Source organism: Cucumis melo, chromosome 4 (assembly GCF_025177605.1).
Source record: "Cucumis melo cultivar AY chromosome 4, USDA_Cmelo_AY_1.0, whole genome shotgun sequence".
Classification (NCBI taxonomy): Eukaryota; Viridiplantae; Streptophyta; class Magnoliopsida; order Cucurbitales; family Cucurbitaceae; genus Cucumis; species Cucumis melo.
Window position 1 is genome coordinate 1,103,287 of NC_066860.1, and position 142,283 is coordinate 1,245,569.

The 142,283-nt window shown below is 30.4% G+C and overlaps 18 protein-coding genes across 28 annotated transcripts in view; 9 read left to right on the plus strand and 9 right to left on the minus strand.

Annotated features, from left to right (window-relative positions):
* Window positions 1-2,768: 2,768 nt before the first annotated feature.
* Window positions 2,769-4,158, minus strand: LOC103503551 (protein TORNADO 2). Its single transcript, XM_008467761.3, has 2 exons — window positions 3,496-4,158; window positions 2,769-3,201 (listed from the first exon to the last, which is right to left on the minus strand). Exons 1-2 carry the CDS (start codon window positions 3,991-3,993, stop codon window positions 2,875-2,877), a joined length of 825 nt encoding a protein of 274 aa, XP_008465983.1. The 5' UTR covers window positions 3,994-4,158; the 3' UTR covers window positions 2,769-2,874.
* A 3,453-nt stretch (window positions 4,159-7,611) lies between these two features.
* LOC103503554 (E3 ubiquitin-protein ligase Os04g0590900-like) lies at window positions 7,612-9,780 on the plus strand. Its single transcript, XM_017047997.2, has one exon. It carries the CDS (start codon window positions 8,430-8,432, stop codon window positions 9,552-9,554), a length of 1,125 nt encoding a protein of 374 aa, XP_016903486.2. The 5' UTR covers window positions 7,612-8,429; the 3' UTR covers window positions 9,555-9,780.
* A 1,743-nt stretch (window positions 9,781-11,523) lies between these two features.
* LOC103503552 (transcription factor bHLH71) lies at window positions 11,524-14,577 on the minus strand. The gene is made up of 3 exons (XM_008467762.3): window positions 14,019-14,577; window positions 12,458-12,895; window positions 11,524-11,816 (listed from the first exon to the last, which is right to left on the minus strand). Exons 1-3 carry the CDS (start codon window positions 14,415-14,417, stop codon window positions 11,721-11,723), a joined length of 933 nt encoding a protein of 310 aa, XP_008465984.2. The 5' UTR covers window positions 14,418-14,577; the 3' UTR covers window positions 11,524-11,720.
* Window positions 14,578-19,517: 4,940 nt separating this feature from the next.
* On the minus strand, window positions 19,518-21,167 carry LOC103503555 (RING-H2 finger protein ATL29-like). The gene has a single exon (XM_008467764.3). The coding sequence runs from the start codon at window positions 20,876-20,878 to the stop codon at window positions 19,676-19,678; it is 1,203 nt and encodes a 400-aa protein (XP_008465986.2). The 5' UTR covers window positions 20,879-21,167; the 3' UTR covers window positions 19,518-19,675.
* A 1,378-nt stretch (window positions 21,168-22,545) lies between these two features.
* On the minus strand, window positions 22,546-25,811 carry LOC103503556 (zinc finger CCCH domain-containing protein 12). 4 transcript variants are annotated; one of them, XM_008467765.3, is made up of 3 exons: window positions 24,875-25,811; window positions 24,311-24,707; window positions 22,546-23,354 (listed from the first exon to the last, which is right to left on the minus strand). In XM_008467765.3, exons 1-3 carry the CDS (start codon window positions 25,244-25,246, stop codon window positions 23,077-23,079), a joined length of 1,047 nt encoding a protein of 348 aa, XP_008465987.2. In that variant the 5' UTR covers window positions 25,247-25,811; the 3' UTR covers window positions 22,546-23,076. The 4 variants fall into 4 exon arrangements, with proteins under 4 accessions (XP_008465987.2, XP_050939454.1, XP_008465989.2 ...); XM_051083497.1 differs by having other exon boundaries at window positions 22,546-23,318; window positions 24,311-24,704; window positions 24,875-25,776; XM_008467767.3 differs by having other exon boundaries at window positions 24,311-24,704; window positions 24,875-25,776.
* A 2,163-nt stretch (window positions 25,812-27,974) lies between these two features.
* Window positions 27,975-29,898, minus strand: LOC103503558 (dolichyl-diphosphooligosaccharide--protein glycosyltransferase subunit 4A). Its single transcript, XM_008467770.3, has 2 exons — window positions 29,729-29,898; window positions 27,975-28,289 (listed from the first exon to the last, which is right to left on the minus strand). The coding sequence occupies exon 2, from the start codon at window positions 28,287-28,289 to the stop codon at window positions 28,176-28,178; it is 114 nt and encodes a 37-aa protein (XP_008465992.1). The 5' UTR covers window positions 29,729-29,898; the 3' UTR covers window positions 27,975-28,175.
* Window positions 29,899-33,086: 3,188 nt separating this feature from the next.
* On the plus strand, window positions 33,087-34,437 carry LOC103503559 (uncharacterized). Its single transcript, XM_008467771.3, has 3 exons — window positions 33,087-33,630; window positions 33,752-33,924; window positions 34,057-34,437. The coding sequence occupies exons 1-3, from the start codon at window positions 33,160-33,162 to the stop codon at window positions 34,154-34,156; spliced, it is 744 nt and encodes a 247-aa protein (XP_008465993.1). The 5' UTR covers window positions 33,087-33,159; the 3' UTR covers window positions 34,157-34,437.
* A 1,213-nt stretch (window positions 34,438-35,650) lies between these two features.
* LOC103503560 (uncharacterized membrane protein At4g09580) lies at window positions 35,651-38,075 on the minus strand. Its single transcript, XM_008467772.3, has 4 exons — window positions 37,545-38,075; window positions 36,644-36,914; window positions 36,386-36,556; window positions 35,651-36,138 (listed from the first exon to the last, which is right to left on the minus strand). The coding sequence occupies exons 1-4, from the start codon at window positions 37,736-37,738 to the stop codon at window positions 36,013-36,015; spliced, it is 762 nt and encodes a 253-aa protein (XP_008465994.1). The 5' UTR covers window positions 37,739-38,075; the 3' UTR covers window positions 35,651-36,012.
* A 6,242-nt stretch (window positions 38,076-44,317) lies between these two features.
* On the plus strand, window positions 44,318-47,613 carry LOC103503561 (inositol-tetrakisphosphate 1-kinase 1-like). Of its 2 annotated transcripts, XM_008467773.3 has the most exons (3): window positions 44,332-45,523; window positions 46,822-47,000; window positions 47,121-47,613. In XM_008467773.3, the coding sequence occupies exons 1-2, from the start codon at window positions 44,517-44,519 to the stop codon at window positions 46,862-46,864; spliced, it is 1,050 nt and encodes a 349-aa protein (XP_008465995.1). In that variant the 5' UTR covers window positions 44,332-44,516; the 3' UTR covers window positions 46,865-47,000; window positions 47,121-47,613. The 2 variants fall into 2 exon arrangements, with proteins under 2 accessions (XP_050939455.1, XP_008465995.1); XM_051083498.1 differs by having other exon boundaries at window positions 44,318-47,000.
* Window positions 47,614-50,534: 2,921 nt separating this feature from the next.
* Window positions 50,535-52,717, minus strand: LOC103503563 (transcription factor MYB39). Its single transcript, XM_008467776.3, has 3 exons — window positions 52,294-52,717; window positions 51,353-52,009; window positions 50,535-50,904 (listed from the first exon to the last, which is right to left on the minus strand). The coding sequence occupies exons 1-3, from the start codon at window positions 52,554-52,556 to the stop codon at window positions 50,892-50,894; spliced, it is 933 nt and encodes a 310-aa protein (XP_008465998.2). The 5' UTR covers window positions 52,557-52,717; the 3' UTR covers window positions 50,535-50,891.
* Window positions 52,718-57,893: 5,176 nt separating this feature from the next.
* Window positions 57,894-65,745, minus strand: LOC103503564 (ABC transporter B family member 2-like). 2 transcript variants are annotated; one of them, XM_008467777.3, is made up of 12 exons: window positions 65,147-65,745; window positions 64,219-64,273; window positions 63,954-64,129; window positions 62,391-62,591; window positions 61,923-62,182; window positions 61,074-61,614; window positions 60,481-60,857; window positions 59,964-60,379; window positions 59,637-59,878; window positions 59,297-59,544; window positions 58,765-59,177; window positions 57,894-58,674 (listed from the first exon to the last, which is right to left on the minus strand). In XM_008467777.3, the coding sequence occupies exons 1-12, from the start codon at window positions 65,528-65,530 to the stop codon at window positions 58,127-58,129; spliced, it is 3,861 nt and encodes a 1,286-aa protein (XP_008465999.2). In that variant the 5' UTR covers window positions 65,531-65,745; the 3' UTR covers window positions 57,894-58,126. The 2 variants fall into 2 exon arrangements, with proteins under 2 accessions (XP_008465999.2, XP_050939456.1); XM_051083499.1 differs by lacking the exons at window positions 64,219-64,273; window positions 65,147-65,745 and adding an exon at window positions 63,309-63,362 and having other exon boundaries at window positions 63,954-64,103.
* A 4,307-nt stretch (window positions 65,746-70,052) lies between these two features.
* Window positions 70,053-74,274, plus strand: LOC103503565 (uncharacterized). Its single transcript, XM_008467778.3, has 7 exons — window positions 70,053-70,684; window positions 70,891-70,965; window positions 71,053-71,569; window positions 72,184-72,569; window positions 72,711-72,937; window positions 73,019-73,166; window positions 73,814-74,274. The coding sequence occupies exons 1-7, from the start codon at window positions 70,241-70,243 to the stop codon at window positions 73,940-73,942; spliced, it is 1,926 nt and encodes a 641-aa protein (XP_008466000.2). The 5' UTR covers window positions 70,053-70,240; the 3' UTR covers window positions 73,943-74,274.
* A 1,428-nt stretch (window positions 74,275-75,702) lies between these two features.
* Window positions 75,703-78,256, plus strand: LOC103503566 (protein SAMBA). 2 transcript variants are annotated; one of them, XM_008467781.3, is made up of 3 exons: window positions 75,703-75,957; window positions 77,080-77,190; window positions 77,753-78,256. In XM_008467781.3, exons 1-3 carry the CDS (start codon window positions 75,810-75,812, stop codon window positions 77,791-77,793), a joined length of 300 nt encoding a protein of 99 aa, XP_008466003.1. In that variant the 5' UTR covers window positions 75,703-75,809; the 3' UTR covers window positions 77,794-78,256. The 2 variants fall into 2 exon arrangements, with proteins under 2 accessions (XP_008466003.1, XP_008466002.1); XM_008467780.3 differs by having other exon boundaries at window positions 75,715-75,957; window positions 77,724-78,256.
* Window positions 78,257-81,938: 3,682 nt separating this feature from the next.
* On the minus strand, window positions 81,939-83,019 carry LOC103503567 (uncharacterized). 2 transcript variants are annotated; one of them, XM_008467783.2, is made up of 3 exons: window positions 82,592-83,019; window positions 82,459-82,503; window positions 81,939-82,363 (listed from the first exon to the last, which is right to left on the minus strand). In XM_008467783.2, the coding sequence occupies exons 1-3, from the start codon at window positions 82,881-82,883 to the stop codon at window positions 82,221-82,223; spliced, it is 480 nt and encodes a 159-aa protein (XP_008466005.1). In that variant the 5' UTR covers window positions 82,884-83,019; the 3' UTR covers window positions 81,939-82,220. The 2 variants fall into 2 exon arrangements, with proteins under 2 accessions (XP_008466005.1, XP_008466004.1); XM_008467782.2 differs by having other exon boundaries at window positions 81,939-82,366; window positions 82,592-82,980.
* A 3,632-nt stretch (window positions 83,020-86,651) lies between these two features.
* LOC103503568 (uncharacterized) lies at window positions 86,652-90,633 on the plus strand. The gene is made up of 2 exons (XM_008467784.3): window positions 86,652-86,869; window positions 89,986-90,633. Exons 1-2 carry the CDS (start codon window positions 86,739-86,741, stop codon window positions 90,446-90,448), a joined length of 594 nt encoding a protein of 197 aa, XP_008466006.1. The 5' UTR covers window positions 86,652-86,738; the 3' UTR covers window positions 90,449-90,633.
* A 7,921-nt stretch (window positions 90,634-98,554) lies between these two features.
* LOC103503569 (homeobox-leucine zipper protein HDG5) lies at window positions 98,555-105,481 on the plus strand. Of its 2 annotated transcripts, none has more exons than XM_008467785.3 (12): window positions 98,555-98,845; window positions 99,189-99,461; window positions 99,566-99,762; window positions 99,907-100,024; window positions 101,181-101,369; window positions 101,942-102,424; window positions 102,583-102,684; window positions 102,786-102,998; window positions 103,190-103,358; window positions 103,652-103,920; window positions 104,022-104,117; window positions 104,415-105,481. In XM_008467785.3, exons 2-12 carry the CDS (start codon window positions 99,324-99,326, stop codon window positions 104,880-104,882), a joined length of 2,442 nt encoding a protein of 813 aa, XP_008466007.2. In that variant the 5' UTR covers window positions 98,555-98,845; window positions 99,189-99,323; the 3' UTR covers window positions 104,883-105,481. The 2 variants fall into 2 exon arrangements, with proteins under 2 accessions (XP_008466007.2, XP_008466008.2); XM_008467786.3 differs by having other exon boundaries at window positions 98,556-98,845; window positions 99,310-99,461.
* Window positions 105,482-110,473: 4,992 nt separating this feature from the next.
* On the plus strand, window positions 110,474-119,646 carry LOC103503570 (lysine-specific demethylase JMJ13-like). 3 transcript variants are annotated; one of them, XM_017048002.2, is made up of 11 exons: window positions 110,475-110,884; window positions 111,687-112,070; window positions 114,403-114,559; window positions 114,636-114,855; window positions 115,158-115,211; window positions 115,300-115,379; window positions 115,485-115,762; window positions 115,995-116,390; window positions 116,888-117,261; window positions 117,419-117,571; window positions 118,834-119,646. In XM_017048002.2, the coding sequence occupies exons 3-11, from the start codon at window positions 114,405-114,407 to the stop codon at window positions 119,176-119,178; spliced, it is 2,055 nt and encodes a 684-aa protein (XP_016903491.2). In that variant the 5' UTR covers window positions 110,475-110,884; window positions 111,687-112,070; window positions 114,403-114,404; the 3' UTR covers window positions 119,179-119,646. The 3 variants fall into 3 exon arrangements, with proteins under 3 accessions (XP_050939457.1, XP_016903491.2, XP_050939458.1); XM_051083500.1 differs by lacking the exon at window positions 115,158-115,211 and having other exon boundaries at window positions 110,474-110,884; XM_051083501.1 differs by lacking the exons at window positions 110,475-110,884; window positions 111,687-112,070; window positions 114,403-114,559 and having other exon boundaries at window positions 114,712-114,838.
* A 19,074-nt stretch (window positions 119,647-138,720) lies between these two features.
* Window positions 138,721-142,283, plus strand: part of LOC103503571 (probable transcription factor KAN2) — a 4,702-nt gene continuing 1,139 nt past the window's right edge. The window contains exons 1-5 of the mRNA XM_017048008.2: window positions 138,721-139,718; window positions 139,836-139,912; window positions 141,081-141,126; window positions 141,253-141,430; window positions 142,196-142,256. Of these exons, the coding sequence (XP_016903497.2) occupies window positions 139,019-139,718; window positions 139,836-139,912; window positions 141,081-141,126; window positions 141,253-141,430; window positions 142,196-142,256 (1,062 nt within the window). The 5' untranslated portion in view covers window positions 138,721-139,018. The remainder of the gene's footprint in view (window positions 139,719-139,835; window positions 139,913-141,080; window positions 141,127-141,252; window positions 141,431-142,195; window positions 142,257-142,283) is intronic.

Genomic DNA, 142,283 nt, shown 5'->3' on the forward strand with positions numbered 1-142,283 from the left:
CAATGTTAGATAAAATGATTTTGACGTGATCATGTTTGTATTATTCTATAAAAATTGATCGTTATCTAAGAGGGCCCATTTAGAGAGTTAATCAAAGAAAGACAAGAAAGAAAGAAAGAAAGAAAGAAAGAAAGAAAGAAAGAAGAGAAGAGAAGAGATAAGATGGAAGAAGAGGATTGCATGAAAGTGAATTGTAAGTTTATATATTTATAAAAAAGGAGTTTGTTATTTATATTTATAATTGGGGGTGAGGTGTACATAAAACCTTTTCTTTAAGGTTCCAACAAAGTGTGGTCTCATTTTTAGAAGAAGATAACGTGGAAAGTGTCATTTATGGTTAACTCTAAATTCCATGCAACCACACACATAACCCCTTCCTTTCCTTTCCTTTCTCTTTTTCTTTTTGGATCAAATTCCTTCACTATTTTAATTTCATCTATTTAAACTTTAAACCTTACCAATTCTATCCATTCTTCTATGGTATGCTTTTAATTTACTTTCAACAAAAATTAATGATGGATAGAGCAATAATGCCCATGAACTCGTTGCGTTGACTTTCTCCACTATGTTGATGGTATTATAAAGAATGAAATCACTCCTCCAAAAATTCTGGTAAAGGAGTTAGATTGTAAAAATCGTTTGTCCAATATAGCGAATAGAGGACATCAGGCACGAAACCAACAAAGAACTAAAAAGGAAACAAATAACCAATATATGGTGATCAGTCTGAGAGTATAGAAAAATGGGTGCAAATAGTTTTTTTTTTTTTCCAGTAAAAATCAATGGATCAAATATATCAATAAGTGTATTTACTACTGTAAATTTACAGCAAAATTAGAATTAAGTAATGATATAAATAATTTAACTTATTATTCTTCCAATAAGAAAGTGCTCAAAGTGTCGAATGGGCTTAGGAGAAAGGACATCGTTGGGCTAAGGCTGACCACCCTACTTGATGGGAGCCCATAGTGAAGGAGTAGTGTGACTTCACCTCAACCCAAAGCCGAAGCTAAGTACACCAAGTAGCTAGTATGTTTCTCATGTGATCTAGGAAGAAAAATTAGAGATAAGAAGAGTTTGAGAGTTGCACGAAAATCCGAAGGAGATAGGGATATTAGGTCAACAAAACTAAATTTAACAATCTTTTTCTTTTTCTTTTTCTTTTTCTTTTTCTTTTTCTTTTTCTTTTACGATGATGAGATTGAAGGTGAATAAGTTAAATAAATTTTGTTATTGATTCAACCCATTAAAAAGGAATCAAAATATGGGAGGGGGGGAGATTAAGTGATGGAGTAAAGTAAAGATCAAAAGGACATTAATTTTTGGTTGGACAATAATTAAAAAGAAAAAGCCTAAGAAAGATATTTAGATGATACGAAATTGTGTGGACCAATCAAATTGTGGAAGTCTCAAAAAATGTCTGAATGGTCCACAACACGCCACGTGTACTTATTTATTATTCTCGAGCCCTCAATGTTTGTAACTAATTTAATTTGTATAGCAATTCTCATGAACAAGTAAGTGGATCATATCATAATGCCAAATCCTTTTTAAATTGACAAATTATGATATTATTGAGTCAAGTTTTTCCAAACTCGTTTACCCCAACCCAATGGGAATCGTTTTCTACATAAAAATTATTTTAGGATTGAATCATTTTCCTCTCATTTATTGCATTTTGTAGTACAGATTTTAATTTTGAAATGCATAACTAATGGGCCTTTTTCTTTTGGGTAATTAGAATGGATAGCAATTGTTAGAATAATTATTAACTATGTAGCAACATTTTAAAAAAATTGCAAATATAGCAAAATCTATCGGTGATAGACTTCTATCGTTGATAGACTCCTATGGTTTATCAGTGATAGACCAACATTTACTACATGGTCTATCGATAATAAACTCCTATCATTGATAGATTTTGACAAATTTTGCTATATTTGCAATTTTTTTAAAATGTTGCTATATACTTAATTATTTTGAATATAATTACTACATTTCCAACTATCCATTTTCTTTTCCCATCCTAAATCCATCTGAGAACATAAGAAATGGGCCGGAACTCAGCCCATTGGTTCCAATCTCCCTAGTTCGAGTTTTAACATTGGGTTTTTCTCTCGTCCTTTCTTTCGCGAATCATTTAATACGATCTTATCACAACATCGATTTAATCTTTCTAGTGATTCTTATTACACTTCAACCTCCTTAAAATATCCGAAGTATCTTATAAGTACGAACAAACATATTAACACACGACAAGTAATAATACAAATATTAACATCAACATATAACCTAACTAACATAACATTCCATTATATATGTTGGGCATAGATTATTGTTTACCATTAGAAAAATGAAAGAAAACTTGGAAAAATGAATTAATTAAAGTTAAATATGAATGTATAGTGAATTAGCAAATGAGACAAAAAGAATTACAAACCCCCAAAAAAAAAGGTGCATATTATCTTGGTCCAAAAAAGTCATCTTGTGGCCTATGGTTCCATAAGAATTATTATATTGTCACCATTTTTTCAAAAGCATTAATCACCTTTCGGTGCTCCCTCCCTCAAATCATGTCCTTTGTCTCAAATTTCAACCCCCAATCATTCAATTTACCATTCCCTCAATTCCTTTTCCCATTCATACCCATAATTTTACTTTCCTAGTAATGGACATAGTCGTTGAATTTTCAAATATCTCATGAACTAGAAATTTTCTTTGCAAAAAATGAAAAAACAAGAAACATAAACATTATCGAAGAAGAGGGCTTAAAATGAAGTAAATTACATTATAGAGACATCCCCATTAGTTGGTTGATAAATATTCAAACAAAAGGCCTAAAATTACACGAAGATCGATCATATAGGTTTGGGATTAAATATAGGGTTGGGGTGGTTGGCCTTGCTTGTATTTATCAAAGAGTTTCTGAGTTTTGGCGTTTCTAAAGACACAAGCAGCAATCAAATAAACAGAAACGAGAGCAATAAGAGACAAAAGGAGTATAATATCAGCTTTCCTCCATTGATTCTTCAAGCTCTCTAGCAAACCAGCCTTGCAAGAATCACAACCATAACAAAGCTGGGTTTGGTCATTGTTCCACTTCAAACAATCCATATCAGCAGCATTGTTTATAGGCATTATCCAATATGTTGGGTTCACAAATGTGTATCCACATAATGTTGGTGGCTTGCAGCATCCTGACTGTCTCAACAAAGAAAAAAAAAACCAATTCCATTTTCAACACAACGAAAAGACACACTTTTGCTTTCCAAAATTAGGGTTTGTTTGTTTAACTTTTACGAGTGGCATCAAAGGAAGATTTTTCAACTTTTGATCTTTAGGATGAATGTTATATGTTTTATCTGAAAGCTTTTATCCACTTGTAACAACTTAGTACATGAAGTATAATATTTTAATTCCTGTCAGTATGGAAAATCTCAATGAAAAAGGAAGAAGTATTTAATAAGAGAAGTGTGATACAATATATGTACATACCTGAAGAGGAGAAATGGGAGCAGTAAAGAAATCCTGAGCCAAACGAAAGCTTTGATTCAACTCAGCACACATAGAAGAAGAACTCAAACAACTTCTAATCAAATCCCATTTAAAAGAGCTTTGAACTCTATGCCTAAGAAACCCAGAAAAATCCTCAAGATGATACTCCAAATAACTTCTATTAGGCTCCAAATGCCCTGACCCTCTAATAGTAACCATATAAATAAAACCCACCAAGCAACCAAGTAGAACAATGAGAATGAGCATAGCCACAAGGTATGCAATGAGTAGCCAATTGATGCGTAAAAAGGCTCCGATAAACCCCGCAACCGCAACGAGAAGGACAACGACACCGAATATAATGAGTGGCCATTGCAGGATTTGAACACAGGCATTGTCTTGTTGCGTGGCGAGCCAGATTCCGGCGCCGATGATGGGGATTGATACAACCATGGCGATGAAGTTTATGGCTCCCATTACGGTCTTGTTCAGTGCCATTTTTTTTCCTTCTTTTGGGGGGTGAGGGATGAGAAATGAGAGTGTTGAGATAGTAAGAGAGTGTACAAATAACAATGAAAGTATTACCTTTTTTTTCTTCTTCTTTTCACTTTGTGTTCAAACTAGGATCGAGTCTTTTTTAGATGTGATGAGATACTGTGCGTTATAAGTGTATGCTAGCTAATCAAAAGTTAAGCAATCCAATTTAAACAGTTGGTTTGGGAGTACTTGCAGGTGTTGGACTTTTGGACCAAGAGCCCCTAGTTCTTTGGATAAATTCATTGGGCTGGCCATTACCTGCATGCCCAACCATGAATTTGAGTATATACTCATGGCCATTTTTCTTGGTCATTTTAATCTAACAATTGGAACTAAAACATTACATTTTTAATTTCATCAAACATAGCCATGCTGCCACACTTTGGTTTGTCTGTTTATAATTCTACTTAGTTTACATTCTCCTTAACTAATGAGTCTACATGGTTGGGCCTAAGATTTTTACTCATTCCATGTGGTATGAAGTTTTCTTTTATAAGGATCAAACATGAGTACTCTTCTCCTTGTAACATTTTTCTGCCTTCTTGTGTGTTGGGTTTTCTTTCTTTTTTTTTCTTTCTTCTTTGCTGGTTGTTAGATTTTGTTGTGTTTTGTTTGTCTTAAATCTCAAACCGTAAGTCTCTCTTTATTTTTGTCGTGTTTTCTTTTTTAAAAAAAGAAAATATGTGAAATGGATGACTAAGATCTCGTTTAGTAACCATTTCGTTTGTTGTTTTTGTAGTTTTTGAAAATTAAGTCTATTTATTTTCTATGTCTTATAATGATTTGCATATTTGTTACATTCAAAATGGTTGAATCTTAGCCAAATTCCACAAACAAAAACAAATTTTTGAAAGTTAAATACTTTTTTTTTTTAGTTTTAAAATATTTAGCTTGTTTCCTTAAACTATCGATAAAATATAGATAACAAAAAAATAAAGTAGAAAGTACAAGTAGTATTTCAAAATAGTTACGAAACGGGACATAAAGAAATAACAAAATAAGATTTTGAAGTTCGATAATGTAGGTTTTCTTAAGTTGAACTAACTCGACCTAATCAGTGAACAGTGAAAACTTAAAACATTATCTTTAGGCTGAAAAATCGACAATTTTGATCAAATGGTATTCCTTCATATGAGTATAATTATGAGTGAGGAAAAAAAGAAGAAAAGAAACTCAGAATGTCCATTTCCCTCCACTCATTGTGATATATATCAAAATCAAAATGTTCCTATGGTACATATTCATGTTGTTAATGGACACTCAAAAAATCAAACTAGAATCTCACTCTCTATAAAGTCAAAAGAAGGTATGTTTAATTTTTGAGATGTTGAAAATGGTCCAAGATTCATATAGTAGGTGATACACAAAGCACACTACACAAAAGAGAGGGAAAAAAAATGGAAGCTCTAATTAAAATCTTAACATATCTCCTTTTTTTGTGTCTATAGTCAAAAGTACTTTTTGACCCTCAACAATCTACGATCCTTCCTTTGCTTTCATGGTCACAAATCACTTTTCTTCTTTACACCCCACCAATATAATTAACCCTACAACTTACAATACTTAATCCATTCAAACCCCCTATAAAATTTCTTCCAATAGGTTTTAGTTAATTTCATTTTGATCATTTTCCAAATTCTAGTCGCTCCAACCTTTGACCGACTTTTCGATATATAGATGGTTGGAACAAGTACTCATTAAGCAAATGCATATAAGAGATCAAGACGAGTACTTTTTAAAAGCGAAAAAAATGGAAACAACTATTTTTTTTTTTTAAGTTTAAGGATATCAAAATGATCATATATTGAAAAAGCTTACGTTATACATTATATTAAATTAATTGTTTTCACTCATCAACTTAAGTTTTTGGATCAATCTATGATCTAAGATATCTAGAAAAGTTTCATGTTAAAAAATAAAAAAGAGAATAGTCGAGTTAAAATAGGATTAAAACAAAACATTATGTCAAATATTTAGATTCTTATGATTACACAAAAGATTAGGTGGATGATAATATATATATGTGAAAATATGACCCTATTTTGATAAAGATAAAGGTACATTATATCATCCATGTGGTATGGATGGGGAGGGGGGGAAAGGCTTTAAGCTAGTTTGGTCTATTGGGTGAATATATTCTATTCTCTAATGCTACACAAAAGGAAATTTTCTAAGGTCCACAAATGGCCTTTGAGATGCATTTGTGAAAATAGGAGAGAGGAGTTTTACATGAAATTCCTTTACTACTAAGTCATAAGGTTCTCTTTACATTATTGTTGTTGTTGTTTATATATATATATATATATATATATATATATTGAAAAAAATAGTTCCTTTCACAACTTTGAAATGCCACATTTAATTTACTCAAATATTATTGTTCCTTTTAAGATAAGATGAATGAAAGAACATAACATAGTGAGAATCTCCTATGACTATACTACTTTGTTGTTCTTTCATTATACTTTTCCTTTTCTTCCTTTTTTTTTTTTCTTTTATGGTATAGAATACAGTTAAATGTTATCACTACTTTCAACGTAGTTCAATGAATAAGACACTAATAATCATTTTCGAGATCGATAATCTAATCCCTAGGTTTAGTTGTTAGTTTTGGTTGAATTTTCGAATATTGTACATTGTTAAAAAAATTTATCTATCATTTTCTATTTTTGAAAAACCTCCTTTTTAAAAATTATATTTATTTTAGTTTTCCAAACATTTGTTTAGTTTTAAAAACACTCTTCAAAATAGATCGAAAAATTAGATATTTTCAAATATAGTAAAGAAATTAAAACTATTTACAAACTATAGCAAAACCATAAAATTTTCTATAGCTCATTTGAGTTCTTTTTTGTTATATTTTTTAAATAGTTTTAATTTTTTTTAACTATTTCTAACCCTTCATTTTTTTAAAAAAAAGCAATAACGACCGTACAAGAAAAAAATAGTACTAAAGGTTGAAATTATTTACAAAAATATTCTTTTAACCTTTGGAGAGTTTCGATATATTCTTTTAACATGTATAAAGAGGAAAAATCAAACCTTTTACGTTAGGGATAGTTGCAAATGTAGCAATTATATTCAAAATAATTAAGTATATAGCAATATTTAAAAAAAATTGCAAATATAGCAAAATCTGTCAAAATCTATCAATGATAGGAGTCTATCACTGATAGACTATATAGCAAATATTGGTCTATCACTGGTAAACCATAAGAGTCTATCAACGATAGAATTCTATCACTGATAGATTTTGCTATATTTGCAATTTTTTTAAAATATTGCTACATACTTAATAATTATTCTAGAAATTGCTACCTATTATAATTACCCTTTACGTTAAGGTTGTTAAAACAAATACTATGTTATGTTAATTGAGGTACGTTAATTTTGTTCATGGAACATGTTCATAAATTTTGCAATATATTTGAAGATGAAATAAATGTAAATCATAGTTTTTTATACATTATCATGTACCATATTATTTACGGTGTCAATTTTAAAGAAGAAATTCAAAGTTGGTAATCCAAACCAAACCCAAAAAAGAAAAAGTGGTTGTTAGTTGATTATTAAATAGAGATATAGTATGGGAAGAGAGTTGAATGATTTGGTGCTTTGCTTTTTGATACAAACACTGAAACCGCTTTACCAACTGTGACGGCCGGAATGACTGAGCGATAACCAATTTTTATGCTTCTTTTTTGGTCGCTATTTATGAATGAATCACAATCACTCTCTTCTTTGTAGAAAAGTTCAAACTTGGAACAACTCTCCCATGAAACTTATAACCTTCAACCATACCAAAAAGCATTCATTACTTTAATAAATTCCCCCACCAGCATCATCACCTCTTAGTCAACAAACTGTTTTTTTCCCAAAAGCAGAAAAAAAGAAAGAGATAAAATAAAGATAATCAAGAACAACATGTAAAAAAAATAAATAAAGAAAAAGATAGATACTGAAAAACATGACTAACCATTTTCATTTACATCATCATCCTCTGCTCTGCTTTTCCACTCCCTTCTAACCCATTTTTCCATTGCAGGATTTATTGGAATTGAGGAGTCCCACAATCTTTATGTTCTGTTCTGTTCTGTTTGTTTTTCCATCACTTTTTCAGGGCTGTTCAATTGGAGTTCTTCCATCTTCAGGTAATATTAATGTGTTTGTTTCTAAGATGATTCTTCTAGACACTTGTTTCTGTTGTCTCCATCCACCAACTGTTTGATGAAATGCCGCATTGAATAATTTTGTGGGTTCTGGGGAAGCTTGTGATCTATGTGTTGTGGAATTTGTATAATTAGTTAGACATTAACCCATTTCTCTGGAGTTCTCTCCTGTTGCATTGTTGGGTTGATTGTAATTTGTAATAGTGTCTGGATTCTCCCTAAATATTGATGGGTTCAGGGTCGTATGGCAACCCTAAAACTTGGATACCATATATGAGCAACAAAGATTGCTCTCAAGGTTTCTGCAGTGTATATTGTCCTCAATGGTGCTATATCATGTTTTCACCTCCACCACCCTTGGAGTTTCCAGATGATAATTCAGGCCCAAATTTTTCACCTCTTGTTATTGCAATTATTGGAATTCTGGCCAGTGCTCTCCTTCTTGTAACCTATTACACCATTATTTCAAAGTATTGTGGCAACACAAACCGTTTGTCTGGAACTGGAAACTATGACCCAAGTGAGGAATACGAAGATAATCACAACCCAACACTTCATGAGCCATGGCATGTTGCCACAACTGGCTTGGATGAAGCACTTATCAAGTCCATTACTGTTTGCAAGTACAAGAGAGGAGATGGGTTGGTTGAAGGCTCTGATTGCTCTGTTTGCCTTAGTGAGTTTCAAGAAGATGAAAGCCTTAGATTGTTGCCTAAATGCAGCCATGCTTTTCATCTTCAATGCATTGATACATGGCTCAAATCACACTCCAATTGTCCCTTATGTCGTGCTAATATCATCTCTATCAATGCTGGTTCTCCAGTTCAACTCCCTGCAAGCACTGCATATCCCATAACTAATGAGACCGTGCCAGAGTCTTCTCAGGATAATGACCACGAGGCTGTTTCACTAGACTCTGGACAAAGTTTTAGCAATGAGGATGCAAAGAACTCCGTTCGCGCTTTCAGCGACCTCGGAAATCTGGAGAAAAGAGATACTATCATTGAGCTTAGAGATGGAAGATTGCAGCAAATTAGAAGGTCAATTTCAATGGATCATTGCAGCCAAAACCGTCTTATTATTGCAGATGTTCTACGTCTAAATGAAGATGAATTTGGAGGTATTGATGAAGCAGGAAGTTCAGGTGATGTTGGATCATCAAAACATTCTGTAGGAGAAGACAGTAGGTCAAGTCATAGAAAAAGAATCTTGCATTGTGTGATGAGTCCTGTTTCAATGAAGAGATCATTTTCAAGTGGAAGACTTTCTCTCACCAAGCATGGGAGAGAACACAGGGGAATTGCTCCTGTCTCATATTTTACAACACAGAATCAGAATGATTTGCAGTTTTGATGAGAAAAAAAAACCACAACAGAGGATTTTACGAGATGAACATATACCATGTGAGTTCTTTAGCTGCTTTCAATGATTTCCCTTTATGGTTGGTTATTGGTTTTAGTGAAAGAAAAGATCACCCATGGCTTTTGCTTTATCATTCAACTGTCACAAATATGTCTGATGCATCAGTATGTTTCTTCTTCCATCAATTATTTGACTGCCTTTGCATTGCTTCTATGAAGATTATTACAAGATCTCTCTATTTCTCTCTCTAAACTTTCGAAGTAAATTACAACTGGCTTGAGGGATAATATTGGTAGAGAAGAAGACAGGAGAATTAATTAGAATACAGAATGATGTGTATAAAGAAACAAAAAATAAGAAAAGGATGATGATGAGAAGAAAGTAGCGATAATAAAACAAAATTGTGCATCGAATGGCACAATTTAAATAAACCCTTTTAGCTTCAGCTTTTTCTCTGTTCAATGCTAAAAAGTATATATGCATGTCATTTCTTTTTCCCAATAATTGTATCACACTGTGGCTCCATATGAGAGGGAAAGGGATTGCTCCTCTCATGATTCTCATCATCATATTCAAGATTTCTTTTAAAATGAATACACCTAGATTGTTCTCTATTTTTCTTATTACTGTGTAAGTAAGTTTTGGAAAAAGCTAAGTACTCGAATAGTTGGTGTCATGGTTGTGGTTTTCAAAATTATTATCAACTGGCGGTGATCACAAATTGATTGAAAACCGATCGGACCTACCAAAATCAGCAGAACTAACTTTGATCAGTCGGGGTTGGTTTTTAGTTGTAAAGAATAATCGGCCAGTCGGTTGGTTCACATTTTCTTTTACTAAAAACGGAGTGATACAGACCTATTGATGATAAATTAAGACAACAAAGTTATGATATGATCAATCAATCAAGGCACTTTTTTTTTTTTTTTTTTGCTAGTTCTTCCTTCCAACATAGTTCAACCAGGTAGCTATATAGCATCAATTAAAGCAGCAAAGTTATGATTATGAATGCTTTCTTTTGCTAGTAGTTTCTTGTTTTTTATTTTGATGAGCTCTCTCATCTAGCTTATTGCTTATTGTTGCACTAACGAACCCTTTGCTTTTGAATGAATTCTTTTTTGGGAGTACGAAGAGGGTATTAAAGCATGTATTAACCTAATTGAAATATTTTAGTGTACCTTTTGAACCCTATAATATTTCTTGTTTAAAAAAAGACAACAAAGTTGTGATATGATAATACTAGTACAAAACCAGCTGTGTACTACTAGAAGGTTTCTCAATTCAATAGCTTGATTAATCTCAAGTAAAAGTTATTTCTAAGTACTGGTCGTATTATTAGACATTAGAAGTGACCACTTTATAAAAAGTACATCTAGAATAGTATATGATGTACCCTAATGACTAGACGGCTTGAGTTACATTATAACCAATGTCGTGTCATTTCCAATTAAGAATAATGTCGTGCTGTTTCCAATTACAAATATTGAAATAGGAAGGACTATTTGTAGTGTTCATGTAAAACAAATGAAATAGTACATTGTTACAATTCATAGAACAATAGGGAGTGTGATTGCAAATGTTTTAAATTACCGTGTATTTTCATTTTACCAGTATTCACTTCATTGTTAAGTAAACAAATCCTTCCTTTTCAATTGCTTTATTTACTTTAGACATTGACTTTTTACCTTGAATTCCCAACAAGAAATCAACTCAATATTTGGGTTAGTGGGTCACCCAATGAAGAACATAAACAAAATTACCCAAAAAAAAAAGAAGAAGAAGAAAACCCTAAGTAAGTTGGGAGGTGAAAAGTTGTATGAAAAAGGAAGAGAGGGGAGAGGGAAATTTATGAATGCGTTGGAAGAAAGAGAGATGAAACCAAGGCCAATCCCTTTGACAACTTTATCTTATCATCTCTGTCCCTCTCTCCCTTTTCTGTGGTCTCAAGAAAAAAAGAAACTAAAGGCATACAAAGACAAAACCTTTGATAGCTACAAAACAATATCAACTTACATAAAAACACATTCATTTACAAATTGCATCAAACCAAGCCACATGCACACACTCAGAGAGAAGAGAACTTGGCATTTTAATGCTTGATTCCATATTTCAAACCTCTTAGCTTTTTTTCTTTTTCTTTCTTGAATTGCTTACATTTTAACATAAAACGGCTTCTTCCTCAATTATTCTTACCATATGATGTGCTGCTGCTGCTATGTCATCTACTGATCTAAGTTGGCATCCTTCTTCAACCTGCATATTATTATAAGTAGATTATGTAATTCCCCATTTCGTTCTAAAATGTCATAAACTCATATATATTATATATTCAAATTTCATTCTCGTCCCAAATTCCCATTTCAGGCTCCTCAATATTAAACTTTCAAACTTATTCTACTTTCTACTAACATGCCCAAAGGTACTAACCGGAACATTTTAAAAGTTGAGGGACCAAAAATTGCATGTTAAGTATGCAAGAACGTCTAAAGAGATGGATCAATATGTGCATGTACCGGGGTAGTATCTCAACTAGATTGATACACCCATAGTACATTCACGACGTCTGAGACCCACCCAAAGTTGACTTATTGCCAAGAAAAGATAAGCACATGAGATTTTGGAAAAGGTGCTAGGAGAAGAGTTAAGAAGGAAACTTGAAGGACTATAACTCTTTCTTTAGTTCCTGAACCATTAACACTGAACTTTCGATGCGTTTATTTTAAATAAATGTCGTGAGTATTTGCAAATACACTAACACATTTTGAAAAGTATCCGTTCAAATACAGAAGCGATTAAATAGATAGTATAGGTGACAAAATAATAAGCAACGGAAGTTCTATTGACATCTTAAAAGTGAACTAAGGACTATAAATTGATAATTAGAGAGGACATACCTTGAGGCTAATGGAGTAAAGAACCAATGGATGAAAATCAGTGAGATTTAGATGAAGAATAGTGAGACGAAGTGCTTGCAAACCAGCAATGAGCTTCAAGAGTTGTCTATGGCTTCTTGTTGAGAGGATTCTAAGATTTGCATGAGTTTCAATCAAAGTGACTTCAATATCAGCTGAAGAGGCTTTGGATTTTGATGTGTATTTTGTTGAATATTGGGATGAATAGTTATTTTGATCGGAATTATTCATCAATAAACTTGCAAATGAAAACAACTTATTGTTATTATCACTATTATTATCACTATTCATTTCTTGTTCTTGATGTTGATCTACTTCTTGTTGTAAGATTTGTAGCTTCTTGGCTTCTAAAGTTGACAGAAGATGCTCCAATTCCTTCACAAACTCAACGGCACCACCCACTATGGAGGCTTGGTCACCCTTCATATAATGTTAAACACACAAGACTATTATATTAAATAGTGAAATTAAAAAAAAAAACTAAAAACTCTCAATAAATCTCTTTTAAAATTAACATTTGTCGAATTTGGTTAAATATTAATCACAGCGAAGAAAGTACATTAGGTAAAAATGTAATAAAAAAAACTTATAAAAGTCAACAATGTATTAAACTAGGAAACATTAGATTTATGATTCATTAATAGGATTAGGACCAAGATGGTATTTTAAACTTTAGTTTTGGTTACTTAATTTAAGTTTAATTTTGTTTCTATCATCATTAGCTTCATATTCATATTGCATGCTATGAGGATATTATTTAAAAATGAAACCTTTTTTTAAGCCTAAAGATTAGACTGACACAATTTAAAAGAGTTTCAAAACCTATATTTTAATATTACTATTATTTAAATTTTTTTAATCCAAGAGGTTAAAATAATGATAATAAAATATAATAAGCTATGTGTAGAAAAAAAAATAGCATCTAGGCATTGGAAACTATCATGATTTTAGGACTTTTACAAACTCTGATTCCTATGGAATCTGTCAATTCCAAGCACCCTATTTTTCTTCTCTTAATATATCTTTTGGCCTTTTGTTTTTATATTAACCAAGATGATTATTGTTTAATTAAATGCTTTGCTATTAATTATATATATATATAGTACCCTTAATTAAGTTCTTTGTAAGGCCATGCAATAATGAATGGGGTTAGAAGGAGAGGTCAATTTTTTTTGCAATAATTAAGATTGTTTTTTGGTTTTATATTTGATAATAGTGATGGGTTCTAGGCTACTTTCAAAAGGGTATGAAAAAAATCAAACCTTTCACGAAAATGAATAATTCAACTTTAAAATAAATCACAATAATTGAATTCTATTTTTAGGATAAATAAATGGGGATTAATAACGAAAATATGAACAAAATAAGTAGTTTTGTTTTTCCCTCCCTCAAAATGTTAGAATGGTTATGAATTTAATGATAACATAATGATGAAATTTAATTCAAACCTCATGCATTAGTTAACAAAGAGTACACTTATATATTTAAAAATTAAATTAAAAAAAAAATTGAAAGAGACAAAAATGATAGAAAGAAAACAAACCCTTTGAACATAGGATTCGGGCATGAGTGAACGTAAAACCGAAAGATGTTCATTCATTTGTTTACGGCGGTTCCTTTCAACAGCAATGTGTGTCATTCTTTGTGTTTCAGCTTCCTCTTTGTTCTTACAAACCTTTGCTTTTCTCTTTCTTTTCTTCTTCCCGTGTTGCGTGGTCGTCGTCGTCGTCGTCGTCGACAATGGCACCACCACTCGGTTGCTAATCTCTACCTCACTGGGGCAGCGTTTTCGCGAATTTGGTTTCGAGCACTTGTCGTCGGATAGGAAAGTGTTCTCCGACGACTCATGGCCGTGAGGGACGAAGTTGTTCGGCGTTGCGGAGATCGTGTCGTAGATGATGAAGTTGAACAAGTCATTGGAAGAAAGAGCATCAAGACTCATTTTTTTTTTTCTTCTTCTTTTAAGCCTTATTGAGGAGATCTTAGGCTTTGGTTTTTGTAATGCAGAGAAGAGGATGAATGAGAAGAAGATTGAAAGAAAATGTAAAATTGTGAAAAGGGTAATGTAAAAGGAAAGAGGTATATAGAAGGTTGCACGTGAGAGGGGCAGAATTGGATTGATCTATTATCTATATTTATCCCAATTTTCTTTTCTTTTTGTTTATATTTTTTGATGTAAAAGAAAAACTATTTTACTTTGATATATAGTATATTTTTCTTTTTAGTCATTGATATGATCATAGAAAGTGCCAAAACATTGGGGCAGTTTGGACAGAAGAGAGAGATAGAAATGTGTTGAGGGGACCAAATGATCCATATAGAAATAAGTATAGGGACAACTTAGCAAAAGTTGTGTTTTAGATGCTCTCAACTTCATTACCAAATTCTTAATATTTTGCATCCATAACTTATTTCTTTCTCCTTGGAGATTTAAATTTTCATACCCTTATTTGTTTTTACTTAATAGTGAATAGTGGAAGACACGATTATATGGGTGTGTTCTTTTTCGTTCCTTCGTTTTGAATCAGTGATATTTGTGTCGTTGTTGGAAAGTCTTGAATTTGTTTTGTGGTGCTACGAACGACCTAGTAAGGAGTTTTGCTGACCCCAGGGTTTAGAAAAATGCAATTTCGTAATTTAGTATATCTAGTTATTTACGATTTAGACTCTAGGATTTAGAGGAAGTGCAATATATAAATTCTCTTAACCTAATGGTTCCATATTGTATTCTGAAACTTTTTCTCTAATAATATTTTGTTCTCACATCGATCTGTCCATGGACATAGCTAACACACTATTAGTAAACCATGTATATTAATTGTGTGTCAATCTTTACGATTTTCATATTGCTTATTTGTGGATTTTGTAATAGTCGTATCTATTGAGTTATACATGAATTGATCGAGAGATGAGTTGCGAGTAGGTGTCGAGTATTTTGTTTAGACGATTTTAAAAAAATTCTAGTCATATACAAATTATTAAAGGTTAAACATAAAATTTAGACTCTAAAGTTTTATAAAAGTATTGATTTGACCTTTATACTTTCAAATTTGTCATAGTCAAGTATTCTTGAAATCTAGTATATAATTATTTAGTCTCTATAACAACGTAATGTATATGGTCCTTATCATGAAATTTTTTATTGAACTTAATTATCAATTTTGAGTTATACAACATAGTGGTAATTTATAAACAAATTTAACTATCAATCAATTTATTAATCCTAATGATATTTTTAGGATAGAAAACTATATAACTTTATACAAATGTATCTAAATTGAAACTTCTTAAAATTTAGGAACTAAAAATACTCATTTGTTAAAAATCAAGTAGGCAAAGCACCACTTTTATTCATTAGGATTTCAAAATCAAAATCAAAATTTTAAATTTTGAAAAAAAATAAATATAATATACATAGTTTGCAATATTTTCTTTAAGAAAAAGAATTCACCATGAAATCAAAATGTGGACAAGACAAGCACAAATTTCAAAACTAAAACGTTAAAATGTGGACAAGATCTTTGTTTCCTAACTAATTTATTTTCAAAAAATAACCCTATTTTCTTCCCATTTCTTACAATAATTTATCTTCTTTTTTTTTTCATTTCAATAGTTAAATAATTGTTAGCCAAATTCCAAAAAAAAAAAAAAAAAAAAAAGTTCTTAAAAGCTACTTTGTTTAGTATTCAAAATTTTGGTTTGGTTTATTAAACCATTACTAAAAGTAGATTATAAAGAAAGAAATTAGAACTAACATCTAAATTGCTATCAAACAAAACAATAAATAAAACCTAATTTTATGTTTCTATTTTTTTTTTTATTTTTTATGAAAAAGAGAGAGAGAGAGAGAGAGAAAGGGATTTGGAATATATAGAGAGATGGTATGATGATATTATGTGTATATTCATTAAATGATGAGCAGAGAGAATGAGAATAAAAAATAAAAATAGATTTGGATGAATTGATATTAGGGTTTTTGATAAAGAAAAGAAAAGGGAAGAAGAAAAGTGGTCCAATGGTGTCAGCCCTAATCCCATGTGACCACTGACCATCACCTCCTTAGCTTCCAAAACAAAATTACAATCTTTCTTTCACACCTTCACACCTTCACCCTTCACCCTTCACCTCTCACTCACTCCCCATTTTCATTTTCCATTCTTTTCTTATCTTTTCTCTTCTTTTCTTTTTTTTATTATTATTATTTAATATTGTGGGCCTTACTTACTTTCACTTCTTTCATTTTAAAATAAAATAAAATAAAATTTCATATTTTTATATGGAAATACAAAATTAAAAACCACACAAGACACATCAAACCAATGAGCTGTGATTTTGTAATATAGTGTGTACATATTTTTATATATATATATTGAGGGCAAAAATTGGGTAATTTGAAATAATAATAATAATAATAATAATAAGAGGTTGACAAGTGTTGGGAATTCCAAATATTGCATGTTATTGGAATTGGGACCATCAGCTTCCATTCTCTTATGTTTCTCTCTTATTGCATTTCCCTTAGTTTTGATGAAGAAATTAATTAAAGGTTCATATGTGTATTTCAATTTCAAATTAGAGGTTTAATTTAGTATTAATATGTGGACCCATCCATCTTCGATATGGCTTCAAGATATATAGACTAACTTTAGTCTAAATTAGATATCCACGAAGCTTAATGTCATATAATTCGATGAAAACTTAGGTTTAATCGAAAAAATTAGAGCTCTAAAGAGAGTGTAGAAAGAATTATTCATGCATCAAAAGAATTTCTAAACTCTTGATGAACATTCAAACACTATTTTGTTTTTAAGATACGAGAGCATTATTCTTTCAATACTCCAATTTTAAAAAAAAATTCCTAAACTCTCGATGGTTACACTAGAGGATAAAGCGTCGGTTAGACATCTCTATACTAGGAAATTACAAAAAATACAAGAATTTTAGTAGAAAACGTCAAATTAAGAGAAAAACTCCATTACATGAAAAATTGCTATAGTAACAAATATACTATATTTGAAGGAAAAAAAAAAGTATCTCGTATGAACAACGTGAATTATAGTTAGTTGAGCGAAACATATATGAATTTGGGGGCATGGAATTGTGACTTTATATCTTGCCTTTTTATTTGGTTTTGATATTGATATTGATTTGTGATCACTCAATAGCTAAGACCAAATGAATATTGGACTTAGGGTTTAATTATATAATGGGCCTTTACCATCCTTCATTTCACTTCATATATATATATATATATATATATATATATATATATATATATATCTCATAGCCTTCAACTTCTTGTTGCTTTGTTGCTCTTTCAATCTCCATTCATCATCATATATTTTCTTAATTTAGAGACAAAATGGTATGAAAACAAACAGTACACTTTCAACTATCATCCTTATCCTCAAATTTGGACTTTACATACCAACTCATGAAACTATATCTTATATACATTTGCTCCATCCAACAATATTATTCAATCAATAATATTATATTGAATAGATACATAATTGGTTGTTTTTTTTAATATATATATATATAAAGAAGAAAAAGTTTAATCTTAAAAAAGAAACTTAAGGCTACAAAAAATTTAAAAATTAAATTGCCCCTTTTTTAAAATTCCAACGTAATCGACATAAATTTATTTGGAAATTTAAATATACGTGGAAGCAAAAATTGGAGAATTTAGAGAAGAATTATTGGAAAAGAGTACGTAACATTTAGTATAATATTTAGATTTGGGAAAGATTTCATGATTTGGAAAGACCCAAATAATCAATGATTTAAAGGTAAGATGAAAAAAATTAAATTTTTATTCAAATCTATCTCACGGACAAGAAAGATCAAGAAGATCTACTATTTCAAAGAAATTTCTAAAACTATGTCAAACGTGAAAGATGAAAATATTTTAGATCATTCGTGACAATTTATCCTCTTATTTTTCGATAAGCTTTAGTCATGTCTACAAAAAGATATCTCATCGCCATATAAAAGGAAGTCTCCATTTTGATGATCCGCAAAACGTTGGTGGCGATCAAGGTCTTACTTTGAGCATTGTATATTTGAAAATATTTTTTTATTTATATCACTTCTTTTAGAGATGATATCGCGTTGGTTATAATGAACAATTGTGTTGGGTGGATAGGATATATATAGTCTCTACAACAATGAAATTGGATTCATATATATATATATATATATATATATACCTAAAACTTAATCCATGTGCATATGCAATCTTTGAGTGATGAATGAAGGCATTAGTCATGTGTTTTGGTATCCCTCCCTACAAATTGCTTTGTATTCTCCCTCTTTAAGAAAGTTTTGTTTTCTTTACAAAAAATCAATTTAACCTAACTTCGTATTCTTATATCAATATAGACAGTAACTTTTTCATTTTATATTTATTTGGACTTCAAACTCAATAGAAACTCACAACGTATTTAATAAAAACGCTATATTACAATAATTATTTCTTTTAACTTTGTTATTTGTTTCAAAAATATGTATAATTGAAAGTGGGATCGGACTCATGGTTACTAATATGCTTCGATGTCTAATTGACCTAAACTCTCCTTGACTTAAACAAGTAGTTAAGTTCAATAATATTAAGAAAAATTCTATCAACCACTAATTAGCTTCATTAACATTTCATAATCACATGAAAAAAAAAAAACCATAAGAATTGTCATTTGTTAGTAAAAATACTCCCGACGCTTAACACTATTACAATGTTACCCTTAATCCTTCGTAAACATAATTTGTTGAAATTGTTGAACTAAAGCTAGGACCTAAAATCCCATGGTTTCAAAGTTATCACCACATGCATTCCAAGTCTCAACTCTCGCCCAAATTTCTAATAGATTTCTACTCAAGTTCGAAAATATTTTGAAACAGTTGCAATAATGTAAATTTGGAAGAATATAGGTATTTTTCAAAAACGTCTCTCAACCATTTTGCCTCATTAACATTTCATAATCACATTATTAAAAAAATTACCATAGAACTATAAATATAGTATCTCATTGAATAATATATGTTATCTTCTATGCATTAAAATTTTGTTTATAAAGAAAAAAAAATCCCTTGAGAACAAACCTAAACAACAAAAAAATAACTACTCTGTTTTAGAAAACTCAATACATCACAATCAAACTGATAAACTGAAGAAGAGAAGAATAAAGTAAATAAATTAGATCACGGCGGCTTCGGTAAGTTTGGTCGATCATTAGATTCATAAAGCTCTGAAAACCCACCACTGTTGCCAGGATTACGTAAGAACTCATCAAAAGTCACACAACTTCCTGTCCAATTATGCCCTCTAATGATCTTAATCTTTATATGTTCTGGCAATCTCAACTTATGTTTATCTTCCCCTTCTCTTCTTCCTTTCACTATCGAATGTCCCGTTGAATGGCACCTCGAAAATCTCTTGAAACTTCCTGATTCCTTCTTCTCTTTCTCCTTCTCCTTCTCCTCCTCTGTTTTTGTTATACTCTGTTTTCCCCTCTCCCAACAAACAGAGGGGCGGTGATCTTCATCGGCATCGCCGTTGTCTTCGTCGTCTACGTCGTCATCAATTTCAATACTAATCGCATCTTCAATGGATTCATGATGAGAAATTCGGGGTGGATTATCAGTGTTAGAATCAGGATCAAGCGGCTTATCGGTAGAATCTCTAGGGGATTCAGAGTCGAGGTCCCGACGACAAACAGGGCAGGTTTTGTGAGAATCAAGCCAGAGATCAATGCATTCTTGATGGAAGACATGGCAACAATTAGTGAGGAGACGAAGGAAGCTATCGTCGTCGAATTCAAGCAAACAAATAGCACATTCTAATCCGAATTTATCACTACGAAACTCCTTGATACCGGAGTAAGGGAACGTAGGGAAGGAGTTGATGAGAAGAGGGTCAAGACCAGGAGGAGGAGCAGGGGCATCAGAGGAAGGGTGGAGGAGATTACCAGAAGGGGAGCGGCGAAGATTGCGAGAGTGAAGGAGAGAGTCCATAATGCAACGACAAAAGTAGATGGAAAAGAAGCCGATGAGGAGAAAGGCGAGGAGGATGAGAGTGAGGATAATGGTGAGAGGAGGAGTAGAATGGTCGTGAGTCGCAAAAGGGGGTCGAGAGAAATCAGTGGACATCGGCCGGAAAAACACATGGAGGGGGACGGAAGAACAAGAAGAAGAACAAGAAGAACAAGAAGAAGAAGAAGAAGAAGAAGAAGAAGAAGAAGAATGAGAGTTAATAAAGAAACTCATGTTGGTTTCCTCATGCTCGTTGTTGTTGTTATAAATGAGTCTTTTTTTCATTAATAGATAGCATTGGTGTTTAAGGTAATGGAGAAGGAGAAATTGAGCAACATCATCCACAATCACCATTTCCATAATTAGAGACATAATCCTTTTATACTCTTCCTTTTATGACCAAAACACAATCCTTTTTTCTCTCCTTTTAATGTGGCTTCTATTTTCATTTTTTGTTTAACATGTGTGGCTACTCCTCACACATGCAAACCTTCAAAGCTCCACCACCTCCACCTCATGCATCTCCCAAAAATTTCTCCTTTTATGACACACCCCAGGTGCCACCAAACCTTTTATTTTGTTTCAATAATATTGTCCAAGTTTATTTCAACCATACTTTTTAAGTTTCCATCACCTCACTTTCCCATTTATCTCATTTACTTCATTCTATGGGGTACCACATTTTTTATTTTGTTCAGGTTTATATGTTCTAAAGCCTCATAATTCATATGTTATTTAACAAATTATTTAATTACTTTATTTAATTAGTGTACAAATGTATGTGGTTGAGTTGAATCTTGTTTGAAAAATAACCCAAAACGTCTAGTAGAATATGGATAAAGGTGGATCACTAGAGGAGTAGATCTTTTAATTGAGAAGATTAATGAATTATTAAGAATGCCAAAACTAAGTTTAGTTCGAATGATTTCACCTTAAAAATATCATAATCATTCTCTTATCTAATAAGTATGGGACTTTAGTCGCATTTCTACCAACATAAACATAAACATAAAAAATCAACATGTAAAATAGAAGAAAACCAATTTGAAACAACACATATGAGAAATGAAATCCTACCATGTTCACCAATGAATAATTCATCATAGATCGAGATGATTTTGTCAATCAAGGATGACGGTACTTAACACTTAATTTGAAAGTATGTAGTTTCATCTCAAAACTAATTAACAATAAGGGAAGCAGTGCATCAAACTTATAAGAAATATGAGTTTTTTCTATTACTAAACAGTTTCCTTTATCTTACTAATAATAAATAGGAATGTCAGCAACAATTGCACAGAAAACATGTAAAAATGTTTAGATTTTGATACCAAACAGTTCCAAACTTGGTAGTAGATTTTCTAAAAATTTCATGGGGATTCAAACTCTAATATTTGTATGATTATAAAGAGGAAAGAAAAGTCATCCCTTTGGTTCCAACCCAACAAAATTCTCTGTTACCTAAAATTTCTTTTCTACAAACTGATTCACATCTTATGACAAAAACCCTTATTCCTACCTTTGACTATGTAAAGAAATTTCTAAATTGTGACAAGAAGAAGGTGTGTGAATTTCTTTTCTTTCTAAATCTTCCTATAACATTATTACCCCTAAATGCAATTACTTCTATAATTTGAAATTAATAAAGTGTTAAATTTCTTTTATTTACATTTATAATTTGAAATTAATAGTGTTAATGTTTTCTTATTTACTTTTTTTTTATAAAAGAAAAACGTTCTATTTCGAATGATTGTCTCAAGCACTTAAACACTTACAAGTTCTTGTTGAATCTTCATTCCATCGTATTTAATACAAAATTGAGCAAAAAAGCAGAAGTTTCAAAAACATAAACTGGGGTGAATGAGCTTATAAATTGACAATAGAGAAGTAGCTTTTACAAAATTGATGAAGAATATAGTTATCTCAAAGCACACCAAAGTCCTGAATTTTCATAATTAAAATCCAAACAACATTGAATTCAAGAAAGTTAAAACATCCAATATCAACAGCAAACATGACAAATGAGAGGAAGAAGGATATGAACGATGAACGATAACTGTAAAGAGAATATTGTAATCTACAACACATTATACAAAAAAGGGGAAACAATGTAACAGTCTAACTAACAACACTACAATGTAGGAACCTCAGCAATCACAATGTCAGTGTATAAAAATTGCTGCCCTGCCTCATTTGAAGGACTCATATTCCCAACTACAATAAGGTTAAAGATTTCCCAGAACACACAAGAATTAATCAATTATGAACTAAGAAGGGGTGGTGATGACATTCATACATTTTTCTTTTTCTTTAGAAGAAAAAAGATTACATTAACTACAGAAGATAACAACTCTAACAGATAAAGACCATATGCTTCAATTTTCTCAAACCTCGGAAGTGAAGTGGGGTTGGCGACGAGAATATGAAAAGAACCGATCGAAACTTAACCCGAACAAACAGAATCTTCATCTGCCAAATGCTTATGAGAGACCAAGTCCGTCACAATGCCTGTTAACTATGGAACTTTTAAGTTCTCGTTATTCACGTTCAGCGACTACTTGGATACCATATTATTCAATGTCGTCAATCCAATCACCATATATCCGACTGATTTTATCGGGACCCTTCCACTTCTGATGAGTTCTCTGCCCTGGCCTTTGAATTACAATGGTTGACCTCTGTGATGGAACCACCACATGGTAAACATCTGAATGAGGTACTGAAGGAACAGAAGCAACCAAAGTATCGCCGGGAGCTTTTGGCAATACGCCCTGCTTCGGGTCAGGAGGCGCAGCTGAAGAGTCTCTAGTTTCTGTCTCCATAAGCCCACCGCCATAACGGTGCAATTCTGTGGTTAATTCAAAGTATTAAATCTAAAAGCACTAAAACTAAAGAACTCATTCAACGTTCCTTTTGAAGACACAACAATATCCTAATGGCTTAACCGACTCAACCTATATGGCTATATCAGAATTGACATGAATCAGGGTGACTCAAAGAAACAAAAGCATTAAAAATCATGGGAAGGCTAGTTAGATATATGCATGAGCATGACAACAAGTTCTCATAAAAATACTCAACCTATACTTTCTGAAAACACTCCCCAAGTAAAATAGATTCTTTTTTGTAGTCAATTGGCAAGATGTATTTAATGAACAATAGCATTATAGAATCTTAAAACTTTCCTTATATTCTCCAAAGTCGTTTAAAACTCCAGATTGAATCAGAAAAAAATCTTTGCTAGAATATTTAACAATGGTATCTACAAACTCTTCAGTTGATTTCAGAGTCTTGCAAGTTAAAAGAAAATCTCACATTGTTAAAGTAAAACAATACAGAATTAAAGAGGAAGTAACGGGAGTAAATGGACTTGATTAAAGATTTATGCCATATGCAAGTGGCAGACACTAAAGAAACAAACTTAGGCCACACATGGAACCATTTTTCTATAAAATCAGAACGAAAGTCAAGCAAGATTGAGCAGAGGTAACCATAACCTATAGGGTATCATAAGAACAATTTCTTTCAAAGATATTAGAAAGACTATCTTCATCCATGGCTTGGGCCTTAAGTGTTGAGCACTGACAGACTAAGTGATCGAACAGCTATGGAAATTGTATACTAACAACCCAAGTAGTGATTTCATGTAGATTCCATTTAGTCACGCCAACAATCATTGAGAGACTGTAGAGACATAATCTTTCTTTATTGGAACATTTCCCTTTAAAATGTAGTTTCATATTACAAATTTACAATCATTTCATTACCAAAAGGAGAGATAGAAGAAACTATGAGGGAACATACCAGCAGCACCATGAGCAAAATGGCATTTGTTCCCAAATGGACAATATCCTGTCAACTCCCACTTGTTACAAATCCTTGTTTTCCAATTTGAAGGCTTTGTGTTGGATCCATTTCCTGAACCACCACCACCACCACCACCACCACCACCACTGTATCCACCAGGACCCAAGCTTATTGCCACACTCTCTCGATTCTTAGACTGCTCGTCATGAAGAAACGTACAACTATCCCCATATGGACACCCCTCCTCTGTGTAAAACTTCTTGCAGTGTCGACCTTTATATGACCTCTGCGATTCAGAACCAAAATTCGATGTCCCAAGCGAAGGAATTTGAAATTCCTCCCTTGGCTCCGACAATACCGCCTTCTCTTCCTCATGGGCGGCCACAATTTCCTGCTGACAAGACTCAGTGCAATAAGGAACTCATGATATTGTATTCAACCAATTTTGTAACAGAACTAAACTACCCCAACTATGGATTTCAACTATCAAGCTAACAATTAAAGAGAGCAAATAACAAAAAAGAAAAAAATCAACTATTAACTAAGAACCAATCCTAATACCTGCCAATTATGTGGTGGTCGCCTGAGTTCCTCAATGCTATGAGCGAAATTGCAATTTGTGATGTAAGGACAAGTTCCAGCACGGAATTTGCAGCAAAGTTTGGTCTTGAAAAACATTTTCCCTATCGCTTTCGATCGATTCGAAGATGTAACATCCTGTGAGCTTCTGGATTTTTTGTTTGGGGGTTCGCTACCGGACCGGCTTTGAGATTGCCTTTGATCATAACTCGAATTAGAAGGCGTATCAACAGACCCATCACCGCCATTGTTCCAAGCTCTGTATTCATCTTCTGTAGCCCAAACTTCCCCTGGCCAATTCTCACTGCTCGTCCCAGAGATCACATGAACCACGTTTCCTCCACTATAATCCATTCCAAATAATCACACCCAACACGATAAAAGAAAAAACCCAGAAATTATTACTTCCAAAAAGCTACAAAATCGTCACACAAAACAAACACCCATAAAACCCTAATTGCAGAGACATGGTTACCAAAGGTTTCTCCAGCTTTGGGAAAATTTTGAGGAGAAATACACAAATGGGTTTCTTCAAACTACAAAGAATAAAAGTTCCTGGAAGTTGAAAGGTGAAAAATTAGGCCACCCCATTACAAAAATGGAGAAAAAAGAAAAAGAAGATCAGATCGAAGAGGAGAAGAAATGCGAGAACAAAAAAAAAAAAAAAGTTAGTAAGAAGATGGGAGAGATCTATGAAGATGAAAAGAAGAACAAGTGAGCGAAAAACAAGGGTGGTTGGGAATTAAAAATGGAAGGAAAATAGATAAGAGTAATAGAGGTTAGATTTGAAGTGCGATAAAAATGATGAGAGAACTTGTAAGAAGAAAGAACAGAACAGAGAAGGATTTCCAAACTCCCCCACCCTATAAATTTTGTAAATAAAACTAAAAACTTCTCCTTTTTCCTCTCCAAATCTCATGCCTTTGTCTAAATTAATGATATCCAAAGATTACAAAAAGCCAATAATGATAATAGAAGTTACAAGTTTAGTTCTAATAAATTGAGTAGTGTTTAATAGATTCTCTTTTAACTCCTTTGTTAAAATTTTGAACTTTAAATCATGTTTAAACATCTTTTAATTTAATTTTCAATTTGAATATAATAAGAGCAAGTTAGACAAGTTAATTTTTACCTAACTTATTACAAACTTGACAAAGACTAATAAATATTTGAACTTTCTACTTATGTCTAATACACGTATTCAAAAATTTCAAATTTATTTAATTTACTAAATCTTAGAAATCTACCCTTTCAATATTTGGTTGAGTAGAAATGAAAGTTTAACTTTTCAAACAAATATATATAAATACATATATATAAATATAAATATATATATATGGATATAAGTGAAGTCTATATTGTGCCAAAAGTTGGAGCAAGTTTGAAGCTTCATCTTCCTTAAGGTTTGAGATGAATATAAAGATGAGTTTTGTGTGAGTTTTGTGTGTGTTTGTGGCGTGCTTGCCTAAACTTGCTCCCTACATGTCATGAGAGTTGTTCTTATCATTGCTTGTGGAGTTGTTTGCTATTTCATTATGGCTTCTTAATCAAGTATCCATGCTCTTTTTTACCGCAACAAAAATAAACATATTTGGTGTTTCTTTCTTTGCAAGCTTATGAGATCTTGAATCTATTGGATGTTTGTATCTTTGTCCTGATTACTTCTACGATTCGACATGTACATAATCATCTAATTTTTCTTATTGTCATACCTCTTCTAGTTTTTAGTCTACAATCCCTAACTCGTAAGTAATGGTGATATATCCCTTCCTAACTCGTAATGATGATGTGGGTATCAAAATTATCATTTGTGATTCTTCAGTCGAGCCATTGAATTCCTCTCCTTTCAGTCGACCCATTTAGACCAATTTAGAAGCTGCTCGTGCTATGGTATCGGAATTCTCAGTCCTTCGGACGGGTGCAACAGCAATCCAAGGACGCATACCCAGACGGAAACTCAGTTCCCACTCTCGACCGGTGATGGTATGTTAGGCTCTATAAAGCTCATTGTCATATTTAATGGACCTTAAGAGATTCCAGTTAAGATCACTTTTGTTGGCTACCGGATCCATGTTAATGTTTTTAATTCGTATCACCAACAATATAAAAGAGATAATCTACCAATGAACTAAGTTATTTTGACAATTAATGTGCTATTAAATTTTCAAAACAATATCGATAATTTCAATTATAAATAATTATGATTTTTATATTAAGGAAAAAAATTGCAATTACAACTACGTGCAAGATATTAGGTAGGTGTTGCCTGTCACTTTTCTCTTTAGGAAAAATGATAGATCGTTTTTTCTCTAATGAATTTAGTTTCGAACTAGTTTAAACTCATCTCAATTGATTTACGAGTACAACTTTATACTAAATAAGTAGAAAATGGTGGAAAAAAAATAAGAAATTGTCTCCACTTTTTTAGGACATACTATTAAATTAATATTACACCATGGCCAAAGAAACAAATAATCCATATTCAAAAAAAAAATATTTGATTATGACATAAATTACTATACAATAGTTAAAACATTTATTAGAAAAATTATTCATAAAACAAAGGACATATGGGTTTTGTAAGATTATGGCAAATTTTAATGCAATAAAAAGTGAAGACCAACACATAAAAAACTTAGTACCAACCAATGAGAATCAAACAAACTACAATCACACATGGCTTTCTATAAATATCTTTGTTTGTCACTGTCTCCCTGACTTGAATGGCCAATTTCATTTTGGTTGTATTTGTATCACACAATATTTGTAAAATAGTAGTTAGAAAATATATTTTCAACTGTAGGATGAGAAGTAGAAACTACGACGTACATGTGATTTTCAAATTTTGACATGTCAAGTCAAATATTGTTAAAAGAAAGTACGTCTGGAAACAATAATACACTTTGAATTTGTGAAAATTAATTCTACAAGTTTCTCCTATTTGACAATTATAAGACAAAGAATCAAACGTCAAAAACTAATCTTAAAGTTCGTAGTATATTTTCGCCTAAAAGAGGTATAAATATAAATTAAAAAAAAAAAGTAGCGAATAGGACTAATTAGACAAAAAAAAATCAAAGAGTATAATAAAATCACTAAAATAGGCTTCATTTGTGAAGAAAACAATGTCTTCACCGTCGAGCAATACATTCTATACTATGAGAGAGGGTAAAGTTTTAATCTAGTGAAAGTAGTATAGCAAAAGGAAGAGTAGATAACGCAAACCAACAAACTCCATCAAGATATAGTTCGTCTCCATGGTGAAGAAAATTAGAGGAGATGATTAGTTGCCCTCATATTTTGGATCAGCCATCACATAGTGAAATGCTATTACTAATACAAATATAAAGATTCCGAGAAAATTTGCGAAAAAGCCGAGATCTTGATCATCAAACATCTGTAAAACAATCAGGTTAAACATTCATCACAATTCTTTAAACAAGTGTTTTACACAGGATATCAGCTTGAAATAAAGCTTTGTATCAGATGGACTATGATATTATTAACAAATGAAAGAAAATTTAAGAATTCAAGGTAAAACTAACAGGTTTCTAACATTTCTCAACTCTTGCATTCAGCAGAAATTACGGCAATCCATAAAACGAATTGAAAAAACATATGGAATGTGCTTAGTTTCTTGGCAACTCCAACAAGAACAAAATATTAGCGAAAATGATCTCTAACTCAGTTTTTATTCTTTTCCACATCAACTTGAGTCACGGTTTTTTCTTTTGCACTTCTACAATGTATAACGTTGTTTCCTTGGCACACTCTGAACATACTCTAGGAACTTGAAAGTTGAAAACGAGTACTCATACGAATATTCTAGAACTATTACTACAAACAAAATGTAAGAATCTTAAATCTATCAGCATTTCATTCACATCACACATTGCTTAATACATGTTGTTCCTCGTGAGGATTCTCTATCAATTAAGGTAAACTTCTAACAAGAGAGAGGGAGGTAAGAAGTTGGCTAGGGAACTCAAAAAGTTGCTTCCATTTTGTTCCGTTTTGATAATGAAGTGAGGTGGATTTGAGGAGTGTAAGAACAACCAAAAATATCATCAAATGCAGATCAAAATAAGCAATTAATTTTTCGGAAGCAGAAAGCATAGTGCTCGTTCACAATAAAACGAAACAACGGTGCTCTCAAAGAAAAATCCAATCAACTCAGGACCAAGCTCACCACATGTTTTACTAACACACACACACCACACTCCAGAATTCAGAGCCATCAAACTAATTCAGAACTTTAGGTTTCAATTTTCATCAGATTAATCCTTCAGAACCCCAAGCTCTTTTTTTGGGTACAACAACATGTAAAAGTTGAGCAACCTGGAGTTGGAGAATCCAAGCTATGATTTGATCAAAATTACAATGCCTTAACTGGGTTAAGATATGTCAAGCTTAGTTAGCATACTATGAAAGTTGGAACTCCATGGCATAAATCTAAGTTACCCTTTATCAAAATGGGAAATTGCGACCAGGATATAATAACTCTAAAAACCCTCTGAAAGCTAAATTAAATAAACCCTTAGACCTTATACAATCCAAACAGCGCTACACTATAAATGATCAAGAATGTTCAATTCCAATCGGTGTTACCAATTGGGAAGTCTCGTCTTAGCAGCTATACAAAAAGGGGGGAAATTATTCATAAAAAGGAACCCAACAAACAGAATTCTTAGGGTTTGTCATTGGATTCTGAAGGGAAATTACAAAGCTAAGCTGGGTAGATCTGGATGAATTCAACAAAATTATGAAATAGAAATCCATGGACCAAGTGGAGAAAATGTAAATGAAAAAAAAATAACAGAAAAGAGATGAATTTACTCTGATGAATCGTTCGTTGAGTTTGGTAATTGCTGGAAAAGAAGAGGAGAAATGCAGCGGAGAGAGCGTGGTGCGGTCAGCGATTCAGAGAGGCGGGAGCAAGGGATTTCGCGAGACCGAAACTATAATTCTTTTGGGGTTCCCTTTTGAAAATATTGCATTCTTTTGGGGCGATTTTAAATATTTGCTTATTTATATTTATTTAGAGTTCACTTGAAAGTCACCTTGAAAATCATTATTAATAAATTCATTTGGAAATTTGGAAAAAAAATTCATATAATTGAGGAACACATAAGTCTGGCTAAAGTTGTGAAGAATAATTATGTAACAATTGATATAAGTTTTTGATAAATATGGTCAAATTTAGAGAAACTTTTTAAAATATAAGATTTGGTATAAGATTTGAAAAGATTATATAGTATTTGGAAAGTTCGATGGAACTTTGGTATTAACATTGGTTAAGATTTCACAAAGAAAACCAAAATCATCTATAACATAGTAAAACTCGATGGTCATTGGTCCATCGTGGATGAAAATGCTAATATTAGCATCTTAACATTTCTAAATTATGACTTTTTTGAAATAATAATAATGTGATGTAGAGAAAAAAAAATGTCTACCGGATGGCAATATTCATTTTTTCTTTCAACAATGCTTTTTCATCTGTCAAGAACTTTGACAACTTGTTATGAAATCTATTCATGAAAGGCTAAGTTCCTCCTCAAATCTCTCCAATCCTTAGCTTTATGGAAGACTGAGTGCCTCTTCAATCCTTTGTGGAAGGCTTATATAATGCACTCCCTAAACGGTAGAGCCAACATATATAACATGGGTACAAATTCAACAACAAAACTTCCACTTTTGATCTTTCAAAGTATCATATAATAGATTCAAGACATTCTTGCACTCTGAGTGTCTTCCAACCATATGATTTTGAGGTATAGTATATATAAGAGTTTGTACGGTTGATCATCTATAATGTAAATCATATGCTTTCTAAAGCATACTTTTTGCATTAACAGTGCCTAGCATCACATTATAAGAGTGTGCAGGTCATTGCATATGCAAAAACATAAACAAAACTAGAAGTTCGGATTCTTTTTCTTTTCTTTAAGAAAGTCATCAAAGGCAATATATATTAATCACCAAAATAACAATCTAATTAGCCCCAACAACACAGAAAAACCAATCATAATAAGATGGACTCATATCAGAGAATCACAAGATGACAAAGTAAATTTGGCGAAAGTATAAGCTACAACATTACAATTATACAAGGGGAACACATTAACTTCCTAATATTTAATCGACTAATAAGAGCAACAACTTCAACATAAAGAATATCCCATAAGAAGAAAAAGAAAACGAGAGAGAAAAGATGGACTAAACCACAAAATCCAAAATTCCATCGTACTCATTTCCTCCGCAAGCCATAAACCATCAAGTATAGCATAGATTTTCCCCAATTTAGTTACAAAAGAAACACGCTGAAAACATGCATCCACAACAATAAGATCACCCACTCATTTTGCACCACACAACCCCATTCTGCACCACACAACCCAAAACCCAACCCTGATCTAGACAAAAAGCAAGTAGTATCCACATTCATTTTTAAAACAACTCGTCTCTAATGGATATCATCGACAAGGCCTCAAAACCACCAATTGAAAACTCCGCTTCAACACAACAACTTCCTCCAACCATAGAAGTTAGATATTTACTATAGAATAATTAGCTAGTGATCTTATAAACCATCATGGATTGGTCTAGTGATAAAAATGAGTCACCTTCCTAAGGAATTGTGAGATTATACGAGCCTTTTATAATAATTACCATTAACTAATAATCCATCGAAGATTAGAAACTGAGAACCTCGATAAACTATATTTGAACACCTCAATTTGGCTGTTTGTAATTCATGAAAAATTTGGGGGAAGGAAATACTGCCCATGTTCAAAGGGACAGGTTTCTTTTTTAATATTATAAGAAATAAACATCATGTCCCTTTGTTATTTCTTAAATGGATATGAATGGTGTGATGATGTAAATTCATGAACCTCCATTGAAGTACTAAACATAAAGTTACTAACATTAATATTTTAAATTTTACCTTGAATTATTGTTGGAGCTATTCTTGTAAATAGATAAATAAAAATATATCATTTAGAAAGGAATTAGGAAAGTCAAAGTTTTAGAAAAGTGTAGAATAATTAAGAAAATAATTTGAATATGCCAAATGGCAGAAGAAGAGTATAACCACGTGAGAAGATCACACGTGGGGATAGATGCGCACATCCATCCATCCGTCGCTTGCACGTGCTTGCGTATCCCACGCTTCAGACTTCAGTTAGCATTCAAATCCATAGCATTTTCCTTTTATTACGATCCAAAAAAACATAGCATTCAAATCCATCAACCAACCCAATACCTCCAATTTAAAATTCTATTTCAATATACCAAAAATTTTTAAATTGAATTTCCAATCTTAATTTATTTTATAAAATTAATTGAATTAAATTTATACGTATCTAACATTTCACTTTCTTTAATTTTTCGTAGTTGAGTTGATTTATGTTTATTGATAAAGGGTTATTTGTTAAAAGAAATTTGTAACTTAAAACAATTAGATTTATTCTAAATAATCTGTGAAATTCAACTCAACTCAACCCAACACTTCTAAGATAAAAGACAAATAAAATATAAAAGAAGAGCAAAATCAACTCATAGTGATGGCCTTCAACTCATAGATGTTTGAACCGTTCACATGGCATTGATGAATGTGGTAAAGTAATAGTTGACCATGACTTCCTTTTAGAAAATCAATAATAAATATATATGTTTGAATGATTTAACCTTAAATTGATTAGACTCTGTATGGTCATTTTTTGTATTCATTCCTTGCAATTAATTTTGTTCTTTATGGGTTTTCATTTGTACTGGGATCGAAGCATTTGATTACGTGCAATGGAAGTACTACGTAGAATTGGATCATATAGTTATTTATATTTGTGTTCAAACAAAAAGTTATCCGACTTCAAATTTTTAGATTCATTTGTTTTTTACTAAAAATTTATGAACTAAAAGTAACCTAATTATTAGTCTAATGTTTTAATTTATACAACTTTGAAGCATAGGGTATATAATATATATATATATAGGGTTTTATATATATTGTTGCTTTTTGCTTTTTGATTGTCATTTCATTTTACAAAGAAATAGGAAAAGGAAAAGGAGGAGAACCGACTCCCCCGGAGTAGCCTGTTCGTTAGGAATTCACGTGCAAACATACACGTGTCACCATCTCTAACCTTCTAAACCTCAAATCCAACGGTGAACACTCTCGTATATATATCCCATTCACATTCAAACATCTCAACCAAAACACACAAAAACTCCGCCATTTCATAACCCTTCTCAACTTTTCAGCTATGAAATCCGCTCTCCTCCGAACCGGTTCCGTTCCCCTCCTCTCTCCGACCACCACGGCTTCCAACAACAAACAACCGTTGTATGGAGTTTTATCCTGCCACAACAGCTCCGCTTCATCTCCCAGAATCTCTCTACATTGCACACGAAATAATTCTAATCGTATCCGAAGAGCAGCATCGGAGAGCGACATCGTACGATCACTCCACGAGGTTTCCAATACGTCCGATCAATTTAGTGGACTCGCATCTCGATCTCTATCTCGTTCTTTTCCTTCCAAAATTCCAGAGGAGGAGTTTATAGACGAGGATGATCAATTCGACAGTGATTCCATGGAGGAGGATAAAGAATATCTCAATTACCGAGTCGGAGTTAATGATCGTAGTAAGATCGGAGCGTACTACGAACATATGCTGAAATTGAACCCTAGCGACGCTTTATTACTAAGAAACTACGGAAAATTCCTACACGAGGTACGTAATCGGAAAAAAAAAACTAGAATTATCAAATAATCGAAACTCTGTTTGGATCTGAAATCGTGAAACGTAATCGAATAATCTTAGACTTAGATTTGTGTGAAATTGATGGATGAAGGTGGTGAATGATACAAAACGAGCGGAAGAATGTTACAGCAGAGCAATACTAGCAAGTCCAACAGACGGTGAATTACTGGCACTGTACGGGAAATTAGTATGGGACACTGAAAGAGATAAACAAAGAGCTCAATATTACTTCGATCGCGCAGTTTATGCTTCTCCTAACGACTGGTAATTTTCCGATCTCTGGATCTAATAAAAAATTATCCCTAATCTTACGAACTAGATCGAAGGTCTCTTGATCTTCTGATTCAATAATAATAATAATAATACTAATGGTATGAATTTGGTTTTGTGAAATAGTTTGGTGACAGGACATTACGCTCATTTCATGTGGCAAGTTGAAGACGATGAGGCTGCTTTGGCGGAGGATTCACCGGCGGGTATGGTAACGGCTTGTTGATGTTTGAAGAAATTGGGTTTTGGGAAATTTAGGAGAGAAAGAACTAACAAAAGGAATGGGGATGTGATTTGTGCATCGCTATCTCAAGAGGAAATAAATATTTTCTATTTTATTCCATACTTAAAGCTCTTTTACACACACACACACATATATATACATTTTCTTTTTTCTTTGTTACGTTGTAAAAGTGTGAATAATCTTTTGGGAAAGTTTAATATCGACGTTTACTTAACAATTCGATGCCTAATGGTCTGAATAATAAACACATATAGTTCATATTTCTTTTTTTCTTAAAAGTTATTATATTCCATTTTTAAAAAATATGGTATCCTAACTTTTACTCTAATTTAGAAATTAGGTTTAGCAAAACTCAATCATCTACCAGAGGGCTGTCTCCATACATTTTGCTATATATTTCTATGCATAATTTAACAAAATTCAATAATAAGATCCTTTGTCACTTCTCTTTCTTCTTCTTTTATTTTCTTTCGATCTTCTCTGTTCTTTCACAAGATCGTTTAGCATGTAAGATCAACATGATCATTTGATTTGAAATTTTTAATAATCATTTATACAATCGCGTGTTTACTAGAACATTTTTTATATTTTCTAGTATGAGTCTGGATTTTTTTCTTTTTTTCCTTTTGAAAATGGTTTTATAACAATTTGGTTACTAATATTCAAGGATGGGATAACAAATGTAAAGATCAAGTTTAAACCCGTAGGTAAAATGTCTCAGTTAATACATATTCATATCACAATCGCATCACCATGCTATCAAGTTTACTTTACACAAATTAGGTGATACTATACTATCAAACCATCCAAAGTAATGGTTTGTCAAACATGGGCTTTTATATTTGAAGCCCATCAGACCCCATCATATGATTATGCAAACTCAAGTTATCAACCTCATTCCACTGTTGTAGCCATTAATGAAGTGATCATAGTAGTAAATGTAGACACAAAAGAACTTCATAAGTACAAAATCAAAGTGAAATGAATTAATGCAAAATGATAACCTCTACACATTCTCTAAAACTGCTCTCTCAGCTTGAACCAAAAGTGAACTTTACACTATATTTGATTAATATAGTTCTTAATATAGTTAGTTTATCTTAGATTTAAGTTTGAATATGCTTTTGAACCATGTTATTTTTGTATAAATTACATTAGGACATTAAGTTAATGATTATAATACAACAAGTAACATTGTGAAGCATATTATTCTAATTTCCATAGTGCGTTTGAAAGTGCATTGCACTTTCTTGCACTTTCAAACCCACTTTTATGATCTCTCTTTTTCAACCACTTTCAAATGTCATAAAAGGTCTTTAAAAGTGCAAAACCACTCGCTAGGTAGCCCCAAATATTTTAGATTAAGTGCTCTATTAAAGTTCATTTCAAAAAAATTGGATTGATATTCGAGGTAAATATAGAAAAACGGTCCAATTGACTACTACATTGAATTACAAATATTCCAAAATACATAAATTATTCACAAATGGAATTATGATGTTTCATTTTATGAATTTTGGTCAATCAAATGAATATGATCATCCATTGTATGATTTCTTGTCAATCAATTACAATTATCCATAAGAGACATTGAACAATTACTGACGATCAAATCCAAATATAATAACTCTGACCCTTCTCCCCAAACTCTACAAAACCTCACTTCTTCCACATTTATATTCAAACACCAAACAATCAATTATCATTTATCACCTTCAGTCGCTGCTCGGAGGATCACGCTATATCTGTACACAGAATCAGGCTGCAAATTCGGCTCCGAGGCAATCGAAATATCCAAGCTCAAGTGTGTGTGTGTGTGTGTGTTACGCCATGGAATGTTATGATTTACTCTTGCCAACTAAAGTTGGTGTCACCGAGACAATTCCAATAAGAAACAATGTGGCGATCGAGTTGAAGTCGTAAAGATCACCAACCGATCGCAATTCTCCGAGCGCCAATCCAGCCTGTCATGGAATTCAGCACATTAGAGTCACTCAATGTACAATTCAGAATAAGTTGATAAGCAACAACAGAGTCATTGTTGAGAACGAATCTATTACTCAGTGTACAACGATGTGCTTTTAAATACGTTCTATAGATTTGTTTTTCGTTAATTTCATCGAACTATGTAACTAAGTCATAATTGTCGTGCCCCTTTAGTTATACATGACGAGAAGAAAGACAAAACAACTGCAATGGAGAAGTGATTACCCTGACTGTAACATAGGCAGCCGGGATGAGACCAACCACGGTAGCGAGGAAGAAGGTATGGTAAGGCACGTCGACAATTGGAGATGCAACATTGATGAATGTATTTGGCAAGGTTGGAGTCAATCTTAGAAAAAGCATGTAGTTCAACAGCTTTTTCCTTCTCTTAGAAACCTGAGAGTAAATGGGAATGCAAGCCATTCAACATCCAAAACCATAAAGAATCACATGCAAGAAAGAGATGTGGATTTGAAACTTTACCTGATCTTGAAAGAACTTCACCTTGTCGGGCCAAAGAGTAAAGGCGAGGGGCTTCCCAATCATCTTCGAGAGGAAATAGCACGAGGAAGCTCCGGCCGTAGCAGTGAAAACGACAAGAGCAACGCCCTTGAAGACTCCGAAGAGGGCTCCAGCAAGCAGTGACATGAAAACCGTTCCAGGTATCATGAAGGTTTGCATAAAGATGTAGACCACGCAGTATCCAACCAAGACCTGTGCAGTGTAGTCACTTGTATATTCCTCAAGGTGATCTCTAAAAGAAAGGGAGATAGCTTTAAACAAAATCCCAGAAAATAATTCAAAATCTATCAATCGAGTAATCAACCTCTTAAAATTATCAAATAATAACAAGAACAGTTACAATACAAACTATCTCTCATGTATACAAGACACTCCTGCCAAATCTCAATAGCCAAAAGCTTTTTCAAGGAACAAGCCAGATCTGATAGATTTCTCATAAACAATAACTACGAGTTCCGATACAAACACTTGAATTTGAAAGAAGCTCCCCCCACAATTTCAATAACCATAAAAATGATTTGAAAGACATCTCTAAAGAAATATTTAGTACCCATTCAATAAGAAGTTCTCAATCATTGAAGAGCTACAACAATAACACAAACCCATATGACAAATTGAGAAGCCAATGAAAGCTTCATAAATCAGAGGCGCCAAGTCAATGTGGGTGCGAATTCATTCCATTCCTACTCCAAGAACAAGAACACAAACAAACCCAATTCCACAAATCACAAGAAAAACTACCCAGTCTACGGATTATAGCCAATAAAACGAAAAAACCCAACATCCAAATTCCTATATCCATCATCAAAATCCAATAAAAAAAAAAAAAAAAAAAAAAAGATCTTGGACACTACAACAATACCTGAGAATCTGAAGATCTTGAAGGTTACGAGGAAGCTTGAGGAAGCTGTAATCGGAGGCCGGCATGGTTAGGTAAACACAGAGAAGGCCGGAAAGGAAGGCAAAAACAACAGTTGTAAACACACCCAACTCCCAAAAACTCAATTGAAACTTACCCATCTTACCAACCACATTCATATCCCCTTTCTTCTCCATTTTTTCCCCCTCTCCTTTCTCTTTGAAACTAAATAACCCTTTTTTTCCCCTTTCTCGAGAAACCAACAGAGAACCAGAGGAAAGGGGGGAAAGGGAAAGAGAAAGAGAGAGAGAGAAAAAGAAATTGAAATCTATTTTATAACTCCATAACCATACCACCCAATTATCTTCTTTCCTTTAGGATCACTCAAAATTGGAATGGAGAAGGAGAATATTCGGAGAAAAAGGGAAAAATTCAATAGGAAATACAGAAACCCAATGGGAGGCTTTTTTGTGAAGCTTAAATAAGTAAACTCCACGGGGTCAATTCAATGGCTTTTCAAAATTATTTTCCTTCTAAATTAAAAAAGAATTGATCTTTGAATTGAATAAAGGCCTTTGAATTTTAATGGCTGTTTGTTTTGTTGTTGATTTTTGGTTATTACTTCGCAATTTCCTCCTCCGTCGTATCGTTTTCAATGGCTCTAATCCACTAATTGTTCTTTTTTCTAAAGATCGTAGATAGAGATGTAATGTAGTATGTAACGCGGAATGTTTATCCACCACTAGAAACAAACAAATTAAGAATATCTTTTGTAAAGTTCGTATTTTTCTTCATCTCAAGAGTATGATTTTATTCATAATGAATCCAAATCAACATAATCTTTTTTTCTTCTCAAATTATATATAAAATTGTTATTCTAAATTTACTTGAAATTTTATATAATCACCCAACACAAATTAAAATAAATAATTTGAGAAATAGTTTTAAAATTTATTTAAGGTCGAAAATATTATCTTTAACTTTGATATAAATTTCGGTTTTCAAATTCCCCTAAATATAATTATAAAAAGAATAGTCTTTAGAACCATACTTTGAATATCTACCGAATTTCCACGAGCTCTCAAGACTCCCTTTGATTATTTCAACATATAACTCAAGTTCTTTCGTATAGTTTTTAGTATTGAGAGATTTTTTTAGGTTTGAGCATTATTATTATATACAATAGTTTTTTATATCCGATTAAGACGTAATCGATCTGTTAATGTGATTTAATTCTTCCGCACCTTAATTTTCCAACAATTATAAAATTATCAATTGGTTTCATTTAATACAGTGTCTGTCAATCTCATCTCATCATCATATAAACTTTAAAACATACTTTACACAACAATAAGCTATGATATCATGAAACCTTACCGTATAAGTAGACCATTCTATTAGGTTCGCTAAATAGTTTTTGATACCTTAATTTATTTTTATTATTGAAAAGGGTTTCTATAAAAATTGTTTATTGATTTTAATTAAATATAAAACAATGAATCAATGTTGTGTTGTGTCCAACGGCTAACGAATAAACGAAGTTGTGATTTGAAGACAGAAATGAGAAAAATTAATAATAATAATAAGAAGAAGAAGAAGAAGAAATGAATAAAAGACATTGCCACGTAAGCCACGATAAGCACGTGAGGAGGTGGGTTTGTTAACGGCGGAAAGACTATGAAATACCAAAACTACCCTTTACAAAAATCATTAGCCTTTTCCTTTAACGTCGGTCGATCCCATGTGCCCAATTATTAATATTCTCTATGAAAACATCAAATGTCATATTTGCCCTTTCTCCTCTTTCTCCCTTTTGTTATTTTCTTCGTCTTCTATCGAGATGGATGATGCCCTAAAACTGTCTTTTCAACCTTCCTTCTTCTTTATTTCTTATGTTAATTTATAGTTTGTTTCTATGTGTTTTAGTATTTAAACAAATTTCAAATGTCTTTCCAACCTTTGGATTTTTGGATTGTTGTGTTTTTATTTCAAGTTATTATCTTAATTTAATAAATTATATAGATTGATCGATTGATTGAGCATGAATTAATATTTAAAAACAACCTAAAAGGAATATGAATTATATGACTTGTAAAATATATTTTTCTTTATAGTTTATTATAATAAAATCATTCTTTCAAAACCAACTATATTTCATAAAACAAAATCTTTAAAAGATAAAATTTATTTCGCATGATTTTTTTAGAGAGGATAAATATTCTATTTTTAACAATGTTCCTATTAAATTTATAGTTCGAACTAGATTGAAACATTGGACGATGTTTCACTTCCAAATTTGACTTTCATATGATAAATTTTCTTTTTCCTTTGATTGAATTATATGATTTGATTTAGATCAAATAATAACCAAATTAAATTTTACAATATTTTTAAATTTTTGTTTATTTGATTTTATTTAATAATTTAGTGAGTTGTTCGATTTAATTTTTATAAGTTAATTATAAAAATTTTAATCGAAAGTTTTTAAATTTATTTAAAATAGTTTTAATAATAATAATAATAATAATAATAATAAGTACTAAACTGTCTTTTTCATTTTTAATCAATCCAAATCAACCCTAAGTTTATTTACCTATAACGATCGATTTGTTATCCTAACTTTCGTGGTTGAAATTTGAAATTTTTTTCAAAAATGAGAAAAGGTGGGCAATTTTTTTTGAATTGTGCTTAAAAATATACTTTAGAATATTCCCTATTTTTATTTTATTTTAAATTATATTTGAAGCAAGGAATATAAGGTGAAGATTCCCTTTGAAATACCAAACAAAGACATTAGGGTTTTTTTTTTCTTTGAGAAAAAATTGACATGAAAATATAACAAAATAATTAATAGTATTAGTTAGTGGGCATTTTCAAGCTGGTCATGCATGCAAAAATCATATGGTACTATGGACTAATAATAAAATTGATTCCAAAGTTTAATTTGGACATTTAAATTATTTAACACATTGCATATAATTCTAGAAATAATAGCAATAATGATATAGCAATGGTGCTACTAAATAAATTCAAGGGACCATTCTACAATTATTTTATAGAACTTACAAAATTTGACAAGTCAATCATTAATTGAAATTTTGTAGATTTTAGGATCAAAATGTTCAAACAATTAATGTACGAATTATAATATGAATAATAAGGAGATTCCATCTAATTAGGAAATTGAAAAATTTAAAGAGAGATATTATTTCTTTCAAAAATAAATTGAAAATTAGATTTTTTTTCCCCCTAAAATAAAATGATAATGATTTGGGCTTGGGTCAGCTCAAAGCTCCTTAAATAAATGGCCCATTGGGCCTATTTTAGTTGGGTTTAATGATCAGCCCAAATGAAGAGAGACATCTCAAAGCTTGGATTTAAGGGCTATTTTTCAATAAAGCAATTTGAAATTAAGGATAAATTATCAATTTTATCTAAATTTAAGTTTGAATTATATTCTTAGCTACAACATCTAAAGTGATTGTGTCATCATACTTTATAACCTTGAGACTTGTTTAATAGGCAAATGAAAATTTTCAAAAAAATGAAAAAATTCGAAAGTTAATCATTAGGTCGATTGTTCATAAAATTACATTTTAAAAAACGTGTAGTAGTTGTTTGTTATTATCATTTATGTAAGAAACAATAGAAGAAAAAAGAGTTGCATAATTACATCAGTCGATACCTGTTGAACAAACCACTTAGCGCAAGGAATAAGGAGAAGAGTTTAACAATTCTCTATCATAGCTTTTTTAGCAAGAGAATGTATTAGAAAACGTTCTAACGACATTGAGTATACGTGAGGGAAAAAAGAAAAAAACCTCCCTTTGAATCTTAGCCAAAAGCCCTAATGTCGTCAACAACAAATACCACTTTGTAAGATCAATCATCCTTGGTTGTTTAATATAAGCTAAACCCACTCCAGCAATTTCAATCAACAGTCACATATCGCATCACTAACGATCAAACATTCCTTGAAAGATAGTCCCAACTTTATTTATTATATTATTATTATCATTTGTGTGTGTGTGGTGTTTGTTTGGAGTTGGAAAAGCATTTCAAATAGTCAACCATATAACACATGAGATTCTAGTTAAAAGAAATAAAAGAATTTCCTATAGAACAAAAAAGAAAAAAAAGTTTTAAAAATCCCCCATTAACATTTATTTGGTGGTTAGAAAAATTGACTACCATTATCCCATTTTTGTTGTAAATTATTAAGTGTTCGTCGTGAAAGAGACAACTTCTTTACTAAAGTGATCTCCTTTCCCTTTAAATTTGTGTAAATATGTTGTTTTAACTTCTTCTTGGTCGAGTATAAATATCATTTTAACTAATTATATAAAAAATACAAACAAATAAAAAATCTAAAAAAAAAATCGATTTTTCTTAATTCGATCGATATGTAAGTTGAAACTAAGTTAATATTTTTCTTATAAAAACTAAAAATACTTAATTAAAGTTAAATGGTTAAAATGATTTTAGTTAAAGTTAATAACATATATATAGTAGGGTTGTGTATGAGAATGGAATCCCATTAATTAATTAAAAACAGCAACCTTATCCAATAGTTTATTAAAAGAAAAGGTTCCACTAACTATATTATATAAATCCCAATGATATTTATTTAATTTGTATAATATAAAATGAGTCATTATCATATATTATGTTATATTATATTATTTGCCACTTTTGATATAAATCCTTATCCTGTGATACTCAAAAAAAAAAAAAAAAAAAAAAATTAGGTCAACCCATTTTAATTTTCTTTCTTTCTCTCCTCTCTCTCTCTCTCTCTCTCTCTAATCATATATAGTTTGATTAATGGATAAGGGATATTGATTCAATCATTTTCTTTCTAAGATTAACATAAAATTATTCTAATTTTCCATAACAAAAATAGTTATATGCTCACATTGATATATATATCTATACAAAATTACTTACTTTGCAATATACCATAAAATATGAAACATTAAAAATAGAAAGAGAGTTTGCTTCTAAGATTATATATATACGTAATCAAATTACTGTATTGGATATGATATTCTCATATATATATTGCTAGTCTATAAAGATAGCTTTTATCCAAAAGCCAACACACACACACACACACACAATCTGATTTTCTTTCTCTCTTCTTTTTCTTCTCCATTAATCTATTGATTAAATAATCAAAAAGGACAAAAATTGAAATGTGTATATATATATGATATTGAGATATATAAGTATATATATGTGTACATGCAACAATATATGGTCCCTTACATTGATATATATACATATATACATATTAATTGGCACTCTTAGAAAACAAAAGAAAAAAGAAGCTTAGAAATATTTTATGTTACCTCTAAGTTTTAATATTGGATAGAGAATTAAATTGTGAAAGAAAAAGTTACGTAAATGATTTTTCTTTATGAAAAAAAAACAAATTTATGGTGAGAATGAAAATATGGCCAATATTATTATTCGGATAATGTAGAGACATAGAAAGGAGAATAATTCATCTAGATATAAAGAAATTCTAAAAAGTTTTTCATTCTTTATCAAATAAAAGTAGGTAAAAATGACATCTTATTCATTTTATATTTCAAACCAATGTATTGATCTAAATCTTAATTTATTTAGTTAAATTTAGTTTCGGTTTACTCGATAGATAAATTCTAAAAAAGGAGTATGATAATGATAATCATATGATCAAAATAGTAGAGATCGTCTTTAAAATAATTATTGATATTTTTATTGATAATTTTTATGAAAATTTAGGAAATTATGATAATAATAATAATAATAATGAATGTGTTTCTTATGGGAAAAAACATGGACCGTGGTTTTTCGTCTCTATTCAAGTAATATAGTGCGAAGTATTCAAGAGACAAATATGACAACTTGTGAGCATAGGCTCGTGTGTGATTAGACAATACAACTTTAACTTCTTTGTCCTTTAATGTTAGGTATATGTTATCTCTCGTATCAATCACTTGGTTCTAAGATTTTTACGTGTATAATTAACGAGTGTTTGTACCATTCTTCTTCAAAATTCATTATTTGCTTGTGTATATTTTTTTTTAATGATTTAATAAAACCTTGTAATAAGTATTATTTAATCTATCTATAACTTATCAACGTATGTAAATTATATGTATATAAAATTTACACTACAAGGAGATATTAGGATATTAGTTTATTTATTCTAAATTTTGAAGGACGATTCATTTAAATAGTAATTATATGTGGTGTAAAACTCAACAAAGATGTATAGACCTTACTAAAACAATGAATGTTGTGTCAGAGAAGGTAACAAAGGTTTTGTAGTTTTATTACCGAAAAAAGACCCTACGACTAGTTAGCTCATATATTTTACGGTAGATGAAGATTGAATTTCTTTTTTCCTTTTTGTAACCCTTCATGTTTGGTTATCGAAAACATTTACAAAATATAGGAAAATTACACAAAAATATAATATTGCATCAAATTCACGAAATAAATAATAATTATTATTATTATTTTTTTTTTTGGTTGTGTATAGGAATTAGACGTGGCAATTTGAAAGGTTAAATTGCAAATCACATTAGCTTATAATATATCCATTTCGTAAGTTTGAATAGCGGTCGAGGAAGGGAATTGGGGGGGTGGTGTTATCTCGTGACGCGAATCCGCATATCACAAAAAAGAATATGCCACGTGTACACTATGTCTTTTACAATAGCTGGTGATTTTATCAAACCCCTCTCTACTATCTCTCTTTTTTATCCACACTATATATACCGTTTCCTTTCTCCTCTTCTTTCCCCGAATTCCCTCTGTCTTTTCTTCTCTCTGTTTCGGTTCTTCCAATTCCAATTTCATCCAAACAAAACGCTTTGATACTAAATTTTGTTGATTAACTTCTCTTTAGCTTTCTCTTTCTTCTAAAATCTTCTTATGACTCTTTGATGTTTTTCTCGTTTTTATTTCTTTTTCTTGTTGTCAATGGCGGAAATCGGACGGAGATTTTGTATCGGCTATGCACTTTTGCCGAAGAAGCGGCGGAGTTTCATACGAGAGTCCTTGCTCAGGCTTGCTGAATCAAAAGGTATCGATTTTGTGAGGATCGATATGGACAAGCCGCTTGTTGATCAAGGAGCCTTTGATTGTGTTCTCCACAAGCTCTATAGTGCGGATTGGAGGAAGCAACTCGAGAATTTTAGGGTTCTTAACCCTAATGTGGTGATTTTGGACTCACTCGACGCCATTGAGAGGCTTCACAACCGGATTTCTATGCTTCAGGTGGTGTCCGAGCTGAAGATTGAGAATCACGATGAATCGTTCGGGATTCCGGAGCAGATTGTGATTTACGATATGGAGAACCTTTCTGATCGGCGTGCTTGGGAGACGTTGAAGTTTCCGGTCGTTGCAAAGCCCTTGGTGGCTGATGGAAGTGCTAAATCGCATAAAATGGCGCTTGTGTTTAATCACGACGGTTTGAACAAGCTTAAACCTCCTATTGTATTGCAAGAGTTTGTCAACCACGGTGGAGTTATTTTCAAGGTTTATGTAGCTGGAAATCATGTGAAATGCGTCAAGAGAAAGTCACTTCCGGACATTTCTGAGGAGAAATTAGAAAGTGTCGAGGATTTGCAATCGTTTTCTCAGGTATCGAATCTGACGAACCATGACAGAGTTGATGAAAAGTATTATCAAATGATGCAGTTAGACGACACTGAGATGCCGCCGTTGAGCTTCGTCACCGATATAGCCAAAGGATTGAGACATGCGTTGAAGCTTAACCTCTTCAATTTCGATATGATGAGGGATTCAAGAAACAAGAACCGTTATCTCATAGTTGATATCAATTACTTTCCTGGGTTTGCGAAGATGCCAGGATATGAGAAGATTGTAACGGATTTCCTATCTGATATAATGAGGAGGAAAGACAGAGAGCTCGTAAAAGCTTGGTTTGAACATGATGCTTCAGACCCCATTGCCTTCGATAAAAGGCAAGTGCATAATTGTGAAAATGATTCTAGAAATGTTGTGATGCTTACTTGCATCGGTAATGGGGATGGTGGAGGTTGAACAATACTTGCAATTAGTATTTCCATTTATTTTTCATTGACTTAGATTCTAATCCAATTGATTTTGCTAAAAGAAGGATGTTCTTCTTTTATTCAAGATCAGAAATTAGTTAATAGTTTCTAGTTCATAATATGGTGAAGAACAAATAAGGCGGTTCCTCTGTTTGTTTTACCTCAAATTTACGAGAGAAAAAAATCGCATGACATTGATTGTTGATACTTTCTTCATTCTATCAGTTGCTTCTCTGAGATACTGAAGTACTCTGCTAAAGTTCAATAAAGTTAGATTTTAAGTTCTTTCCCATCTTGAATAATCTTTGTTGACTTTTCTCGGAAAACTTTGGTAAAAATCTAAGCCAAAGTTTATTGCTTTTTTACCTACTTTCTACCATTCCATTAAAAAAACCAAATCAGAGCTTGTAAAATAGGCTTGGAATTCAATTTTTTACCTTAGGAAGATGCAATTTATAGGAAGAAATTGAGAGGAGATAAGCTTGAAAATATGAAAAACAATGGAGACAAATTTTAAACTTCTAGTGAGTTGACTGTCAGAATTTTCTTGCATGACATGTGCCATTGTTGGCTAATATATACATGTGTAATTTTTCTCAAGCTCTTTTTGAGTTGATTTTGGTTTATCATCAAATAAAATTGCCAATAAAAGAATTAAATACAAAAGCTTTCATGGTTCATTAATACTGTTAGACCCATTAAGATAATGAACAAAGATAGGAGAGAAAGACTTAAGTCTCTGTAACTGGTGGGGTTAATTATTATGTTATGTTGCATCATGTTAGTGTAACTATATATAGTTCCTTTGATCATAATGAATACTTCCAATAAACGTGGCATGGCAATCTTTGACATTTGGTCCTTGTATTGGCCCATGCTCTTTAAGTATTATTGTCGTATTACCTCCAAGTTCTGTGGTGTAGAATATCATCGAGTAAAAGATCTAGTGTCATACCTTAAATGATGTTCTGTCGTTTGTTGATGCAAAAACTAGTGTGATGTTAGGTTGTACCAAAAAACTTGGCGAGCTTTTTAGATTATTTTAGAAGTATGCAAAAACTTGGAAACACTGGTGTGCATGATGTTATTGTTCAACTGACAATCCCGTGTTAGTATTATTTGTTGCTTTCTTCTAACAGCTATGCTGATAGAGAAATTTTGCACTGTTAATGGATTGTACATTGCAATTAATTTTCTTGCCCCTCTAGGGGACCGTTAATCGAGGATACCGTTCGTTGTGTCGCCGGATAATTATTTGATATGCCAAAGTTCTAGGAGGTAATTTTAACGAGATGGTTTAGCAGATGGAGAGTATTGGGATGTCTGTGCAGCTCCACATAGGAGTAGTATTCATCAATTTCTTGATTCTTTCCGGGCATTGAAGGAGGTAGGAACATGAAGTTTATCTTCGTTTTCATTCATTCTACTTGTCATATCAGTGCCTTGTTTATCTTATTGATAAGATTTATGCCATTCCTGCTGTTCTAAGTGCATTTTCTCTATGTAGGTGACATCAGAACACATGGTAAACATGCATCTATAGCCAACGATGGAGGTTTTGGACAAGAACCTGATCTCTGTTGGACTATTTTGGAGAATCCAGTTTGGAAATATATTCCCTTTTTGGTTCATTGAAGTTTGATATTAATATTGTGGATATATTCCTTCAAGTATCTTGTATGAACCTATGCCAAGGAAGTGGGGGAAACTTGGCAGAATAGAATGAATGGCAGACGGTAAAAAGAAGGTGGGTGGATGAGTGAGTTTGTTGAGGAGAATGGAACGGATGGCGCACGACAAACTAGAGAGTCAAGGACATTTGCAGTATTGATGGCAGTCTTTTAGTTTTGACCTCTAAAACGGTCATTCTATGGAACTTTCTTCTACTCAGTGAGGGCCAGAATGAAATGAAAGGTTGATTCGCTTTGTATTTGATTTCATTTCCATTATGTTTCAAAATCTTTATTTGATTTATCGATGGAGAGATATTTTTATATTAACTTTTGGCTTAAAGGTCGTGGATTCAATTCTCAATTTTGATATTTCTTAATTTATTCTTTTCCTTTCTTTATCAATCTTTCACACACATAATTCTAAACGGCTGAATATTAATTTTTTTTATCTAAATATCAAAATTTAACAGAATATGATTAATAAAAAGTTAATGTTATATAATTAATTTTTTTAAATGTTAAAAGAGAAATAAGAGAAATAACCCAAGAAACGAAAAAGAATGAATGATTATCAAACAAGTTTATGTTTATATATATACATATTTTTAAAGTCTATGTTTCTTGTTTAAAAGAAAAAGAAGAAACAAAGTGCGAGAAACAGAGAATAAGAAACAAAAAACAGAAACGTTATGAGACGAGTCATTAAATGCTTAGCCATGCTCCTTTTCTTACTCGACCAAGATTTTTTTTTTTGTTTAGTGTGAATCTGTTAAAACTAATTAAACTGTATGTCTGTCATTAAATCAGATAACTTTTGGTGAGGGAGACCACTCGATCTTAGACGCAGGAGAAAAATGGCAGGTCCCATATCAAGAAATTCTCTAATGTTTCATTACTAATTCCTTTCCATCAATTTAGTTTTAGAATGGTATAGCTTTAGACACAGAAATAGTTGGTTTTCATAAAAAGAAAAGCAGACATATTCTGATACAACTTGCCAAAAGAATGCTCAAAAGAATATATATAGAATTTTGGTTTGGCACCCTTAAATTTTTCATCTTATCTAAGATATGTTATTCTCTCTAGAAAGTCAAGGTTCATCTATTTAGTTGACGAATGCAAAACCACTTTTAGCTACTCGAATCCAAAGCTCTTGATTACGAACTACTGGGATTCGTTTATTTCTCATACTTAACAGGTACGAACAGATTGAAAGAAATCAGAATGGAAAATGAATTTAATACACTACTTTGTCAACTTATGAACTTAAAAGAAGATCGGAAGAAATGTGGTGTTATTTTAAAAAGAATGACAAAATGTAAAGCTCATCTTTAGAAGATGACAATATAGTTCCCACAAAGCTAGGGGATGCCCATACAGCCCTCTACTTATTTATTCCTCTGTCTCTCTTGGTATATAATAAAATACAAAAGAGTACTTTTTAAATTTACCTCGTTCAAGAAATATGGTTAAGATATATGTTTTTCCCTTTTGAGTTCATATTAATATTTTAACTTAGGCCATTCTATCGATTCTTGGCAAAGTAAGAAACAATAGTTGTTTCACAGTTCCATTTGCTGATATGGGTTGTTCCTTGAGGATCTCAAAACGGTCAATACATTCTATGAATGTACACTCCAGGCTAGCTAGGATCATGCACTCAAAATCTCTTTTATTCAGATGTGATATTGTTTCATTCGCATTCTTCTTCTAAACTCAGGTCATTACATGCTCTCAGCTTCTGCTTGATTCATCCGTAAACCACATCTTACTGGGAGTGGTTCCTCTCTAATAATATATACCATTTGCAATGTCTAAGGCTTAGGATTATAATCAACTCATTTTAAAATATGACTTATTCTAAATATATTATTATCATCATCATCATCTAAAATATGACCAACCGAATATATTCATGAAATTAGGAAATAAATTCAAAGAAATTAGAAAGAAAGAAAGAAAGGGAGAGAGAGTTAGCTATAGGTTGGTAAAGAATAGGTTTTTTAGAACATAGAATAATAGTTAGTGTCAATGACTTGTCTTAAACGCAAATCACTTCTCTTTCTTTCTTTCTTTCTTTTTTCTTACCTAATAAACCCAACATTTTACTAACTAATTGTTTGACTTTTTTGCTTAAACACTAACCATATAATATATCCCTTCAGATCAATCATTAAAATATCCATCGTATCAAACATATGCCAATAAAACAAACTTTGATTGTAACAAAACAGAAAGGATGAAGAAGGAAATACTCCATATGTTGTAACAAATAGTAAAGTAATTAAAGATAGATTTGAAATTAAAAAGTTTTGATATATCCGATTGTAGGTATATTATAGTTGAAAACACCGAAACTATCATAATTTAAGTAGTTTGAAACATGGAATGAGCTATAATGAGTGTATTAGTTTATTGAGTATGAAAAGAACTTCATTATTAACTGAGATTAAATTACTTTTATGAATATACAACATAACCTCAATATCGTTATTGACAATGATATTTTATTCATGGCCCCTTAATTAACACGTTACCATAATTTATAGTAAGATAAAATATCATTTTGGTCTTTATACTTATAGATTAATTTTGTTTTATTTTAATCCTTTATACTTTCAATAGTCTAAATATTGTATTCTATGTACCGTAAAATAAATCTTAAATTTAGTCGAAAGTAAAATTTTCTTCAATTTGGATATATTTTCGCAACTAATTGCAGAGAATATATATCTTCTAAAGATTTGTTTAAATTATGACAAACCCAAACAATTGAAATTATCAATATTGAACAAAATTCAAATATAGAATCGATCAAAATGATATTTTAAGTTTTACGACGTTCGTAAAATTGATACTTTAATATCGTTATTGTTGTTGATATTCTAATGGTTAATTTTATAGTACTCTTTTGATCTTGGGTTGCTGCCTTGATAATATTTTCTATCCCAACTTTGACTTCCAATCCAATGTCAAAGGTCAACACACAATTCATTTTCATTTTCATTTTCTTGGGTAAGTAAATCTCTGTCGTTACAAAAACTAAAAATTTAATCTTTTATTATTTCTCCGTCGTCACATGATTCATTGATTAACGTTGTAGTTTACGATTAAATAATGTGTGTTTTTTTTTCCTAATTATTTTCTGTTTGGTTGATGAGAATTATATTATCGAAAATTGGTATATTACAAATTGAATTTGATGAAGAATTAAAGAATAAATAAATATATATATATATATATATAAAAAAAAAACTTCAAGTATTATTATCATGGTGATATTGTATACAAAATAAAACAAAATGCATATAAAGATTTAATGCAATGAACTAATTATACATATAAATCCTATATAACCCTATTTGGGATATTTGTTTGGCATATTACATATTGATTTTGAGGTACATTGAAAATTTATATGAACACTATATATAATTAAAAAGAGAAAAAGGGGTTTTGAAAAAAAGAATATATATAAGAATTAACAATCCACACCATAATATAATCCTTCAAACACCCCATATTCTAAATCAAATCATGAGATGCATGCCCACTTTGTGTATATAAATTAAACTCTCCATTTTTTGAAAGCTTTGTGAGATATATCAAATTGTTGATCTGCAAAAGAAATGGCAAGAATAAGAAACAAAGATATTAAGAGAGAGAAATTATGTAATCCAATCGAAGAATAATACAAATAATTATTGTTCTTAAAATTGTTTGGGTTTCAAATAAATTATTCTAATTAATCTTTAAGCTATACCCACCCTTAAAGGCTAAAGCTTTTTCTAAAACCCACCTTAGAAAATGCTAAATAATGAATAGAAAAAGTTGATGGAGAAGAAAATATATTCATGATATGTTAGGCACAAATTAATAATCTCAAAGAATACAAATGAACCAAATTTAGACTTCTTCTTCTTCTTCTTTTTTTTTTTTTTTTTTAAATTTCACAACAAAATAAATGATTTGTCATAACCGTATATTGGGTTTGTTCTTTTGAGTTTATTAGTAGTGATTTTAATACAGTACTTAAATATGTGGTTGGGTGATATATGATACTTACTGTAGAATATTCTTCCAGTATGATCCACTTGCTTCATCATCATTCATCAAAGACTCCAAACTATCAAAAATAGAAGAGGATGGAGTAGGTGAGTTTGAATTGGTGGAGAAACACAATGGATTTGTTTCAATACTCTCGATTTGTTGGTTAACATTTGAAGTCGAACCATCAGGAGATTCTAAAATCAATGGAGGAAGTTGATAATAATTCTCAGGTTGAATAACGTAATCAAAACTTCCCATTTCTTCCAATTTATTAGCTTTAATCTTGTCCCCATCTTCGAACCCCGATACCTGCGCAAAACCGGTTGAAGAAGAACCAGCTTGAAATTGGCTAGGGTTAGGGTTTTGAAGTCCATTATTGTTGTTAATGGTGGTAGGAATTGCAGTGGTTGGGTTTAGAAGTTGGCAAAGATTTTGTAGTAACTGGAGTTTGGCTATTTCTGCTTGCAACTTGAGATGATCACTATTTAGAGGATTTGGTATCCCATTATTAAACAATTGAGATAGGTTGAGAAAGTGATTTAGGTCTGTTCTTGGCTTGTGTGTGTTTGGATCAATTCCCATTTGTAAAAGCTTTTTCCTTAAATGGGTATTCCAAAAGTTCTTGATTTCATTATCCGTCCTCCCGGGAAGATGACTAGCGATTTTCGACCACCTACAAGAGTAATGAATAATTAAAGATTAAATTTATTGTAATCAATTTTCGCAAGCAAGAAGTTAAGAACATACAAATAAATATAAATAAAAAATTAAATTTCATCCTAACCCTCTTTGCTTAATTTGTATATCACACAAATAATATCAAGAACCCTACTTGGTATATGGATTGTATTATCATAATTTCCAATCGAAGTAATTCAAAATCAATAAATAATCACACGTCGTCGAGCCTTTCATAGTTTAGTAGTGATTAAAAAAGAGAGAGAAATTGAATAATACCTATTTCCGAGGAGTGAATGAAGCTTAATAATGGATGCTTCTTCTTCTTCGGAGAATTTTCCTCTCTTGATATCAGGTCGAAGATAATTTGTCCATCTTAACCTACAACTTTTTCCACACCTATTCAAACCAGCAAGCTTTGGAAGATTTCTCCAACTTCCATGGCCATTTTTAGCCACAAATTCAATCAACTTCTCATCTTCTTCAGGAGTCCATGGCCCTTTTTTCACACCATTTTCATCACAACAAGGAGATCTTCCCATTTTCAAATCCCAAACAACAATTTCAACACTGATAAATTTGTAATTTTGGTTTTGGTGAAGAACAAAATGAATAGAAATTGGAGACACTTTTATAGAGGAAAAATTAAAGCCTCTTCAAGCAAAAGATGAAGTGTTTTCTTTTTTCAAAATGGTGATATCATGGGTTACCTTTGTGAAGAGTTTAACATACTAACAAATGAATAGCACCAAATTGTTGGATTAGGTATAGTTTTTTTTTTCTTCCCATATCAAATAATACCCAATTTCCTTCCCCCTTTCCCACAATTTTCAATGTTGTATCCCTTTGAACTTTCATTGTATGTTCAAAAAATATATATCTTTTTCTAATACAATAATGGTATTTCGACGACATTAGTATGTACACGGTTGATATTAGTCGTCGTGTCAATTTATAAATGGTCGTTACTCACATAGAATAGTGGCGTTGATCTTTTATTAAAATATATAAATAAGTCTTTTTTTTTTAATATTACCTTATGAAAACAGGAGAATGTAATTCCGAGTCCATCAGACATAAAACGGTTTTGAAAATTTTATTTTCTTTTCAATTTACATTTTACAAGATGAAAAATACAAATCTCATTACCTTCTTGATTGATAACACATTTTATGTCAATTGAATTAGGCTCCCTAATTAATTAGTTGAATATGAGATATATTACTGCTTAATTTAATTTGATAAACATATTTTTGAGTTCCTATTTGAAATTTAAACTTTTATTTTGCTATCTTACATATTATAAAACAACAACAAAAATAATAATTGCTTGATTTTTTATTTTAAAAATTGAAAATTAAAAATTGGTGTATTAATTTCGATCGTTGGTCAAAGTAAAGGTCATATCAAAAAACAAACGATTAATTTCCAAAAATAAGAAAATTCCAACAATTAACCTATTATTTCAACTTGGTTGAGAAAATGTTTATTGTTTATATTATATTTACGTTACATTTTAAAGCATAATAAAAATGTCGATTCACCATTTTTCTAAAATAACATGTTTGATAAAAATCAAATATCAATAATTATAGGTATAATATAATATAAATTATAATGGGTATAGATTTAAATCCCATAACCAAAAGGTATATATAATAATAATACATGTGTCAACCTAATAATTATCCAAATCCAAAGTACGTAGATTAAAATTTTTGAAATGAGTGGATAATTTTTACATCTACCTCTCAATGATCACTACCTTCCCAAGGAAGAACACCCTTTGGTTATTTATTTATTTATTCATCATTATTATTTTAATGAAGGAGAAGAAAAGAAAGAAATAATTAATGTTGGAAAGTTTTGGGACATGAAATCAACTATATTTTAACCATCCCCATGGTTGAAACATTAATTTGACTAGTTAATTAATTAGGAACACAAAACACAAATGGGATTTGACAATCCTTTTAAATTATAAACATTTATTACAATACAAGTTGATCTATGGAGATAAATTTAAAAGTGTTTTCCTTCTATTTAATTATTATTATTATTATAAAACAGTTAATTAATTAACTTTATCGAATTTGTTAATTTATGTGTGAATTATTATAACTCAAACTTGGTTTGAAAATCATATTATTAACTCTCAACTCTCTACCCTTTCTATAATGTTGGATATATATTAACCATAATAATAATAATAATAATAATTGTGTGGTTTAGAATTCACCATGCTAATTACTATTTTTAATATATATATATATACACCTAAAGAAATGAATAATAAACAAATTGGATTAACATTTTAAGTAATTTTATTAGCTATGATCACTTTAATTTATTTTTGTAAATATTTTTCATCTATTTTTGAAAATAAAAATAAAAATAGTGTAAGAATGGCCTCACTGCAAAAGTCATCAAATTTGTCACTTTATGATTTATACTCATCAAGCCATCAAGAAAGAATCTATATTCTCAAATTCTAAAATCAAACTTTTAAAAATTGATTATGCAATTATTATCATTATTCACTCCCTCTAACTGCCCCTAATCTTGCATAAAAATTAATAAACAAGAGATTGGAAATTTAATTATTATATACACTAATTATAGTGTATATATGGTGTATTACTAGCTATATTTGAGAAATATATACTTAATTTTGAGACATATTTATGTATGAAATTACTTAATTATGTGAAGACTTCATACTTTTTTTTTTCTTCAATTAATAATTAAATCTCTTGTACCAAACACTTACCAAACTGTGTAGAATTGAAGTTATAAACATATCACATTTGTACTTCAAATTTCAAACCTTCAACTGCCAAATTTCTTAATTTAAAGAAGCATTTAATTTGTTTCCATTTATCCATCAATACTTTCCCCAATATAATTTAATAACAATTGTTCTTTCTTTTGAGATTATTGTATTTTTTTTTTTTCTAAAACACAATAGTCAAACTATATTCTTAGCAAAAATTAAATATTTGAAAGTCCAAAGTGCTTTGATTGAAAACTTCTAGAAAATGAATAAAACAATGATGGAATAATATCTAGAAGTCATATTTTGTTTCGTAAGGTTTCCATTTTTATTTTGTTTAGCATTTTCCATTTTTAATTTCAAAATGAAATTAATCACTAAAGTATTCAATTAACATCAATTCAATGAAGTAAAATATTTTCCAATTTAAATATTATAATTTTTTGTATTAATATATATATATATATATATATTTAAAATACATCTAAATTAACATAAATATATTTTTATGGACTTTTCTATAAAATTAAGACTTTCATCATATTTTTATTGATTTTTTAAACCTTAGTTTAAACATCACATGGTTCAAGAACATGGGGCTTTTACATACTTACAAAATTGATCTAGAATTTAATTAAAAAGAAATTAGCCCTAATTAAGGCACAAGCAAACATACCCACAAATTTTTTACTTATTCATGGAAGAGTTTTGGAAATAACTTTGAAGAATTAATTAATATATAATCCCTAGAGAAATAATCAATATAATGATAAAGTACATATATATATATGTGTGTGTGTGTGTGTGTGTGTATGAACCCTCCTTAAATCTTTGACATAATCTCAGTTGGTATTGACTTATTAATTAATGCATAATTAGATAAAGCTATTGTGTATACATGCAGGTGATGGAGGGTGAATATAACACATCATTATATATTATACTTTATATTTTGAATTTATAAATGTATAGTTTTTTCTTATTTAATTTAATTATTATAGAAATTTCATTTGGTTGAAACAAGGAAGCAACATATATAGAGACAGTGAGAAAAATGACAGATAAAAAATCAACCTTTTCTTACATCATTTAGTGCCTTCCTTGACTATCCTATTCCATTACCATTTGACAACAAATATTGTATATATATATATACATGTAAGAGAATTGTAAATATTAACCATAATTAAAATATACATAAGTTGTTATGGAGAAGAGATTAATTGTTAGGTGGATTTTTTACCCAAGCGTTATATGACTTCTTTTTTATTATTAAACATAAATGGATTTTTCCTTTGTTAGGACTTTGGATTTTTTTGTTAAAATAATCATAAAACTTTGACAAAGAAAAACTTGGATGTGGAAGAGTAAATGTTGGGTAAATATGTCTCTCTATAACACAATTTTTATTTATTTCTTAGTTACGAATATAATAATTAGATTAAAAAAATTAATTATATAATAATATCTTAAAATATTTAAAAATATAATAAAATCTGTCAAAGTCTATCAGATAGACTTTTATCATCGATAGATCATAAGAAGCTTATCATTGTTATAACATGTTGCAAATATTGGTTTATCACTGATATACCATAAGAGTTTATCAGCAATAGAAGTATATCACTAATAAATTTTTAAAAATATACTAAAACCACTTCGTTTGAATGAAATTTTTGCATTCTAATGTTTTTATTGTTATTAAAAGTAAAAATAAAAAGAATAAAAAGATTATATTTAAATATAAGTTAATTACGATGGATACGATTTTTAGGATAATTATTAATTATGTAGCAATATTTTTAAAAAATTGTAAATATAGCAAAGTCTATCGATGATAAATTTTTATTGTTGATAGACTCTTATAGTTTATCAGTGATAGACCGACATTTGTCACATGGTCTATCAGTGATAAACTCGTATCGTTGATAGATTTTGACAGAATTTACTATATTTGCAATTTTTTAGATATTATATACTTAATTATTTTAAATATAATTGCTATATTTGCAACTATCCCTTAAATATATATATATATATATATATATATATATATATTAAAATAAATAAAAAATGTTACATAATTTCATGGTTTCTTTAGATAGATTTTAACAGCATTTTTCTCCTATATACCAATTTGTTTCTTTTTATTTCGTTTGAAAGTTTAGTATATTTATAGATATTTTTAACAGTATATTTGAAATAATTTAAAAAGAAAAAGAAAACGAAGAAACTATACTTTTGATTATACAAAGCGTTTGTCGCCTAATTCTTTCTTTAAGATATAATTATTGGAAAAGTCTGATTTTTTGGGTAAGTTTGTTTTATATCTTCATTTTTTACTTATTATATTTTTGTCCTTTTTCTGTCGGCGGCCAATTAAGTGAAATTTAAGAAAACAAAATAAAAGAGTGAACAATTCATAATTTATCGGATAATTGTAAAAGAAAAAAAATCAAAATATTTACGGACAATAACAAAACCAAGTTGATATCACTAATAGATACCATCACCGACAACTTTCAATTTAAAAATGTATTTTCAGTTGCTATCATTTGTAACGAATAGTTCGTATCATAACAGTAGCTATGGAATGATAGATTTGATATTTTTTTAAAAAAAAAAATTATGAGTTGATATTTGGTATTTTTATAAATATTTTATTATTGTATTATATTTTTAAATTATTCTATTTGCTATAATTTTCCACAAATAAAAAGAAACGACTACACCAAATATTGCAATTAATTTCATGAACAAAATATCAAAAGAGTAATGAAAATTACAATAACGACAAACGAAATTAACTTTAGAGCATTTTATTAAATTAAATGAAAAATATCACGATAAATTTTGGAAGAATTTGTTAAATTACTACATGTGGGATGAACAATATCCCAACTCTTCTAAAAATAGGATAAGTTTGATCAAACGTGTTTACGAACATAAGCTTAGTTCGGATGACATTAATCATATTTCTTCTGGTCGAAAGTTCAAAGTTTGAAAAATTACGAATGCATGTCTAAAGGCTATTAAATTAAGTTTTTTAAGTGTGCATTTCCCTAATATGGAGTAATAGAAAGGGAAAAGAATAATATGTATGGTGTGTTTGGAAGCCAATTCTCTATTATGTATTATCCTTTTATTATGAGAGATAAACAAAAGCACTTCAATGTACATAAAGTGGACACATAAATGTTCAATAAATAAATAAAATATGAGGGTGTAAAATAAAACTGAAATATTAATCACCCAATAGAAAATGTTTTAACAACAGTTGTTGGTTGTGTTCTATGTAACATATATATATATATGATGATGATGATGATGATGATATCACTACTGTCTTTGTTGCTGTTGTTGGATGTTGATTAACTTGTAATAAGCTCCATTTTTGTTCTCAGATAGGCTTGAATGTGTCCCTTGTTCTACTATTTTACCATCTTGAATCACTGAGATTTGATCACAGTTTTTAATGGTGGAAAGCCTATGTGCAACCACCACAGTTGTTCTGTTCATCATCAATCTGTCTAAGGCTTGTTGAACCACACGTTCCGATTCGACATCCAGAGCACTTGTTGCTTCGTCGAGTAATAGTATTTCAGGGTTCTTCAGGACTGCTCTTGCAATGGCGATCCTTTGTCGTTGCCCACCAGAGAGTTGTATCCCTCTTTCACCAACTTTTGTTGAGTAGCCTTCAGGAAGAGCACTGATGAAGTTATGAGCATTGGCGAGTTTCGCTGCTTCGAATACTTCGGCTTCTGATGCTCCTTCTTTCCCGTAAAAAATGTTCTCGTAAATTGTCGTGGCGAAAAGAGCTGGTTCTTGTTGGACGAGGCCAATGTGCTTTCTGAGAGATTTGAGCTTCAGTTTTTTAATATCTTTTCCTGCAAGATAAAGAGAAGTTCTGTTGTTCAAAACAAAACTTGCTGAGACTGAAGACTATCAAAAGAGAGTAGATCATCGAGTAGACTTACCATCAATCATCACCTTCCCAGCAATTGGATCGTAAAATCGCAGTATAAGAGCTAGAACCGAGCTTTTTCCTGATCCGCTTTGGCCAACTAAGGCTATACTCTTGCCTGCTCTCACTTTAAGATTGAAATCTTTGAAGATCATAACATCTGGTCTTGATGGATAGACGAACTCAACATTCCTCAGCTCAATGGTACCCTCCACCACATTTAGCTCTTCACCCACATCGCCTGGTACCTCTGTCTGTCGATCCATCACCTCAAACACTGATGCCACCATTTGGTTTCCCTTTAAAAGGTCAGGAGCCAGTGCCAAAGTTTCACCCATTGCTAAGGCAGTTACTATCAAAACCATGAATGATTTCATAACTGACTTGAAGCTAGCAAGCCCCTGTCCCATCAAGACCGAACCGTACCTGCATAACAGCACATGCATAAGATAGTCAAAGTATTTGTAAAACTAATTCGGATTGATTCAACATACTATTCTAATATTTGTGACAAGTAGTTCAAAATAGGTTCTTGAGTTACGTACCATAAGGCTAGACCGTAAGATGAAAAGATGAAGAACTGAGAGACACCATAGAATATTCCAGCAATCTGTCCACGTTTAAGCGAACGTCTTGAGGGCTCAACGAGCTCCTTAGCATATAGATCAAGGACCTTCTCCTCAGAACAAAATGCAGCAACAGTTCTAATGTTGCCAACTGCCTCACCGGCCAGTGTATTGGCTTTCAGGTATGCTTTGCTCAAATTTCCACCATAGCCTTGCATAAAAAGTTTCTAAAAGACAATGGGAAAAAGCAGATTCATGAGGAAATATTTGAAATTCGGGGTAAAGAAATTAGTAATTTCGAGAAGTCTTGACAAAAAACCTCGCTAATGTGACCACTGATGATCAATGGATAAGTGGCCAGGACAACTAGAGTGATTCGCCAATTCAATATAAAAGCAATGATGAATGATGCAACGACCAAAGCAAGATTCTGCAGAAGAATTGTAGAGCGGTCGACAACGATAGTTCGTAATAAAGTTGCATCAGTTTCTAAACGCGATGAAAGCATAGCACTTGTGTTGTTCATATCATCAAACCATCCTATCTCGTTCCTCAAAATAGCTGCAATCAAACAAAAATTGCTTAGAGAAAATGAATGAATTGAAAAAAGAATAAAAGGCACGTAGGTTTTTAGATTGCAATATACCATGGAACATCATTTCTCGAACTCGAAGAGTAAGTCGCTCTCCCATAATTCCAAAACAAAGATGCTCAACTGCATGAAAAATGACAGTTAAAACTGCACCGCCACAGAAAAGCAAAGAAATTTTCTTGATTTCATGTTGAGTTGTATCCCAGTCCATGTAAAAAGCAACAAGAGCCTGAGAGACCCCAAGAGCAAACAGGGGCATCTGGGATCCCGTAACAAATGCTCCAATGACGCCGACAATGCCATACATCCAATCCGGTCCAACCATGGAGTAGAGTCTTTTTGCTGAAACATGCCTTGGTTTCTCCATTTCCATTCCATCAACTCCAATCCGTCCAAGAGATTCTTTCTCAGAGCGAAAACTTGCACCAAAGCTCGTTGTAGTGCGAGATAATTCTCGAGAGTACTTTATACTACAAGTTGGCCAAATTTGAAAACAGTTAAGCAAGAAGTAGATGGATTTTTTAAAGTGTCTAAAATTTGATTTATGTATGCTAAAATGAGATTGAAATACCTAGGTGGTCGACCCAACTGTCCAAACGAGGGATGTCGTGGCAGAGATGCTGTTTCTTGGAATTGGACAAGTGATGCATAGACACTGTCTGGCCTTGAAATGAGCTCATCATGGCTTCCGGTTTCAACTATCTTCCCCTCTTGAACGACTGCAATCACATCTGCATTTCTTATGGTAGATAGACGATGAGCCACCACTACAGTCGTTCGACCAACCATGACACGATCGAGTGCCTCTTGAACACTCTTTTCAGATTCTGCATCTAGTGCACTTGTTGCCTCATCCAACAACAAGACTGATGGATTTTTAACGATTGCACGGGATATTGCAATCCTTTGTTTTTGTCCCCCTGATAATTGGACCCCTCTCTCACCAACCTAGAACAAAACATTTAATATCACCATTTGACAAGAATATTTCCCATCAGATGAACTAATAGCAACAGTTTAAGTAATTATTAGAAGAGACTTTTTTTTAGTTTAACACTTGCCAAGTCATTTTTTACGGAAGCAATGTCTCTTTTTGAAGATTTTGACCTTTGTCAATTCAAATTCTCATGGTTATTTCTCAGAGTTAGACAATCGTATTCATACCTGAGTTTCAAATCTTTCAGGGAGATTGTTTATAAACGATAAAGCCTCAGAAAGTTTTGCAGCACGTGTGATGTCCTCGAGGGTAGCATCATCTTTTCCATATAGAATGTTCTCCCTAATGCTTGTAGCGAAGAGGGCAGGTTCTTGATTGACCAAACCAATTTGTTGCCTAAACCACTTAAGGTCCAGCTCCTTGATGTTATGACCATCTAATAGAATCTCTCCAGAAAGGGGTTCATAGAATCGTTCGATCAAAGATATCACCGTGCTCTTTCCTGATCCACTTCCTCCTACAAGAGCTACAATCTTGCCAGCAGGAATGTCAAGAGATAACTTATTAAATATAATTACATCCGGACGAGATGGGTAGCTGAAATTAACATCCTTGAATTGAATATAACCATCAAGCTTATTCAGCTTCCGGCCAGTTTTGGAGCTGCTTTTGCTTACTGTGTTCCTCTCTATCATCTGAAAAATAGGATAGGCTGCTGCCTTTGCTCGAACAAAGGCGGAAATGTCTGGAGCAGCCTGCCCAAGTGACCTGAGGCAAATGTAACCATTAATAACGAATCTTCAAATTACAGAGGCATTTGAATTAAATGACCTGAACAAGGGCAACCATTAACAATCCTTATTTAGTAGCTGATGAACAACATCAGCTAAACGAAGATCAAATTGTGGAGAAAAGCTTCAAGTATTGTACTTTATTTTATACATATTTGCCTAATTTTATCACAGTTACAAATCAAAAGTGGGCAGTTCTAGACTTTGCATAAATTGTGTAGAATAAAATTGGCAATGGAATGTAATTAACAGAAATCTGATATTGAGATAAGCTGAAGGACTTACAAGCCAGAAATGACAACATTAAGCATTGTGGTGAAGGAGTCTCCACCGTTGGCAATGCCCTTGTGAACAACAATGCTGGTAAACCAAACCAACAGAGCCCATGACAAGAAAAGGACACAATGCATTGATCCCAGGCCCAGTCCCTTAGCCAGCCCTGCTTTTCTACCATATTTGTAGGTATTCTTCAGAGCTCCTTTGTACAAATTTACGGCCCTCTCTTCCCCAGCAAATGCTTGAACTGTTCTAACATTTCCTAGAATCTGAAAGGTAAAAGAACAGAAGAGAAAGAAAGAAAAAAAAAGACAAGTAAAACCACTACTCCCATCACAATCGGCAAATATTAACAAGAGAATCCACTACGTAAAAGACATTTCAACAACTTTTGCTGATTTAAAAGTTTAAACAAATGAGTTAAGGTATATCTAACCGAAATAACATCTACATGAGTAGATCAAAGAAAATGCTAACCTCTTCAGCGATCTCACCAGCCTTGACATAGGATTTTCTTACTTTGGCAATAAGACCAATGGTGACAAAAGCATAGAGACCACCAGCAAGTGCAATCAAAGGGACAATAGATAATGTGACAAGACTGATTTGCCATACTCTCACAAATCCAATGATAAATCCTGATATAAACCGACTTATGTAATGCAAAAAGTTCCCTACCTGCACAACCCAAAAACTTTTCATGCATTTCATCAAGTACCTTAACTACAATTCGTTAATTCAAGATAGAAGAACAGGAAAAAGAGATTACAAACAAAAGCTTACAGTTATAAGATATCAGACTAATTATGGTTTTCTAATAACATTATGGTCTTCAAATAACACAACACAGTACACAAAAGTCTTGGCTTTGTAATGTCATGATACCATGCAGTTTAAAAGTTCAAGAATCAGCGGTTTCTTTATTTCTTTGCATCTTAAATTTAAAATAAGCTTTGTGAGAAAAAGAATGTTGGGTTTGGGGAGGAAGCACATAATAAATACTCAAGGCCCAATATTAATGGGTGAATTATAGCAATAATTGTAGAAAATTTAATGCATGAACAACTAAAATTAGGGTTAAAACCCACCATTCATTTATAGGAGAAAGTTAAATTTGCAAGTGGACAAAAGAAAAATGGAACCTTTTTTGATAAATAATAATAAAAAGTCATCCTTTCTAGAAAGGTATAAATTAACGTACGTCGTTATTCTTTCTAAAGTTTTGCAATATTATCTTACCTTTACAAAAACTACTATATTACAAAATTAAGATACAAAATATCGATCTTTCATTTTCTAATACTCTTTTCTTCGACCTTTGATTTTGTAATTGTTGAATTATAAAAAGAAGATGAAATAAAACTCAGGTGGAAAAGGGCTACAAAATAGCCTTACCAAACAGGGAGGTGACTTATTTAATGTTCTCAACCATTGCATTTACTCCATAGCCTTTTATCAAAGCATAATAAAAAGGAAATGTCAGATTCATTCAAAACTCTTACTTTATTTTTTATGTCAAATATAAAAACACTCTCCATCCATTTGTAATTGCATTAAATTTGTATAAATAAATGTACATCCCCTCTCCAAAATTATTTTTATATTATTGCCATGCAATAATTATATATATTTAATTAGGAAGAGCTATTTTGAAAACAAAAAAAAAAAAAAAAATTATTTGTGGAGGAAAAAATCCAAAATAGTAATGGTTGGTGTAGAATTTCATCAATTATAACTCGAAAGAAACTAAGCTTGTCAAAATATAAACATGAAAATTAATAGAATGTGAAATAATATGTTCCCCAACTACTTTGTTATAATTACTATAATTACTTATTTGTATTTAAACTCTTTTGATAAAAAATGGTTTAAGACAAACTTTGAAAATGTGTTGGTCATTATATATATCATCGGACATAAGATTTACTACTCGATCATTGAAGAAGATATAACGAAAAGAAGACGAAGAAGAGAAATATTAGATGGGATATGATGAAAATGAAAAATAGGGTTTTTGGAGAAGATGGAAGAAAGACATACTTTTTCAGAAATGGCATCTTGAACAACAACAATGTCACTAGTAATAGCAGCAATAACTTCACCAGTAGAAGCTTCAGTGTCAAAAAGACTAATGTCTTGATTCAACATTGATTTTAGATATGCCATTCTCATTTTTGCTGCTTGCCTTTCTCCACTGTGCATCCAACAAGCCACCTCTACACATTTTTCCCATTTTTTTAATCAATTAATTAATTAGTTGTTCATCTCAATTAATTTTACATCATTAATTAACACATATATATACCTGCCCATGATGAAAATAGTATTGCCACACTGAGATATAAAAAGTCCAAAGAGTACTGCACAAAACGAAAAGCAATTTTTTTAGAAAATATTCATAGATCTTCAATTATCTAACTCAAAATAATAATAATTAAGGATCAAATTGATAAATATTGGTAATTATTTTGAATTCTGATTGTTTTTCTTTTAATTTCAAATTTTTTGCTAATTTTTAAACTATTTTTTATCCATGTTTTTAAAAACTTTATATATAAGCCAAGTTTTGGGGGGGAAAATTAGCTTTTAAAAATTATATCTTTTGTTTTTTAACTTATAAAACATTGAAACTATGGTAAGAAATTAAGATGACAGATAGACTTAAATAGTTATGGATATTTTAATTCTTTTTAAAAGAAAATTAAACTTGTAAAACTCCTTTAATTTATTAATTTTTTTTATTAATCTACTTTATTTTAATATTGTAATATTCAATCCAATTTTCAAAAATTAAAACGAAAAAAGAAATAATCCTAATTTGGTTTTTCATTTTTTAGTTTCTATATATATAAAAAAAAAATATATAATATATGTATTCTTAATAAAATTCTAAAAATGAAAAGGAAAAATAAAAAGTTTTTAAAAACCTCATTTTCTACCATTTTCAAAATTCAACATAGTTTCCTAAAATATTAGTAAAATAGATGAAAACAAGACAAAGAAATATATCACTTTAGACTTAATTTTCAAATATTACCAAAAGAAACAAAGAAAATCATAAAATTGCCAAATCAAACATGATTTTAAAAAAATTTATTTTCCATAACAATTTGACTGATTGTCACCCAAAAATGTTTATCCATGTTAAGTTAACACGAGAAAACAAGTACAATTTTCAAAAACAAATCGAAAACCCAGAAAAATTAGAAGAAGAGAGGAATTAAAATAATTACCTTAGCAACTTTGGGAGCAGCAGCCTCAGGGAAGAGATAAGCCATACCAATAATATTAATGAGTTTTCCAAAGAAAATGAAGAAGACAGGAACAGAAGCACCATGGATACAAGCTCCAATTGAACCAATACTCATTAGAATATAATCATAAAAATCAGCAAATGCAAATAACTTATAAAATGCTACTTTATTGTTATTCTTTTCTTGTTTCTTCTTCTTCTTCTTCTTCGTCTTCATCTTTTTCACATCTTCTTCTTCTTCTTCTTCTTCTTCTTCTTCATCATCATCTCCTTCTTCATCATTCTTCCTCTTTTTCATATTACGTTCTTCGTTTTCTTCTTCATGACGTTCATGATATGAAACCGAAGATCCATGGTTTCTCATTTTCTTTTCCCTTTTCCCCCTTTTGAAAATTGTAAAATTTGAAACTAAGAGAAGAAGAGAAAAATGGAGAGATCAGTATATGAATTGATGAAGAAGAGGAAGAGTTTTCTTTTTTTACTTGTATTATAAGAGCCTGGTTGGGAGGTGGATAGGGAGAGGGGAGTTAGATGAGTGTGTTAAATGCTCTTCTTTATATATATATATATGAAAAAGGGTTTTCCCTTCTTTTAATAATATATTGTGTGTGAGGGAAGAACACATCAATATCTTGTGATGGGCAGGTTGTTGTTGTAGTTGTTATAAATGTTATGTTGCTGTTGTGAGATCAGAAGACCCAACTGTGTGTATTGTCTTTTAAGTCAAATGAATATCCTTTCATTTGTAAACACCTTAATAATATTCAAATTAAATTTCTAATCCACTTTCTTTCCGCGAATCAATTTAGACTTTTAATCGTATTATTATTTGATATTAATGCGACTTGTTCATACGTTTATCCTAACATTTTGTAAAACTAACATTTAAAAAAGTTTACACAATGCATGAATGGTTGAGTTACCAAAATTTAGAAGTTAGAGACTTTTGTCACACATATTATTAATTAGTTATTGCGGTTGTAATTGATTAACATCTAATTAATTACTAATTACATACATGATTACCACAATTTAAAACCATTGAATACTATAGTTAATAAATTTGAAATTAATTACTAATTTTTCTTTTCTTTTTCGATTTTTAAAAGTTAGCATATTTAATCAATTAATAAACAAAAACAAAAATTTGAAATCTAATTTTTGAAAATATCAGTAGAAAATAGATGACAACAAATCAAGAGAAATTTATTATAGGTTTAGAACTTCCAAAAAGTAACAACCAAAGTAGTGATCAAATAGAGCTTAAATATTTACGATTAGTTGCAAAATATTAATATATTTTTATACAATTATTGTTTTAACAACAATTAACTTTATGAAAGTATATATCTATGTAATAATTAATATATTTTTTAAACTACCCATTAAAGAATTGTGTATAGTTGTGATATATAGTGATATGATAATATAGATAACATCCAAAATCATAATTGATGAAAACAAAAAGGGAAAATTATGAAACAGAAAGTGAAAGTTGATTAAAGAAGCATGGAGAGAGACAATAATAATTTGCTATATGTATTTATTTACATAACATTATTTTAAATACAAAATATATATATTTTAATGCCTTTATCTCACTTGACTTTCTTATCTTCTACTTGAGTCAATGGCTCAATTTTATATGCAATTTGTATTTTAATTACTTTAATACTCTTCATATAATATATATATAATTCATAATAGTGTTTTATTAATATGTTTCTATATTAAAAATGTACTTATTAAACACATGAAAAGACTTGTGGGTTATGATAGTTTTCATGTTAATTATTTCCATCCAATTGTGTTCTTTATATTTTTCTTTTCTTTTATAATATATGATGAAACTATGCTTTCAAAGTTTATGAAAATGTTTCCAAAATATCTATGTCATAATCATGTACATTAAAGTGATCCATTTTTTTTTCTTTCTATTCTCACTACTAATTTAATTAAATTTATATGTTGAAATTATGTCCATATAGTTCAATTGTATGTAACATTGAATTAAAATATACTCCAGATTGATTGAGTAAAAATTTAATGTTTTTTAAGTTATAATAACGAATACAATCAATGGAATCTTACCCAAAAGAAAATCAATACAAGATGATATATATAATAATAATAATAATAATAATAATAATAATAATAATAATAATAATAATAATAATAATAATAAATTGCTTGCAATGAAAAATAGAACACATCAATCAATTTAAAATAGGTATCATAAACATTTTTTTGATATTAGATCCAAAAATTATGAATCGAAAATAATTAACATCTTTCACATGCATGCATGCACACCTATGGATAATAAAAAAAGAAAAATTTTATGTATTATCTCCGTTGATTATTTAATACGTCATTTTATCATGTAAATCTACGTATATAGCTCGTATAGTGACATACGATAAATAGAAGTAATACGTAAAGTTTTCTATACTAATACCGTGTTAGAAATTCCATGATATGAGGTTGGAAAAGCTTAAAAATGTTTTAGTCTAAAATTTATATAGAAAAAGATTGTGTAGGAGAAGTAGATGAAGACTACAAAAATAAATATGAAAAAGGAAACAGTTGAGAGTTGAGGAAGAATTAATTTAAAGGTAGTTGGATTGGCTTTTAATAGAGCATAGATTGTCACCTATAAATTTTGCTTATTTATTGCACCCACCTTTTATTTCTTTTCTTTTTCAATATAACACTTTTTCCACCGTTTAATATTTAATCTAATTTCTTTTCCTTTCTCTTTTTCGATCCTTTTCTTTTCATTTTTAAAAATATCACCAAAAAAATAATTATTTTAAATAACACAATTTTTTTAAAAAAATATTATAAATATATAAAAAAATATATCTATTTATATCATAATATACATATAATAATTTATTTTGAACGGTAGTATTCATTATTTTATTATAATAACAATTCAAAAATATTTTATCTTTAATTTTTAAATTTTAGTATCAAATTTTGAGTTTGATTTGATTTTTTTAAGAAATATTTTTTTTTTTGTTCAATTTAACCTTTACGTTTTTTAATTCAAAATTTATTCTTTTGACTTTTTTTCTTATCATATATGACTTTTGCATTGGTCAAACATTTTGAAAAGTGGAATTAATTTTAATATTAAAAAATGACAACCTTCTTGACTTTTTATATTAATATTATTTTTTTAATGATACATATATTCGGTTCTTCTTTATCCTCTTCTTAATTAATTTCTCCCTTTTCTAATAGTAAAGAATCAAAATATATTTTCTTTAACGTTTCTCTACAACATAGGAAACACTATAAGTATTTTACATATTATATATGCATGAGAATGAATAATAATCTATAGTACGTAGTACATGCATGGACGACAAAACGAGACTCAAACTCTATACATAAACCATATTATAATTTTAACTAATCTATATATACAATAAATGGGTGTAAATATGTTTATATTTTACATAAAAATTAGTCGTAAAAAACATGACATAAACCTAGTTTAAATGTTAGTTTTATTTATTTTAGTTCCATCAACTTTTGCACCTTAAGGTGAGTGAATTTAATGTTTCATTTATTTTGGCTTTTCTAAAAGTTGATTACTGGTATTGTTGATATATATATATATATATATATACATTATGTTATGAAACTTTGCAAGATATTTCCAACATGTATAGTACTGACAACTTGCAATATTGTCTCACCCATCATACCTCTCTTTAAATAATTTAAATTTTCTTATTCTCTTTTTAGTAATTTACAATATTCTTTTCCCAAAAGTAATGAATTATGAGAAATTATATGATGATATTGAAGTTGAGTTTTAAATTGTATTATAAATATAACTCAGAAAAAAGAAATTATATAGTTTCGATTAAAAGATTAAAGATTTGAATCCTATATTTCATATAAATATTAAATTTAAAATAAATAAATAATTTAGTTTGTGTTTGAAAATAAATGATTTTTTTTTTTTTTTTTGTGAAAATAGAAGAAGGGATATTTAAATTAAACCAAAAACTTCTTGATATCATTAAAACATGAATGTATATTAACTCTGAATTTATTATGGTATTCAATAATTACATAATATATAATTCATTATTATTCAATTTATCGAATATACTTAATTGATTATTAATAAATTGAGTTGTTATTGAAGGTGCCTAGACTAATTAAATGGTTTTATCATACCATAAGTAATAAAAAATTCATGTAAAAAATAAATAAGTATATGGTTGGTTTCTATAATTTCAAATGAAAGCGATAATGGTTTTAATAAATATAAGGCTCCGTTTGAGAATAATATAGCTTTTAAAATAATTATTGATAACTAGTGTTTATATAAAATTAGCTAAAGTATGGAGTGTGTATTTAATTTCGATTTTTTTTTTAACAAATTAGTTATTGGTATTTTTTTTATAAATAAAATACCAAATTATCTTTTATATATAATTAATAATTATTAAATAATTGTTTTAAACGAATCTATCTTATCTTTAAACGATAAAATTAAAAACTTAAATTGCATTAAATTGCATCTGTTTTTATAAGAATCTAAAACAAGTAAATAACTAATTTTTAAAAAATGTTTTGAAAAATGAAGGGTGTGATTTTAATAGATCTAATCATACTCTATTTGACCGAACACACAAAAGGATTAGTTTATAATCACTTCTTAACCATTTATCTATTTATAGTAGTTTTTGGTATTTCTTCAATTTAGATAATCTTTTTGGGCCTTGAATGAGACTATTTGGGTTAGGTTGTGTAAGGCCCAAATTTTATATGGATCGTGCTTCTTTCGAGCCTGGCCCAAACTATTGGACCAAGTAGCTACAAGAACACCATTTATAAAGAAGTATTTGGAAGATAAAATCGGGGGAGGATTAACGCTATAATTACACACATTTGGTTTTCTCGTTCAAAATTTGGTTTTTCTTGAAATCTTACTTGCTCTGACCATGTGATTCTGATTTGCCGCCGTCCGCGTAAATCTAAATAACAATCAATCAAAGCTTTCACACTTCAAATTTCAATCCTCCATTCCTCTGCCGGAAAATTCGTCATGAGAAAGTCCGGAAGAGGAGGCCGGTGGACTGATCACAATCGAAACCAAGAGGTTTGGGTTGCCAAACACACGAATCATTCACACAATCACGCTTCTTCTTCCGCCTCACAACCCTCCCACCTCTCTAATCCTCCTCCTACCGGTCGTAATTTCAGTTACGAGCATCGCCATCCCCGCCGCCCCCGTCCCCAACCTGTCCACAAACCGGAGGTCACTTCTCTGGCCGATGGAATAGAATCTTTCACTTTCGACGAAAAGCCTGTGGACTTCGATGTTGCGAAACCTAACTGTGAGGTTAAACAACAGACACCTGGAAATTCTTCCTCAGCTGAGGCTGCGGATGATGTTTATAGTAGGTTAGAGATGCTGCAGCGGAGTTCCGAGGAGCCGGTGTTGTCGGAGGAGCAGCTCAGTATTAATGATCAGTTGCAGGAAGATGAGGTATCGAATTGTCAATGATATGAAAGCGGAATTGACTGTTGTCACTTTCAGTTGAAGTTTGTTCATATACGTTATGTGTTGCAATTTGCTACCAATTCATTTTTGTTCTAAATATTTGTTTTTCATGTCCAATTTTGAACTGTTTCTCATCATGTTATGGAAGTAATGGCGTCTTATTTACTGTTTTATTGGCAAATCTTCTATAGTTGCTGGCTTTGGAGTCCATATATGGAGAAAATGTCTATATCCTCGATGAATATAAAGGGCAGCGCCGTTTCCAGGTTCACAACTATCCAATAAATTTATAGTTATTGTTACGTACACAATTCTTTGGAATTTGGACGTCAAACTATGCTATTATTCTGCAGATTTTCATACACATTGAGAATCCTGGCGATATTACTATAACTGCAAAGCTTAATTCATCTAGTTCCCTTGAGATCAAAAGTCCTAATTCAGATGAATTCTCCTGTTCTTTCAATGTCAAGTATCTTAACCCCATTGTTTTGACTTGTTTATTACCAAAATCGTATCCTAGTCATCTTCCTCCATATTATACAATCTCTATTCGGTGGTTGGACTCTGCTAGAATTTCTAGGCTTTGCTCTGTGTTGGATGGGATATGGAGTGAACAAGTGGGCCAGGAAGTTGTATATCAATGGGTAGAATGGCTACAAATTTCATCTCTGGCTTATCTTCAGTTAGATAAAGAGATTATGCTTGGTCCGTACGATAAGGGACATTCAGGAGATACTCGGGCAGTTTCAGGAAGTGTTTCTCCAGAAGTTGATATTCCTGCTATTATAAATTATGACAATCAGAGACGTGATGAGGAATTCTGCATGAATTTGCAAGAGTGCTGCATCTGTTTAAGTCAGTTTGCAGGTAAGCTCCATCACTGGCTCAATATAAGAATAAGATGCTATTGTTCTCCAACTCCTACTTCTATATGTATGCATCAACGAGAATTGTCTTAATAACAATCATTTGTAACATATTAATTTCGTCCAAGCTTCTAATGTCAGATTGCATAAAAGAATAACACGAAAGATTTTGGGAAATGGTGTTAGTTACTAGCTTTGGGTTTGCCTTTCTCCCTCTGAGGGTGGACTCTGGAGAGATTTGCAATTGTAAAGAAGAGAAATTATCTGTTATACAATTTGACTGACTATCCCACTTTAAGAAGAGGTTCTATTGTTAGTCAAAACTGCAATATCTGCCTCCTTAGGAATTGAAAATGCCTTGGCCTATTTATTAATGGAATCTGATCAAAATCATGCAGATGGGCGTCAATTTTCTTTACATAATCACTTTGTGACTGCATTAAAAAAAAAGGTTGTATTTGTTTCGGGGTGAATTTCCATGAGTGATGTTTTGATATTAGAGAAATAAATGGCAATGCCATCAATTTTACTCTTTTCAGACTCTATGTAGAACTCTTACCATTAGATGTGAACTTTTAACTCCAGCTTCTTCATTTGTTGGTTGGACATAATCAGGTACGAAGTTTGTTAAATTGCCATGTAAACATTACTTTTGCTGGAAGTGCATGGAGACATACTCGAGCATGCATGTCAAGGAAGGCACAGTAAGCAAACTCAATTGCCCAGATGCCAAATGTGATGTTATGGTTCCTCCTGGTCTTCTGAAGCAATTGCTTGGCGATGAGGAGTTCGAAAGATGGGAATCCATGATGCTCACGAAAACACTGGAATCGATGTCAGATGTTGTCTATTGCCCAAGGTGTGAAACACCCTGCCTAGAGGATGTCGATCATGATGCCCAATGCTCTAAGTGTTACTTCAGTTTTTGTACACTCTGTAGCGAGCGACGTCATGTCGGAATTGAATGTATGACTCCAGAAATGAAGCTTCGTCTTCTTGAGGTTAGCTAAGTACCAAGTCCACTCAATCCATGTGCAATTTTTCTGTTTTGTGGGAGATATTCATTAGCACTTATCCTTAGAAGTGATAAACCTTTTCCATTCCTTAGCCTCATTAATTTATTATTCTTAAATCTTTTTCAGGAGCGTCAAAATTCATCTCAGTTAGGCAGCGAACAAAGAAGAAAGGAGCGTGAGATGATAAATGAGCTTATTAGTGTCAAGGAAATACTTCGTGATGCCAAGCAATGCCCATCTTGTAAAATGGCAATATCACGGACCGAGGGTTGCAATAAGATGGTTTGCAATAACTGTGGACAGTATTTCTGTTACCGCTGTAGCAAGGCAATTGATGGATATGACCATTTCAGGTTTGTTAGTGTGAGCGAGTATTAGTTTAGTGCTGATTTCTTTCAAAGATAAATAAATTGACTCGCTCATCTTAAATGAAGGGAGGGATCATGTGAATTGTTCCCGCAAGAAGCCATTCAACAGTGGGAAGAGCGCATGAATGCACGGCAGGTATTGGGCCAGATTCAAGCTGAACTTTTTCCTGAAAATGGTCATCCATGTCCTAATTGTGGTCAACTTAATGCCAAGGTGAGCAGAAGTAGGACGCATTTACTAATGGATATGGTGTATGTTTAGGTAGTTTCGTGTGTTACTGCAAAACCGACTGAACTATACAAAGAAAATAACGCATTCTGAACGGAAAACTGTTCATAATATAAAAGTTTTGCCCTATCATCGCCCATCTAGTCAATCTAGGATTTCTTGTTAGTATAGCCCCGAATCTTTACCATTTGAGATAGTATTGGCGCTTTCCTTAATGATGGTTTTCAACTTAGATTCCCTATTAGGGTTCATAGTTTCTTTTCTGATAGGCACAATAAACCCATCATTCAGAGTGTTATCGAGGGGAAAAATAGAATCTTTTTGCCACAAACCATTATGTTTTCTTCTTTATCTTCCAATTGAGCATTTTCAGCTATTTGGCTCCCAATTATTCTATCATTTTACATATGATATTTTTCAACTTAGTTTCCCTTTTCCGATATATTCAATCTCTACAAATAGCTTTGGCAAGCGTCACATCAAGTTTTAAATCAAGTAATGATTTCACCCATGAATGAACATGAGCTTCTCTTGATTTTTTCAATAAGATAATTCTCAATATCTAGTACTACCAAAACCTGGGGTTCTTTTAACTGCATTCTTCTGCTTCTTGCTGCCTAATGGATGAACAGGTTGGGAATAACAATCACATACGTTGTTGGTCATGTCAAATCCACTACTGCTATTTATGTAGAAAAGCTGTGAAACGCAGCTCCCAACATTATGGGCCCAAAGGATGCAAACAACACACAGTGGGTTGATTTTACTTCTACACACTTCCATATGCTTATACATATTTGTATTCAACAAAATAAAAGGTAATGGCCATTTACAATTTTGTACAATATGTTATTTTCTTCTTCCACTTCCTCTTTTCCTTGCTTTCTTTCCCTCTCTTTCACTTCACTTTTCTATTGAGAGACAATGTGAGTTATATTTTAATTGATCTTAGGATAATATTCTATCTGTATTATCTAGTGAAATCACACACACAAAAATGTTTTAGATAGTATGCTCATGTAAATGTAATAGAACTATAGGCCTTTTCTAATAATATACCCATGCTGGCTGCTATGGTCCATATTTTTATTTATCTTTTATGAATTATGTCCATAAAAGGATTAGTTCAATCTTTCAAAATTTGTCATTTTGGGGTGTTCAAGCCACCGACTTGAAGTTCGCGAGGTGAGCTATTACAACTCTCTTCACGTTTGGGGCTCTGTCGATAAAGATCGGTGTTTCAAAATATTTTAACCTACGAACAATTGTAGTATAGTATTTTAAATCTCTTTTTCTTACCGTGTCTATGTTTACTATTGTTATCATGTTTTTATTTAATACTTATTCTCTCTTTCTCTTTCTTTGTTAGTTTACTATTTCTCATTTAGATTAAAATAGTATACATCTCAAACATAGATTATTATAACCTACCAACTTGCGTTTTTTTTTTAATTAATGTACTTAGGGGTAAAAGTCGTTTCGAACCATGAGAGTAGAAATTTAGAAGAGAACATTAGTTCATATATTCCATGCATTAATTTTATTTGGATAGTAACTTAAAAGTGGTATCAATATTTTTGGCTAACTGCTAATAACAAATTTGAGGAATTGATATAAATATTAGAAAAGAAAATCAAATTGTAATTCTAAACTTGTTAAGTTATCAAAATATTACCTTAAATTTTTAATTTTATTTTGAATTTGTATGCGTACTAAGTGTTGAAATTTCAATCTTAAACTAAAAGATTGGTTATTAATAAACTTTTCGAGGAGTTTGTGTACTTTATCTTAAATTAACAAAGTTTATTTTTCTAACAACATATGTTTGAGGTGTTAGTAAACTAAAAATTCTATTAATAACATTAAACTAACAAAGTTTATATTTTTAAAAATTAAATTAAATATAGTCTTAACGAAACTATTATTCTTGAGTTAATTGGGCAAATGTGATATTTCTTGAAATAAATGGATTTACTTAGATTCTACCTTTAGAAAAGTTCAAATGACAAAATATGAATTCACATACTTTAATCACTGCAATTTATATTATTTAGCGGCAAATTTTAAAATTTGAATAATAGTAATGACTTAATTTCCAATTTTGAAAGTATTATGTACTACAATAACTTTTATTTTATTCGTTAAAAAGTATTTAAAAAGATATAAAGTGAATCGAATACAATTGTACCAGACAATTTGTGATCATTGAAGAAGGGAATACGATTATCCTTCTATGATTACTAATCATGACAATAGATTTTTATCGATATTTTCTACCATATTTTATCTATAATATTTCAATCGTATTACGTTAAAACGGAGCGAAAATAAATAGTAACTATAAAATTTATAGAGCATTAACATTTTAACAAACTTAAATAATAAATTATAAAGCATTAACATTTTAGCAAATTTAAATAGTGTTAGGATATTTATTAAATTAATTATTTTTTAAAATTTTCTTATAAACATTTGACATTTGACATTTTGTCAATATTATAATTAAGACCACAACATTTACCTCTTTGACCTCACAAATTTTGGGAAATTGTCACAAAGTATCTGAACTTTTTTCCAACTGAGAGCAAAAAATTAAAAACCCTAATCTTCTCCATTTTGCTGAATCGAATGAATACACCGTCCCCGGCCAATTCTTCCGCTTCCACCACGGCGGTTGCCGGAAGGTGTAGCACTAACGCCGCACTGTCGCTTGACGATTTTCGCTTTCCCTCTAATTTAATTTCCGTACCAGAGCGCAAGGACGAGGCCATGACCGGTTAGTTTCCTTTTTTCACAATCTCCTTCGAGGCTTTGATTTGATTGCTGTGGAACCGATAAACTGACGAAATGCTACCACATAAATTTTCATACTAATTTTAAAATTTTATGGAGTGGGTGGAATTAGAAGTAAACCAGGGCTAAAGAACTTGAATGTATATCTTTTTGAGTTTATTACAAGCTAAGAAAAGGATTTAAGAGGGGCAAATTTCCTTCTTAGCATTTTGGCTAACCTCGCAATGAATGATGCGGTTACTACTAACAACAGAGCAGGGAGTGGAACTTTTTCTAGAGAGAATTCTTGAGATGGTAATTTAAATAATCATTGATAAGCCAATATCTAATCTAACACGTCTTTTTGTGGTGAGTAATTAGATAGTCTCTCCCCTGGCCAAGAAGAAAAAGGATTTTATGTACTCTAAATGGGATTATTCTTTGATGAATCTTTTCCATTTTGTATGAAAGACGGTGAATTTACTAAAAGAGTTAAGGAGTAGATGATCCATTTTACATATACGACAAGACATTATTTTCTTTTTATGATCTAGCACTCAGACCCTACGAGAAAATGTTTATTATATTGTAAATTTTCAAAATATATATAATCTTTTTAGAAGGAAATTCATAGTTGAGTTTATGCATTGATATGCTTAGAGAGTTAGTTCGATTTATTTCAATCTCAAAATTTCGTGTCTATTGAGTATACTTAACAAGTAAATGATGGATGTTTATTAAAAAGATTGGACCTACTCTGACTTTGTACAACTGATGTCTACCGCTCTGTTGCATTCACAAGTATCCAAAACATGCTCAACAAGTCTCAAAGTTTACAAGTAATCAGTATGGACATTTTGGCCAAACTCAAGTGTTTGTGCTTCTTATATATTGGGTTTTCATTGTTTCTTGGACTCTTACTCCTTTCTGGAGAGATTAATGTAGATGCTTTGTTGAAATGTTTGGATGTTTCCCACTTGTGTTATGTTTGAGCGTTTGTTAATTAAGAAAGGGATAGGGGATTAGAATTTGAATGGAACCATTGTAATGTCTTTTTGCATCCTACGCATATTGGTTAATGAATGAAGCACTTTCTCTTAAGGTTTGTGTTTTCTGTTGGTTGCAGCTCTTAAATCTAATATAATGGCTGCACTGAATAAGGAGGTCAAATCCCTAGATGATGATAACTGGATGTTTGAAGGTCCTCGCTCCCGTATCAACCTTATGTCACGACAAGGTCAGCTATTCAAGTATCTGACTTCTACATTCCACATTCTCATACTAATGTAACAATGTAAACTTGTACACATCCGGACACGATAAGCATAGTCTGTCCTTTGAATTCATATCTAAAGTAGAAAACGTTCATGTATTTGTCTTTGGATGAGTGTTGCAAGACTGTGCATATTTTACAAAAAGGGTATTACCTGACATCGGAAGATTGCTTGAAAGAATGATCTAAGAAGTTGAACCAACCGATTCCTAAATTATGCTCTACTGTGAATATGGGATCTTTTTTTCGTTTTCAGTTAACAATAATTTCAAGTTTTGGACTAGTTGCACTTGCAGTATGTGAAGACTTCATCTTGAAATATGAGATATTTCCTTGATGTTGTGTGTAAGAGGTCTTGTTATGGACGTTCAGTTTCAATTGTTCGTTATTGCCAACTTTTCTCTGAAGAACGACTTGAATAAAACTGTGTAGTTTTTGTGCTATTTATGCAAATTCTGCTGCCATTTTCTTGACTACTCAATTTTTGCGCTTTCAAGGTGCTAATTGCCATGCAATTCCCTATCAGGTGGCGCTTTCCTCAAAAAGACACAAGAGAAAAGAAGGTAATGGATCAGATTGATGAGAATGATCTTCATCTTGGAGAAATCTTGTGATTGTGCTGCGACAATAAGGTTTCATTTATTCAATCAAGTAATCAATTCCTCTTTTTCAGTCTAGTTTTTTTTTTTTTTTTTTTGTAGATGTAAAGAGTTTGCTAATAAATACTTGTCCAAATGAAACCTTGCAAACATAGAATTACGTGAAACACTTCTAGCCTCTTGTTTGAATTGACTTATCAAGTGCTTAAAAAAAAATTCCGAGTGAAGAAAATGTTTTTTTAAGCACTTAAAAAGTCAATCAAATAGATTATTAACATTGATGAAATGATTTAATTCATCCATCAGAAATATGGATCCAGTGCAGTTGGCATCCCATAATGGACGATAGTTCATAAAATATCTCATAGTAGGCTCGTGGAGATCTGTACCTTAATTGAAATTTAATGGAAATTCTTGTGGTATTTTATAAAGTTATCTATCTATATGTCCCAGGATCTCGTGCCTTTTGTGAAGTCTCTAAGTCCGGGCCTTGAGGCTTTTTCATTACTTTTAAGAAATATTAATAACCAGGAGTTCTTCCCAAGGGCATTAATATTAAATCACACCGCAGCGTAGGTCGAAAAAACCTTTGTAGCGTCGCTGTGCTGAAGGCTATGGACGGATTCTCACCATTTTATCTTACAGTGCCACGACGCTGTGCCTTCTTTGCTCCATTTAAACTTTCTTGCACTAGTTGACACCCTAAACCACCAATTAGTTAAAGCTCGTTTTGTCCTAAGATTGGTATTAAGTGCTGGACTTGAATTGTGCTCGATATCTGTAAAATCAAAGAATAGACACAGAATGATCTCGAGTTAAGGTAACGTACATTCACACATAATGGGTTCTGCCTTTGCCTATTTAAATCATTCACAAGTTGTAGAACATTTAAAAATTTAAACTTGGGTAGTACAAACCATCAATGGGGGAGGAGGGAGTGAGTGAGTGAGAGTATAGAAAAATAAAGGAAAGGGAACCCCACCGAAAAGCGTTAAAGGTTCCACGTAAGGAATAGATGTCGGACCCACAAAGAAACCTAATCATCAATATCCAAAGCATTAGGAAAGAAATCACATCATGCCACGTGGGCCGTACCCACTCCATCAATTCCTTACCCCAACACTTCACATTTTATTTTTAATTCCCCTTTCCTTTTCCTATACTCTTCTTTTTAAAATAATATCAAAGTTTTTTCTTCTCTTTCATATCAATTTGCTTTGTTTAAATTTGATTTCTGTAATATAGAAAATAGTTAAAAGTCAATATATATATATATATATATATTATATAATTTAGAATTTTAGTTTAGTCCTTTAGTTTACCAAAATTATCATGAGTAAAACTTCTGTAAAACCTTCGTTAAACTATTGAAGATCAAACTTCATAGAAACTCTATTCTAACTTTTTAGAAAAATAAATCTTAAATTCTTTTTCCAAATCATAGGGTTTAAGATTTAATAATAATAATAATAATAGTTGCCTAGGTTGTCCTCTTCTCTATATCTATGTGTTTATTTAATTACATACACCATACAATAATAAATATATTAGTACCTTTTTTCTTCTTTTATAAAAGATTATCTTCTTCTTTTTCTCTTTCTAAAGAAGAAAGACTTTTATTGTTCATTAATTATCTTTTATTGTATTCATTCATCTTTAAGTAAGTTTATGTATACTTTCACTAATTTTACAATATTTCCGTATCAAGAAAATTTGTTAAGTGCTAATAGTTACGAGTCTTTAAATTTCCAATCAAGTGATTTTCTTTTTTTTTTTTAAAAAAAAAAGTATTCATTCGTGAAATTCAGAAGTTGTGGTTATTTCTTTGTTTTAGGATGAAATTGGATCACGTGTTTAATAAAAGTTGTGAATTTTTTTTATATGTTTAAATAAATTAAACTTGAAAAATTCAAAGATGAATTGAATACTCAACAAAGTTTAGGAATACATTGGGCACACCTTAAAAATTCACGCAAACAGAATTTGTAACTTAACTAAATTTATTGAATCTTTTGAACATTTGAACATATAAGGGAATATCTTTATCTCTAGTTAGATTAGTCTTTTTTTATCATCTTCTTAACAAATTTCTATGATATCACTTAATATAAGATTGCTCCAAGCTAAACTTACTTTAACCTTTTCTGGAGTTTCTGTGATTGAATCATCGAAAAGAATAAGTACCTCGTTGGTGTAAGTAATAGTGACTTTGAATTCTTTTAAGTTTTGTAAAGCATGTTTTCGAGATCCTTCTAATTTAGATGTGAATTTGATGTATTTATGTACTCTCAATGCAAAAAAAATGATTTTTATTTTAATAAATAACCAAATATAATACATTAACTTATTTTAGATTTAAAGTCAAACTTCCAAAATAGGGGTAAACTATTTTAAATTTTTGTTACCACGTGGAAGAAGTTTTTAGTGAGGAAAATGTCAGCGAGAAAAAGAAGTGGGATTTTTTAGTGGACAAGTTTTCACTCACTCATTTTAAATATGAATTTCAAAAGGGTACATATCCATATATATATATATATATATATTAATATATGTTTACTTGCCGAACACAAATTGAAGGACCCAGTTATCATATTGACTTCTTCCTAAAGTGTAAGTCACCAATTTGTCTTTTCTATTTCTTCTTATTGTTTTCTTATTATTTTTACCTTTTGTAATGTTGAACGGTTAAAACTTTTTGATAGCGTTTTTAGGTATACATTATCACAAACCAACTAAAACAAAAGAGCTAAGTCAAATAGGTTAAATTGTGAAAACGGGAATTAGTATACAAACATAAACTTTCTTGGCTTTGATTTCATCTCAGAAAATACCATACCAATGGAGATAATTGCTCTTACTTTTACATCTATGTTTATCTCCTTATTTAATTGATGTGTGGCTTTAGTCACATTCCCAATATGATTTTGTTAAAAAGTTAAGAAATTATCAATTCAATCCATTAGGTGTCCACCTGCTTCAAGTTCCATTGACATCTAATCTAAATACCAGTTAGATTTTGCATTAGATTAGTCAATTTTAGTTCGAGTATTCACAAATAACAAAAAATTATCTTCATGCAACGTTCTACTCTAATATCCCTATCTCATTTAGATTGAATAAAAGAAAATTGCTATAAATAACAAAACTTCTAAATATATATAAATATAACATCATGATAAACCAAGATACACTATAAATACAAATAATATTCTCGTAATTCATCAAAAATAGATTGTGATACTTTACTATATCTTTAGAATAAATTGTGATATTTTGCAAATATACGTATTTTTTAAAAAAAACAAAGAGGTTAGATTATATTATCATGTAAAAAGAAACCTATATTTCTTTGATTTTGTTGCAATCATATCTTATTTTATTTTTATTAAGTGGATAAGACAAACGAGTGATTTAAAATTTAAAGTACTCCTACCATTTATGAAATCGGCCCCCCCCCCCCTTTAATCATACAACAAAAATAATATCTATATATTTTTTTTTAAAAAAAGTCCTATCTACCGACAAACAAATTTGATTGCAACATTTCCATAAGATTCACGGATCTAACACTAAAACAACCAATAATTATTTCCATTAACGTAAATACTATGAGTATGCTTGGAGTGGGATTGCAGGAAGAAAAAGATTAGGAAATAATCTTATCTTATTATCTCTTTTACTTTCTTACAACCTTATGTTATCTGGCAAATAACTCAATCCAAATTTATTATCGTAATCCTATGATTATTATAATCATTTTCTTTCTTAAAAAAAGCACATTTAAACATAAAGGGAGGTCGAGAAGAAGTAAATATATTTGCATTTGGGGTATAAATGAAATAAATAAGCAATAGATGGAGGGGCTAAGAATAAATATAAAAGAAAGAAAGAACCTGATACCCTCAGCGACTATTTCGTTTTTCCAGCTGGCATCTTTGGTCCTTCTCCCAATGCCCTAACGGTCCGATTCGGAAAATCGAAAAATAAAACGATTAATATTTAATATATACCAGCTGGATTCCATTTCCATCTCCGCCGCGCCGGCGCCGGCCTTCACGCGCTCCATAGCCGGCGAGAATACGGCGCGTCGGTTGGTGATTCTGCTTACTGATCTAATGATAATAATTTTGCTCATTCTTTGTTTAGATTAAATTGAGAGTATCTCGTCGGAAGTTACATAAGCGCCGCCGGCGTATGCAGAGGCGAACAAAAAATATAGTAAAAGCAAAAGAAGAAAGGAACAAAAGAACAATTTAATCTGACGGATTATTTGATGTACAGAAGATTTAGGAAAAAAAAAAAAGTTATGGATGCACACGCGCCAGCTGAATCCGCACGGTGGAAATGAAGTCCGTGAGAGTTTACCGGAAGGTCAGATAGAGGGAAATGCAGAGTTTAGAAATCGGCAAGTTTCCGCGGAGGGCGAGATTTAAGAGAGTGTGATTTTTCAATCTCTTTTAGGTTACGGAAACTTTGAATCGCTAGAATGTTGCCTTTCTTGGGTAGAATAAGTTCGTGTCCATCATCGGCTTTGATTTCTGCTAGAAAAACGACAAATATATACAAAGTTTCAATTACAGAAATCAGACAGAGAATACATCAAAATTCGTGAAAATTCTTTACTACATTATACCTAATTGTTGTGAAGGACGCTTGAATCCGTGAAACTGCGCCAAATCTGAAACGATTAAAGACGATGGATTAGATTAATGAAACTAAAGAGAGCGATTGTCGATTGCGATGAAAGGAATTAATTAGGTATATACCTGACTGCGAAGGACTGTGCGAGAAGATGTAAAGGATGAGGAAGCAGATAATGGTGAGAATAGGTATGGCGTGAACTAACTTCTCTTGGCGCGGAGGAGAAGGCGATGGAAATGAGAATCGGAAAGATTTAGAGGATTTATCGTCGTCTTGTCCGCCGTAGTTAAGAATTGAGGAAGAAGATGGAGAGTGCTTCTTGCGCTTTTGATCGTCGGCCGGATCCTCATCGGACTTTGCTCCGGCGCCATGGCCGTGGAGCTTGGAAACCGGTGAGCCTAGAGATTGCCTTTGCATGGTAGAGAGAGAAGCAGAGAGAAGCAGAGAGAAGCAATTTTGCTCACTGAAAGGCTTTTAGTGTACCCTCTCATTACCTTTTAGTGTGACTTTTCCATTTGCCCCTCCTCATATTAAACTTTTACAATTTGACCCCTCCCTCTGTCCTCATTATTTATATTTTCACCCTTTATTTTAAATTCATCCATATGAATGAAACCGAAAAACCAAGTCGGCCGACAATGGCTAGAAAGAGATAAGGAGGATTTCGATCTTGGAAAAAATCTAAACGAACAACCTTTTTAAGAAAATTTAAAAGCTTAAATTGACTTAAATCAACTAACCAATGAATGGTTTGTACTTTTTATAGTCGGTCTTTGTTTGATCATTTACTAAACTGACTATATTCGATATGGTCCAAACACTCACATATAAAACGATATATCACTTTGTTGTGACACAACAAAATTGTATGTATCCGTTCAAATATATGTGTTTCGTTAGATCATGATGTTTCTATGATCAATACACAAAAAAACATACTATTTTAGATGTAACCCTACACCTCAACACGAATATGGATAAAAAAAAACACGCTATCATAATCTCTTAGTAAACTTAACAAAATATATATAATAGATATCAACAAAATATCATCAATATCATTAATGTAAATGATAGTTTTTTTAGTATTACATGGACATTATATTAATAATAAAAAAAGTCAAAATTTTATCAGTTCACCTTCAACATTCTTATCAATATCGACATTTAAAACATTGTCTAAAATTGATTGTGTTAAAATGCCATTTGAACTAACCAAATATCGGTAACTTTCTTACTATGGTAAGTTTTCTTATACTCGAGTTAAATATGCGTGTTTCTTCTAAAACCCTCACCATTTATTAGAAAATAAATTTTGATGAAATAAGAAACTTTAGGAATTGGACGATACTCTAACCAATTGAACTAAAATCAAAACTTTTAGATTTAACTATTATTTATTTTGATGAGTTTTAGTTATTACACCTTCAAAATCATATATATATTTGATCATTACTTTGAAGTTTTGAACATCTCGATCTTTATACTTCCAAATATTTATATTAGACTTTTATACTTCTAAAAATGATCAAAATAATCACTTATTGAAGTATAGAGGCTCGAAAATTGAAAACGAACATTTGAAAAGTATAAAGAACATAAATCAAAATCCATATGAAAAAGAAAGAGGGAGAATTTTCGATTTTGGAATTAAAACAATATTTAAAACAAACTTTTAAAATTGATTGGACATGAATTATAATTAAGCATAGGATTCAAAAGGCAATATGCCTAAATTTTATAAGATTGGACCCACTACACATTTGATATAAAAATGTGATCTTTCATTAAAATTTTCAAATAATTCTCAATTCGTTGTTATCTCGAGGTAAAAGTTAAAATCTTTTTCATCATTATAGGGGAAGAAATGTTAATGGTTAGAGCATCCAATACAAAATGGAATACTTTCTTTTAAAATTTGTATGCAAAAGTTTAAGATTACATTATAATATTTTAAAATGTAAAAACAAAGACGAAACAAAAATGTAGCGTTGAAGAAAAAAGATTTGAATCATAGATCTTTTAGTTTTCGATATACATAGATGTCGGTTGAGCTAAGCTTTTGTTATCAAAATATACTTAAATTAGAGAAATAAATTATGTGATCATGATTCGTTATTTTTACTATAGTTCTTATGTTGCCTACTTTTTTTTAATTCGTTATTACTTGTTGGAATGAAACCAATTTTATAATTATACTTTAAAAGTATACGGAGGTTAGGTTGAATTTGAGAGAATTTTTTAGACCTAACTTAAAACTTTGGATTGGTTGGTTCTTTAATGATATTGTGTATACATGTATGTTTATACGTGTATCATGAAATGTATGTTGTTTTATATAATGCTATTTTTGCATTTTTATTTAGTAAAAAAAAATTCATTTATACATATTTTGCCTCGTTAATATTCTTAAATGGATAAATAATCTTATGTAACTTCTTATCGCTTCAATGTGATTTTTTTTACTGATTTTGGATGAATTTATGACATTTGGCAGTGGAAATTTTGACTAATTTGAAAATGTTAAGGATCACATTGTTCGAAGTCACTGCAACCGCACATCAAAATCCTAATTCTCTTATTGTTGTCCGATCATCCACAATTGTTATTCTTTCTATCCAAGACTGTTCTTTTGCTCCAAAAATGCGTAGTAAATGTTAGAGGCGACAATTTTGTCCTCCTCCTAATCGATTGAAGTCTATAAAAGACAGAAAACCCCTCTTATTCGAGGATCAAGGACTACCCATGATTTCTAGTACTTCAAAGGAGAAATCTCACCCTTCAACCTATAACTTTTTAAAGAACAAAAGTTACTCTTAAGAACTTTAGGTTTAGATATCATCAACCCAACTCTATGAAAACGAGTATCTATATATAGTGTAAAGTTGATTCAAGATCTCACAATTTTTGTATTTCACGTTCTCGACAACTATTTTTATTTTGTTATGCTCTCATTTTATGTATTCTTAATTTGAACTTCCATATTGTAAAAATGGCTTTTGAATTAAATTCTAAGGGGTTCAACAATGTGCAACCCTAGGGTATTATATATGGTTTTATACAATGCTTACAGCTCATTCTACTTGGCTTGCCATTTTCTTTATTGAAGCTAAAGATAAAAGTTGTCATGTCTTTGTAATTTAGTAATCTCATGGAGTCTTAATGCCGAGAAGACTATAATACAAATAGATCCCACCAAGAAATACGAGACTAAAAACCTAGAAATATGATAGGTCATGTAAAATAAAGAATTTGTACGCAATTTAATCTAAGACTCAAATTACTTACGCATTAATCGCATAAAACTTGTAAAGAAGCTTGACACAAGCCCAAATAGAAAAGAAGATTTTTTGTTCATGTCTATGTCACTGTTATGATATGATTTAGTCACATTGCCTAAGATATAACGTTCAAAAGGTTGAAACACTATTGTATCCCATTTATCTATTCCAATTCACCGTTTTTTTTACTATAAATCATAAACTATTATCCTCTTATCGCATTTGAAATAACTCCAAATATTACTACTTATTGGATACGTATAACTTACATCCAACTAAGACCATCTTTAACTATAGTTTCATCACAGATACACTTCCAGTAGATTGCATGCTACTAATCAACTCAATAACATCCAAAATTCTTGAAAGTTGGTATTTGTTTACATGTATCTTATCCATATATACAAGTCATGGACACACATTCCAACAACAATTTTACTCTTCTACACTAAAATTTAAATTTAGGTGTTTTTATTGTTTGCATGTCCTTTTCTAAATAGTATGAAGTTTCTTATAATTACATATTTAAACTTTTAATTTGATCAATCATATACCATAGATTTATTGTAATCAATCCCTTATGTTTAATTTAGGTGGCTCACACCATCACAATTATTTAGATTTAAAATTATTTATATAAAAAACGACCGAAAAGATTAGAATTTCTCTACGAATATTTGATATTATATTAAATTTTTCTCTACTAGCGTTAATCGGTGATTTAAGATGATAATTATAATAAAAATTTGTGTTAAATTATAATAAAAAACACATACTTAAGAGGTGATTTATGTAATTTTCTCCACCTACAATTGTGTCATGGAAGGTCAATTGGGCCATTATTGTATGTTGGGCCTTTAAAGCCCATTTGAACACAATTTCAAAAGTTTGGCATTGGAGCGAACATTTTTGGTTAGCTTAGACCGAGGAAGAGGAAGAAGATGGAGGTGAAGATGATGGATAAGAAGAAGAGAAGCAAAAGCAAGTGAAAATGGTGTTATGGGAAATTGCATTGGCAACAACTTATTTCTTGGGCCTTAAACGAACCTTTAAGCTCGTTCTCAAAACTCAACGACGTCTTGTTTCCCCCGAATACCCTCGGATTCGTCAATTTCTTCGCGGGTATTTTCCCATTCTGTTTAATCTCAACGCTTCTGAACCCCTCTGTTCTGTACATGATTTTGAGATTCATTATTGCATATGCTTACATTTTCTATATCTGGTTAAACACAATCTAGTAGCAATGGTGATGAACTTTACATTTGCTTGATTTCATTTTTGGTGGAATTTTTTATGTAGAGTCTAGAGTGTAGGCGATAGTTTTTGGGTGATTAAGTTAGGGAAATTTCAATCTCATAACTGTTCGTATCTGAAGTATAACGTTTGGAACATGTGCGTGGTCAATGGTTGAGGGTTGTAAACTGCTATTTTGTGGAAAATAAAGTGAATTAGGACTCTGCAATACTCTTCGTGGCCATGTGTTAGGCAATAGGCCTGTGAAATGGTGATTAGGTAGTGGTCTTCTTTTTCTTTTGATATATGGGGTGTTAATGATGTCCCACTCCTTGCACTATAATCAATCATGACCCACCTCCAATAAGCTTTAGGGAGGTTTTCCCTGTCTGGAATCACTAAATAGGTTAAGTTACTAAAGGGTTATTTAGGCGTTAAAAGTTGGCTATTATAGTCGGTAGTTATTATAGTTTGTGTTTGAGGTGTAGATCATTTTAGTTCGGCTTACAATAATTTGTGGTGGGGTGCACACTATTTAGTGTGGATTACAAAAGAGGATAGAAGATGGTTACAAAATAGTAAATACCATAGACAATGCAATGTGGGTTTTCAAATAGTTTTTCTGTAGCTGAAGGTGAGTTATAATAACTGAGAACTTCAAATGTTATAATAGAAGATTTAAATATTGCCCCATTGATCACTCCACCCAAGGCAAGTCATGCCCCCTAAATTTCTACATTCTAACCTCAAGAGAGATCCGCAAGTTTCAGAGGCATCTCAAAACATGTCGAGTCCTTGCCACTGGGCCACATTTTGGGGTTGGTAGTGTAGTGGTCTTCTTTTCCTTCATAGTTTTATAATGAAGTCTTTTTTTTCTAATTCTAAACAATATCTAGAAAATGGAACAAATTGCTGCAATGAATCCAATTTTTCCATATTGTCTGATGCAATGCCTAGCATTTCACTCATTACTTAATTAATTTTTCTTGTCTTTACATAGATCTGCTACCCGACAATTTCAATTTTTATTGCTCAGTTGTGTTTGCAGTGTTACCCTTTTCACCACGAAACTATCTATCAGGTGTAGAGAAATGCTTATCGCATCCTACTTCCTGTCGGATTAAGATTGCTTCTACCCATCGTTAGCTATTAGCTGTGCTTCTAATCAATGACTACCATCTTAAAAAGATTCACAGTATCTTTGACTTCACGATCAATTTATATTTTCCTTCTACGTTTTTATGGTGAAATAAAATTGTATGGCGTGGTTTCTTTGTAGATTGAAGTGTTTAGTACGATGTTCTCAAATGGTTGCAGGGGTTGCACGCCGAGGCTTAGAATCGTTGCACCTCCGTTACTGGTAGTGAATAGAACTTGAAGGATAATATCAACTCGTTATCTATTCTCAAAATACCGTATCTCACATTATCCTTGTAATACGATGAGTTAAGGTCTTAGGAGTAATTTAAGCCTTTTCTACCTATACCTCCATGGCTTATGACAAACAAAAAATAGCAAGTGGGTCAATCCTGTGAGCGTTAGTAATTTTCATTGAAGAATATGGGTGGCAATTGAAAGATATGATTCTTGTTATTTTATTTGAAAAAGGAAACCTTTAATTAGGAGCTCTTTTGTGTGGTGGGCTTGTTTTTTTTCATGTACGTGTATTCTTTCATTTTTTTTTAGTGAAAGTTGTGGTAAAACAAAAAGGAAACCTTTGATTAACCTCTTAAAACATTGATTATACATAGTAGCATAGCATTTGATGATACGGAAATTTAATTGGCAGGTCGGTTCACATGTCAGCTCCTTGGTTTTTTGCCTTCCCTTTTTATTTTCTTGCAAGTATGGAGAATAAAAATATCAATATTTATCTCTTTTTCTTCCCTTTGAAATTAACGTATTTGCAGATGACAATTCCATGTAATGACCTGGGGTGTCATTAATAATATGATACTACCCACTTGCTTAAGTTTTATGGTAGAACCTAATTAATGTAAAATCACAAAATAGGTAATTAGTTTGATCAACTTCGAAGGCTCAAGTTATTTCTAGATCCACTCGGCAATGGCTTCATTCTATCCACCACTTCTTCGTATGATTCTTCTCAAGCCATACCTGAAAAATACGAATGGGAGAATCTCAATAACGCCATATATGAACTTGAAGAAAGGGTCAAGAAAGAACCATACATGTTGTCAAGTTACATTAAGGGAAGTCAAGTGAGATGAAACTTTTATCTATGGAACAAATGCTTCGAGTGGGGCTTCATAACTCTTCAATGGTTACGAAAATATGGTTGGCTGATTTAAAAAAAAAAAATAGATTTATGGTGTAACGTATTTTAGGTTTTAAGTCTTTTTATGTGATTTTTATGTTACATCCTCACAATGGTTGATTATCATTTATCGTCATAAATTTAGAAGGTTGGATTTTATTTTGAAGCTATGTAATTTGAATCAAGACATGAAAAATGTGGAAATGTAGAATTTTGGATTTTAAACATTGAAAGGTCTTAAGATTTGTGTTTGTGATAGAATGCAAGAATACTTTTAGCATTCAAATGATGATTGTTCTATCTTGCTTGTAGAGTGCTTGAAGATCACGGTTTGATGGAAGTTTCAAGTTTTGATTGGTACTTGGTTAATTGACTAAGTAATCAGTAATCTAATTTATCTTAGGGTTGAGATCAATTATTTTTGGGACTGTGGGGGTTGAGTTTTTTTAATCTTGTTGTTCAACATTGTTTTTACATCTGATGCTCATGAGTCAAGGGTTTCTTATCATTTTGATATTGGGATTTCTTTGATTTCCTATCAATGTCCAAGAACTTCGAACATTGCATTTGCCAATTCTGATTTAGAAAGGACATTGTAGCGTTGACTTCTCCATAAAGTAACCACAATTCCATAAGAACTTTAGGACTACCAGTATTATATTTCTGCTAGTACGAATTAGTTGTTATTCTTTAACTGCTAATTGAAAGCTCTTTTTCCTTACTGCAGACGAACCCGTGCCGTGTTTGACGTTACTGTGAAAGTTCATCAGACCATTCAGCGCCAAGACATAAAATTTGATAGGAATCTTGGTAGCTGGATTTCACGATGGCTTAATCGAAGCAAACCATCTGCTGAGACTCAAGAACATCCCAATGGCACTATGAATACAGGCATGAAAATGATAAAGAAGGTTTCTAACTCCTACTTGAAACATCGAGCCAGCACTCGAGCAGTGATTGGTCAAAAGTTCGATCAATATCTGTCTTCTACTTCATCAGTACATAGATGGCCTAAGCCTTTCTTCCCTACCATTGCAATGATCATGAGGCAGAGAAAGCCAGCTGGGATTGTGATTCAACACAGACAATTTAGCATTCGTGGCTCTCATGGATTGAAAACAAATGACAGAAGACGAAGATTCGATCATGGTATTCGAGAAGATATTATGCAATGGATGGTTCAAAATTAGATTAGAAGATGTTTTGTAGTTGTCTTCTCCTTGGAGACAAAATTATTTGACTTACAATGCAGTCTATCGTGTAGTGTTTAGTTTCCAGTTTTGAGCTTGGATGCAATAGAGAAGTTTGGAACATGTCATTGGAAGCCATTTCTTTGCTTTTGATTGACTTCTAAAGCTAATATTTAATTCTCAAATACTTACATTTTAGGTTTTTTTTTCAATATAACTTTGGAGGTGGGAAATTTTGAATCCATAAAAATGTCTACGGGGAAACAAAGAATGTATATATACATACATATAATTTAATTTAAAATTATTTTTATAAAATTAAGATCGTTAGTTTAAAATTTTAAAAGTTTAAAAATATTTTTGAAATATGTATCATAATTTGTTGGTTACTTTTTGTATTTCATATATTTTTTTTATAATGTATTGAAAATGTCAATCTATACAAATATGAAATATATGAATGAAAATTTAATTATGCAATTTTCGTTAATTACATTATTGATCTTTCGATATTTGAAGTGTGAAAATGTATCGAAATTAATTTTCGTCAATTACATTATTGATCTTTCAATATTTGAAGTGTGAAAATGTATCGAAATTAAACAAGTAATAAATGGTACAAGAAGAGACACCACATATAAATATTGAAATAACATCTCTTCCTCATCTTATGAAATCAATGTGCAACTCAACTAGTTTATATATATATTCTCGATTAAATATATATTAGAGGTTTGAATCCTTCCGACAAAAAAAAATAAGGAAACAAAATTAGATGTATGAAGTCCAAATCTGATATAACAATTATGAATGGTATCAAAATCAACCTTCCTTCTTATCAAAACAATATTTCAGAAATCAAAATATATTCAAATAATTAATTAATATATTCTCATTTCATGCATATTTCTATAGATTTATTACTTTATGTTTTGTGTATAAATGCACCAATTAAGTACATTTGTGTGTGTTTTATATATTTATTGATGTGATCATGATTATTCTCCATTATAATTTAGTGACTTTAATGCAAAAGTATACAAAATGAAAAATATGTAAATTTCTTTCATAACTTGAAAGAGGAGGAAAAAAGCAATTTCTCTCTACACATTCCTAACTCCTAATTAAATCATAACCGATAAATAATTTGGATTGCAAATTTATAAAATTTATTGTAAACGACGAAAGAGGAAAAAATATTTATAAAATATAATAAAATTTCATATTCTATTGATCATAGACACCGATAGAAAATGTCTTTATTAAACGATCTCCTTGATCATTACTTCTAATTTTGTCGGATATATAGTTTAAGTGATACATGAATTTTTACTATACCAAACCTTGAGGTTTAAGATTTGATTCTCCATTTCATAAACTTGTTAAAAGAAAAATTATTTTTAGTTTCAATTTCACCCTCTTTCTTAAAACTACCAATCAAATTTGGAAAGAATTAGTACAACCCAACATTGCATATACTTAATAGAATTAATAACTAATGAAAGTACTCTACTTTTATATATATATATATATGTAATTGAGAGGAAACAAAAATGTATGGATTTGAGTAACAAATTATTAATTATATTATTATTAACTACAAACTTTTAATGCTTGAATTTCCCAAAATGTCATTAGGGTTTGTTGAAGTTGCTTTAATAGTATATATATTCCCATAAGTTTGCATTGGTAAGAATGAATTTTGGCATCATCAAATTTGGATAATAGTTTTCAAGTTTTCACTTATTTAGGAGGGAATTCATTGAATATACTTCATTTAATTTGTGTATATTTCATATTGGAACTATTTGGGTGTTGCCTAATTGTTCAATTCTTAATTTAATATAACAAATTTGATCTATAAACACTTTTATAACTCCCCATTTCCATTCATTGACTTTGTAAAGCTTATAATTGCATTTATACAATGAAATGGGAAAAAAGTTTAATTTGTAGAAGTGATTTTTAAAGATCTCCTATAAGTAATTATCATATCGAAAAAGAAAGAACATTTTCCAAATATTAATAACAATTGAATAAATAAAAATAAAAGGTCAACTTTCCTATAGTTGACTTGTATAGGGGTCTAAGATGTTACCTTTAGAACATACTTATGGTTTAAGAGTCAGAATTCATATGGATTATTATTCACATGGAAAAATAAAATCAAATCCTATGTTTTTTTTTTTTTTTAATTGTATTGTCTTTGTCTATTTATTTAGTTTGGGGATATTAACATTATTATCATCTTTTTGTCTTTGTCTATTTATATAGTTTTGGTATAAACATAGGCTGATTAGCCAAAAGTCTTTTATTGGGGTGTAATATTTCACTTAAAAAAAAGGTGAATTTGAAACAAAAATATAAATTTCTTTAGGGTATATGTATAATTGGTAGGTAATATATATGAAAACAAAAAACTTTAAATCTAATTTAACAAATATAACTATTGAAAATTTGTTTGGTAATATATTTATAAATAATAAATTAAAAGTAGTTGTTTTTACATATGTATAAGTTATTATTAATTAATTTATATGTTTGGCTAAACTTATCGAATAATAATTATCTTTTACGAATTTATTAAACTAACATCGTAGTTTATTGATTTTAACTTAAAAATTGAATATTTTTATCAACATACCCTACAAAATTTAAAGTTTTAGTCTCAATTTGATAACCGTTTTATTTTTATTCTTAAAAAGTATACCTATTTTCTTTTAATTTCTTACGATACTAAATGATATCACTAAACATGATGTTTGAAACTCAAATTGTGTATATATATATTTGATGTCCAAACATATGTTCAAGTAACACATTTTAAAGTTGAATGAACTCTATTCTATTAATTGGACATAAAGTGACGTGATACGCTAGTTTTTTGATCAATACATATACGGTTAGATTTAGTTCTTATCCTAAGTCTAAGGTTAAATTGGATTAAACGAAAAGAAAAAGAAAAAGGGTAGAAAAGAATAAGAGAGGAAGAGAGAGTGAATTATAAGAGAGGAAGAGAGAGTGAATTAGGGTTTTGTACAATAGAATTTATTGAGAAAGGTTGAAGTGATAAATGATGGTAGCTATGGTTGGTTTTTGACCAAACAGTAAAATCACATTTAAATTTTTGCCGCGTTTACAATTATTGTTTTTGGTCAGACCTTTTATATTTTCTACCAAACACAAATTTCTCTCTTCTATCTTTCTCTTCTCCACCAATGAATATATATTATCATTATTTGCTTTTGTGATATTGCATTTTGTTTTTACGTTATTCATTATTTGTGTGTCCCCAATCACACCCATAATTCTTCTGCATATCACTTCTAAACTTTATGGATTCTAAGTTTGAAGAAATTAATTAGTTATTCAAGGTTTTGTTCGTGGCAAACGACATACTAGTTGTCCGTGTGGGTCAAAAAAATTTAGTGTACGTTACGTTTGAACAAACGGATTATGTTGATATATAACTTGTTATACATGTGGTGAGAAAATAAGTTACGAAGCATTTTAGTTGAACTCTCGAACCTAACCTTTTAGTTTTGGTAACAATTTAGTCTATGTGTGTATTTATGTTTATGATAATTTAGATCTCCTTTGGTTTTTAGTTGTTTAAAATTATGGTTATTTTTCATTAACTCTTAAGTTTCGTTTGATAATTATTTTTTAGGGTTTTTAAACTATTGTTCAAAAATAGATAAGAAAAGAAATAAATAAAGCCTTTATAGATTCCATTTTAGGGTTAACTTCTTAATTAAATTTTAATTTCAAGAAACAAAATTAAATTTTCAAAAATACTTCTTAGATTTTTTAGATTTAAAAGTAAAAGGATCCAAATCAAAAGTTAAATATCAATACATATATGTGATTTTGGTGGATTATTTTCTACCAAGTTTTTCTTAATTAAGGTATAAATGAGATTGGAAAAATATATATTTTAACCTATGGTAAAAAAAACTAGACTTATATTTCAAATTATAATAATATACTAACAATAAATAAATAAACTAAACATTAAGTGCCATATTGCCAAAAGTTTTAATAATAAAAAAAAACCATTATTAATTCACATTACATACATATAATTAATGATAAAGTGCATGCAGAGCAGTGTATATTTAGCTAACTGATTTGTATATAATTGTTTCTCCATAAATATCTAATGAATCAAAATCCCCAACATTATACAAAAAGAATAAAGTATTAAAATCACATCAATAATAATCAAATATGTGTGAAATAGTCCAAATATAAACTTAGAAAAATATGATTGGAAATTTAATAACAAAATTTCTTGATTTGGAGTGGAGATTTTCTATTTTCTTTTTGTTTTCTTATTGAAAATAGATTTCTTTTTCTTTGTTAGTTCAACAATAACATAGAGGTGTGTACTGTAAATAATAATTATGAGAAGAAAAAGGGTGAGAAGATTTTTTTTTTAATCCATTCATTTTTTTTATGTTTGGTTGACGATATATATCTTAATTAGTTAAGTTAAACTTAAATTAGCAAATATTAAAGTTAGAAAAATGTAAATCTTGAAATACTAAAACATAACATTAAAACGAAACTCAAATTTCAAGACCATAAAAAATTAAATGGGTAATGTTTTGAAGCTTAAAATTATCCAAACGAAAATTAATCTCAAAACATAAGATAGAAAAAAAAGTATTTTTCTAAAAAAAATAATTATTAGAACATAAAATTTAAATTTGATTTATATGATATAGATTAGGAAGTTAAAATTTAATCAATATGATTTATAATTAGAATTTAGTCCTGACCTATTGTTCGACAAAATTAGTAACTATTCCACAAGAGGTTTAATCCATCGAACCCTAAAAATGATTTTATCATACTACAATGAATTAAATTCTAATATAACTTTTTAAGATGATAAAAAATATTATATTCTAAACTATGACAAATAATCATTAACCATTTTCTTCTTGTCAAGTACATTGCCCACATAATTTAAAATAAATAAATGCTCAACATATGAGTTCCCATGAGCTAATGATCATATAAACTTTTGACAAATTCAAACCCAAAAGATTAAAGAAATAGGATGTCCCAAAAATTAACAAAAAGACAAATTGTCTTTCCTTTTTTTGCTTTTGCTTTTTTGTTTTTGGTTATTTTATTTTTTTCTCGTTCGAATAAAAACAACTGTCAAACCATCTTATCCGGTACTTAACTTTCAACTAAAATATTTTCTGCATTGTATTAATGTCTTCATTCATTAATAGTTTGACATGATAATTTTAAATATAATGTTCAAGTTCAATCCACCGAGATGATCTACCTAAGATTTAATGTCCTTCAAGTTAACTTGACATTCAAATGTTGTAGGATTAGGTGGGATGACATGTGAGATAATCCCGACACTCACACCCATGTAACAAAAGTTTGCACATTGTATTTATGAAATGGTCGATATGGCTTTTCAATAACAAACCTTACATGCAAACAGTACTAATGTCAAAATTATTATATATATATATTACAATGTAACATGAGAAGTGTTGTCCAATCAATAGCCTATGGGTTCATTATTGCATTTCTATACATGGCAACCATGCACACTTTAATATTATTACATCAAAATAATTCCTATCTTACCATTCACATGAAATTCTTCTCTTTTCAAACCCTTCATTCTTACAATGCTGATTTAAAGATTGATTTTAATTGTACTTAAAAAAAAGAGGATTGAGTTTAATAATTGACTTTCCAATTTTCAATGAATTGCATTCATTTTATCAACTTACACACCCACAATATATATATATACACATAAAAGGTGGGTTAAAAGTGATCTAATATTTAAAGTTAAAGTATAAGTTTAGTCTCTAAAATTTATATATATATATATAAATTTGTTCCGTTTATTTTTCATTACCATCAAATTCGTCATATAATTTACAAGAAATTGGAACGATGAACCCAAAAAAGAATTGATTTTCGATATATTCAAAATTATTCGCCACTTTTTCTTTTTTTAATTTAGAAAAAAATCAATTGAATTCTGTTTTAAATTTGGGTTTTCAAAAATAGAAAAAAATTGATAAACTATTTATACTTCATATAACAAAACCACCAAAAGACAAAATTCACTGTAATTTGATTTTCTACGAAGTATATATATTTTGTCAAATATTCTATTTTTGATAATTTTCCTCTAAAAAACTTTCCTTTTCAATTAAGTATTTAATTCTTTTCGAACGATAAAATGTCATAGATAATTATTTAACTGTTGATACATACATACATTTTATAGGTCTACTTTGACTTACAATATTACTATCACATACAATAAGCTCTACTTTAACATGAGGTGAAGAAATTTTGATTCTTTAACTTCTTGATAACTTAGCGGTAATTAGCACACAACCCACCATTTTAGAGATGAAATCTTTGATCTCCATAATTGTTATACTAAAAAAACGAGTTTATTTATTATTATACTCAATTTAGCTTAATAGATTTAAGTTAAAGTTGATATAGGCTAAGATATAATAAATGATTTAAGCTTAATAATTGCTTTAATTTAGCTGAAAAAGGCAAAAACAAAAACAAAGCCATAATTTTAGTAGATTGTCAAACAAACAAATAATAATAATAATAATAACAAAAGAGAGGACGTTAATCTTTGTGTTAACGTGGATCAATCTCATCCTTCCCTTTCCAACTAATCGAACGGTGAAGAGGCTATTGACACGTTGACCGGAAGATTAATTTCTGCCCGTCAATGCTTTTCTTAAGTCAAAACTATACTCCATCCCCTCAATTCATTATCCGGTTACTTGCTGTCTCGGTAAAAGGTTAAATTTAATTTCCCACTACCGAAAATTGGGAGTTAGAGTTCACGAACCCAATAGGAGAGCGCGTGGTGTGGTTAAGCAAGTGTATTGGCGAGTGGGGGGGGGGGGGGATTTAGGGAACGTAGGGGTTTTGACTTTGTGGTTGTCATAGGGAAAGGAACAAGGCTCCATTGGGATTAGGACACGTGGAATTTAACAGCCATTGGTTAAAAAGAAAGAGAAACGTTGGAGCTGATGTGTTTTTATTTCTGTCAACGTGCATTAAAAACTCATCGTGGTGAAATTTTCTTTTTTGTTCCAAAATTAAATTATGGAATTTATTATGAGAGAGAAAAACCATTTTTTTTATTTGTTTGCTTTTTTTTTTCTTCTATTTTTTGGAATATCTTCGAATGAAAAAAAAAAAAAAAATAGTATTACCATTTATTTCAAAAATATCTTTTTACCTTTTCAAAATATATTATTTTATAATTTCCATTTGAGTCAAATATATATATATATATATATATATATATATATATATATATATATATATATATATATATATATATATATATATATATATATATATATATATATATATATATATATATATCTTTCGAATTTCAGACAAAATTTAGGATTTGAAAATGATATAATAATTTCAATTCTAAATTATTACAAACAATTTTTACTTCATGGAATGCTAAAAAGGTAATTTAAATTTTCGGTGTTAGTTTTGAATAAATCAAAGTTTATATATTTATGCTTTAATTTAACCCATAAAAGAGAGAAAAAAAAATGAAAAATACTTGGTACTTTTTTTACTATCTTAATCCTTATATATATTTTTTTTCTTTTTTTTTTTTAAACATAAACAACTAGTCCGTTTGGATTAGTAGGTGCATTTATATCACCGAGATCAAGTCTCGAGTCGAAAGGAGTACATAACCATAGATGAAAACATTTGTATTTGTAGAAAACAATTTTTCGAAATGATTTTTTTTTCAGCAATACTAAAGCGCATTCGACCTGATAATGTTCGAGTGAAAAACAAATTTCAAAATTATGTCTTTTTTTTATAATAAAGGTTGTATGAAAAGCTTGTAAAATAACATAAAATGCACAAAGATAGGTGTAGGCTATTGAACATCGTTTGTTTTTATATATAATTATTTTATTCACAAAATGTTCAAATTTGTTAGGCCTCAAGATTTACCAAACAAGGCATAAAGCTCTCTCCTTTTTGCAAGATGGAAACTTTTTAGAGAAAGAGAGAGGGAGAGAGAGAGAGAGAAAAAAAAAACAATGTGGGTGTCTTTGGTTTTTTATTTGTAGGTCTAAATTTTAAGACCAAACTTCTTCTTCTTCTTCTTTCTTTGGCTTCTTCTTCTTCTTCTTCTTCTTCTTCTTCTTCTTCTTCTTCTTCTTCTTCTTCTTCTTCTTCTTCTTCTTCTTCTTCTTCTTCTTCTTCTTCTTCTTCTTCTTCTTCTTCTTTCTCTTCCTCTTTTTTTTTGTTTTTGCATTAGGTTTTTGTCTTTGTTTCATTTCTTATTATCCATTACAAAACCACCGACAGTGGAGAGACAAGAAGGTAAAAACTAAAAAGATCTTTTTTTCACTAAAAAAATTCTCTTAAAGCATTCTTGTTTTTTTTTCTCTCTTTCAAAAACAAGGAAAAAAGTGGAATTTTTTTGTTCATTTGGTGGAATTTTCTTGGTGGGTTTGAAAAATCTCACAAGAAAATGGTGAAAGTTTGTAACTTTATTCTTTATATGTATATATGCATGTTAACATTATTCTAAACACACTCTACTCTCAATCTTTTGTTCATTTGTATTTTTTAAAAATCTATGGACAATGGGTAGTGACTTTTTGTTGCAATAATATAAATTTATAATGATTTGATTCTTTTTTTTTTTTTTTTTTTTTTGCAGGTGAGTGTGGTCTAAAATCCAAGTGGTTTCTAATTTTATATAATAATATATATATATTAGCTTTTGGTGTTGTTCTTGAGCAATATATATTATTATATATATATAATTATTATTATTTTAGGGTAAAGTAAAAAAATGTATGGGGATTGCCAAGTGATGTCAAGCACTATGGGAGGAAATATGGTTTCCACTGAATCTCTCTTTTCTTCTCCAATTCAAAACCCTAATTTCAATTTCATCTCCAATTTTCAACACTTTCCTTCCATTGTACCGGTAAGTTCTTTAAAATTTTCATCTTTTTTTTTTCTTTTTGAAAATAATTAGTTTTTTTTGTTGGTTTTTGAAGCTCTTTTTTTTTTTTGGGTATAATTTTGTAGAAGGAAGAAAATGGGTTGATGATGAGAGGAGGGAAAGAAGACATGGAAAGTGGGTCTGGAAGTGAACAACTTGTTGAAGACAACCAAGGAATTGAAATGGAAAGTAATATCAATAATAATGATAATATTACTCAGCAAAATCAGAAGAAAAAACGCTATCATAGACATACTGCTCGCCAGATCCAAGAAATGGAAGCGTAAATATATTTCTCCTTTTCTTTTTCTTTCTTACATCTTTGTTTAGATTGACTTTCCAAGAAAACACTCGACTAATAATATATATGAAATTATTATGAAGATTTTAGTTTTTGTTCTTTAATTTACATGTTTAATTTTGACAGGTTATTTAAGGAATGTCCACACCCAGATGACAAGCAAAGGCTAAAACTCAGCCAGGAACTTGGCCTCAAACCTCGCCAAGTTAAATTTTGGTTCCAAAATCGTAGAACCCAAATGAAGGTTCGTACAGAAATTAAAGAAAAAAACAAAAATACCTTTTCAGTTCTCGAGGTTTTGAAGAACGTATAAACCGTTTAATCTTTGAGTTTTTCAACCACAATTTCTATGTATTTAGAAAGTCTTTCTATAGTCAGATTTTCCAAACCTAATTTACATTTCACTAACTCGATTCTCGAGAGAAAAAAGAAAGAGTATTTTGCTCATTATTTCTATTTAAGAGACTTTAAACCCTAAACTGGGAAATGGGTACCCATTATTATGATGTTTACATCTCTATTGTAAAGAATCATCTCTCATTTATTTTTTTGGGTTTGCTACTTTCTTTTTCTTTTGAAAAAAAATAAATAAATATATATACACACACACACACACAATAAATAGATCTTACAAGCTCCTATGGTTGTCTTCTTTTTTTGTTTGTTTTTTTTACAGTCTGTCCACCATTAATGTGACCTTGTGGTTGATGGTATTAAAAACCCTAACTGCTCAAGTGTTTGTGTTTCCCAATGGGATTACAAATTAAATGCTTTCCCTTTAACCTTTTCTAGTGTTTTGAATCAGTTTAGTAAGTGAAATTGCATGCATATTCTTGTTCTTAAATTAGGGTTTCTCCTTTTTAATTAAACCAAAATGTTAGGAAAAAAATTTCAATCGAGTTGAGATATTCTAGTGTACCTACCGATCCATCCTTCCTCTTTCTTTAATGTTGCTTGTTTAAAATTAAAAAGAATAATTATTAGGTTCCCTTACTATCAATTTTGTTCTTTATATTTTTAGATTTTGAAAATTAATCTTGTAAACCTTAATTCCACCTCTAAAACCAAGCCAAGTTGTTAAAGTTCTTTGAAATTTGCTAAGAATTTGTCTTTTAATTTTTTTTTGTAAGAAATCAAGAGCTAATAAAATTAATTTTAAAAAACTAAAGAGCTAACACAAACACGTCTTTGTTTTAATATTTATCTTATTCTTAATCAAATCCCTAAACTAAGTGCAAAGTTATGAAATGTAAGAGAAAGCAGTTTTTAGTTTTTGAAATTTAGCCGAGAATTCAAATGTTTACAAAATTTAGGAAAAAAGTTACAACTACAAATTAAAAAAAAAATGATTATCAAATGGAATCTTACGAAATTTGTGGTATATAATTTATGTTTGACAGGCACAACAAGATAGATCCGATAACGTGATACTTAGGGCAGAAAATGAGACATTAAAGAATGAGAATTATAGATTACAAAGTGCCCTAAGAAACATAATATGCCCAAGCTGTGGAGGGCAGGGTATCCTTGGTGAACCAAGCTTGGATGAACAACAACTACGTCTTGAGAATGCTAGACTTAGAGATCAGGTAATTAAATTAATTCATTTCATTAATTATTAAACTCATCATCAACTTTTTCCCCCTTGTTAATTAAACATATAATTAACTTATTTATGGTTTTTACATTAATCCATATGGTGATTTCCATGCAAATTTTAGTAATTTTTTTATAAAAAATTTGTTTTAAAAGTTTTCTTTCTTTATTACAATGACTTCCAAACTACCATATTTGTTTTTCAAGGATCTCGTAATATGTGAGTTGGAAGAACATGCTTTTATGCAAATTCAAATTTAGTTTTGGTCAAACTTAGAAAAAGTGTTCAAAACACTCTTAAAAACCTAAAAATTTGTGTTTATTTGGTCTCTAGATCCGAAATTTTATCTTATCGGTTAATATATATACCAAACATGTGAGACATCTAATGAAAAGTTTAAATAAAGTAAGGAAGTATAAAAATTAAAAGTTGAAAAATATTTATACTTTTGTAAACACTTTTCAAAGATCAAAAATAGCGTTTTTTTTAATGTTGTTAACAGTTTTCAAACAAACCCTATTAATGTAATTTGATAATGATACTGGAAAATTATGTTGTTAACAGTTAGAACAAGTATGCTCCATGACCACAAGATACACTGGGCGCCCAATCCAAGCCATGGCCTCCACAGCTCCTCCTCTTATGCAACCATCTTTGGATTTGGACATGAACATATACTCAAGACAATACACTGAGGCCATGGTTCCGTCCTCCGAAATGATGGCGTTGCCCTCGATGCTCCCACCTGAGGCCGCCCACTTCCCAGAAGGGGGTCTATTAATTGAGGAGGAGAAAACACTTGCAATGGACCTTGCTGTTTCGTCCATAGCTGAACTTGTGAAGATGTGTCGCTTGACTGAGCCTCTTTGGGTTCGAGACAACGAGAGCGGTAAGGAAGTTCTAAATGTTGAAGAGCATGGGAGGATGTTTCCATGGCCATTGAACCTCAAGCAACACTTAATCAATGAGTTTAGGACCGAGGCAACACGTGATAGCGCAGTAGTTATAATGAATAGCATCACTCTTGTCGACGCCTTTCTCGATGCTGTAAGTTAATTCCCATTTCTAAGCTATTTTTAAGATTCTGGTTTGATAGCGATCTCCCAAAACTGATTGTCAAACCGAGTTCAAGTTATACACACATTGCTTCAAATATAAATCCAATTTTGACTTTTATCTTTTTTGGATTTTTGAAATTTTTTCAGAACAAATGGATGGAATTGTTTCCTTCAATTGTGGCCAAAGCAAAGACTGTGCAAGTGATTTCATCAAGTGTTTCAGGCCATGCCACTTCTTCCCTTCAGCTGGTAATGTTATATAACTAAAAGTCCTTCCATATAAATTCCAAATTTACAAAATGCATATCTAAAGTTTTTTTTTTTTTTTTTTTTGGGATTTTGTTTTATAGATGTATGCAGAACTTCAGACACTTTCTCCTCTAGTTCCGACGAGAGAAGCACATTTTCTCCGGTGCTGCCAACAGAATGCCGACGAAGGAAGCTGGACCGTTGTTGATTTTCCGATTGATAGCTTCCATGACAGTCTTCAGCACTCATTTCCCAGATACAGAAGAAAGCCCTCTGGCTGTATTATTCAAGACATGCCCAATGGATATTCTAGGGTAAATTTCACATCTTTGATTTTTTTAGTTTAAATATCTGTCTTCCAATAAATCACCAATCAGTTCAAAAGTTCCAATAAATCCGTGGACATAAGTAACAGAGTATTAGTAAACCACATGATTATTGTTAATCTTTTCTCGCTTTCTTTATTTGTGGAGTTGATTAGCTAATTGTTAATGTGTTGGTATAGGTTACATGGGTGGAGCATGCAGAGATAGAAGAGAAGCCAATCCATCAAATATTCGATCATTTTGTGCATAGTGGAATGGCTTTTGGGGCACATCGTTGGTTGGCCATTTTACAAAGACAATGTGAGAGAATTGCAAGTCTCATGGCTAGAAATATTTCTGACCTTGGAGGTAGTTAATATTCGTAACTCCTCTCTTATATTTCAGTCTCGGTGGTGCACTTACTGACTTCCCTTGTTTCGTATTCTGTTAAATAAAATAATAATCAATACAAATCTGCGTGGAAAGTATATCTATATTCTGCTTACATATTGAAGTTCAATAATTAAATTGTTACGTTCTAAAGTTCAAGCCACCCTTAATTGTTACAAATCTAAATTAGAGTTTAGAGGTAAAAAGAAAAATTAGATTTTGACGTGTATACATATATATTATGGTTTCTTTGGGATTTTTTTTTTCTTCAGTAATACCTTCACCCGAGGCAAGACAAAACCTAATGAAACTGGCACAAAGAATGATCAGAACTTTCTCTGTCAACATAAGCACCTCCGGTGGCCAGTCGTGGACGGCGTTATCGGATTCTCCCGAGGATACTGTTCGTATAACCACTCGAAAAGTTGTCGAGCCTGGCCAACCCAATGGGGTTATTCTTAGCGCTGTCTCCACTACTTGGCTTCCTTATCCTCACTATCGAGTCTTCGATCTTCTACGAGACGAACGACGACGTTCTCAGGTATTTTGATCTAATCAATTTGTCGAACCTTATCTGTTCGGTCTTCTTTAATTCGTTAAATAGACGGGTTACTGTATGTTTATTAATATTTTGTTTTTCAGTTGGAGGTTCTTTCGAATGGGAATTCCTTGCATGAAGTTGCTCACATTGCTAATGGCTCTCACCCTGGAAATTGCATCTCCCTTCTTCGTATCAATGTGAGGTTTATCTTTATATGAAAGTATAGAAAAAATTATAGTTAAATATACTAAACATTTCTTTTATTCTGATGCACATCATCCATGTTTACAAAAGTCTTGAAATAAACATTTTTTCATTGCATGAATTGAATTTCATTTCTCATAAATAACATTATTTATGAAATGACTTAATTCAAATAATTAAAACAAGCAATTTCTATACTTTTTTCAACATCATAGTCCCTACATTATATTAATCCAAATTTACGATCTCCATCTCCATTTTGTTTGATCGGAACCATTTGAATATTCTAGGTGGCCAGCAACTCCTCCCAACATGTTGAGCTGATGCTGCAGGAGAGTTGCACGGACCAATCTGGCTGTCTCGTCGTCTACGCAACAATTGACGTTGATTCAATTCAATTAGCAATGAGCGGAGAAGACCCCTCCTGCATTCCCCTCCTCCCCATAGGATTTTCCATCGTCCCCATCCTCGGTTCAACCGTCGACGGACATCCAGCACCGCCACCCGATGATGGTACTCCAAATGCCAACTCTGGTTGCCTCCTCACCGTTGGCTTACAAGTTCTAGCCAGCACCATCCCATCCGCAAAGCTCAACTTATCAAGTGTAACTGCCATCAACAACCACCTCTGTAACACGGTGCACCAAATCAACATTGCTCTCGGCGGCCCAGGTCGTTTGGAGAACGACAATAATGTCGTGGCTGAGCCGAATAATCCACCGACACCCCCGCCGCCACCACCCCCATCCAAGCAATAAGCTAGGAAAGAATGAAAGCTGCCAATTACCCAAAATCTCCCTCCCTCATGAGCCACCCTCGACGTAGAATATTCCAAGGGCATTAACTATGGTGGGTAAGTTGAAAAGAAAAGGGATATATAAGTAGGGTTTTTGAGTGGGAGATTGTGGATAATTGGTGGAGAGAAGAGAGAAGAGAGAAGAGAGAAGAGAGAGAGAAGGTAAATTAGTGTCTTAAAAAAGTGTAATTATTATTATTATTATTATTATTATTATTATTAATTAAGAAATATATAGGAGTAGTTTTTGGGAGGTAAATAAGGGTAATTAAGTAAGAGAGAGAGATTAGGGTTAAATTAAAATTGATGTGTGGATGTGGGAAAGATTAGGGGTGTAGGGTAATGTTGTGGGAAGTCAAGAACGCACCAGATAAAACCCTTGGTCCCTCTGACGTGGCAGTCCGTAACTGTTGGGGCCATGTCTAGTCAGCAAGGGTGTTGGTTCGGGCATTGACTTCTTCTCCTTAAATTATGTGTCAGTTAGACAGACGACGTCGTTTCGCCTTTTGCCCTTTTCAATTCTTATATTTCAATTATTATTATTATTATTATGACTCTCAATTTAATGCTTCCAATCAATTCCTTTTCCTACCTCTATATATATATATAAGAAAATACATAATTAATTTTCTATTTTGAATCCTTCCATTTTTAAATAATTTTTCCAAAAAAATTATTGCTTGATTTTTAATTTTTTAGGTTTTTAAAAACTAATTATGAACAATTATTCTACTTTTTAATTTCTTTATTTGTCTAAATTTAAAATATAGAATTCATTTCCTCTTGTTATTAGACTATTTAGATTTTGTTTTATATTTTCAAATTTATTAAATTCAAAGAATATATATTTGGGTTTGCAATTTAAATTTTGTTTCCAAAAATAATATTTTATATTTTCAAAGTATTTAGATTTTGAATTCAAACTTTTAAAATACAGAATTATATTAAAAGTGGTAGAACAATAACAAATATAGTATTTTTCATTATGTAATATGTAATATATTATATATTTTATGATACTACAAAATAACAATGGTAGGAAAAAAAATTAACAAATTAGGTTGGTAGTTTATAAATATATTTAATTTCAAATGCTTCTTGAAATTTTATTAAAATTAGAATTTTAATTTCTAGATATGCTAACCAAATACACATCAAAAACTGAAATATTACATGTTTTCTTTGAAATAGTTGTTTTTATATTGTTTATCAAACCCTAAACTTTATAAATAGTCCTTACAAATTTGATAAAATTCTTCTCATATAATAAACTCTATCATAAAAATTATTAATGAAGGTATAATCAAATTATAAAGATTAATTTTTTCTAATTAACAACCAACCATCTAAACTATTCTAATTATAAGAACTAACAACCACTTTGTGGTTTAGAATATGTAAAAATATAATGAGTGATAATGGTTATGAATATAGTAAATCAAAACCTAATTGTAATTTCAAATGTTTCCAAAATGATGAAAATTTAAAAGAATATGACATTGGGAATATTCAAAAGTTGGGTATAATAGTGTTGGGGTTGCATGTGGTAGGGAATGATTGATGTTTATTATCCATTTTGAATGAACTTTTAGGCCATTGGTGGAGTGACATAGACATGTATATCCCCTCAAATTAAGGGTAGTCAATGCTTAGAAAGGGAAAATATTGGTAAATGTATCACTCAAAAGGGGAAGAAAAAGAAGATATTTGATCATAATTAGAAATGATATGTAAAAGATATGGTAGTCTCATCAATGACTCATGTGAAGTTTGTCACATAGTTTGGACAAATAGAATTGAAGTAATAAGAACTTTTTCAATCTAAAATGTTGTTTTTTTTAAAGAGTCGGTTTGATATGTTATTATTATCATCAATTGACTCAAAATCGATTTATTAGTGTAATATTATGAGTATTACGGTTATAAAAAAGTTAGATAATGACGTTTTTATTGTCAATAATATTTGAATCGTGACACTTTATTGCCAAGAATATTTTAACCACGACATACATTTTTATGTCAATAAATATTCTATTGCAATACGTTTCTTTTTTGTCCTCGAATTTCATACCTATGATATTTTTATATTGTCAATAAAATACATGTCTCGATGTAGTTTGTTATTTCTTTGAACCTTGTTGTTAAACATAAGATTTTCATCATCAACTAATCATATTTTAGCACAAAATCAGTACAGATATAAATAAGAACTTTTGTAAATAAGAATAAACATTGACGGATTTATGGTTCGTTTGGATTGACTTAAGAAAAAAACGTTTTACAAAAAATTCATTTTTGTGGAAAATGGTTTAAAATACACTTAAAAAACTATTTTAAGTGACTTCCAAACCCTCTAATTTTTATATTAAACATTTGAAAATGTAATCCAAATACATTATTAGTACAGACCGGAAAGTCCCCAACATAGACCTACACATTTTCTTTCGTCAAAGAATTTCATAGTTATGACATTTACAAAATTATCATTTAACTCTCTCGAGACCCAGGTTTAAGGTTTACTCTTTACATTTTTTTAGATTATTTTTACTAAATTATTAAGTCTCTTTCAACGAAAATTATGGATCCACCACTAAGAATAAAGTCGATAATAACCTAATGTCTCCAAAAGGACAAATACAAGCAAACTAATAGCCAAACTTAGTAAAAGTTTTGTCACTAGCTAGTCAAACGTTAATCACTTGATTGGTAGCTTCACCGCTTTTAGTGGGTTACAAACACAAAAGAGCACAACGAACAAACATGAGTTGAAAATATAAATAAATTCTTTAATATTATTGTGCACTATAAAAATTAGGGAGAGATTAGCCGTTGAATACTCAAAATTATTTTTCTAAATGTTGATTTTCAAGTGTTTTCTCAAACCAACTTATTTCATATTCTTTTTCTAAAAACTATTAGGAATTTTCGTCAAACAATTCAATAATTTTTTTCTCAAAAAATAAACATATCCAAAATAAGTCAGAGGATAATTCAATATCCAAAAAATCAACTAATTTTGATATTTTATTTTCATCCATAAACTCAGTGGTTGACTTGAATATTGAAAGCATTGGTGGTTGACAAAACCATATGGACATGAGAGGATTTCCAACCAATTAATTAGAACAGAAAATTAATCATGTTCCAATTAAGGTATTATGTTCCACTTTGTCACATATCATTGATCAAAGTTGATTAATTTGTATAAACCACTTTGCTAGCTATGCTTCCAATCTTTTTGTAGTTGGTTTTTTGGAGATGATCTCTCAAAATCCAATCTCAGAAAAGAGAATATAACTATGTCGTTTTGACATTGACGAGCTTCTAATGACTATCCTCAGGGGTTTTCCACACAACAAGACACAAAAGGAAATAAGGAGAGGAGGAAAGAGAACAATATTTATTCTTTTACTACTAGCAATTGAACTAAAAGAAGAGAGTGATTTCAACGTTAAACTTAGCAAGTTGTATTAATTTTAAACCTAGATTTTCAATGTCATGAATTTCAATCTCAAACTTGAACAAGTGTACATCAATTTATGTCAATGATTATTTATGTTTGAGAATCAACTCTATTTAGTAAGGTTTTCGATACAAAGCTCAAAGCCAAACTGATGTGTTGGTCTATGTTGTGTACTTATTTGTTATCTTTTAAAAAATAGAGTTGTTGAAGGAATTTATAATAGACTAGTTTTTTGTTTGCATAGATCTCCCTACTAACTGATTTTGGATGTTATGCTTACCACTCGCTTCTACTTTCTTTTACTGACTCTTGCTGCTTAGTGCTTGCTCGACCTACTCCCTTTGTCTAAGGGAAGCATAGAATCAGACACAAACTTCTGAGTGCTTGCTCGCCCTATTCCCTTAGCTTCTGATTTTTGTAATTCAAATTAAGGCAAAACAAGGTATTTTTTCAGAAGTTAGCATAGGAAATTTAGATAAATAGCCTCTTTCCAGTCTTGCCTAGCACTTCCTCTTTTGAGAGCTTGATAGCTTCTTTCTTCTCTCCCTCTCTCTCTTTCTCGCTCGTATTGTCCTCCAAAGCTTCTTTTTGTTGGGTTGTATTATTTTAGTTTAATTAAGCCTTTCTATCTATATATATACAAGAGGCGACAAGACTTTTGAAATTAAAACAGAAACAAATACTAGGGTCGTCTCATTCTACTCCTACTAATGAATAGTTATAGCTTGATGGCTAACCTCTCAAATTGCACTAGTCTTACTCTTGGGAATGGAGTCTTTTATCATCATTAAACAAATGTAATTGAAATTTGATTGGAGATGTAAATTGATATGCATGTATATTTAAGATTCCTCTATAAATTTATTGATGCAATTGAAAATGTAGGTTTAAAATGGTCTTGGCTGCCTTTATGAGTTATTAAGACTATAATAAACTTCCAAGTTCATACAATAGTTAATAATTAAGTTCAGTAGAAGAAAAAAAGAAAATTTTCATTTTACACCATTAAATTTTCTAATAATTAAATCAACGTAAACCTTAAATTTTTACTTTATATATATATATATATATATATATATATATATATGTATGTCACTTTATACTGTTCCTCATGTATGAAAAATACGAGCAAAACACACTAATTTTTTTTATCAAATATCTAAATTGTTATAAGTTTAACAATCTTATTAGAATTATATTTGAAAAGCATTCAAAGTATCAATTTCTACATGCATGTGTGGACTTCTTCAAATGTACTTTCAACTTAACAAAACAAACAATTGGAGTTTATGTAGAAATAATTTTTCAATTTAATATAAAAATTTAGGAGTTTGATTGATAAAATTATAAATCTTATCTCTTACTCTTATATTTTCATCTTAAATCTTTTTATAAAAAATTAAAACAAATTATATATTTTATAATCTTATTATATTGTTAAGTAATTATGAGACTATTGCTATGAAAAGAGATTGAAACTCCCAAATTGGTCAACAAAATGAAATGGTTTTGAGAAAATGTAACTAAACAACATGAATGTTTTTCCTTTAAATGTAGTTTATATATATATATATATGTGTGTGTGTGTGTTTAAATAAAAAATAACTTTATGGAAAATATATATTTTACTAGAAAATTCAAACATAACCTAATTCAAGTTATTAGGTTAAAAAGAAGAATAAATAACATGTTTAACAAATAACTTTATTACGATTTTACAAACGGTGATATACCATTAATTTCTAACAGCAACAACGATAATAAAACAATCAACTTAAAATCCTTACTTAATAACTCAAGTTAAGCAAATCAACTTTCAGAATAAATATGCTAATCTAAATTCGTACAGACAAAATAGTCATCCACAATAAAAGACAATTGAAAATATATTAATAACAGTCAAGATATTAATCGATATAATACAAAGTAATAAGTCATAAGTATAACAAAATTTAGACGTGACTTGTTTATATGATTAAGTAGTGACGTAGATTTTGACATATTTGTATTTCTAGCCTAAGCACAAATGGCAAAAATCAAATTAATAATTTAGCCGTATTTGTTTTTATAAAATAAGGAATCATCCTCCCGACTTCTATGCATTTCCGTCCGGTTAGGGAAGTTCGCTTTTTCCTCCTTTTTCCCGCCGGAAAACCGCTTCAACCTCCGGAGAACCTCTACTCTCGTCTGAACAATGCTCATCTTCCTCATTTTCCCTTCTCATTTCGGTCGGATTGGTCGGAGAGTGGCGTTCGATCTTCAAGTAGTTGGTCCAGTGACTCGGTTGTGTTGTTTGCTCTGTTCTTTGAGAATGTGGTTACTCTCCTGCTCGTGGAAGGCTTGATCCTGACTGTTCGTGGTCATAACTACGACCTAAGTTTATTTTTCTGGATTTTGGATTTTGTTCGTGGTTCTGTTCTTTCTTTTCTTCTCCGGTTGTTTGTTGTTCGGCGAAGTGATCACAGACGGAAACGTATACGGAATGATTTCGCAATGAGATGGTACTATTTCGTTTCTTTGTTTTTTCTGTGTTGGAGCTTTCTTGTAGCTTCACGATATTGTTATTCGCATCTTTTCAAGCTGATCATTCTCTATCATTACGTTCGCAGAGATCTCGTACATTGTTTCGTTTTACCACAGTTTTAGAGAAGTGACAAACAATTTTTGTTCGCGTTCTTGCCTTTTATAATTTCTGCTTCTTCTATGCAGCTTTTGTACTGGAAAAAAGTCTGACTTTTTTGGAATCTAAGGATGAAATGGTTGAATGGATAAACTTTTTTCTTGATGGAAATTTTAAGAACTATTTGTCTTTATCTATCTACTCATCTAACCTTCAATTTTGTTTGTAGTTGTTTTTGTCCTCTTAAATTAGGACGCTGGAATTCGGTTTGAACTTTGAAGACCTTAATTGTATGTTAAAATAGATTATTTTGGTATTATATTGAGGTTGAACTTTCGAATTTTAGCAATTCCTTATCGAACTATTGTTTTAATAATCATAATTTTATCTCGCGCTGTTCATTACTGAAGCATGTTGGCTTTGCTGATATAGTTTTAAATGAAGCTCGTGAATCAATTCGGTTAAGTCGTTTCTTCTTCCCAAATTTGATTATGTTCCTCTGTTAATTGGTCAAGAGTAAAAAAGATAAAGGCAGTAATCTTTCATAACTGGAATTTTTCAAGCACATGGTTCTCCAATAGCTTCTGTAGTTCGAATATCTTGTATACTTTCAAAACTGAAATTTAATCCATGACTACTTGTAGGATCATATTTGCTATCTCATCCTGATATAGTATTGACAGGTGGGGAAGACGAATCTGCATGTTCTGGGAGTCATAAAATGGCGTAGCGTTAGAGTCACTTAAATAAAAAAGGATTCAATGAACGAATGAAATCCGAAACTGTTACTGTAAAAAATATGTTGACGAGAAGCGGTGGAGATGCTTTGAGAGCTTCGGTATCACGTGGCATGAAATTTCATGATGATGAAGATTCATTTGCTCGGTCAAATGGTCCTTCTAATGGGAATAATGACTTTTCTAAGGGAGAAGTGGTTAAGTTTCACTGCAGTGATTTAGAATGGATTAATAAGATTCCAGAATGCCCCGTGTATCATCCCTCAAAAGAGGAATTTGAGGATCCTCTGGTTTATTTGCAGAACATTGCTCCGGAAGCCTCAAGATAGGGTCAGATACCCAATTTTCTCTTTTCTATTCTAATGTCATTCCGTGCAATGTCTTATTATTTTATTCTTAATGGATTATGAGAGTTTGAAATGATAGTGAATGTGGATAGTCTTGGTTCTGTTTGAGAACCATTGATTTTTGGATTTTGAAAAACTGGGCTTGATTCTCACCATTTCTTTACCATAGTTTTGATCTATTTTATGTAAAGGGGTTTTTTATGGCTTGTCGGGTGTGTGCGGTTATTTGGGACATTTGGGACAAGAGGAATGATAGGGTCTTTTGGGGGTAGAGAAGGGGCATAGTGAGATTTGGTATTTGGTTAGATTTTATGTGTCTTGTTGGACTTCGATTTCGAAGAACTTTTGTAACTATTTCATAGCCAATGTTTTACTTAGTTGGTCCACTTTTTTTAATGGAGTGGTTTTGTTGGGCTGCTTTTTTTTATGCCCTTGTATTCTTTCATTTTTTCTCAATGAAAGTTGTCTTCATCTATAAGAAAAAGAAAAAATCTATTCTAGGTAATCATTTGCATCCTTTGACAAATTTTAAAAACAGTGTTTCTAAAAATATGGCTTGAATTTTGAAAACGTAGACAATAAAACAAAGAAATCAATTAGTGAAAGTAGCATTTGTAAGCTTATTTTTTTCAAAACCAAACCAACCGGCCAAACCGGGTTTAGTTTAGGCATTACTGTTGTTTAGCAAAGGATATATTTTCAGGTGTAGGGATCTCCTGTACGTCTAGTAAAAACTGGATATCGGTAGTATTTGATTTGGAATGAAGGCACTTGAAGTTAATGATATATCATCACAATATTCTCTCTCTCAACTTTATAATTGCTACATACAAGAAGGTTATGTTTTTGGACTTTGGTCGACTCTAAATACCTCGAGTTATGTTCACTTGCTTACTCCTTTGAAACTTGGATATGTGTTATTGATGGTGGAATAGAGTTTGGTTTTAATATCTTTGAGGTTTATAAACATTATCTATTCTTTTTGTTGGATCCTTTTTAGTCTTTATCATTCATTCATTCATTATTATTTTCCGATGGGTTGAACCATTCATTATTATCAATTTATTATTATTTATTTTTGAACAAACGCTTCTCCCCAAAGATGACAGGCTATATTCTCGAAGTTGTGATGTTCTACTGATTCACTTCAAATCCAAATACAGGTTTTATGAGGGATTGTTCTACGTGCATTGTTGTATTTCTATTACACTTGGTACAAATTTCACATCGTGCATTGTGCATAAACTTAATGTATCATATGCCAGATGACCAAACTAGATTCTATTAAATTTTATTGAGTTCCTTAATGCACAATATAGATGGCCGCTGGCCATCAGAAATAAAGATTGTGCATCGATTGTTGAAACTTGTAATCACTTGTGATTGTGTGGGATGAGTCTCATTGTCTTGAGTTTTCTCGTTTAATTGAGCTATATACGTGCCTTTCTTTGTGGGGCTCTTTCCTTGGCCCTTCTTTATCTTATGCAAGTTTTCCAATACTTTCACCAATCCAACTAAAGCTTTTCCTAATTTTTATATTTTGCAGACTTTTTCTCTTGTTCACAAAATCAGGGCTTAGTCCTCTCAAAACGTGTCCTTTAAAATTTAGACAACTGATTTTTAATATAGGTTGACATTTTTTTTCTTTAGGTCATTGAGAGTCCTGTAACAGTTTAATCCTCAACAAGACCAACTTATCTTGTCCAGTAAAAGTTGGCCATTTAACAAACTCTCCAACAGATTCTCGTGGCTGTCCATTAATCCTAAATCGAAAGTGTCATGGAACCATGGGGAAAAAGGTTCTTTGCTGTTTATTTTATCTGTTGATTTATAATATTATATGAAACAGTTAAAAATCATTTGGACAGTTGGAATTGAAAACACTCGATATTCAATGCATTTTTCCATATTTTCTCAGTTTTCTTTTCAATGTCAAAGAAGAGCACCTTCTGTTTTTGGTAGGCAAATTATAGTAACTGCAGTAAATATACATTAATAGCTTAAGATTACTGATTGGTTTGGTTGTTTTGACTTGATGATTCATGATACAGACACCTTTCCAATTTGGTAAATATTTCATCCTTTTTTTTTTTTTTGCATTTTACCTAGAGTTCTTGAATTATGTTAGTGAGTATGATAATATCCATCTCGCACTCGTGCTTTCTAAATCCCGAAACTCCTGTCATTTCATTTGAGTACTACTTTAATAACCAAGAGCTTGTAGGTGATCTTATAATTTCATTTTCAGTATCCCAAACAAGATAGTTTTTTTGTTTCCGTTAATTGTTGCTTCTCTTTTACTTTGGAACTCTCAGGCATGTGCAAGATAGTTTCTCCTTTTAGTGCTTCTGTCCCTGCTGGGATTGTTTTAATGAAGGAAAAAGTAGGGTTCAAATTCACAACCAGAGTTCAACCACTTCGTCTTGCTGAGTGGGACACAGATGATAGAATGACCTTCTACAAGAGTGGCAGGTGTGTTCCTTACATTGTAATTTTTTTCTTGCCGTATTATCCCTCATATATTTTAAATTTTGATACGACTTCTCAGGAATTATACCTTCCGCGATTTTGAGAAAATGGCGAACAAGGTTTTTGAGCGTAGATATTGTAGTTCTGGGTGCCTTCCTGCCAAATACCTAGAGAAGGAATTTTGGCATGAAATTATTGGTGGGAAAACAGATACTGTAGAATATGCTTGTGACGTCGATGGTACAGCATTTTCGTCTTCTCCAAACGATGAGCTTGGAAAAAGTAAATGGAATTTGAAGGTTTATCCATTTTTCTTCTTTTTCTTCTATTTTGTTCCTAAATTTTTTTACATAAGTTTGTGTGAAATATAATTGTGACTAACACGATATGCAAATGATGGAAATCAAAAGGTGATTGCATCTCACGTAGATTGTCTTTTATGGTTAATGAGTTGGCTGAAACTAAGTAGATTCAAAATCTTGAGTTCATACTATAGTCATCACCTATTTGATCAATTGCATGTCGTTTGTCTCAATTTTGAAATAAAAATATGAAACTCAGCTGTGAGATAAATTCTTATATATGCTAATCTTTTTTTCAGAAACTTTCATGGTCACCCAAGTCTGTCTTGCGTCTTTTAGAGATGGTGATTCCGGTAATAATATCAATGATTCTTGAATATGATACTGTGAAAGTTGTTGCAATGCTTTAGTTTCTTACTTGACTTGCTTTGGATCTTTCAGGGAGTTACTGAGCCCATGCTATACATTGGAATGCTGTTTAGTATATTTGCCTGGCATGTGGAGGATCATTTCTTGTATAGGTCTGTTACCAAATAATCATGATTTTCAGCATTGAATATTACGCTGGGATGATAAATTATTTTCATTATTTCTTTATGGTTTACTTGCATTTTCATATATCGGAGTATTAATTATCATCACTGTGGAGCATCAAAAACTTGGTATTGTATTCCTGGTGATGCAGCTTTAAGATTTGAGAGCTTTGCTTTAGAAAATGTGTACAGAGATGATATCCTGTCAGCAAATGGTGAGGATGGAGCTTTTGGTATCCTTTCGGAAAAAACAACAATGTTTCCTCCAAATATTCTGATGGAGCACGGTGTCCCTGTATACACGGCTGTTCAAAAACCTGGGGAGTTCATAATTACCTTTCCAAGAGCGTACCATGCTGGTTTTAGTCATGGTTAGACATTCTACTCATTATCCTGTATTTTTCTTGTACCTTATTCAACTATCTGCTTTGTTTCTTAGCTTAGATGCTCGGGTGTGGATACAACTTACAAGACATAGACATGACATGAGATGAACACAACACATCATTTTTTAGAATCAAGGATACAAACATAGAAACTGTCTGTGGATCATAGTTTCTTAGTTCGTGACGTAAATCTTTTTTTTTCTCATCAAATCTGTAGGCTTCAATTGTGGTGAAGCTGTGAACTTTGCCGTTAGCAGTTGGTTTCCTTTGGGTGCTCTGGCTAGCCAGCGATATGCCCTTCTCAATAGAGTTCCCTTACTTCCTTACGAAGAACTTCTTTGTAAAGAAGCAATGCTCCTCTACACAAGTTTAGAACTTGAAGATTCCGATCATTCATCCATGGACTCGGTCTCTCACCATTTCCTCAAGATATCTTTTGTGAGTTTGATTCGCTTCCACCATTGTGCTCGGTGGTTATTCGTTAAATCTAGAGTGTGTACGGGTATTTCCACAAGGTCCCTTGGCACCATCCTCTGCAGTTTATGCAAACGTGACTGCTACATTGGATATGTCAACTGCAGCTGTTATGGGCATCCTACGTGCCTTCACCATGGTATACTTCCTTGTTCTCACGTTTCTGTTGAGAAACATGTTTGAGTTCCTACCTAAAAATAAATAAAACATAGTACATGTATATATGTTTGGCTTATTGTTTAAAAATGATCGAGACCACTTATTTTCCAAGTCTTCTGAATGATGTATGTTTATATTGGGTCGTGGACTATTTTGGAGTACAGAGCGAATGCGGCTCAAAACTGACAGAATAGATTAGCAAGGAAAAGTAAATATTTTCTTTCATTTATTGTCTGCCATATCTTGCAACGTCTCTTTTTGAAAGGATGATTTCATTAATTTATTGAGAAGTATCACTTGAAAATGTTTGTATCTATCTATTAGTCATCATTATGAAACTGCTGACTACAGCCTGCCACTAGAAAATAAAAGAAAGGAGAAAAAACAAAACGAAAAACAAACAAATTGAGTTGATTAAATGATATTAATATTCGTTGTTCTGTTTTAATTCCAATGTTACCTTGATTGCCCGCCCAGACTTTGATTCTATTAACTTTTCATGTGGGAGAAATTATACACTGGTTTTGCGGGAGGACACTTCAGAAATGGAAACTGCAGCCAGGAAGTTTGAAAGGGAAGGAGGAATTTTAGAGGAAATGATTGAGCAAACCAAAAGTAATCAGGACTTATATTCTTATCCACTCTCAAATTTGTTTCAGAAAGCGGAAGAAGAGGGTTACAGTGCTTACTGTCCACTGACATTTCAGTTGAACACCTGGCTTGATGAAGTTGATCGTACTTATTCACAAGAAAAAGATAGTTTTTCAACTAAGCCAGCTTTGACAAGTGGTGCCGCTGATACATTTAGAACTGAAATGTCCAAGGCTTCATGTTGTCCAAAGCCAAACAATGTGAGATTTGTTTTTTCCTTGTAATCTTCTTGTCTTTTCTATCTTAAATATTAATGAGATTGTCTCCAAAACATTGTGGATTGGCAAAAGGTTGACTTTCTGATTTAACTGAAATCTCACTATGTGTTATACATGTGAATCTTTTCCTTCCCTGCAGTCGGAGAAGAACTGCTCAGGATCAGATATTCAACCTCCTGGGGATCTAAATGATGATGATTCGGACACAGAGATCTTTTGGGTTAAGCGTCGATCATTGAGGGTGAAAAAGAACATCTTGAATGATAATAGAATAAAGAAGCCTTCTCAACAGGTACTATGGATGTAAGGATAGAGTTATGTTCAAGTAAGCTCTAAGATTTTTTTTTTCTTAATCTTTCCTTGAAATCTTGAACTGCCATGACTATCGAACCCACATATAGTGAACTATAAATGCTAACGAAAATACGAAATTTTTAAAGGATCAACAACTTTCATTAAGAAAATGACATAATACAAGAACAAACAAAAAAACGAAGCCCACCTAAACATCCCTCAAGGGGAAGGGATTTCAACTAAAGTACTTAGGATCCTCCCAATCTTGAGTTCATTCTAACTCACTCACCAAATATTCCCTATCTTCTCTCTTCCCTACTCACTGTATCTATAACCAAACTTTTCTAACAATCTACTTAACTAATTACTAATATACCCCAATATCCCTCTAATACCGTTCCTATCATTATGACCATATATCCACATATGGAATGTGAATGCTGTAAATTTAAAATGAACGTAAATATTTTTATAAATATAAGTAGAAAGATATTTTGGTTCAAGTTCTACTTTGATCCTTGTCTCTCTTGGCTTTCGTTTATTTTGGTCCGTGTACTTTCAAAATGTCCATTTTGCTTTCATTCTTCTCAAACTAGTAACTTGATCAATGACTATGGTATTCTATCTAAAGATACTTAGGTGTAATTAGCTTTGACTTTTCAAGTGTTTAGTTTTGAAAATAAGTTATTTTGGAAAAATATTGAAGTGTTTAACACAACCACTCAAAATAGTTTTTATCTCAAGAGTTTAAATAAACATCACTTTTTTAAAAAAAATACTTTTTTTCTTTTGTCAATCCATACAAACCTTCGTTGGTAAAGATTCTTTGGTTATTAACTGTATTAAACAGTCTGCAGTCGGGTTTTTCTGGATGCAGCATCCTGTATTTTGGTGTAAAAAATATCAATTTTACTCCTCTTTAAACTTCCAGGAATGGTTGTATTTCATCAAGGAGCCTAAAATGAATTTCGACATGAATACATGCATTTATTCTTATCTGGTCTTGAATTTTCCATGCATTTATTAAGGAGCTTCATTCCTTGGATCTTGTTTACAAAGTTTTCAGATATAGATTCAACTGAAATCCTCTAGTCGTTGTTTCACTCTCTTTCATGTTTCCGCACTCAACTTTTGATCAAATTTATATACATAGCTTGTACATTATTAAAAACAATTTACTGAAAACTTTTCTTGAGCCTGCTGAATATTTGAGGTCCTCATTATTCTGGGTGATATCAGATATTTCTTTCTTTCTATTAGGGTCTCAAAAGGCTGAAAAAACTCCATCAACATACTGGGTATGGTCAATTAATGTCATCAGTTTGTTGTAAAGCTGACAAGTCAAGTTCCAAAGTGTTTCCTACTAGTAAAGATGATATCTTTGTAGATAGATCTAAGAAAACAACCATTCCCATATCAATAAAGTTAAAGAGATTCAGCATTGAGGAAGCAAAGAGCAGACAACAACTTGAGCGCCACAGGAAAGAAGTGTTCTGGCATGAACAGGGAAAGGCCTCACCAAACCAACCTCTCCCTTCTGCTGAGCGTGGGCCAAAGCGCCTTAAAATCAGAGGTCCATCATCATACCTGGGGTCTCAAAGGTAGTGTCCAGCTATCAGGTTAGTAATTGATCCGCTCCGCTCCAGTCCGGACTTTTTTACGCATTATTTTACTCGTATAGCTCTTTCTGATGGGGTTCTAACGAAAACAAGAGAATGAATTATAGTTCGCTCCTGGAGAGTTGAATGTGTATAATAATATACTCCTGCAGGTGTCATATATAGTTAGAAATCATTTCTTAAGGTCCTCAAACCGAGGTATTTTTCGGCTTTCGGGTGGAGAACCTTCCTGCAACGGTGATGATATTAGGAAATTGTGGATTAATCGGTAAATGTAGTTAGTAGTTGATATTAATCTTGTAAATATTATGGCCAAATTTTATGATGATAAACAGGTACATAACGTCTTTTACATCGAGTAAAATTGGCTCTATGACTCTCATATTTTGTTGTCAAACTATAACATAATAAACTGAAGAGAAATCCCTATTTTGGTCTCTCGTTTATCAGGTGAGTTCTTCTTGTGTTTCCATCAAATCCTTGGCTATGGATATGGCAAATCAAGTTGGTATTGCTGACTTCTAGTGTGTGTTGTTTTGTCCTTTTAAGTTTTTTTGACTATTTTTAGTCTAACTGTCTTTTTCAAAAACCAATTTGTTACAAGACTAAAAGTAAAACTGATATTGTAATAAAGCACTTAAAAAGTGCAATTACAATACAAAACTTGAAGATGAAAAATGAAGTTTTAACCAATTTTCTATATCTCAATTGCAAAAGTGAAAGAGATAAAAATATCGACTTTCTTATTTCTAGGTTGGATTGCTTTTGTATTTCCATTTTACCATTGTATTAAATTATATTTACACTATATAACTAAAATAAGTCTAGTTTATTCCTTATTTTCTTGTCAAAATCAGGCAATGAGTTGGGCCTTAGCTATTTAATATGGCTACAAAGAGGCAAATCAGTACCAATAATGAGCCCACCTCTATTCATAATACAACCCTCTTTAAAGCAATTTCACAATGGGGATTCCTTCTTTTTTCCTCAAACCTAATTTATTGACCATATTAATGCAAAATAATCAAAATGTTCTATTAGCCATGTCTCGTAACCATTTGGTTTTAGAAAATGAAGTCTATAAGCATCACTTTTATCTGTAAATTTCTTGCTTTCGTATCTACTTTTTACTCATATTCTCAAAAGCTAAATTCAAAATTTGAAAGCCAAAAAGTGTTTTAAAAGCTTGTTTTTGTTTTCAAAATTTGGTCTAGTCTCAACTCGTGCACGTGAGAAAATGCTAACAAAAAAATAAAATGTTTTCCAAACGAACATGATAAATTCAGTTTTAAAGACTAGAGTTTCGAAAATCTTACGAAAGCCCGCAGAAAACACAATTTTTTTTTTCTAGAAACAAAAAGAAAAACAAAGGTTGAATTCCTAAATAAAATGAATGTACACTTGAAAAGGAATAAATCTAAAACTTCATTTTTTCTATTAGTAAAGGATAATATATATTTTCTTTGCTTCTCATTTACAACAAAGGACATGAACATAGAATTATTCACTAATTATGTCAAAATCAAATGGCAAAGACCACCAAATTGCTCCACAAAACGTCATATTCCTATTTTGTGGGACATGTTTGCCTCTCTTATGTCAAACATATATTACATTCTTCTTCCTTCATTAAAAATTAATAATCAATAATTAAATAAATACACAAATAAATAAATAAAGGCTTTAAATTTGTGGGACCTGCCCTCCTTTATAATCATTTCTACCTTTATTATTTGAAGAGAATATTATGTGTTGAATGGAAGAAAAAGTTTTTAGACCAAAAATTGAGATATTGGAAATGGAACAAAGCAAAGAAAAAAGAAAGAAAAAGAAAAAGAAAAAAAAAAAAAAGAGTAAATGGTTTCTTGTCAAAAATCTTGCTTTTTTCTTTTTCTTTCAATTGCTTTATAAGACACTTCCCAAATTATTAACCTTCTCTTTGTTAGCTTTTCAAAAGATTCATTATGTTTCATCTTTTTGTTATTTACTTTTAGTCTATGCTATTGGCACTTTCTTTTTTTCTCTTTTCAAATTTATTTATGCCAATGGGAGAAAATATTCATAAAATCTTTCAGATTTATATTCCACAATATCCATTTTATAATATACATAACTAAAAGGATAGATTTCCATTCCAACACACACTAATATCCATATTAATTTTTTTTTTATCGAAGTTTAGCGATTTAGATATTAAGAATAGTAGTGATTCTATCTTTTCATTTTATTATTAAAAAAATTCATGAAGAACGAAAAGGAAAAACAAACATCACTAACGTAGATATACTGTAAATAATAAATATTTTAACTTGTTTAAAAATCGTCGAAAAAATCTCTGAATTGTCAATTAGTAATTATCATTTGATTCAAAGAAGTGCTCCTATTCTTCTTTATTTATCGGCTAAAAGAATTTGATATTGTGGATATCCTAAAGAAGTAAAGGGATTATACGGCTTAATCAATATAATGCAACTATATATATTGCATCATTAACTTGAAACTTAAGTTATCACAATCGATTTACATCAACTATTTAAGCTAACATTTTAGTAGAATCTTAAAATGAAAGTGAATCTCACGAAAGAATATGAAGTTAAGACCGTGACATAAACTGTCAGTTGACCTTACCCATAAGGTATCGTACATACCATATGATCAAGAGATTGCATTAACATATCTATGATCTAATTAGCTTCATAATTGTATGACTAAGAAATTGGAAACAAGATTGAATGAAAGTTGTTTTCGGTTTATAGAAGTAGGGTGGATGCAATTGCAATGGTAGATGTGTCTAACTTAAGACAATTTATATGCATGTGTGTAGAACCTCGACATATTCATGTTTTTCTTTTATTACTTTTGATGATCGTTATTATTTGCAACAAACTTCAAAACCATTCATTTTATTGGTTACCACTTGGTTGACATCAAAAACGATATTGGATGTCATTTGCAATTAATTGATATATATCGATTTATCATTGATAGACTATAAGAGTATATCAATGAAAAATCTATCATCAATAGATTTTGCTATAATTGTTACTCATTTTAATAATCTTAAACAAAGTTTCAAATCACATACGTATGAAAATGTTTGCTCTTTTTCCAATAAATTTTTCTTTCTTTTTTTTGCCCATTTTTTCGAATCAAATTTTAAAAAATTGCTAACAACTCATATTAATTTCCACAATAACGATCAACGTAAATATAATTACATAGTGTTATTTACAGTCGTATTATCAACCCTAAAATAAAAGATTTAATTCTCATCTCACAGATTGTTAGATAAAAAATCACAAAAATACATACACACACATATATATATATATATTTGGAAGCACTTTTACATTTCTCTTCTATAATCAATAGTTAAAATTGCTAACCATAGTGTAGCAACTTTCTTAAAAAAAAATTATCCGAATTTGATCATTTTTCTTCTTTTTTCTTTTCTACCCACCATTTTTTACCTTTTAGAAAAAAGCATAATATAATAAATCAATAATCAATAATGAATATTATTTCTCTTTTGAGTTCATAATTATTATTATTATGTTCCCATCATCAATGATACCAATAAAAATATAAACTTTACTCCCATAAAAGTTTATTGTCATTTTCAACCCTATACCCATTTTAAATATTTTTGTAAAAAAATAAGTTCTTTCTTTTTTAAAATAAATAAGATTAAGTAAATTATTTATTTATTTGAGGTCTAAGAAAAGAACAAAGAGATATAATCCAAAAGGGATAAAAAAAAAGTTTTTATTTTTAGTACCAATTCCATTTCTTAATTCTCTTCCAAATAAGAATCATACAACCAAATCAATCATGGTTTGTCTCTTAAAGTTTGATATATATGTGTATATATATATATATATTATAGATTATTGTCATAAAATCTAATGTACTATCATTCCCATTATGGATTAAATTTCAATTAATTTTTATTTAAATATTATTTATTTTAAGTGAAAAAAAGAGACCAAATTAACTTTAATATTGTGTGGTTTAGGATTATTTTAGGTTGTGATTTGATCCAAAGTAGAACAATCTCCACCCAATTGTCCGACAATTTAAAATGTAGAATTCAATTCATAAAAATTTCTAGATTTTTTTGGTATTTTTTTTTCCCTAATGTGATAACAATCTTTTGATGTGACATAAAAATAGGAAGAAAAGGTTTCTTCAAGCATTTCAATTTTTAATAATTTTTTAATTTTGATTTTATTTATTGGAGGACATTCAAATTTAATTTAATTTACATTAGGAAATCAAGAAACCAATTTTAATTAATCGTCAATTAATTATTATTCATCTCATCTTAATTTTTGGTTAAATTATGAAACATATTCATAAACTTTACAATTTGTTTAACAAATACCTTAATTATTCTCTTATAAGTTGCAAATATCATCCGTCGAGTAAGAATCATTTGGAATTGGAATGATGTGTTAGAGATCTAAAAGAGTTTAGTGATCCAAACTTTTGTTTTGATCGAGTCATTGCCACACCATTACAACTTTGAAAAGAAGAAGAGCGATAATTTTTTATATAACAAAAGGGAAAAATTCAAAGATACGTATTTCTATCATTTAATTCTATGTAAACAATTACGTAATTTTGTGAAATCGTACGACAAGATTTTAGATATGTCTAATAGATAAAAATTGTTGCACTCATCTTATAATATCCTACTTCAAATATTAAGAAAACGAGGAGTAAAATAAGATATTTGTTTTTCTTAAAAACAAATCATTTTAAATTTGTCAATTTTAACTTTTAATTAATTCTAATTTATCCAAAACTCCCAACCAGATATGAACTTTCAAGAACAACTACTTTATTTTTATTTTTAAATTGATTAAGATAGATTAGCAATTCAATACCAATCGAACAATAATAAAAATGATTTAGCATAAAATAAATTTAAGAGAAGACTTTCTATGAAATAATTAAAGAAAAGGAATAAAAAAGAAAAAGGAAGAAAGGACAAATGTATAATATCAAACCATCTACTCAATATTTTTAAAGTTTCTAATTAAGGGTATGTTTAAGGTGATAATTAGAGTAGTAATTTTAGAAAAAGTGATTTAGGTACAACTAGTTTTGTAAAATTGATTTTTAAACTATCAAATTTATGTTAAATCTCTATCGGTTCGGAAATTAGAGTTAGTGTATTCTATAAGTAGGATCAAATCCTTAACACCATTCTACAAGTGTATAGTTTTTCGTTCTCCTTAGATACTTGAAGTTTGTCTTAATTGCAGTCTAGTGATCATCTTTGGATTGAATTAATCTTTATTGAAAATCTCAATTGCATAAAATATATATGTCTAATCTAGTACACGACATAACATATATACATAAGAAAATCTACCCACAACTGATGCAATAAGGAATTCGTCTCATATCCTCAACCTCTTGAGGTGTCTAGGGAGACTATTTCTTAGACAATACAATTCCGTGCTTGAAAGGTAGTAAACCCTTTTTAAAAATTTGCATCGAATATCTAACAAGCTTGAGACTGGACTAACATTCTAGCTATCCCTAATAATTTGGATTCTTAGGAAAAACCATTGCTTCACCCAAATATTTGTCATTTGTAATTGAGAAGTAAATCGTCGTTTCTTTATGTTAATGAAGATGCCTACATCATTCCAAATAAGTAAGATATCTTCCACATACAACACTATACGAAAGCTAAAGAACTATTGATAGGTTCATCAATATTCTAGTAAAAGCCACACAATTTGATTACAATATCAAATCTTAACATTCCAAAATTTGGATGTCCGTTCCAATTCATAAATGGACCAATTAAAATTGCAAAATTTTTCTCTTTACCTTTTTTTAAAATATAATCCCTTTGGTTAATTCATGTAAATACTTTCGTCAAGATTACCGTAAAAAAATAAATCCATGTACTAGTCTTTAACATGACAACGTGTGAGAAAGTTTCATTATAATCCACTCCCTCCACTCGAAGATAATCCAATAAATACCTTTACAACTTCGAATAATCTTTACAAATTAATTTGATTTAGTTTTTGACCTAAATTGAGGCCAAAGTAATATATGAAATAAAATATTAAAAAAACAATAAAACTCATTGTTTTTAAAAAAGAAAAATAACTAAATAATGACACAAACCACCAACTATATATAATCAATCGATTATAAAAACTAATAGAACTAATTAAAATTAAATTAGCTCTAATTAATTAATTAAACACGTCAATTTTCAAGCAATGAAATTAATTAAATAGACTTTAATTCATTCATTTTTTTACTTTAATTGACATAATTAATTTACATTAAAAAGGTTAGACTTTTCAAGATGTGTTTTTGTGTAGAATTTCTCTCCTAATTAAATAATATAGACGTAAATTTGTTTTCGTATAATGCTTTTATGAATATAGATAAACGTGTTGGTTTGCCTAAGCATTTAATTCACACATGAATATAAACAAATTAGAGATTATATATATAATATAAGATAGGTTTCATAATTCCAACATCCAACCACTAATATTGAAAGAGAATAAGAAAATTCAAATATCATATTCTTCACATAAATTAATGTCAAAGATTGCATAGTAAATGGAAACATGTAGACCCATATGTGCATTAATTATAAATACTAACTTATCCATCTGAATTATTGTCTTTTTATTTAAAAGAAAAAAAAGGTTTTAAAAAGAAAATGAAAAATCTAAATGGTTGTTTTTTCTTTTTCTTTTTTTAATTTAAAGTCGAATTTTTTGAAATTCCAATATAATTAAGTCAATCACGTGATGACAATTGTTGAATTGTCTTTGCTAAAGTTAAATAATAATTAATATGAGATTAGCTAAAATAATCCATTCTCTTTTCATAATAATTTTTAGGCAAAAGTAATATTTGGTTCTTGAAGTTTGTTCAAATTTAGTTTTTGTACTTTTTTTTTAAATTATTTTGTACACTTTTAAAATTTAATATATTTCGTCGTCACTCACATGCATTTTAAAAAAAATTCTTAGAAGATCATCGAACATAGAATTGTTTCAAGTTATGCTTTAGCAAAATTGCACTCTTATTGGTGTAGGTAGTAACATTCAAATTATCTAAATTTCGCATTTAACATCCCCAACATTCCTCTACATTCCCTCTGACCCGACAATGTCATTCTTACTTGTCTTGAACTTGAACTACTTTTAAGAGAGAAAATTGTTATCCAATACGAGTCCTTACAAAAAGTGTATGTTATCCTCACTCACATGCATGTTCTAGGAAATTAGTTTTCAGAAAGTCACTCAACGTAGAACTGTACCAATCTAAACATGCATAGCTTTAGATCTTCTATATAATTGAGCCACCGACAACGAAGGTACACATTATTTTGATATTTAAAAACTTTTAAGTCCTTTCATAACCATGTTTTTTATATTTTCAAGATCTTTATCATTTGACGTGATTTCGGTCCATTCATGTTCATTTTCTAAACTCAACAACAAACTAAACAATAGAACTTAAATTTAAAATTTATCTAAAGTACAAACATAAAAATTGAACTAATTTATGATATATTCTAATTTACGTTTTATTTATTCTTAGCTTAATTAGTAGGATTATAATTTACCCCTCACGTGAGAATTAATTTATGGTATATATATATATATTAAGGTCAAACACTCTTTTTGCCGACATACACAATAACATATGATTTTGTATGACATCTAATTTAAATCCTAAATATAAAATTTCCATTATTTATGTATTATTTTTATAAAGTTAAATTACCATTTTTAGTTTATATATATACATATTTATTTGGTTCTTAAACCTTTAATTAAAACCATCTAACAAATTTCTAAATTTTTAATTTGGTAGATGAGTGATATTGAGCTTTCCAAAGTGTATACGATTTTTCTAGACAAATTTTATATCTATTGAATCGATGAATCTTCAACAAAATTGTCTAATAAACTAATTTTTAAACTTTCAATTTTATATTTAATAAACATATCAAATATAGAGTTAAATTTTAAGATTCATAAATATAATTTAAATTTAGGTATGATATATTTTGTTTTTTTTCTATTAGATATAAAATTAAAAATTAAAAAATATATTGATTTTTTTTAAAATTTAGAAACCAATCAAAATCTAAAATTTTAATTACTAAATTTTGTAATTTAACTTTTTTTAATATATAAATATTATAGTCGAAAGTCATTCAAATTCATTCATATGAGTCAAACAAATACTTATATATCAATAACAAAATTAAAAAAATAATCTATATTGATTTTTAATTCACGAGAGAATGTTGGGAAAACCAAAATTAAAATGTCTTTTCTAATCAACTTTATGCTATTTCAAAAAAAAAAAAAAAAAAAAAAAAAAACTTCATTTGATTATATTACTTGTTATTTCTTTATTGTATATTTTTTCTTTCAAAAAAGAAAAAAAAAAAGTTCATTTAATGATGGATTCTTACATCATTTTTTTTCTCGTCTCTTTTTATTTAAATATATTCTATAATTGTCCAATGAAATACGAGGATGTTTCTAAAACTTCTTTTATTTTTTCTCTTTTTCTAATTAGATAATTAGAGATGTCTAAATAATAATAATAAAAAAAAGTTTTAGAATATAATTTTTTTTTCAGTATAAATTAGAGTAGATGGATTTATATATCACAAATCTTATTCAGTTGAGCTACGTAAATTTTAATTAAGAATGCTAAAATTTTTATGTTTCTTAGACAAAAGTTTTTGTTTTTATTTGAGATGGGCTCCAGCCCATATGATTCGTGTAAGTTCCCTTCTTGATTACGGCAACTTTATAATAAAAACAATCATCATTATGATATAATAACAATATGCATGGTCAGACCATATACTAAAATAATAATAAGGAATCAGACCACAAAATTAAATAATAATTGCATTAATGTGAGATTCTCTCCCCGACTTTGTTTTAACTAAACCCATAGTCTTGGAATACTGAAAAATAATCAAACCCTTTTATGATTAAATATTTCCCCCTCTTTTTTTGTTTTTTTTTTTAATTAATAAACTTACTGACAAAATTTAATTAGATGCTTCCACACTGTGGAGAATGCTTTGTTTAAAACAAAATTAGAAGCCCCCTAATCTCCTCAAAATCTGCATCAATTCAAAACCCTAATTCCCACATTTTCATGTACCTAAGAGACTAGATGTGGGTTGGCATTATATAAAGATTTTTATTAAATTAAAATATAGTTTAGGGATGTGTTTTTAGAGATGTTTGAATGAAATTTTAAGATAACATAGAAAGTTGCAAAACTTTATATTATAATAATGTTTTTTGTGATATAACATTAGACATATCCTAACCTAATTTTACGTCGCCCTAACGAAAAGTTTAGTTTAATGAAATTAATGAATGATGCCTCATAATTGTAAAAAAAAATTGATAATTACTACATATAAATAAGATATACACAATACCTAATTGTGAAGTGAACTAGGGTAGGAAAAATACTTTTCTCATCCTTTAAATTTTGAGTGACTGAAACGATATAAGTTTGTATCTGATATAGACTTTTATTGTTGTTGGAATCTAGCTATTAGGAGGTGTTTGAGCTTCCAACTTCTAGTAATTAGGTGTCCATCATTATAGCTAGCCCATTCCATGTTTGGGAGTCCGATTGTTTTACTTGGAAATGTCAACTATTATAACCTACATTCAACTACATCATTAATATTTTCAAGTTTTCGTCCTCTCTTTCTTTCTTTTATAATATTTATTATTTTCTACTCCAATTAAAATAGTATGCAATTCAAATACTAACCGTTAATAATCCAAATTAAAATGCACTCCAAACAAGGACTAGCTAATATAAATCAATTACAAATGTTTAATATTGGATTAGAGATCAAAATATTTTTATAGAAAAAACGTCTAACTCAGCTACAAAATTTATGATTCAAATTCTCATAAACATATATTATACAAGGAAAACAAATGGTAAAAAGATATTGAAAAAGAAAACAAATTTCTATGGGTTTTTGCCCAAAATTAGCTTAAACAAGAGATAAAGGAATTTGTTTTCAAGTTCATATGTTATTAATTAAAACCATATATTTATAAATGGTACAAACCTCAAGATATTGTAGAATACACATAGCTAGAGGTAAAAATGAACAAAAAATACAGAAATATAAATATAAATATAAATAAATATATATATACACACACACACACAAAAGAAAACACAAGATTATTTTATTCATTTCAAAACTTTTGGTCAAAAATCGAATGAAATTTGACAACTTAGTATATGATTTAAATTAAAATATAAAAAGTATCATAAGAGATTGATTATGATGTGTATGATTATACAATTATATGGATGTATTAAATTAAAACATATATTAACAAAATATATTAGATGATATAAAAATGTCAGTGTTTGTATTCATGTTCTACATTGGTCTCCACTACAAAGATCTAATTTAGGTAAATTATTTGAGAGGAAAAAACACAGACAAAAAATATATATATATATATATATTAAAATGGAATTAAAAAAAACATATTAATATTATATAATATGTAATAATTTTAAATTTCATATTGCTTCTAATGTTGTCTCGAACCCTAGGAAACATCAAACCCAATTATTTAATGTTTGTAATTAAATCTCTTAACAATTTTGCTAAAACAAATCCCACTTGTGTCGTTTCTTGCCATTAAAATGGCATCTTCTTGATCTCGAGATTATACAAATTTTTGTACCTCAATTGATTTCTTTGAAATCTCATTAATCTATCATTGTTTTTCATTTATTAATTTTTTTATATTTTTTTAAAACAATATTATAAAATCAATGAGATGTGTTGAGAATATTAAAGGTGTGTCAAATAGAGTCAACAATTGACTAATATATATATATATATATATATATATATATATAGGGGTTGCATGTGATTCTTTTGTAAAGGAACTTTCACAATCATATTCTCAAGTCAAGACACAAAAAACTAAATTTCAAGTGTCTGAATTTTATTCAATACCAAAGGAACAAAACATCCCTTGCAAAGCAACATAGGAGTGATAGTATATCATTAATCGGTAGGAGTCAGATTAACAATAGACCATATGAATAGTAGAAGTCTATGATGATAAAGTATATATTGTATTTACAAATTTTTATAAACAATGTTACTATACACTTAATTATTAGTTGTAAAAGTGGTACCTAATACAATTATCCAAATTGTTGGGTGAAAATGAACCTGAGAAAATAGGCCAAAAGTTGAAAAAAATGATACACAAAATAAAGTGGATTTATCTGATCAAATTTAATTCTAACTTATTTCGTGGTGGTTGTGTGAAGATCAAAGTGTTTTTTTCTTTTTTTACAAAATTTGGGATCAGTACCTATAATAAATTACATGTATTATGCTGTTAAAAAGTAATAATATATTGGTTGAATTAGTTTTGCTTTTGTTATATTGTACCACCTCCCTTTTATCTTTTTTTATTGAGGATTCCATAATGAATAAAATCAAGAGACCTTACACTCTTAATAAGATAATGAGTTTTTACTAATTCTGAGATGGTGATCGATATTGGCATCAAAGTCACAAAATTCAAATAAGTATGCAATACTTTCATATACAGCATCAAATACTCCCTCTTTCAACACAAAGCAATTAAGAGAGGGTGATGTTCACAACTTTTAGGTTGCATATGATCGAACTAATGATACAAACAATGTCATGGAAGGTAGTTCACAAGATGAAGAAATTAAAATTGCTTTGAAAATTTTGGAGGTTTTGGCATTTTTGCATTGTTAGGGATAGACACCCCATTATGGGAATGGACTCTTTATTGGTCAAAATTTCCTTTATTAGAAAGGGGTTTACATCAATTTGAACAAGATGTAGTAAAGCATTTGTGAGATAACTTTGATGTTGATTTCACCCTCACAATTAGTGTTGACCTTTTTCTCTCGATGATCGTATATGCAATTTTCTTTTTGAAACAATATCATTCATGAACTTTTCAAAGATGAGATTTTTCTTTATAATTAAAAAAAAATTAGAATAGAGTTGAATGGAAGAACCCACTGCCATGAGAGATAATAGTTAATTTAGAAAGTCGATTTTTTAGGTTAAATTGAAATTGTGGTCTGTAGAATACGGAGAAATTTAGGTCTTCAATTATTTTCGAAAGTTTATAATTTAGTATCATAAGTGTCTTCCATTAAAAAATAATAACAAATCGATGAATATGCGACCACTAATGAACAAGGTGAATTTTGTATTAACATTATGTATTAGTTTTATGAGCTTCAATTATACACGGTATATGTTTTAAACATGTTTAGTATTTCAAAGTACTATCTCATAAAACAATTACAATGCATCCTTGAATCATTCAAACAAGAAATATTCAATATCGCAACCTAACATGTATGGTGCTCAACAGTGATGTAGTTGCAGACCTCAACAATAATCACTATAAGAAATTTGATCTCTTTCGATCCCTTTCGATCCTACACATGTCAAGACATAAAAAAGTCAATAAAAATGAATCTATTTCTTTTTCCTCTTAGATTTTACAAAGTTAAATTTCTCAGCATTCTCTCATATTTCTCTCACTTCTTATCACCAAGTTTCTAACTTCCAAACCTTGCCACAAACTATATATCACCACAACCCGATATCAATTATGTGTGTTATACCAATCTAAAAGCGGATCTTAGTGATCTTGTATGGACCGCCTAGACCCTATTCCAAAAAGAGGAATCAACACATTTGGTGCAATTTTTTTTATGCTACCTTTTACCACTTTTTAGTGACATGTCTATAAAATTGTGATCTTAGTGATCACATCTTACACTCAACTAACAAGCAATATCACCACTGTTTGATCCACCGATCCAAATGCCAATCCATTGAGATCTGATATATGGACCATTTCTGACCTATGGTCACAAAGGAAAATCAATGTTAATGTAGATCTTTTATGTTACCTTATTTTTATTGACATATCTTTAAAATTGTACTTTCACTCAACAAACACACAAATAGTACAAATTTTGCTTTTAAGAAACTTAGAAAACCAAAATTGGACCAATTATTTTTTTTCTCTATTCTTTTACCTTTGGAGATTGCTTGAGCTCAAATTCTCATAAATTTTCAGGTGGGTGTTGCCTAAATTGGTTCCTTAAGTATGGCTGGTCCTAGTAGCTATCTATAGCTCATTAATATATAGATAAATATGTACATGTATGGTTTGTTGGTGTTTTATGTGGTTCATAAATAGGTGTGTGCCCACATAAAATGTAAAAGAAAAAGAAGAAGAACATTAGGATATAAGTATTACGATATTTAATGTATTATTATGTCGAACGTATTCTAAATTATATGTACTCTTTCTTTTTTTGTTAGGTGTTGTAGTAATTTTTTCTATTTAATCTCTAGTCATTTGTAACCTTCACAATAACAATTAATATAATTCTCTTTTTATCTCCCCTCAATCTTACTATGGTATTCCATGGTCCCATATAAAACAATATACTTAACATAAAGATAAGATATAAATGAAAAAGGAAGAGAAGGAATGGGGAGTGTTTGGATTATGTAGAAAGTTAGCCACAAATGAGTGATGTTCAAAGACAAACCTCAAAAAGCAAAGTTTACACCACAAAGGTAAAGCCTTTATACCCAATGCTCATTTCACAAAGGTTTTTTAAAAAGCTCCAAAATCTTACCTTTCATTCAATCCTTTCTATACCTCCAACATATTCATACATTCTTGCCAAATTGATTCTCTCTTTTCTTTTCATAAAAAGGTGAGAAAAAAAAAAAGGTTTTTCATTTTCATTTCTCATGATCACTCCCTTAAAAGCAATAAACTTCCATTTATTATTATTGTATGTCTTTCCTTAAGCTTTTTGTTCTTACCCCAAAGTTCTCTCTTTTTCATGTTCAATCAAAATCCCCCTTATCTTTTATGATTTTAAAGTCTATCTCTTTCATAAATCACTTTGTATTTTTATTTCACATTATTTTATTATCTAGTGAAAAAAAAAAGTGTTTGATTCAAAGGAGTTTTTGTGCATGTGTATCTTTAGGGCAATGATAAACTAATACAACGCTACTCTCAAGATTTTTGTTTGCTTAAGTGTTGTATTTCTTGAATTTTTCTTTTTGTGTGTGTGTTGGTTGCTTTGTGTTTTATTTTCCTCAAAATACTATGGTTTAAATATTTGTTAATTAGACTATCTTTATGTTTGAAAAAGACAAAATTTATTATAAATAAAAATACCCCGTGAAATTTACTGTTTAACTTGTTTAAAAAATACCTCTATATTGTTAGGAATAGTAATATATATTATCCTTCATGTCTTTCATATACTTTTTAAAACTACTCGTGGAGCAAAATTCTGTTAGAATGTTGAATGATAAAGAAAACCTAATAACAATAATTATTGGAAATCGAACATATCGTTTTACATTGGCAACACACTAGAAATTATTTCAAATCTCATTTTCATCCAACATTCTAACAGAGATTTTAAATTCAATAATCTTGGAAGGTTTTAATATATATATGTAATACAATTTTGAAAAGAATATGGTGAGTATTTTTTAAACAAACGACAAACATTAAACATTAAAGGTATTTTCTTTATTTTTAATTTTGTCTTTAAAATTTAGAAAGAAAAAACTTTTAATTATGCCATAAAAAGGGGTTTAAAAATAATTTTAAAAGACGAATTATTTCGACAAAAATTCATTATTTGATTTTTGTATTAAGTGTAAATATTTCGTGCACTCTACTATATTTTACAATTTCTTAAAAAGAAATTAATTTTATGCATATTAAAAATCATGAAAAGATAACGAAAAATGTTTTTTTTTTTTCAAATTTAATTTCAACAACATTGGTGTTGTGATGAAAAAGATGATTGAAAAGTTCTTTTTTCTTGATAATTAAAATTGATTTGATGAAATGACATTTGTTTGTTATATTTTGAAAACTAATTAACTTTATTTTCTTCTAACCATTCAAAAACCCAAGGTAATATAAATTTAATTTCTCTAACCCTTTAGGTAAATTTTATTTTATTGCTATAGAAATTATTGATAAAAAAAAATAAACAATTGGCTTTTTTTTTATTTCTATTTATAGAGTGGAATCAAAGAACAAGTATTGTGAAAATCATGAATGATGAAATTAGGAATATTTTCCTTCTGCATATGTTTTCTTGTGAGAATTGAAGTTTTTATTTTTCGTTATTTAGTAGTGGGGAAAAAAATGACAAAACATAGAGTTTAATCATAAGCACATGTTTGTGGGTTTTGGTTGTTGTCATGTCGCATCCAATTTAAGATCATAATGAGACTCCAAAAATTCGAATCTTTCGTGAGATCTTTGAACTAATTAAGTTTTTTTTTTTTTTTTTTTTTGAATTCAATAATAGTTTTTACCAATTAAGTTTTTATTATACAAACATAAAACTTTATGTTAGAAAATAATGGACAAAGTTAAGTAACTTGTGTATTCTATAAATGTTGTGAAGGTCTCTTAAACTTTTTAGGGTGGAATCATATCAACGTGTGTTTTGACGTAGTGTCTTTTTTAGTTTACCATTCTTAGGTTGAATCTCAATTTTGAATTGAATACTCTCGTCTGGGTTTTATGGGCTCTGATGTCATATAAGTATGATAAACTAATTATTTCATCCTCGGTTTCTTAGTTTCTCTTTCAATATGTACATGAGTATGGTAGAGGAAAAGTGGGTATATTGAAACAAAATACGATTTTTGAATGTATAAACGTGACCAAATTAAATTTTGAAGAGAATAAATTAAATGGACTTAAAAGACTATTTTGTTTATTAGATGTGATTTTTAGACCAAATGGGATAATCGATATCTAGTAAAAATATATTTAGGGACAGTTTTACTGGAGAAAAGAGATAATACTGAAGTCAAAATCGCACACCATGACCTCTATGAAGAGGAGAGAGTTCCAAAACCCCCCGAAATAAAACTAGCCTTATGATGTATAATGTCATGCCCAATGTATGTCCCGATTTATGGGAATGAGCAAAAAAAAAACCTAATAAAATACCTCAAACCCATTTACCATAAGTTTGATCTCGAAACACCCCACGTTAGGGAGTCCTAGGTCAAAAAATTCCTATACATACATTATTATAACGTTGACAAAAGTAAGTTCTTCTCACTCTCAAATTCTAAAACGTCCACATTCTTTCATTCTCTAAATTTCAGCATTAGATTCTGTGTGGCAAACAATAAACCGTTGTACAGATATCTCTTTCCATTACAATTAAATCACATTTTAACTTATAAAATAAATTTGTCATTATCGTCACGAATGAAATTAAACTCTTTCTTTATCCGAGTTGCATGTGGAAAAGTTTTATAGTGTTTGAAAAAGTCGTGGACGACTCTTACTGGTTACATTACTTCCATGAATGAAATTATAAAGGTAATGTAATTATTAAATTAAACATTGCGTGTGAAAGCTAGAGTTGAAAAACAAAAAAAGCATCAAAATTTAATTTCTACCATTGAAGGAAATTTTTGGCTGAATGAAGAAATGGTTATTATTGAAAACACAATATGGTATATAATACAGCAACCAAATATATAAAATATAATTTAACTTTTTATTTTTTAAAAATAATAAATAAATAAATAAAAAGCAAGAAATAATAAATTAAAAATAAGACTCAAAATAAAGTGCGAAAGTACTAAAAAAATGACAAAAAACTTTAAAGAGAAGGCTCCCTAAAACTAAAACAGCAACACCAATGACCTTACTTTCAGCAGTACACCAACAACCTTATGCCTCTCTCCCTCTCTCTCTTTCTCTCTTTCTCTACAGTGCTGTAAATGTATAGAGAAAATAGAAACACCCAGCTTTGAACTAAAGGGATGTTATTTTAGTTTTACTCCGTTCGAATTTGTTCAAATATTAAAAGAGTAATTGTCCTCTGTCGAAAATATACTCAAAGAAGTGATAGGCATTGTTCAAAGCATTATAAACGAGCTACTTTTAACTTTGTGTTTCGGTTATCAACACTTTAAAGTTGAATATGCTAATTATACTCTAGCTTTTTTTAAGAATGATATGATATGATATGTGAATCACCTAGTTAATTCGAGAGTGAAAAGAAGAGTATGATTAATTAGGGAATGTGCTCTCGTAATTATTGGGGTCAATACAAGAAATTAAAAATTTGTATGATTGTAGCAATTTGGCTTAATTAGAAAAAGTAACATACAATCTTATTAAGATGACGATCCTAATAAGTGGTTCCATTATTCTCTTCTCGTATTTTTATTTGTTATGGTCTATACACTTTACCTGAACACTACAAGAAATCGGGGTTCTCTCGACGCAGTCAAAGACGTCGACATAAACGATGTTAGGAATAACAGGCTGACCCACCGTTTCCTGTTCAAAAAAAAAAAAATAACAGGCTCTCCCAACACACAGGATAAGACGTCGGGAGAAAAATCTATCCCTGACGCATTAGACTTAGTATCGGGAACGGCGTCGGAAAAGGCAAGTAATTTAATTTTATTTATTATTATGTATATTTTCTTTATATAATCAAATTTCAAATCGTTAACGTAAAAGGTTTATATCTATCAAAAATTAATGGTTTACCTCTAAAGCTAATAATAACGATTTTTTTTAACTCTTTTTTGAAGTTCAAACATATTTTTTACACAAAATACAAATTTTACCAGTACTTTGCATATAGTTTAACCTAACGATTTTTCACATGATACATCTCTTTTTAGTGGGTCATGTATTTTTTTTTTTTTTTTTTAGTTTTAGTTTTCCACATAAATCATGATTTTCCTGATTTTTTTTAATTTTCATTTAATTTTTCTTTTGATTTTAGCCCATCTATATTTAATTATGAAGTAGATAAAGCACCGATTCTCATTCCAAAAGTTGATAATTTAACCTTATACTCGCAAAGTTAAACGTGTTCGAAGTAAATTTTTATTGGGAAGGTTCATCGTTTTCTTTATCAATAACTATCTATAAATTAGAATGATTTGAAAGCTCGATTGTAATTACTTTGTAATTTAGGGTCCCTCAACGTTTAAACGTTAGAATTTCATCCTATACTTCATAAATTCTCTATCAATATTATTCGATAAAACTCTTGTAAATATAATAATATCCGTAAATTTATAATTTAATATCTGATTTCAAAATTGTAATCTCTTTTCACCGTAGTTAAATTAAAAGTTCCATCTTGAAGATTTACTTTCGATGTTATATTTATAATGAATGATATTTTAAGAAATAGAAAAATATTAAAACTATTTACAAAATATGGCAAAATTCATTCTAACTTTTTAATAAACTTACCTTTTTCTTTTACTGTATTTTAATAATAAGACCTTTGACAACTTTTAATTTTAGTTAATACTTTGATTCTAATATTATCTTTCAATATTTTTTAACTTTTTTGTGAATATTAAATTATATTTTTATATTTTCATTGCATATCCAACTTTTATAATCCAAAATTTTAACAAAAAAAAATTAACACTAAAAAGAAAAAAAATTAAACAAATTTGATAAATTATTTTAGTAGTACAATATTTGTGCCGTTAAGCTATGCTTTAACGTTGATGCGATGATACAATTTACGATTTACTACCTAACAAAAATTTAAAGACATGGACTCTCTATTTTTTGTTTTCATTTTTTTTCAAATCGCTCAATCATCATATCTTAAATGACAAAATTGTTGAAAATATTTGCAACAATTATATAACAAAGTACAATCTACCTGACATATATATATATCTATCTTTGTCATAATAGACACAAATAGTACTTTATCATGGTCTATCGTAGATATACTATGATATTTTGCTATCTTTATAAATATTTTAGTTCATTTTGTTATATTTTGATAAAAGTTTTAACAACATGGATTGCACTTTAAAGCTTGTTATTACATAAATAACAACATAGTTAAAGAATTATAAATCTAGCAAAATATATCAATGATAAACTATAACTAAGATAGACTCCTATCAAATATATAGTCAATAATAAATTTATATATTCTAAAGATGAATATAAAATTTGTTATATTTACAATTTTTCTTTTTTTCTTTTTTTTTTTTTATTTTGCTATATCTACCAATACTCTACACCTGATTGTTATATTCGCAACGACTACGAAATTATATATTTTATATAACCTAAAACAAATAAAGAAACAAAAAGAAGAGAAAGAAATGAAAAGAAAAAGAGAGAGAGAAAGGAAAGGTAAAAAACCAAAAAAGCAATCAAACTTCCATCTTATTTACCTTTTTTTTTTTTTTTTTTGTGGTCACTTTCTCACCTAGTACCCTACACCCCCACGTCCAATAAACAAACAATAACCCTTCGCTTCTATCTCTCTCTCATCCATTGCTCCTCAACTGTCATTTTCTCACATATACTTCACACAAAAGAAAACATAACCATTCATCACTTCATACCTATTCTCTCATTTTTCTTCTCTCTCTCTCTCTCTTTCTCTCCCCCCTTTCTCTCTCCTTTTTTCTTCAAAATCCCAAATACAAGAGTGAAGAACAACAACAACCCACAAATCTACTCTCATTTCTCTTCAAAACCCATATTTTCATTTCTTCAACAAGTCTCTACATCTTGAGAAAAATACACAACAAAACCAGAGGGAATAAGGACACAAGAAGAAGAATTTTGGGTGTGTGGAGGGGTTTTTTGTTTTTCATTTTTTTTTTTTTTTTTTTGGAAAAAGATATGGAGTTGTTTCCTGCTCAACCAGATTTGTCACTACAAATTAGCCCTCCAAATACTAATAAACCCTCTTCATCTTGGAGATCAAGGACGAGTAGCTCTTCTTCTTCACAAGAAGATGTTGATTTGGAGTTTTGGAATAATAAATCCACTCCTAAACATCATCTTCATCATCTTCATCCTCACTCTTGTTTTGATCTCTCTCTTTCAAATTTAACTCAAATTAACCATCATCAATACCCTAATGTTTCTCCTTCTCCAACTCCTAATCATCATCATCTTCTTCATCATCATCATCATCATCGTTATCCCGTCCTCGAATCCCCCGCTCACCTTTTTGAAACCCTAAACAAAACCCACAACCGACCTACGGCCATCTTCCACCACAATACGCAGCCCCCGTCGTCATCGCTAGACCCGACACCGACCCCGTTTCCAGGGCAAATAAATGGTCAAGACTTGGGATTTTTGCGACCCATTAGAGGAATTCCGGTGTACCATCAGACGAATAATCCCTCCGTCGGTACCGGCAACGGCGGCGTTGTCACTCCCTCCGCCGCTAACCACGGCCAGATTATGATGCGGTCGAGATTCTTGTCTAGGTTTCCAGCCAAACGCAGCATGAGAGCACCACGGATGAGATGGACTTCTACTCTTCATGCTCGCTTTGTTCATGCTGTTGAACTTCTTGGTGGCCATGAAAGTATTTCACCTAAATTTCTTCTCTTTTCCTTCATTTTATTTTCCTACGTTTCTCGGGTTTTATCCAAAATCTGAGTTACGGTAAATTTAATCCTTTATTCATACTCTAAACAATCAGGAGCGACGCCGAAGTCGGTTCTCGAGCTCATGGATGTCAAAGATCTAACCTTAGCTCATGTGAAATCTCATTTACAGGTACAACTACATAACTCATAATCTTTTTAATTACAAAATCAAAACCCCGGTTTCTAATTTTTGCACAAAAAACCATGATTAGGGTTTAATTTTAGTAAGAAAATAAGAATCCCAAGTGATTTATTGATGTTTGAAGTGTGCTAATTATGCATAAATAAAGAAAGGGGAGTTTTGCATTGTTGTTACATCCTTAATTAATTTGTGGCAGCAACTTTGTCGAGTGAAAATCGAGGTTTTGGGTTTTTTTTTATTGACATGTTTTTTTTTTTCAAATTCCAATGTATTTTTTCCTTCTTCTTCTTCTTATTTTAAATCCTCAAATTCTTAGCTTTTCTTTTTCTTCTAGATCTGATGGTTCTGCTTCTGCTAGCTAACAAACAGCTTTTTGCTTGGGAGAGTGAGCCATACCAACTATGAGTAAAAATAAATAAATAGTATATAAATAAATAAATTCAACTGTAACACATGCACACAAGACAAGGTGGCTCAGAGAGACTGTTTTCCAGTTGACAAGGCTTTGATGAGTAAATGAGATAAGTGGTAGCTGTTAAAATTTAATGTAAACTGAATAAATTAATCATTTCTTCTTCTTTCTTTACTAATTATTTAAGTTTTTCAAACATTTGGGATAATTGATTTGTGTGGTGTAAACAAAAAGATAAATCAATAATGTCCCATATTTCCAATTTTTAGTAATTTTTTAATGAGATTAATATACTGAAAAAAAAAATTAGTTGATATGAAGCTTTCATGTATAGTACTTGAAATGGGGTCTCTATTTATATGTCCCAAATAAACATAAAAAAAGATGAAGAAAAAAACAAAAAGTAATATATTTGGAATAAATTGGATTATTTAGGGCAAAAAATGTGATAAAACCCATCATTACTTAATCATATCTTCTTCAAAATCAGTTCTTTTTTATTTTTTATTTTCTTAAATTATAACCACACCTCCATGAATAGAGTTTAATCTCAAGCATCTTCCACAGTTCTTTATATCCTTTTCACTTTTTCTATATTATGATTATATTCCATTTTGTGGGAAATTTTGAAGCTTTTGAACAATTTGTTTAAATAACTAAAATTAAAATTAAAATCAAAATCAAAATTAAACCCATTTTATATATATATATATTTTATTATATGGTAAAATTCCCATCTTGCAGATGTACCGTACAGTGAAGACTACAGACAGAGCAGCAGCTTCTTCAGGTAGGTTTTTCTTTTTTCTTTTTTCTTTTTTCTTTTTTCTTTTTTTTTTCCTTCTTATTTTCTTTTTAAAATAAAAGAACTATTTTCTAAAGTTGGGTTTCTTTTTTTAATTGATTATTTTTATAGGCCAATCAGATTTATATGAAAATGCTTCATCTGGGGACACAAGCAATATTGAAGATATAATATTTGACATTCAAAAACCAACCATTGGAAGACAAAATGAGAACTCAATTCAACAAACCTCAAGGCAAAACCCTCACCAAGACAAGGATTATCATGCCCTATGGAGCAATTCTTCAAGGTAATTTAATTTCAAACTCTTTTGAAGTTTTAATGGTTAAGTAAATCTTTTGTTATGATATAATAATGTTAAGTTATCAATTAATCTGAAACGAAACAAAAAGACACACAATTATTTTCGAACTGATATAAAAAAGAAGAATTTGTTGTGTATATGTATTTTTGTTGTGTGTGTGTGCGTGTGTGAGTGTGTCTTGAGAAACACTAAAAAAAACTTCATGATGAGGCAATTATATACATAGTCTCTTAAAATGGAGATGAAAAGGATGTAAAAAGAAAAGCCATACACACACGAACTCTCTAATTTCAAGAGAGAAAAAAATCTCTGTCCTATGGATTTTGTGGGGCTCAAATATGGAAAATCCTTATTCAATTGGGACCTTCAATTAGAAACTTAGTGTCAAAGCTAACCCCTTTTGATGGACCCATTAGTGGAAAATTTTGATACCTAAAAACAAAATATTATTAATATTATTATTGAAAAAAATTAATTTAAATATGGAGTTTGAAAATTCCTCGTAGTTTGTGGTTTTAGTAATGGGTTGTCACATGGGGTTGGTTTAGCTTTATATCAATCAAAAGCACCAAATGCAAAGTGAAAAAAAAAAAAAAGATTTGTAGCTTTCTTTTTTTTTTTTTTTTTTCCTTTCTTTTTCTCCCTTCTTTTTGTGCTTTGCATGGTCTAATTTTGGGTTTCTTTTTTTGTTGAATTGAAAAATAATATGCTTTTTTCCCTTTGTTGTTTTTGGTTATGTTTAATTAATAGGGAAGCATGGTTGCATGGTTTGCCAAATGATTCTTCTAGGGACCTTTCTTCATCGCTCGAGGTACGTTGTTTTATCATCTCGATCTCT

Coding starts and splice junctions, on each gene's coding strand:
- LOC103503566 (XM_008467780.3), top strand. CDS start 75,810: ATGAATACACCGTCCCCGGCCAATTCTTCCGCTTCCACCACGGCGGTT. Junction 75,958..77,079: donor CAAGGACGAGGCCATGACCG/GTTAGTTTCCTT, acceptor TGTTGGTTGCAG/CTCTTAAATCTAATATAATG. Junction 77,191..77,723: donor CAACCTTATGTCACGACAAG/GTCAGCTATTCA, acceptor TGCGCTTTCAAG/GTGCTAATTGCCATGCAATT.
- LOC103503560 (XM_008467772.3), bottom strand. CDS start 37,738: ATGGAGAAGAAAGGGGATATGAATGTGGTTGGTAAGATGGGTAAGTTT. Junction 36,915..37,544: donor CAAGATCTTCAGATTCTCAG/GTATTGTTGTAG, acceptor CCTTTCTTTTAG/AGATCACCTTGAGGAATATA. Junction 36,139..36,385: donor CTGCCTATGTTACAGTCAGG/GTAATCACTTCT, acceptor ATTCCATGACAG/GCTGGATTGGCGCTCGGAGA.
- LOC103503558 (XM_008467770.3), bottom strand. CDS start 28,289: ATGTTTGATGATCAAGATCTCGGCTTTTTCGCAAATTTTCTCGGAATC.
- LOC103503569 (XM_008467785.3), top strand. CDS start 99,324: ATGTATGGGGATTGCCAAGTGATGTCAAGCACTATGGGAGGAAATATG. Junction 101,370..101,941: donor ATGCTAGACTTAGAGATCAG/GTAATTAAATTA, acceptor TGTTGTTAACAG/TTAGAACAAGTATGCTCCAT. Junction 102,685..102,785: donor CCACTTCTTCCCTTCAGCTG/GTAATGTTATAT, acceptor TTTGTTTTATAG/ATGTATGCAGAACTTCAGAC.
- LOC103503551 (XM_008467761.3), bottom strand. CDS start 3,993: ATGGCACTGAACAAGACCGTAATGGGAGCCATAAACTTCATCGCCATG. Junction 3,202..3,495: donor CTCCCATTTCTCCTCTTCAG/GTATGTACATAT, acceptor TTGTTGAGACAG/TCAGGATGCTGCAAGCCACC.
- LOC103503564 (XM_008467777.3), bottom strand. CDS start 65,530: ATGAGAAACCATGGATCTTCGGTTTCATATCATGAACGTCATGAAGAA. Junction 59,879..59,963: donor TCGAGAAATGATGTTCCATG/GTATATTGCAAT, acceptor GTTTGATTGCAG/CTATTTTGAGGAACGAGATA. Junction 58,675..58,764: donor TGGGAAGGTGATGATTGATG/GTAAGTCTACTC, acceptor TTTATCTTGCAG/GAAAAGATATTAAAAAACTG.
- LOC103503570 (XM_017048002.2), top strand. CDS start 114,405: ATGTGCAAGATAGTTTCTCCTTTTAGTGCTTCTGTCCCTGCTGGGATT. Junction 115,212..115,299: donor TTTTAGAGATGGTGATTCCG/GTAATAATATCA, acceptor TGGATCTTTCAG/GGAGTTACTGAGCCCATGCT. Junction 116,391..116,887: donor TCCTACGTGCCTTCACCATG/GTATACTTCCTT, acceptor TTGCCCGCCCAG/ACTTTGATTCTATTAACTTT.
- LOC103503567 (XM_008467782.2), bottom strand. CDS start 82,883: ATGCAAAGGCAATCTCTAGGCTCACCGGTTTCCAAGCTCCACGGCCAT. Junction 82,504..82,591: donor GCACAGTCCTTCGCAGTCAG/GTATATACCTAA, acceptor TAATCGTTTCAG/ATTTGGCGCAGTTTCACGGA. Junction 82,367..82,458: donor GCGTCCTTCACAACAATTAG/GTATAATGTAGT, acceptor TCGTTTTTCTAG/CAGAAATCAAAGCCGATGAT.
- LOC103503565 (XM_008467778.3), top strand. CDS start 70,241: ATGAGAAAGTCCGGAAGAGGAGGCCGGTGGACTGATCACAATCGAAAC. Junction 71,570..72,183: donor CTGTTTAAGTCAGTTTGCAG/GTAAGCTCCATC, acceptor GGACATAATCAG/GTACGAAGTTTGTTAAATTG. Junction 73,167..73,813: donor GTGGTCAACTTAATGCCAAG/GTGAGCAGAAGT, acceptor ATGGATGAACAG/GTTGGGAATAACAATCACAT.
- LOC103503563 (XM_008467776.3), bottom strand. CDS start 52,556: ATGGGAAGATCTCCTTGTTGTGATGAAAATGGTGTGAAAAAAGGGCCA. Junction 52,010..52,293: donor CATTCACTCCTCGGAAATAG/GTATTATTCAAT, acceptor TTACTCTTGTAG/GTGGTCGAAAATCGCTAGTC.
- LOC103503556 (XM_008467765.3), bottom strand. CDS start 25,246: ATGGATTATAGTGGAGGAAACGTGGTTCATGTGATCTCTGGGACGAGC. Junction 24,708..24,874: donor GACCACCACATAATTGGCAG/GTATTAGGATTG, acceptor GAGTCTTGTCAG/CAGGAAATTGTGGCCGCCCA. Junction 23,355..24,310: donor TTTTGCTCATGGTGCTGCTG/GTATGTTCCCTC, acceptor AATTAACCACAG/AATTGCACCGTTATGGCGGT.
- LOC103503559 (XM_008467771.3), top strand. CDS start 33,160: ATGAAATCCGCTCTCCTCCGAACCGGTTCCGTTCCCCTCCTCTCTCCG. Junction 33,631..33,751: donor ACGGAAAATTCCTACACGAG/GTACGTAATCGG, acceptor TGATGGATGAAG/GTGGTGAATGATACAAAACG. Junction 33,925..34,056: donor TATGCTTCTCCTAACGACTG/GTAATTTTCCGA, acceptor TTTGTGAAATAG/TTTGGTGACAGGACATTACG.
- LOC103503554 (XM_017047997.2), top strand. CDS start 8,430: ATGGGTTCAGGGTCGTATGGCAACCCTAAAACTTGGATACCATATATG.
- LOC103503568 (XM_008467784.3), top strand. CDS start 86,739: ATGGTGTTATGGGAAATTGCATTGGCAACAACTTATTTCTTGGGCCTT. Junction 86,870..89,985: donor ATTCGTCAATTTCTTCGCGG/GTATTTTCCCAT, acceptor TCCTTACTGCAG/ACGAACCCGTGCCGTGTTTG.
- LOC103503561 (XM_051083498.1), top strand. CDS start 44,517: ATGGCGGAAATCGGACGGAGATTTTGTATCGGCTATGCACTTTTGCCG.
- LOC103503552 (XM_008467762.3), bottom strand. CDS start 14,417: ATGAGTCTTGATGCTCTTTCTTCCAATGACTTGTTCAACTTCATCATC. Junction 12,896..14,018: donor CCGAATCCTATGTTCAAAGG/GTTTGTTTTCTT, acceptor CATTATATGAAG/GGTGACCAAGCCTCCATAGT. Junction 11,817..12,457: donor TTTACTCCATTAGCCTCAAG/GTATGTCCTCTC, acceptor AATAATATGCAG/GTTGAAGAAGGATGCCAACT.
- LOC103503555 (XM_008467764.3), bottom strand. CDS start 20,878: ATGTCTCTAATTATGGAAATGGTGATTGTGGATGATGTTGCTCAATTT.